The following is a 112531-nucleotide window of genomic DNA, read 5'->3' as shown; positions in this document are numbered from 1 at the left end:
CTTTTCTTTCCCTTGAAGGCTAACGCACCCGTCGGTCCCGGGCCCGGTTTCCGAGCCGTCGTCGTGGAGCAGACGCGGGGTTTGCCATTAAATAAAAGGATTTTGTGCGGCACCGCCGCCAGCTCTGTCGTCCTGTCCCTCCCCGCAGCGCGGGGCGCCGCGGCCCCTTTAAGGCCGGCACGGGGGAGGGTGGCCGTGCCGGGCTGCGCCTGCGCAGGGCGGGGGCGTCTCCGGACGCGAGTTCGAGTCCCGGGGGTGCCGGCCTGGTGCGGTCGCCGCCGCGGCGCGCCGCAGCCCGGCGATGGAGGCGGCGCCGGAGCAGGGCGCCTGCCCGGCGGGAGCGGAGGCCGAGCCGTGCCCGGAGCCACCCGCGCACCGTCTGAGCGCGGCGGAGCTCGACCGTGAGCTGGACTCCCGCAGCGAGCTGGTGCGTCGTGAACCTCTGCGCGGGCGCGGCCCCGGGGCGCGGCTCTTTCCCCGCCGCTGCCAGAGCGCTCCCTCCCTCCGGGTGAAGCGGCCCAAGGGCAGCGGGGAGGGAGACGGCCGAGCCGCGGAGCCCTGCCGTGTCTGCGCCGGCCCCCGCCCGGCCGGGCCGCTGCCCTCAGCGCCGTTGGTCGGCGGCGCGGGTGCTGGCCGCCCAGGCCCCTCAGGCAGAGCCGTGAGGGCGGGTCCGTGGGGCGGGCGGTGCGGCCCGAGGGGCGGGCGGTGCGGCCCGAGGGGCGGGGGCGGCCAGACCCCGCCGCTGTCTGCTCATTTCGGTCAGTGGCGTTTGTCCCGCCGGTGCGCTGCCGTACGCTGAAAACGGATCCTACGGGTAACTTTCACCGTGTTTAATTCTTACCTAAGAACTCACGCGTATGCAGTTCTTGCTGGTGGGCAAAACTCAGGTAACAGTCAGGCTTGTACTATGAAATTGCTAGAGGAGCAGGTAATCAAGAGTTTAAAATAATCCTGCGTCCTGGAAGACGCTGTGTCAGGCCTTAGTCGTGTAGTCAGCCAGTTTTAAGTCAATGGGAATGGAAACGGAGGAGGTGCGGGGACAGAACAGAAATGTAGACGAGTAGGACACAAGTGCTGGGCTTAGCTTTCCTATTATAACAAAGCTTGATTTTCAGTAATGCAAGTCTCAGGTAAAAGTATCTGTAAGAAGACTACTTTTTTTTTCCCATTAGTTAGTAGTCAGAAAATCTTGCGTATCGATGTCTACCTGTATTAGAAAGGGAGCGTAACCTTGGTAGTGATGATCTTTGGAAATTAAAAAAAAAAAGGCATTTGAAATTTCAGGTCTGGCCAAAAGTCTGAGAGTTATATAATTTTCATAATAAATACCTCTTGTTCTATTGCAGATAATTCATTTTGTATAAGAGAATCTATAGTATATATGGTGCCTTTCTGGGCAGAGGTAGGTTGGAAGAAGTGCATGCATAGGTGCCTTTTTTCCTTAGTTAAAAAAAAATTTGGAAGGTGGAGTAAGCAACCTAAACTCAGTCTATGGTTTCTGATGTACAGATCGATGACAAAGAATTTGACATTCCTCAAGTTGATACCCCTCCAACACTGGAGAGCATCCTAAATGAGGTGAGTGGTCCATCGGATGTGCAACCAGCTCCAATACAGGGATGATCTAAGATGAGGCAGCACATACTCCTTTGGCTCTTCTCCTATTGTTTTTTCCTGGGAAATAAAATTGTATAACTTCATAATTTCCTGATACTGATAGCTGACAAAGCACATGTTCAGTTGAGTAATTGCTGTGCAGTGTGTAATAAGGAATTTTGTTTTTTCAATCAAAATAGCTACAGCTGAAACATAAGGGGTTTCCATCAAATTTAAGCATGTTCACCTGTGGATTTGGACAGTCACCTGAAGACTATAGAGTCCATTAAAGGTTGGGGTCATCAAACAACTTTTTTTTTCAATAGCTAAAAATAAATGCAGAGAATTGTGGGTAGTTCTTAAGTTGTGGGAGGAGAGGAGAACTAGATTCTTCACAACTCCATTTATATTGTACACTTCATGTATTTAGCCCTCTGGCAGGAGTAATGAACTGTCTCAGCATCTCATGTTTCCTGTTGTACCTTGTAGGGGAGAACTGACTTCGTCTTGCTTATATCCAATTCAGTGCATCTTTTACAATAGCCACATGAGTGCGTGATTCTTAGAAAGGAAAAGAAGGGCATGGAAGTAAAGAAACTCCACGAAAACAGGCTTATTAACAAACTGAGGAAATTAGAATCATAGAATTGTTTAGGTTGGAAAAGACCTTTAAGATCATCAGGTCCAACCGTTAACCTAGCCCTGCAAAGTCCACCACTAAACCATGTCCCTAAGCACCACATCTACACATCTTTTAAATAGCACCAGGGATGGTGACTCCACCACTTCCCTGGGTAGCTCTTTGCAATGCTTGACAACACTTTCAGTGAACAAATTTTTCCTAATATCCAATCTAAACCTCCCCTGACACAACTTGAGGCCATTTCCTCTTGTCCTATTGCTTGTCTCTTAGGAGAGGAGACTGACCCCCACCTTGTTACAGCCTCCTTTCAGGTAGCTGTAGAGAGCAATAAGGTCTCCCCTGAGCCTCCTTTTCTCCAGGCTAAACAACCCCAGTTCCCTCAGATGCTCCTCATCAGACTTGTTCTCCAGACCCTTCACCAGCTTCGTTGCCCTTCTTTGGACACGCTCCAGCACCTCAATGTCTCTCTTGTAGTGAGGGGCCCAAAGCTGAACACAGTATTTGAGGTGCAAACTCACCAGTGCCAAGTACAGGGGCACGATCGCTTCCCTACTCCTGCTGGCCACACTATTTCTGATACAAGCCAGGATGCTGTTGGCTTTCTTGGCCACCTGGGCACACTACTGGCTCATGTTCAGGCAGCTGTCAACCAGCACCCCCAGGTCCTTTTCTGCCAGACAGCTTTCCAGCCACTCTTCCCCAAGCCTGTAGCGTTGCATGGGGTGGTTGTGACCCAAGTGCAGGACCTGGCACTTGGCCATGTTGAACCTCATACAATTGGCCTAGGCCCATCGATCCAGCCTGTCCAGATCCCTCCGTAGAGCCTTCCTACCCTCAAGCAGATCAACGCTCCTGCTGAACTTGGTGTTGTCTGCAAACTTACTTGATCCCCTCATCCAGATCATTGATAAAGATATTAAACAGAACTGTTTAATCCATCCAGCCAGTTTTTTACCCAGTGAAGCGTACACCCATCCAAGCCATGAGCAGCCAGTTTCTCCAGGAGAATACTGTGGGAGATGGTGTCAAAGGCTTTACTAAAGTCTAGGTAGACAACATCCACAGCCTTTCCCTCATCCCAGTAAGCAGGTCACCTTGTCACAGAAGGAGATCAGGTTAGTCAAGCAGGACCTGCCTTTCCTAAACCCATGCTGACTGGGCCTGATCACCTGGTTGTCCCGTATGTGCCGTGTGATGGCACTCAGGATGATCTGCTCCATAACCTTCCCTAGCCTGTCACACTGACAGGCCTGTAGTTCCCCGGATCCTCCTTCCGGCCCTTCTTGTAGATGGGTGTCACATTTGCTAACCTCCAGTCAGCTGGGACCTCCCCAGTTAGCCAGGACTGCTAATAAAGGATGGAAAGTGGCTTGGTGAGCAATTCTGCTAGGTCCCTCAGTACCCTTGGGTGGGTCCCATCTGGCCCCATAGACTTGTGTGTGTCTAAGTGGTGTAGCAGGTGGCTAACCATTTCCCCTTGGATTATGGGGGCTTCATTCTGCTCCCTGTCTTCCAGCTCAGGGGGCTGGGTACCCAGAGGGCAACTGGTCTTACTATTAAATACTGAGGCAAAGAAGGCATTGAGTACCTCAGCCTTTTCCTCATCCTTTGTCACTATGTTTCCCCCCGCATCCCATAAAGGGTGGAGAGTCTCCTTACCTCTCCTTTTGTTGCTAATGTATTTATAGAAACATTTTTTATTGTCTTTTATGGTGGTAGCCAGATTAAGTTTTAGTTGGGCTTTGGCCCTTCTAATTTTCTCCCTGCATAACCTCATGACATCCTTGTAGTCCTCCTGAGTTGTCTGCCCCTTCTTCCAAAAGTCATAAACTCTCCTTTTTTTCCTGAGTTCCAGCTAAAGCTGTCTGTTCAGCCAGGCCGGTCTTCCCTGTTGGCTCATCTTTTGGCACATGGGGATGGCCTGCTCCTGTGCCTTTAAGATTTCCTTCTTGAAGAATGCCCAGCCTTCCTGGGCTCCTTTGCCCTTCAGGACTGCCTCCCAGGGGACTCTGTCAACCAGTCTCCTAAACAGGCCAAAGTCTGCCCTCCGCAAGTCCAAGGTAGCAGTTCTGCTGACCTCCCTCCTGACTTCTCCAAAAATTGAAAACTCTTATCATTTTGTGACCGCTGTGCCCAAGATGGCCTCCAGCTATCACATCATGCGCAAGTCCTTCTCTGTTTGCAACCACCAAATTGGTGGTTGGACTTCCTAGGAAGCCAGTATAAAGGGAAAAGGAGCCTGGAAGAGGTGACAGTTCTTTTAAAAAGCTGTGTTAAAGATACAGGTATAAGGCGTCCCAAACAGATATAGTCTAGGAACAAGAGACTATTCAGTCATTGGTGATTTGCTGCCCAAATAGAAGGGGATGTTGAGGAGTAGTGTACAGGGGTATGTCCTGTTTTTGCTGATGCCTTGGATGATGAGGGTAGAGGGAACTTACAGAATTTGGGTGATACCAGGAGATTCAGTCACATCCATGTCAGAGGAGTATTATCCTGGTAGTCTTAAACTTGAGAGGTAGTCTGAAGAAAACATAGTTCAGTGCAGACAAATATAAAGTTTTACTCCAATGCTATTTATCTCAGTGCATATGGGATGGGAATGACTGGCAAAACATCTTCTGAAAAGGATCTTAGTGGAGAACAACCTGACTGAGCCAAAAAGATATACAGCTGCACTGGAAAAAAAAAAGACACTTGGTAGGCACAGGACTGCCAGCTGTAAGACAAATGAGGAGCACCTGCTGTGTTCTCTGCACATTTGGCATTAGGTTGGGTATTGTGTTTGCTCTCTCTGGCTCTGTGCTTCAAGAAGAACATGAACTGTACTGAATTTAGAAGACATCAGGGAGAATGGCTGTTTAAATATTACTATAATAACAATTCCAGGCTAAGCCTGTGGAGAGAGAGATTGAGATCACCAGTGGAAGACCACAGAAGAGCAAAATCAACCCTCATGGCAGCTGGAGGGACTGCTAGACTCTTAGCCACCACTTGGTGAAGTGCTGGAGTAGATGATAAAAATTCTAGGCCTTCTCTTGGCAATTGGAGACTTTTGAGAACAGCTTAGTTAAAGGTCTGTTAAAGTTTTGATAGAGTAGATCATATCTGGGGAAGAACGATTAGTTGAATAACTTTCTCTCCAGCTCGCTTCTGTGATTGTTGTGAATTCTGGAAACTGGTTCTTCCACAGAAGCAGTTTAGTAAAATAATACGTAGTTCTGTTTTTTATACATGAGATGATGTTGTTATCTCCCTGATTTTTCCGCTTAATTGATGCTGTTTGCTAATGCTTCAGTTATGGTGTTGTGCATTTTGAATGTTTAGTAAGCTGTGGTGATTCTCTTCCTTCAGACTGATGATGAAGAAGAGTCTTTCATTTTGGAGGATCCCTTTCTCTTGAACATTGATAACACGGATACACACTCCTACGACACATCTTCTGTAGCAAGCTCTGACAGTGGGGACCGGACACACCTGAAAAGGTACTGCAGGACTGATAGCCTGGGAGGTTAAATGATTTTTGAAGGAGCTCATATCCATTAAAAATGAATTCTCTTTCTTTGGGTGAGTAGAAGGACAATCCAAAGCTAAGAACAGTTGAAACTTCCTAAGGCATCTCCTCCCCGAGCTTTGCTCGCAATTGTGAGCTGAGCACGCAATTTGTCTGTTACCTGTGTAGGAGCTGTTAATTGCACGTGTGGATTTTGCCTCCTGCTGTTATACCCTAGTGCTGAAGTCCCAGGGGGATGCTGCAGGGACTATGGTGAAGCTGCTTTTGACAGAACAGTGTTATTTCTACAGGATCAAGTAGGCAAAGATGGGATTTGTTTTTCCACTGAGACCTAGCCTGTTTGAGCAATAAATGCATTTTATGGGAGATGGAGTATTTAAATTTCTCTGAATTTTAATGTAATCTTTAAAACACTGAACCATAATGACTTTAAAGAAAATCTTTCAAAGGTGGTCTGATAACTTCCAAAGTCTGCAAGCAGCTGTGGTTATTTTTAAAAGGCAAGTGAATGGCTGTCACTCCTGTAAATGCAATGGTAATCTTTACATCTAAAAGCAGCCTGGCATGTGATTGTTAGCTATAATACTGCTGACTTGTCTCATTAATTACTCAAATGATGGCCTGATCCTACATCCTGAGCCACTCCCATGGCCTTATGTGCTATAAGAAGTTGTGATTGTTGCATGAGCAATTGCATAGGATATAAACACTCTTAAGTGTGATGGTTTATGCTGGTATATGGTGATGTACTAACTCACTGTCCCTTCTTTTTTCATGTAAGATGGTTTGTATTGAGGGAAATGTTACCTGGAGTGGCTTAAACATTTTCTAGTATAGAGTGGGCAGAAAAACCTGGAAGTGTTATTGTCATCTTTGGGTGAAGCTAGTTGCCATGTTTATGGGTCCTTAGCCATAATACAAGCTATTAACAACATGTTTCTTCAGCCTACATGTGAGCTACTTATTTGTGCATCTTTGGAGAGATAATAACCAAATGTATCCATGTTAGTTTTGGAAATTCGGCTTTCTGGTGGTGTGTGCTTGGCAACAAAATTGCAGCTTTCCTGGGGGTTTTCCCTGTACTGTGTGTGCTACAGTATACCAATGCTCTTTAGAAATAACTGTCCCCTATACACTAGTTACTTTTTAAAGACATTTTCTCCCTAAACAGAAACACTTCATCTTTGGTATCAGATCAGCTGTGTTTTAATTGAAGGTTATTCTTTAAGCATACATCCAGTTTTCCTAGGGGTCTGTAGTCTGCTAATGACCCTTTTCCAATTGTGTATTTTCCTTAGGTATTCAACTTTAAAGGCTGAAACTTCCTGATTCACTGGAAGATTAATCAAAGAGCAAAAGTGTTGCTTTCAGGCTTTATTAATAAATTCTAAGGTTTGCAGATATGTGCTTGAAACTGACAATTTGTTTGAAGAACTATTTTTTTTTCCCAGGAGATGAGTTAAAAACAAATTTTATGCAGGCACAGTGGTGCATAGCAGGCTTTGCTAATAATCTCATGTCTGTTTCATTCTGTGCATGTAGGCCCTATTTCATTCTGTGCATGTAGGCCCTAAGAATAAGAATGGAAACTTAATGAGTTAGAAGTGCATGCAAATTTACCTGCTGGTTTAGCTGTGGGTTAGGCAAAGTTCCAAACTTTTATTCTGCTCTAATGCATTTGGTTTATTTCTTATTTTCTTAGGAAGAAAAAACTGCCAGATTCTCTCTCACTCCATGGATCAGTTATACGGCTCTCGCTTCTGAAAGGAATTTCTGCCCAAATAGTATCTGCAGCAGTAAGTATCTTTTTCTCCTGGTCACATCCATTAAGAAAAATTTGAATGTCTTCTGGTATGGAGGGGTGTGTGTGTGTGATCTCCTCCTTCCCACTACTATTAGTTCTGGATAATACTAACATGTTTGGTACATAAACTACTAACTAGTAATCCCTAGCCAGTAGTGAATCAGGTATTAGCTGACTTATTGTAGCACCAATATGGTAGGTCCTCTTTAACACTGATTTGTGTTGCTAGATGTCATTAAACCTGGTGGGGAAATGTTAATATAAAATTATAGCAGTGCTATTGTTCTGCTTGCTCAAAGATGCTGGAAACAGGTTTGCTTAATGCCTGCAGCCGGCACAGAACACACTCATTGTTCTGAGCTGAGCAAGGACCAGGTTTGCATGTTCCTGCGTCTGTGACTGCACTTCAGGCGTGGGTGGAATAGAGCTGGTCTGTAGATCATACTGCCAGGGGAAAACTGACTGTCCAAGTTCAGAGCTAAGGTGGTGATTTATAGAGTGTATGATTTCTGAAGCATGCAAGGTAGGCTTGTTAGAATAGAATATAAGTGACTCATCTGTGAGTGTTTTGTGATGACTGTGTGACCAGGGTCTCAATGTTAGTGTGCTGCCGCTGGCTGTTACTTGTGTTGATGGAGGTGTGGGTGAGCCACCTGAATGGGAAGCTATTAAGGTGTGCTTGAGAGGGGAGAGGGAAGTAGTTTTGCAATCGATGTCTATGCTATGTACACAGAGAATACTGAAAACTATTATTAAGACTAGACTGTTTTGAGAAGAACACAGTAACTTTCATATGGAATTACAGGATATTCTGCTTCCTCTCCATTTCTGTGCACTTTCTCATCCCTTATGGGTGTTTCTAGCCAGTGGTTCCCTCAGCACTGTCTGCCCTGGTGGGACTATTAAAATGCAACTTGAGTTGATTTTTCTGCGTGTTTTAGTTCTAATCATTAGAGACATGCATGGAGCTGGGAGTTTTGTCTCTCTTACTCATGACTTGTCCTGTTTTTCTAGGACAAAGTGGATGCTGGCTTGCCCACTGCAATTGTAAGTACTCTAACAATTTTCAAGTACTGTGTAGTTAGTTTTCATGCCAGTTTGTTAAAGGAGTAATTTAAGATAACTGACGAATACATCCTCCTTCTTACCCTTACTAAGAATTTTCAAATATGAGGGGTTGGATAAGCAGCATAAAAGATCTAGTTTCTGGGGGCAGAGTTCAACCTTTCTTAACTGCCCAGCTGCCCCTCTGCTGATCAAGCCCCATGCTCTCCCCTTTTTCATGTCATCACCAGGGCTTGTTAGTTGAGCACCTAACCTTTCCCCATAACGTAAGTGTTCATCTGTTGAACACATTGAATTTCCTTAGCTATTTCTTCTTTTCCAGTTATTGCTTTGACTCCTAACATTTTTTTAAAGAAACTTAAACTGAAGAGCTCATAAAGTTCAGAGTGCTCATAAGGTTCAAAGCCTCTACGGCTCTGATGTAACTGAAATATGACCTTAAAATATAAAATTTCACTAAAAGCCTATCTGAAAGATACCCCTGCTTAGCAGTTTGCATTAAGCTTCTTGAAATCAGGCATGCTAATTAAAATATGTCAGAAGTGAAGCTGCCTATAGTTAGAGGAGAAGAGAAACATTTTAAGGAGGTGAAATACAGCAAGTATTTGTTCTGCCCTTGTGAAATGAGTTTTAATGTTTTACAAAGAAACTAAAGATGTGCTTGGTCGCTTTGACTGTAGTAGCAGCAATCCATAAGGAATTATACTTTTTGTTTAAAAAAGAAAAAGGAAAAAAATCGTAGTCGCATCTAAGGTGAAAGGTTGCACAGCAAAATTGGAAGCACGCTGTGACTGATGTGCACATAGGATAAAAACCTGTACTTACATACTCCAGACATTAAAGCACTTAATTTTTTAAATCTGACTTACACTTGCTAAGAAATAAAAAGTAAAACAACATTAATATATCTACAGCATTATGTGATTTCTATTAAGTTTTATTTAATTGGGTGCAGGTTTGCAAGTGCGATAGAATCTTGGAGCTATGTTTAATTCCCCATGGAAGGAAGTTGGAGTCTCTGGGCTTTCTATGGACTGTCTCTTCAGGGGATCAGCACTGCCCAGGGTTGTAGAAGAGTTCAGATATGGATGTAGCAGCTGGGTGAGAAAAACCCTCTGAGTATTTATACTCAGCTACCACACCAAAAGAATGAGGCTGACTTTATGGAGAAGAAATTTCATTGTGGGTTCCACTCTGAGCGTTTGAATTTCAAACAGCAGAGGAAAAGGCAGCCCTCTGAACTTGAGAAAATCTGTGTGATTGTCGTTCAGGTGCAATACTACTCTAGCTTTCATGTAGGAATTGCTTGTCACTTATAGATTAGAAAATGGTTATATCTATAACCTTCTAAATCTTCCCCTTTTGCCAAACTTGGCATGAGTGTAGTGAGAGTTTAAGTGGTGGATTTGTGACTGACATTTTTTCTACTTTCAATCTTTCTACGTGACTACTTCAGGCAGCATCAAATCTGATAGCAGTGGGGACTTCCCATGGGTTAGCATTGATATTTGGTAAGTTAAAAATAAAAGTTTTGAGTTTTTTACATTTTAAAGATCTTAAAACCCCAAACAAACACAAGCAAAAAACCTCAGCCTGAATTAGAACTGCAGGGTGGATGTCTTCTAATATGTTCTGTTTGTGCTAAATGTGATTTTCTTTCAGTAAAGAAATAAAGCACAAGTAATATTTGAGTTGTCCTTATTCGCATATTTCTTCTGCTTTGTTGGGGACTGGCAGATTGATATTGAGAAATTTAGCTCTGTGGCAATTATCTAATGAGCCTTTTCTATGTTTAAATATAAATTACTCCATTTTCATGTGGAAGAAACCAGAACCAGTGTACAACCATCATCTCAAGCAGTATTAATCTTTTTCTCCCCTATGACATAATAGCTGTCAGCATTAGGGAAATTAAAATGTGTTCCTTGGGAAGTGGAACTTCTGACCCATGGTTACCTGCAGGCTTGCATCATAGGTTTCTTCGTCCCTGACCTTCCCCTGCACCAGTCACCTCTGCGTCCCTTCATTCTGTTATTCTTTCCTTGCTCTTATCACCAAACTTTCTTAAAAAAGTTTCTAAGCTTGTGCTTCTGTTTATCCAGCTTACCAGTTGGGCGAGAACAGCTCTTCAATTGCTCCCACACCCATCGAGTTTTTGTGCCTTTTGTCTATGCAGCACCAAATTCTTAACAATTTTAGAAACTTCATTATCTTCTTTACTTTTCTTTTGAAGTTGGCTGAAATTATTCAAGAGACCAAAAGTTACAGGGGACAGGGTACAACAGAAGGATGGGAAAGACACTGACAGTGTAAGACTCACCTTCCTGGGTATTTAGACATTAAACTATTCGATGCTGTTTGCTTAATCCAGTATTGAAACAGTTACAGGATGTGCTTAATCTGGATGTAACTAATTTATCTGCTACAGTCAACAGATGATCTTACTGAGTTTTTAGTATTAGATCTTTGTGGTTTTTCTAAAATTTCTCTAGTATGTGGAGATCTCAATATCACTACTATGGAACACATTTTTACTCTGATTTTCCTGTTGCTCTCTCTATATGCAGACACTATGAAGTCAGTAAGCTTTTAAACAAGAAGCTGTTCTCTGCAAGTGTCATAATACAGAGATATTATTTTTAGCATTTCACACTCCAGAAGGGGCCCTAGGACTCTATATAAGCATGCAGAGAGGAAGGGTCATTCTTACCTTTGTCGTGATTATTTCTACATCAAGTCCCATTTAGGAGAATGGACCACTGAATGCCTAAATGTCCAAGATGCTTAGTATGCTATGGTATTTCAACTGATGTATTTTGTAAGATTTGTTTGTTTTGCCCAATGCAAGTGTGTTCAAGCAAAGTTTTCTTTGTTACACCATTGATTACTGTGGACCAACATGTTTACTGTTATTTTGGCCATAATCTTTGCAAGGCTGTGTAGTCTGTAGTTATTCAGTTCATTTTGTGGCCTTTAGGAAACTTGGCACATTGCCAGCTTTCCACTAATTGGCTTTTATTAAAATAAATGTCAGTGCTTTGAAGAACTTATCTGCATGCTTGCAACAGGGCCTTTAAAGCTTTCTGATCTATTGAAACATATAAAGTTATTGCTTATACAGCCACGTACTGGACTGTATTATCACAAGTGCATTCAGCAGGTTGAGGAAAATTATTACTCTCCTCTATTCTGCACTTGTGAGGTCACATCTGAAGTACCGTGTCCAGTTTTGGACTGCTCAGTACAAAAAAGACATTGATGTACTGTGGTGAGCCCAGTGGAGGCAGGTGACCAAGATGATGACAGGGCTGAAGCACATGATGCATGAGGAGAGGCTGAGAGAATTGGGTTTCTTCTGCATGGAGAGAAGGTGCCTAAGGGGACATCATGTTGCTGTCTTCTACTACCTAATGGAAAGGTATGGAGAAGAGAGACTCAGACCCTTCTCAAAGGTCCATGGTGTTAGGTAAGAGGCAGTGGACCCAAGTTGCAACATGGGAAGCTCTGATTAAATTTTCCACCACGTGGGTGCTGAAGCATTAGATAAGGGTTGAGAGAGATTGTGGAGTCTCCTTCCTCGGGGATATTAAAAACTCAGCAAGGCCCTGAGCAAGCTAATCTTGTTGACTTTGCTTGGAGCAGCAGGACTAGGCCAGAGACCTCCACAGCTCCCTTGCAACGGAAGTTATTCCTGAGTCTATGCTGTAATTTAAAGGTGATGAGGAATGAAAGTATGTTACCCAACTTTGTTTCAGATATGGGCATGAATGCTTCCTGGATACTTCTGTTCTCTGCTAAATCCTTTCAGTTCTGTAACTAAAACTTGGGCGTTGACCCCAGTGCTCTTGGATCTATCTGCAAAGAGAGAAATCCTCGCAGGATATGGCTGTATAAGGCCTTCTTGTGTGCAAAGAGAGAGGATTAGTATTCTGGCTTGGTTTTATTCTGTAATTTGAACCAGCAGTTTATGTCTGTAGACTGATCAATTTCTGTACTTTTTTTATGAAAACATTTTTCTACTAGATGTGTTAATTAGGATGAGATTTACTCCCTGAAGTTTTGTAAGCTGTGTGCATGGTTTATACCGTACAATGGAAACATCACCTTTTTTTACCTGCAAAAATGTAGGTCCATTTTCTGGTTGGATGTTGCTGATGTTCAAATTTCTCTGAATAGTTTTGTGTCACTAGCAAATTTTTTAACCCTTTATTTTTTATTTCATATATTTGACTTTATGTAGCTGTTTCGTTTGTCTCTTCTCGTAAGTCCACCCGTACCTCTTGACTTGTCTGCTTTGTCCTTTTTAAGGAAGACTTGGATAGCTTTCGTTCTGCTTTTTTGAATGCTTCTGTTGGCTCTTGAAAAATTATCACATGACAGCTCTCAGATTGTGCATCTAATCTTCAAAAAACTATATTTTTCTTGTGGATTAGAGTTGGATTAGATGCCAGATCTTTGACATCCTGTAAGTGTTGCAGAAGTGTTGGTAGGAAGGGATGTCTGGAGGCCTCTTTGGTGCAGGACTGTCACCAATAACTGGGTCGGGGCAGCCCTGGCTTTGTCTGGCCAAGTCTTGCAAAACTCTTACGGATGGAAAATACTGCCCAACAGGCAAACGTGCATGCACACACTCCTCTGGTAACCTGCTCCAGGGCCACATAATCTTGTGGGGGAAAAAAAATCCTAACAACACATCTAAAGGTCTCAATCTGCCATTTCTGGTATTTGCCGTTTGTTACATGATCTGACATTACTGAGAAGAGTTTGGTGCTCTCATTTTTACCTATCTTTCAGGTAGTTTACCTTCTGTTTGATGCTTTGTTACCACATTTGGATAATGACAGGTTTTTTGTGCCTTAGGAATATGAACCTTAGCTTGTTTCTAGTGCCGTGCTCACTTGGGGGAATTTTTTTTAATATAGGTGAGGGCCATCCGTTTGCCAAGTTCTTTCTGAAACTTGTTTGGAGTTGTGAGCATTGTGCAAATGAAGAATTATGCTATGTGCCATGACTTTTCTTGAGGATTGCTAGCTGGAGTAGAGAAGTGCTCTCCCAGCAAGCCTACAACAATAAACAAAAAATCTTTAGAGGTTTTTTTTCTCCATCTTTCTAGAAGAGCCAAGAGGTTTTTACACTACTCAAAAACTAGCCCTTAAACAGAACTCAGTGAAATGTGTTATTTTTCATGGAGACTTTATGTTCCAGACAGAAAATTATATAGCTAAACTTTGTTTTGATTAGTGTTGAACCATTTATTTTCTCTGTTGGCTGTAAAACTTATGGTTAGTGTCCTGAGTCTTTGTTGAGGTGTGGGGGTAGCATGATATCTTGAGAGAACAGGTAGTGTAAGTACCTAAATACAGCATTAAAACTAGATTTTGGGGACTGTTGTCCTTGGTTGTTTTTTGAAGTTAATGGGGAGTTGATTGGCTGGCTGGTGGTAACTGTTGAAAATAGTTTTACCAGTTATGTCACTGTGAACTTCCAGCTTTATTTCCTCTCAGATTTCTTTTTTTTTAATCTTCACTACAACGAAGTCCAAATTTATAAACTAATTTTTCTTCAGTGATTCCATACGCTTTTTAAACTGCTTGGTTTTAAAACACTAGCTATCACAGCATCCTCTCAGTTGCTTGAATAAATCAAAAGGGGAAATGTTAACAAAAGGAAACACTATCAGCAGAATTTGAAGGTTTTCTCTATCTTTGAAGATTATCACATATATGCTGTTTGTTACTTCACTCCTTTCTTTTATATTGATTTCTGGCTTTTTCTTTCCTCTTTTGGCCCTTTCCGTGTGGACTGAAAAGGAAAAGGTACAGTAACACTGCACTGTGCACATACTCTGCATGAACAACTTGCCCAGTTTGCATGTTGCCTGTGCCAGAATTTAAGATGCCAGATAAGCAGCAAGTAAGGCAGTGCAGTAACCAATCAGTGGATAACACTGCTGGCCAGTCTGGGTATTGGTTATTGAATGCATGTGCATTACACACTTCCAAATTCTCCAGGCAAGAACAGCAGAGGAATAGATAAAAGTGCTATTTATAATGCTTTAGGGCAGCAGGTCCATAGCTGTTTGTAAAGGCATTATTCTGGGGCAGGACAAAGGCTCTTCCATGAGATCACCATCCATCTATTTCTGCCTGAGAGCTGTCAAGTGGGAGCACTATGGAGTAGGAAGCCAATCTAAAGAGCCACAAGCCAGAAACTCTGTGAAACCCATGCAAGCAGACAGCAACTTCTGAAAGCCCTGCTCATGCACCAGTTATGCAGCTGAGGAGGGAGCAGTGGGTTCCTGATGTGGTAGCCACAGGTGGTCTGACTTAACCCCTGCTCTGAGTAATCATTTTACTAGCTTAAGCTGAGGGCAGGGGTGGGGAGGAGGAGGGTTCAGCATGCCCTGGTTTAGGGGACAGCTGTTGTGTTATTGGGGAGATGGTGTCTGCAGCCTTGTCTCATTAGCTCACCACCTATTGTCCTCCTGATCCCCAGGCCCAAGAGGGATATACCTCCTGGGAGAGCATTTACTGGTACTGTGCCTAATAAAGGTGGGAGGAAAGGACCTATTTGTAAAATTTGTAATATTTGAGTAATTCTACAGGAAATAAAGCAGGCCTTTCAAACTCAGGAAAATCATGGCTTAAGGAAAAGATCTTGATGAAAACCTGGTGATCTGAGAAGTAATAACTTGTGGAGTGCTATGCTTATTCCTTTGTTCTGGAAAGTGACTTATTTTGTATTCACAAACTTGTTTTTATTCTTTACTTGTAGAGTTGTATCAAAGGGCCATCTCATTTTGAGTTCAGACTTTGAGAGCAACACAAATAGTTACTACCAGAAATTTTTCAGATGAAGAATTGCTTTATGTAAATTGCAAAATTAGAAACATTTTTTTGACAATTGATACCCACCTTTGTTTCAAGCATTTGGAAAAAGCTTTTTATGCTTAATGCTAAATATGCCTTAATTCAAAGCTGATGATATTAGTCTGGAAAATAATCAGATCAGCTTTTATAACGTTTTGCTTTCATCCATTTTTATTACTGTACCAGTTGATTAATAGGAGCTCATTGATTCAGGCATCTTGCTTTGCTTTGGAAGCAATTTCGTCCAACTTATTCATAGTTAGTTTTTTTAAAAAAATCTTACCTAGTGGCTCCTCCTTGTGTGTCATCTTTTGACTGGCTGGAAACAAGAAGTACTGGCATGGGTTTCCAAGTGATCATTTCTCAACTCTGAAAATGCATCTCTGGCAAACAATGGGCACTTCCTTCTTAGGAAGGAATAACTTGAGTCATATAAAGCACTTAATTTTGCGGTGGAGTGGGGGTCTTGTTTATTTTGACTTGACATTGTGGGTGAGGGAAGAAGAAAATGGGTTTGAAAGTTCATGTGGGTATACATATAAAGATGTAAAGCTGGACTGAAAGTAGTAGTGATTCTGAAGCTGCTGCCCTTTTCAGAGAAAGCTGTGAAAGATTCTTCTTTTTCATGCCTCACAGGAAACAGGTTATTGATTGACTTACTGACAGGTTTAAGCTGAAGTGGAAGGAACAGAATACAATTTGCCTTTAATAGCAAGAGCTGTTATTTTTAAACGTATTTCTATGGTTAGCAGATGGTCTTTGTAAATGAACTGTATTTCCAGACCTCTGGAACAGGAATTTTTCTTTGGGACTTGAAGGACACCATTTGGAGAATATCTCTCTGGAGAACTTGTTTTCCAGATGTAGCTCTCTGTTCTCTGAGCTTCCATGGAAATCTTCCATGATTTTTTTAATTTTTCTTTGACCTGTTCTGATCTATGCCACGTACATCCTTGTCACAGTGATGTCAAGGTGTTTTCTAGTAGCATGGCAAAGGGTGATTTTTATTTCCATCACATAGCTTCTGCTTTCATCTTATCTTAATAAGGAGAGTTGTGTGCAGAGCAATGGCCTTAGTTTTGAAGTGTTTCCACTGCCTTGTGCTTGGTAATAGAGGTGGTGGCTGAAACACCCTGCCTGGCCCCTGGAGCAGAAGGTGCTATGGTTTGCTGTGGCTCTGTGGCATCAGACTGACCTTCAGGAAGACTCTGCGTTGTGCTTGGGTAGCAGATGCAATGAATTGCATGTTGCTTTTCTAATTTCTCGCTATAGTGATACTGAAGTAGTTTTGGCTCCGTGTTCCTCTTACGTATTGAATGATGGCAGCCATTCACAGTATAGTCACTTGAATTGTATGCATCCTTTAGTTAAACATGAGTGTCAAGGCTTATAAAATTTAGGTATCTATTTAAACAGTAACTTGTGTGACTGTTGGAGCTTTCAGAGCTGCTTCTGTACGTGTAGGTTCAGCCAGTTTGAACCCTCACATTATCCTTGACTTTCAGAGGATTTTATCTTGAACAATGTCACATTCATTTGGAAAGCTAATGAAAAGTAGTGTTTTACATAGTTTCTGATTATTTAACTGTAAAAAATAATCTTCATCTACTTGTAGTTTAACTGAACATCTCTTACAGTAGGAGCAGTATCTTTATGAAATGTTTTTAAGTGTAAACAAGCAGATGTCAGTTCTCATTTGAAAGTGCAACTCCCTTGTTCTGTGTTTTGCATAAGCCAGACTGCAGAGGAAGAACAGGGAGATGCTTCCTTCTTCATGAATAACAGAATTGTATAGGTTGGAAAAGACCTTTAAGTTCATCGAGTCCAACCGTAAACCTAACGCTACCAAGACCACCACTATACCATGTCCCTAAGCACCTCATCCAAACATCTTTTAAATACTTCCAGGGATGGTGACTCAACCACTTCCCTGGGCAGCCTGTTCCAATGCTTGATAACCCTTTCAGTGAAGTGAAATTTCCTAATATCCAGTCTAAACCTCCCCTGGCGAACTTGAGGCCATTTCCTCTCGTCCTATCACTTGTTACCTGGGAGAAGAGACCAGGTAAGCATCAGGCTTGTGCTGGCAGGCACAGCAGAGCAGAATTACATGAAGAACAGGTAGCCTTTTGCAGAACTGCCTGGGCTGCTTGTCACCTGATGAAGAGATGATGATTTTCATTGATATGGTCAACCAAAGGCACCTTTCTCTTTTCCTCCCACAGATTTCAAGAGCAGAGCTCTTCAACATATACAAGAACCCTGATGTCTCTGAGCACCCATAACATATGGTGTCCTCTTGACCACTACTGTCATCAAGTTTTAGATCAAAACTGACAGTTTTCTATAATACCTGAGCCTTCCTTGTGCATTTGCAAGACAGAGCATGGCCTTTTTGTGTCTCCCAGGCCCTGTCTCATTTGGTGTGCAGACCAAGTGGTGTTTATAACACCTTCTCTATCCCTACCTCTCTGCTAACACTATCCAGATTTTGCAGGAAAAGGAATTTTTTACTTTCTTTTGGGCCACTACAGCAGACGAGTTTATCGAGGTAGATGCAGGAAAACAAGGAATAGAGTGGACCAAGTATTTGACTTTGGCCCTAGCCTCTTTCTCCTCACCCTAAACAGTGCTTTAGAGTAATCTATGAGTTCAGGTACTCTTCTTGCTAGTGTTTATTTCGGTCCTCCCACTAATGCCTCTTCATACTAGTAGAATTTGAAAGGTGACTCTCACTGTGTGTGTGCTCAGCCATCAGTCTGTCTGTGTAGATTGATGAATACATAATTTCGTATTGGGGAAGAAATGAGAGATACATCCATGCCCTGTTTCACACCTAGCGCATCGCTACTGGTGCTGCAACTTAGAGAAATGTGTCCCATGCCTTGGGCAGTTCTTCCAGGGGGTTTCTGGTGCTCAGCTGCTGTCTGTTCCCCCTGGATTCTGTCCTTTCCCCTCCTTGCTCAAGGCAAAATCCTACACATAATGTTATTGTGGTGCTTCTGATGCATTTCAGATCTCCAGTCTTCATTCCAACAGTCTTCACAAAGCATCGTTTCTTTCTCCCCCACTCAAAAGCAGGAAAAAAACAGAGAGAGGTGGAAGAAGCCGATCCAGAACATTTGTTTTCTTAGCTTTTAGGAGCAATGCACCAAAGACAGGCAGAGGGTTATCATTCATAATGCCTGAAGTGCAACATCTTATAAAGCAATTTTTAGTCTCTCATGGTGGAAGCATACAAGAACTGAGCACAAAGAGAGGTGCCTGTTGTTTGTTGTATGCAGGGGCAGACAGGGCATGGCCATGCAGCAGTCCAGTCCCCTAGGAAGCTGTGCAGGCATTAGCACCTCCTTTGCAGTAGCCTGTGTCTTGGGAAAGGAAGTTCTGTCACAGTGTGGTGATCATTACTGTTTCCTTATAAAGTAAGAGCTATGTGCACTAGAACTCATCGAGCATTTTAACTGTGCAGCTTGGGGACACAAGTTCATTTCCCCTCCAGCTTCGTCAACAAAACCAAGGAATAAAAGTTGCGTAAAATTACACTTACCAAAAGCCTGTCTTGGGGATTTGTAGTTGATGTTCAAATTGGCCTACAGAAGTATAAGGCTCGCGAGATAGAATTAATTTTCTGTCACGTTCCTTGCTACAACTTAAGCAACATTGCAGAATAGTAAAATGAAAGCTAGATATTGCTTTGATTTTTCTACTACTGTCTTCTTCAGTTTGTAATACCTGTGGATTTCCATATTCCTTATGCATGTTTTGTACTTTTAAAAATAATTTTTGTATTTCCCTGCAAGACAGTGTCCCACTATCTCTGTACTAACATGTGCTCTCATCTTGTAAACTCTTTCTTAAGAACTTAACTGTAAGCTTGTGAATCGTTAATGTACCCCAAGTGAATTGTATATGTAGATAATTGCATGATGTTAATTTTAATCATTGTTCTTTCTTTCTCTTTAATTTCTCACTAATTGCTCTGCTGTAGATCAAAACCAGGCTCTTCGGCTGTGTCTGGGCAGCACTGCTGTTGGGGCCCAGTATGGAGCTATCTCTGCTCTCAGTATCAACAATGACTGTTCGAGGCTCCTGTGTGGCTTTGCAAAAGGACAGGTAATTCCCATAGGATGAGATGGTCCAGTGCTCTGTCCTTCTGCAGACTGTTACTGAGAGACTATCCAGAGGTGACAATAGCTCCAAGCCAAGCACGCTCAATATGTAGCTGTTTGTTAGTTGTTTTTGTGCTGAGAAGCAGTATGCGTGGCTTGATCTGCTCAGAGCTTTTTTGGCCAGCCAATTCCTGCATCCAGTGAGCTAACTCAGATAGATTGTTTGGGGTAGGTTTCTGTGGAGGAAATGGGTAATGCAGAATATAGTGAAGGATTCAATTAATCATGGCTCGTTGTGACATAAGTGCTGCTCCTGTTAAACTGAAATGTGCAATGGTGCACCAGGACAACCAGCTTAGTCTTTCTAGGTCACTTTGTGAGATCTATGCTTTGTAATTAAAGCTAGTTTTTACTGTGGTGGTGACGTGAAATTCTTGAAACTCATATCTAGCCCCAAAGTTCATTTTTACTAATACTTTACTTCTGTTTTATGACAGAAGCAGCATAGCCTTTGAATTCAGGGGAAAAAGGGTTTGAGTCTGCTGTTGTAGTTTTATGCCCTTCTCTGAACCTAAAGAGAGAAAGCAATTCCTGAACAAAAATTATAAGACTAAAACTAAGCCAAAATGGATAGAAGTTAACAAACACACTCCAGTGCCTATGATAGGGCTAAATGACAGACTGCGCCAGACCATGTGGAAATATAGATATGATCCATGCAAAGCAGTGGCCAGTTTTAAATGATACTCAGATGAAATATTTTGGAGCAGCAGTTCTGAAACATCTGGTCTACAAAGCTTTGACAGATGACTTATGGAACCATATAAAATAGTATTTCCAATAAAAAGTTTGATTCAAATTGTAATCTCAGCTCTTTTGCGCTAAATATTCCTCAGTTTTGCAGTAAGGAGTTTGGGACTTCCTGTTTCTTAGCTGAGAAATTGCCTGAATTCAATATCCAAGCACAAGCCAGGCTACTCCTACCTGACCTATCATGCTGAGCAAAAACAGGAGGAGTGATAAGGTTCATGGTAGCCATGGAGCTGCTTGAGTTTTGCTAATGGGTGTTAGCAGAGATTATTCACTGATTATTGTTCACTGATTCTGTGAGAGAGAAATGCATTGAACCACTTTGAACAGTGTTGTGTGGTAGCAAAGTTATCTTACATTCTTTAATTGTGTTATCAGGCAGATAGCTGTGAGGTGAGTGAGTTTGGGCAGGTGGTGAGAGTTTGCCAAAAGGACATGATTCAGAGTTGTGAAGATAAGGCTAATGTTGTCAATGAAAGTATAGACAGATAAATAAACTGCTTGTGAAAACAGGGTAGGAACAGATTTCAGATCACTTTTCTTTGATATGAAGACCCTACTAACCCAGGATGATATTGGGAATATAGAAATTTATTGATGTACTAACACACAAGGTGATGGAGAGAACCCCTTGGCAGTAAACGTGTACTGAGAACAATCTGCTTGCAGATCACAATGTGGGATCTGGCCAGTGGGAAGCTGCTACGATCAATAACAGATGCCCACCCACCAGGAACAGCCATTTTGCACATCAAGGTAACAAACACTACATGTACTCCTTGTATGCTACTTTTTTTTTCTTTAAAACATGCTTGTGTTCAGTCAGATGTGTTGAATTTCTTGTGTAGTACTTTTAGGTTTACAGGTAAGAGCAGCTACCTAGGAGCTATAAGGCTATAGTATCCAGAGGTGAGAAAAATGATCAGAAATTCTATTTAAAAAAGAAACTGCTTATTTTGAGAGCTGAAATAATAGTATCGGCTGCGAGTTGTACTATAACAAACAACAGTTGTTGTCTGTTGTAACTCCTCTGTCTGATGCCAAAATCTATGAAGAATTACTTGCTAGAATACATTTCTCTAAAACTTGTAGTGGTTTGAACTGCATACATGACTTGCCAACTTTAAACTTAAAACAGTCTGAAGTGTAGAAAGTAGCTTCTGTCAGCAGTTTTTCAAATAACTTGTTGGGAATGTTTGGGTTGAAAGAGAAATAATCTATGGCTTCTTGTTCAACATAGTGTTGTTGTCACACACAGAAACTCATAGCTGATTTTGTGCATGGCTTTGTTTTATGTGGACCTCTCGTACCAGAGCATAATGCTCTTTGGCAGCCTGGTCAGAGCAGTGACTTTGCTGCATCACCCAAACTCTTCTCTCTCTTCTCCTTTCCTGGACCTTGCTGAGATATCCCAGACCCATACAGTCACACATGGAACTAGTGCAGTGGGTCTGGTGGGGCACATTGCTCAAGGACAGGTTCTCATGTACTGTTTGGTCTGACCTGGCTAACCAAAAATGTTTTGTGGGTGTGAAGGTGCCCCCTTACTGCTGCATCGTCTATGCTTCCATCTCTGCCACCTTCGTGCTGTGCATAAAGATGAATATTCCCCTGTGCCAGGTCCTCTGCTCTTAGTGGCCCCCTTCTCTAGGTCATGACCTGATGGCAGTACCAGCATTGAAGAGTACTCAGACACTGCTATACAGCCCAGATGCTTGTGCTGCTAGATGCTGGGTTATAAAGTCCTCCAGAACAGTGCCTCAGCTGTGGCTATGACCTTTTCTTACCTTGATTAGTATCATTAGTAGTTCTGGATGTTTCTGATTTTGGTCTGTTTGCGACTGCAGCCCATTCACCAGCTCTGGCACCAACTCATGGGCTTGAGGCTGTGAGCTCTTCTAGTGGTAACACAGGTTTTGGTATGCTGTAGTTCTGAGCTGCAATAGAAATTAATGGGACTCTGGTAACAAAATCTAGCAATAGGGCTTGCTGGAGGGGTGAAGATGAAACACAAAACCTTGCTTTTCTTACACATCGTAAAAAAGCCAGTAATTGTCTCAACTCTGTATGTTAAAGGTGTCTCTCTGGTAGGAACAATGCTTGTACTTTTGTGTGCTGTTAATAATGCCATAGCATACATTTTTCGATCAATTTTTTTGTAGTTTAATTCTTAGTGCCACGTTTAATCTAATTATCTGCTCAGTTTACAGATGACCCGACGCTTGCAATTTGCAATGACAGTGGAGGCTCCGTATTTGAACTGTCATTTAAGTAAGACAATAACTCTTAAGTACCCATAGAAAGTACAAGAAACTAATGCTGGGTCATAGTTTCTAAAACTTAAGCAAAAAAACCCCACTGGAACCAATAAAGCTGTCTGATGTTGAAGGTGTAGTTTAGGGCTGCAGTATAATTTTGCAGCTGAAGCAAGATGCTATCTGGCAGTGTAATAGTCAAAGAATAGGCTAAGTTGTTAGGGTATCACTGTATTGTCCAGAATCTTGGCATTCCTTGTGGGCTCTTGGTAATTGTCATAAAAGTGCTGCCTCTTGGTTTTCCTTGTTTCATTAGTGAGAGCTGCCCTGCAGTAACTGCTCGTTTTCTTCTTGGCCTCTTCAAGAGGAGGAGGGACAAAGAGGAAGGATTGACAGTCTAGGGAGTCTGATCATGTCCAGGAATTTCCAAAACTTTACTGTTAAATAAGTTCTTAAGGAATTCTTGTCTGTATCTGAGCAGCTGTATGGGACTGCTTCCAGTGACACACTAAAAGTGATCCCTGGAGCTGTGTAAAGGACTTTTTAAAAACAATATTTATGAAGGATCACTCTTGAGATTTCATGAGATTGTTGGGCTGATCTCTTCTTGATAGCTGGCCACCAAGCTGATTTCTCTTCTTTGCAGGAGGGTTATGGGAGTGAGAACGTGTGAATCTCGATGTCTCTTCAGTGGCTCAAAGGGGGAGGTTTGCTGTATTGAACCATTACATGCAAAAGTTGAGCTGAGAGACCATCCTATCACCCAGTATTCACTGCTGGCCATGGCCTCCCTAACAAAGGTAACTTGCTGCTTGCAGGAGGCTTTGTGTGAGAAATCACAAAGGAGAAGTTTTCTGGTATATACTCAAACATTTTATTTCGCCTTTTTGTTTTTCTTGAAGATACTGGTTATTGGCCTGAAGCCATCTCTGAAAGTGTGGATGACCTTTCCCTATGGTCGTGTGAGTAATGAAGCCAAACAGTTGCTTTTTGGATTATGGCTACAAACAGTTCCTAGAGTGAAGGGGATGAGGTTAGGACCAGGTGTCTGGTATCACTACTTTATCAGCACGCAGTAAACTCTGCATTGTGGAATTGCAGTGATAATCTGTTGGTCTGATGTGTGCAGACTGTGGGCAGAGAGGAGGTGAAAAGGGTGTTTTCAGCTGTACCTCTGTGAAGATGCTGAATTTCTCCAATAAGTAGGAAGGGAGGAATGCAGGAGCCCCTCAGCTTCTTGTCTTCCCTGCTGCAGCCTGGATGCACCCACAGATGGGACATGATTATGGCTACAGTCACCTTGGACTGGGGCCATTGCTTTACATAAGAACCATACAATAGAACCCTTAATTGCAGGGACAGAAACAAAGTGGAATTAGAGCACTAAACAGTCTTCTAAACTCTTGATTATTCACTTTCACTAGTTGCTGGTGTAATTCCTCTTGGAAAAGCAGCTGGGGGAACATGTGGGATATGTTAGATTGGGAGAATGGAGACAAGGCTGCTAGCAAGCTGCAGCTTGTCGTAGCCCATCAATCCATGTGAGACTGGATCTACATTAAGCAGCTAGGACACAGGTTTTGTTCTGACTGACGTCCACTTTGCCAAGAGACACACGTTGCCCCTATACCGTGTGGCTGGACCAAAGAGCACAAGCTACTGCTCAGCTGCCAGCAGACCAGGAAATTGCTTTACAGTCTGTGTGTATAGCCTGTGTGTATACACGCTAAAGTCAGTGAGTACCAGCTGATGAACAGCATGTGTCCTGGAACTGAGGTTCTGCCTTGTGTACCTTAAATACTGGCTGTGCTTTTTGTCTAACAGATGGACCCTTCTAGTGTCCCTCTTCTGGCGTGGCACTTTGTGGCTGTACAGAACTCTGTGAACCCCATGCTTGCATTTTGTCGAGGAGACGTCGTTCATTTTCTTCTGGTAAGCCTTGGATGTTTTATGCTGCTTTTCAGATAGTCACGTCTTATTCACGTATTCAGTTGACTGAGCCTCTGTCTCAGTGAAGGTATGATATCTGTGCATGTTAGGGATGTCTGCAGCTTGCAACCAGCTTGCGAAAACAAACTTTTTGGTCATTGCTCTTCGGCAAGCAGTGGTGCCCTTCCCTGAGAATCTGGAGGCATGAGTGTTGATTTGCAGCTTATCTCATTTCTACTGGAGGTAGAAGAATGTGGATTGTTTTCAGGGAGATCACATGAATTTGAGATACCATTTTATTTTTTGCTTTAAAACATGAGTCTGGAAAAAAGTTGTATAAACCACTAAAAGACAACAGCTTTCAGGTCCTGTTGGCATGTGACTTTAGGGCATGCCGCTCATCCTGTTTAGATCTGCAGAAGTTACACATGCAGATATGGTTGTTTGAACATTATTTCATGTCTGATTTCAGTATGGGAGCAGTACCTAGGCTTCAGAAAATCTGGCATTTTGGCTTTGGAGTGCTAAGTTTGTTTCCCACTCTGATATCATCTTGGACCTTAAGCTTTGCTCAGGCACCCAGACATTGTGTTGTCTGGATTGAATCCTGTTTTTCTTCTATCTTCTCTCTTGGTAAACTTGGGGAGAAAGAAAAGGGTGTATGTTTAAGCCTGTCTTGCTGAAGATGTCTGTGCATGCAGTAGCACGAGCCTCTGCACAGATACCAAGCTCAGCTATGACCAGTGGTGCTGCTCTGCTTATAGTTTACTAAACAGCAGCCAATGTTACCTGAATTCAGGTCTCTCTTGCTGTACTTCAAATTGTCAAAATGTAAAAAACCCCTTATTTTTCTTTGCAGAATGCTTTTTTAAATTATGATGAATTAAAGCCGGTTTCACATTAGCATTCTGTAGTTCTGACTTTTACGAGCAGAAAGTACAGTAGTTCCTGCATGGGACAAGAGAGAACCCTTGACTGGGAGTTGTCATGCAACATTTCCCTTTAATTCAGTATTACAGTGGGGCTGAGCCCCTTGGGAGTCAGTGAACGAGAATCAGTCCTTCTTCGGTGCTCTCTGTACAAATGCTGGAGGTTTGCCCCCCTTTTAGAAACTGAATCGCCTTATATAATAAGTAAGGCTGGGCAGGGGGGAACAATCCCTTGAACACATGTAATGCCAGCTTGTTTATGACATACAACTCTTGTAGTAAGAATAAATAACTTAAAATTGATCCAGCAGAGGGCATATATTTTTACTGCCCCCTGCTCAGAGCCTTCTGTTTCCTCACTTACATGAGTGCTTTTGAAAGTGAGACATTACGCTCCATTTGAGAAGCAGGTGTGCTGCTACTGCACGCTCAGTGTGCTTGTCTAAGGGGAGCTCCAGACTCCTGGAGCTGGTGTGATGCCCTCCAGGAACAGGGAGGTTGAGCTGAAGAAAGTCTTTGAGTTTGTCAGCCTTGTCCGATTTCTCTTTTAGGTAAAGAGAGATGATACTGGTGCAATACACGTCACTAAGCAGAGGCAGCTTCATCTACACTATGACCTCATAAACTTTACTGTAAGTCTTCATACTATAGAATGGTTGGTTTGTTGTTTTTTTTTTTCACCAGTTTTCTTGTAAATGTATTTCAATAGCCTCTAGTTCTATACTATTGGCTTTACAAATGTAGTATAAGAAGTGGCTGTGTTTATCTGGGGCTAACTAACTGAAAATGTCCTTAAACTTGGGACTCAGTAGAAAACCAGCACAAGTGAAATAGCAAGTAGTAGCTAAAGGATAAAAAATTAGTAGCATGGAGGCAACAACACTGCTGTTTCTTGGGAAGGAGGGGTAGCCTTGTTGAGGAAATATTTTCAAGAGCCAGAGAGAATCTGGCAAGAAAGATTTTTATTCTATATCCTCACTAAAAAGAATGCAAAATTCTGTGTAATTGGCTCAGTAAAATTCTACTGTTTCCATATATGAATGCTTGCTAAAGCACCATAATTGTTTGATGCTTTCAACAAAAAAAATAATTGTTCAACTCTAAAACACATTTACAGAATACAGTGAGTAAAACATGAAAGGCCAAAATACCAAGATGGACATCCACATCAGCTGGAATTTGACGTTTGTTAACAAGTTAACAACTTGTTACATGCTGAGCTGTTTAAAAAAAAATAAATATTGTAAAAGCAGTGAAAAAAAGCCTTTTTATTTGCAGGGTTTTGAACATAAAAGCAGAAGCCACAGAATATGAATAACAGGCTTTGAGTTAAACGTAGATGTACTATTTATCTTTTTAATGCCTCCTGATGCCATATTTACCTCCTAAGGGATTTGAGAACAGGTGTTGTAGTAGTCTTGTTTTTGAGACCTTTGGGTGGAAAGTGTGCTAGAGCATAAATAGTGCACCAAGAGGACAAGAACTCTGGTGTATTGCCATTTGTCTACAGGTGTTTTATGTGAAGAAGGTTCCTTGTAATTTTTCTCAGTGTTAAAGCTGATACTCCAGAAGGAGCCTCCCCATTTTTACCTTTGGAGTTATGCATGGGTGCTGTTGTGAAGTGACCGTGTATAGTAACAAAGCTACTAGCCATCCTAGAACTTCCAGTATTGATACTCAGGGATATGGCCAGAGCCTCTGTTTAGTTGGCCTCTAATTGTGTATGCATTGCCAAATTCTGTGATTTGTTGCCTTTTCAGTGGATAAACTCACGGACAGCAGTGCTTCTGGACAGTGTGGAGAAACTGCATGTTATAGATCGTCAGACACAGGAGGAGCTGGAGACCATAGAGATCTCAGAAGTTCAGCTAGTCTACAACAGCAGCCACTTCAAATCGCTGGCTACGGGAGGCAACGTCAGCGAAGCCCTGGTAGGCACAAATGACCTGCTTGTGTTAGCTAATTCTGTTTCAGATATTCCTTAAGTGGAATCCTGGAGCTTTGGAAAAAAGCTGTTTTGAAGCATCTCAGAAATCATACATGGTGTTGATGTGGACAACTAACAGACAGTTCATGTTTTCTTTTGTGCATTGATGTTTTCAGGAGCTGCTCTTAAGTTACCGAGCTTTAGAATACTCTGTACAGGAAAAAACCTAATGTGCTTTATTCTTCAAGAGATTCCTATAGGCCTTTGTACTTTGTATGTCACAAATACTCTGCCATAGCAGTGCCTGTACAGTACATGCATTCAGTGCACTCATCTCACAGATTGTCATGCAGGGGTAGAGAGGATGAAACATAGTACCTATGCTTGTAGGTACTACACTTCTTTCTGGTTTGAGGTAAAAAACCAAAAACATGCATACTAGTGGAAGTTGCAACACTTCAAACATTGTGCTTTCTACTTTTCCTCTTTTGTTTATTTGTCTTTCTCTTATTTTGACTTTCATGCTCTTTTTTTTTTTTTGGACCATGGCCCATGCGGTGTCTGGACATATTTTATTCCTGAAGTAGATGTTAATTTCAGTGGCTCCTGGTAGCTCCTATAACCCACCTGTGCCTTCTGCAGCAGACTCACTTTGATGTGGTATTTGTATTGCCATAGCATTGTGGAGGGTTTTTTAAAGCCATGGTTGTGGGACAAGTTATTGCTTTCAGTAGAAAATCAGTTTCTCTATTTTGGAAACAGTTTGCCCACAGTGTGTGTAGGAAAGGGCCTTCCATCCTTGTATTCAAGCCTCCCAGTGCTTCACCAGAGATAGCCCAGGGGTTCTGAAATTCCACAGCTGGATGATATGGTTCCTATTCAATTCTGCTATAGCCCTGTGAGACTTGCTGGCCCAAACAACTAGCAGAAGGCTCATGTGGGTCTGTAGTTTGGATCTGTAATTTCAAGCCCAGCATATGGTCATGACTCATCTCCAGAAGCCCAAGCAGAAGTGCCTTCAATGCAGGATGGCAGGATTTCATAAAAAAGACCTCTCTGTCATTGTTCCCTTTGAGCACCAGGGAACAGAGTGCTTTTTCCAGTCTGCATGGCCAGATCTATGAGGAGTCTTTGCAGCCTTTAGGTCTACATAGCTGCTGCTTATCTGGCTTTCACTGCTTTATCTGCTTCACAGTGCTAGCATTGCTATCATTCTTTCTGCTGCAGATGCATACTGAGGAAGAAAGAGTCAGAAGGTGGAGTCTGGTCTAAGTTAGCTTATGTACTGCCTGCCATATGATCTGGAATTGCCAGGCACAACCTCACAGAACATAGCTAGAGATTGGCACTAAGGTGGAATACAAGCTCTCCTTGCTAGGATAAGTCGTTATTCAGAGCCTTTCACTCAATTCCAGAAACTCTGCAGTGTCCTGTGAGGACTTCTGGTGATTACCATCAAAGCCAGAGACATGTGGCTGGAAAAGCTAGTGGGCCCAAATAAGTGCTGCCTGTTAAAATGCTATTGTGAGTCTAGAAAAGACCCCTACTTAATTCACAAACTGTAAGTGGCAGATGAGATCTGAAGTCTATAATGCCATTTTGAAATACTGAGGATATGAAACAGGCAGTTTCTTTCCCTGCATTTCAGCAGGAATTACAAGACAACCTACTCCAGAGAAGTTGAGTCAAGCACAGCTGCTGATGGGAAGCTTTTTTTTTTTCATGGCTCAGAGGATCAGATATATACCTTTTCCTGTATTAGTTCTGCAGAAACTCTGGAAGGCAAATCTTAGATGAGGCTGCTACTCCCATAAGAGATACTCTGGTTTCAGAGATGCCTGAGTTTGTGGATGAAGACTGTCAGACCCCATTGTTCTACTGCAGCATCTAAAGAAAGATGCAGGGAATATCTGCTACTTCAGCCTTAGGTTCTGTGCTGAGCACGTTGAAGTGTTATTACAGCAGTCCCTGGAATGGACACACTTTTCAGCAGTGGGAAGAGATCCAGGAAGCTTCCCTTACCTCACCAGACTGAGAAAAGTACAGGACAAACAGCTCTAGCCTGTGTAACTGTGCAGCAGAATGGGAAGCAAGCACTGCCCATGCACTGTGGTAAAATCTCTAATTTTGATGTGATCCTCCATTTCTCACGTTGTAAATGTGCCCATATACCGCCTTTTGAATGCTAGTTACTGGCATTCAAACCTGTTGTAGCCACTCTCACTTCAACAATATTCTTTCCATCTGTGTCTCCTACACATTTGCTCTTGAGGAAGATTTGTGAAGAAGCAGATGGCAAGGAAAGAGCCCCCATAACTTTTTTTTGCATCTGAGGATAGACACAGAGCACTGCTTGTGGGTCCTTATGACTCTGACATGTTTTCTGGGGCAGCCAGAGCTCAGTAGCACTTTAAGCTGCATTCACAAGCAGGAAGGAGTGACAGCAGAGCTTTTAGTTACTACTGCCCAGCAATCTGTGTTGTTCTCTCCCAATCCTCATTTTGATTTCTGAATTAGAGAGTGTCTCTAAAGTTCAAGCGTATATATGTTTCTTGGGAAAAACAAAAACAAAAAGCAGTTTTACTTGCATGTAATTTTTCTCCCTGTAGGCACTGGTTGGAGAGAAAGCTTGTTATCAGTCCATCAGCAGCTGTGGTGGTCAGATCTTTTACCTTGGAACTAAGGTAAAGGTGGGGAGTTTTTAATAAAAATACAGGGCCTTCACTGTTGATGGTAGCTCATCTTCTGGAGAAAGACAATTTTTTATTCTATGGAGATGTGAATCAGGGATGGGTTCTTTGTGCACTTACGTCGTGGGATTAAAGAAATGTGCAATAATTTGGTCTTAACCAAGGTATGGGCTAAGTAAGACATTGTCATAGTATCCTGGTTCATGCTGCTTCAGAGTAGACTTAGCATTACTTTACTGACATCTGCTCTGTCCTAAGCTTCAATTTCTCTGTCCTAAATGTGCTAGTGAGTAAACAGAATAAAATAAGACAGCAGGGAAAACTAGCATCTATCTCATGGAATGATAAAAGGAATATCCTATTCACTTTTCCTGTCCTGCAGTGCAGGCAGTCTGTGAAAAGGCAAAGAGAGGTGGCCTATAGGATGGCATGTGGAAGTAGGGGAAGAAGTGAGGGATGGTATCTTGGAGCAGATGGGTTGTAAGGCCATGCAAAGGATGTTTTCTGTTATATATAAACATCCAATTTATTCCTGCCATGCCAAGCTTGAAGGTTGCTTTACTTAGCTTCATCTGTACCAGCATGCTCTGGTGGGTCTGTGGGATACCACAGGCTGCATCAGCAACTGTAAGTAAATAACTTTTTTTGTTTTTTTTTTTCCTAGTCTGTTCACGTCATGACATTGAGAAGCTGGAGAGAGGTAAGTCAAGAGGAAAACTGTACAGCTTAGTAGGTTTGAATAGCTTAAATATAGCTTGAGAGGAGGGAGGGAGCATTTGTGAAGCATGACCTGAGCACTGTGTTCAGGATCCCCGATTGCTATGCATAGCCAGCACCGTAGGTACACTGCTTTCCATGGTGGGATGCTATGGGACTCCTTGCATAAACTTGCAGGCTGAATGGAGACCTTGTTCTCCCAAGGAAGACATAATGCCTTGCCATGTTTCAGCTTCTGTAAACAAGATAGTTCGTGTAATGTATGACTTAGGAGGACTGTGTAAGTGTAAGCCTTCTATCTGCCAGATAAGCATACAGAAGTGGAAGGAAATCTGGTTCACTGTATTTTGTCTCCAGCTACTGCAAGAGCTACATCATAAAATCCATCAAAGACTACCTAGAAAGTTCATTGATTTTTACATCCTTGTTTCTGTTGGTAGAAGATTTTTTTGGAACATCATTTCTCTGACAGCTGAAACCCTATCAATTTCCACACTGAAGTTCTTAGTGATCCATTTATGTCTGTTCCTGAGTTGTTCTTTTCACTTGAGTTAAACAGCAGTTTTTCCTTTCTGGATCATCACTTTGCAGTATGTTTCTTCTCTCAAACAGTACTTTAACATTTTGACCTAACATACCAAGACTAGTGGTGCTCGACCTTGTGTGCTAATAATTCCTTAAAGCAGAAAGTACTTGTCATCTACTTCAATCCCTGTTGACTGTGAGCTCAGGAGAAAATAAAGGGTAGGATGAGTACCCATATGCTGAAAACATGGCAGAGTTTTTTTTTGTTGTGCTCTAAATGATGAGGCAGGGATGGGGAATGAAAAATTTTTATTCTTTGTGATTGCAGACACTTGCCAATGCTGTGGGTCTCCATCCATCAAGCATCTGACCTAAAATGTAGCCCATAGGGACTTGATGTACTGGGGCCTGACATTTCTTAGTCTTTTTTAACTGTCCAGCAGAAAATGTACATATGAGAGAATCTTTTTGAGATACTGTCCTTTACTGCAATGTGTTGAGGGCTTCTGAGGTGTCCTGTCCCCTTGCTGTCAGGGATCATGACCCACTACTGGGAAATGCTGATCTTAAATGGCAGGGGATCACCTTTTCTGTAATGCTAAGGTCCAATATTACTTGTTATTTTAGAGAGTTGACCACCTTCTGAAACAAGAGCGTCTCACTGATGCCCTGGCTCTAGCTTGGTCTTTTTATGAAGGTAAAGCAAAAGCTGTAGTAGGTAAGTTTGGGTTTGGTGGTTGTTTTTTTTTTTTTAATTTAAACCACTAGGGAAGGTTTTAAACCTATGCATGTAAAGAAATCACTTTTTCAGGGAAAAAAAAAAAAGGAAGAGAATTTAATTGAAGAAGAGAAAGTAGGATGTGCTGCTTTGGGCTTGGCAGAAACAACACTTTTATATGGATTGGTCTGATTTTTTTTTTAGAGTCTTAGTCCTTTTAGCAGCCTGCTGTTTTCAAATGAAAATCAAGTTTGGCCTGTGTTGTGACTCCTATCTGTTGTCACTTTGCTGTGAAGGAGGTGGATCCAGGTGTTGAATATCTAGCCTGATAAAATATTCCTGAAGGTCATGCATGACCTGTAGGTAATTTTCAGTGTGGTGCTCTGTCAGCTCTGCCAAGCAGCTACTGTCATTCAGGTCTCCTCTGACTATACAACTGACTGAAAGAACTGCTGGGTTTTAGCACCAGCAGTTTTTATTTCCTTTGAAGGAGGATGCTTTGTGACCACTTAGCTTGTTATGATAAACATGTTCATTATGCCAGAAACTGCCGCTTGAACGGTCTGATTTGGACTGGACACATTGACTTTTCAGCAAATAACTTCGGATGGTTTTGACAGATGAGACTCAAGTTCTCAGGATAAGATCCTCCTGCTGTGAAATTGCTAGTATATGAAGGTGTGTCTTGTTTTAATGCATGGATATAATGCAATTAAGCAGATAGTTTTTCAGTATTCAAAGAATTACTGTCTTTTTGAGTTGACATTTAAGATTTTTTTTTTTCCCTTATAGCACACTTAATTCAGCTTCTTTGCATCAAGGCATCCTCCAGCAATTAGCCTCATGTACACAGTCTTTGGCAGCTCTCTGTTAATTGTTCTCTCAATGTTAAACAGCACTCAGATCTGGTTTTGCCATTCCTGTGCTGGAACAGTCTTTACACTGGGAGAACAAAATTGTGTATTTAGATATCCTGACCTCTGCATCTCAAGGGTAGTGGTGTTAGCATCTGAACTGTGGGATTTTTTTTATTTCCACTGGTAGCTTAGATGAGAAAAGCTTAATTTCCCCCCACCCTCATTCTTTCTAGGCTTGTCTGGGGACACAAGCAAGCGGAAAGCAGTCATTGCAGACAGAGTGAGTCACTGATCTCTTCCTAACTGGATTTTCATGTATGCTGATGTGATACTAACTGTGTTCCTGGAAGTAAAGGCTTCTGTCCTCCAGAAGTTAATCCAACTAACTCTAGAACATGTACATGTGCCTCTCTTGCTAAGATTGTGAGCAGGATTTTAGAAGAGACTTGCAAATACCTTTTGGGTAAAGGTGGGGATAAAATCTGCAGCATTAGCAAATCAAAACATGACATTATTATCCAGGCCTTGAGATCTCTGGTCCCCTCACAGTGGAGAGAAACCTTTTTTGTAGGTAACTCCAGAGTTTCCTGACCTTTGGTTGGCAAGTGTCCATCAAGTATGTAACTTGTTGACTCTCAGAATGGAAACTTTGTTTCATGAACATGGAATAAACTCTTCAACTGATCCTGTTCAGTTGTTACAGGAACCTCTTTCTGGGAAGGGTATGTTTAAAATACACAATTACTGCAGTAATTATTCAGCTGTACTTTGTTCTTCATGTATATTTTATTTGCAGGTAAATAAGTTTTGCTGTTTATGATACTATAACTTAAGCTTTGGGTAAAAACATGGCCCAGATGAGCCTTGTGCTTCAGGATGTGTTCATCTGCCTGAAAATTTGCTGGCAGACTGGCTGCCCAGTTTCTCAGTTAGTAAAGTTGGTGTAGGCCTTCGGTATCCCACTGGGCCACTTCTATGCCATGTCATGCCATTGTCTCTTGGCAGTCTGTTTCCTCTTCTCCTTCCTGCCCACAGTAGTTCATATCCAAAATGGGACAACAGAGCTTACAGTGCTGCCAACCCCCAAGTCAGTCTATTAAATGTGCTACCAAGTACGGCCTCTAGCATAGGATTTGAATGAATTTTCTTGTTTATTGTAATTCAGATGGTTGAAATCCTTCTCCATTATGCTGATCGGACTTTGAAGAAATGTCCTGACCAAGGAAAAATCCAAGTTATGGAGCAACATTTTCAGGTATGGTGCTCCAGAGGACTCTCTTGTATAGATCTTTTGAATTTTTTAATCAGACTTTGCTTTGCTGTAAAAATTACTTGTCTATTTTTGAAAAATATTGCTGTGGCTCACCTGAACTCTCACCTCTGTTGTGTGCACTAATGAAATCAGGACTTAGTTATGGCTAGGCGGCAGACCAGAACCTGTACACCCTCTGTCCTCTGCAGAAGTGTGACTAGAGTTTTTCTCCATGTGAACCAGCATACCGAAAACCTGTAACTGTGCCAGCTACCACCTGATTCAAATAACTCATTGATTCTGCTCTTTATTGGCCAGGCTTCATTTTGTGCTCTGCAGCATGTGGTGTTTGGCAGGATTTTTGCCAGTCCCTACAGCTTTTTTATGTTTCTTCCGCAGGACGTGGTGCCTGTCATAGTTGATTACTGTCTCTTACTCCAGCGCACGTAAGTCTGAGTTTGCAAGCCTGTCTCCCAAGGCAGACCACCAACCCATGTAGTCCTGAGTTCCGTCTCCTATAATATCACATGGTTTAGAGGAATCATATCACATCGTTGTCATATCATCTATCAAATCACAGTTTAGAGCAATGCTTAAAAACTGATGCTAAAGTCAGTGTACTCAGTACTCAAAGAAAAGTGTGTCCTAAATTTTCATTGATGTGTGAAGGAAGGAAAGTTTGCTTCAAACTGTTTCCCCAACACCATCCCCTTAAGAAAGAAGCTGCCTTGGTAGATTTTCCTGTCGTCATCATTTCCCCTCTAACAGCAGTTTTTTTGCTGCAACATCCATAGCCGATTTATTCTGTGTAGCTGCCTGTAACTTGCATCAGTATAGGAGCTGAACAGGGCATTCAGCTCCTGAGTTTGAGAAATACAGAGAAAATGGAGCTTAATTTGGAGCCCTCAGAAAGTAGATAAGTAAGGAGATTTTTAATAAGATTATTTGATAACTAAACACTTCTTTCCTCCTAGGGATCTATTATTTAACCAGATATATGATAAGATGAGTGAGAATTCTGTAGCTAAAGGCATCTTTCTGGAGTGCTTGGAGCCATATATCTTAAGTGATAAGTTGATGGGAATCACAGCTCAAGTGATGAAAGACTTGCTGCTTCACTTCCAAGACAAGAACAGGTTGGAAAATTTGGAAGCCTGCATTGTGCATATGGATATCACCAGCTTAGACATACAGCAGGTGAGCTGTTGTGCTGCATACTGTATTGAGTTCCTCTGAATAAATGACAACATCCCCATGTCACTGATGCAAACAAACTTGTGTTTTAATACAGCATAGGATGTGGAAAACAAGGTGTCAGCTTTCAACAGACAAGACTTACGTAGTCCAAACCATTCGTGCCTTTTGGTCACTAATTTGTAACAGAGCTTAGCCCTGTGTCCCTGGGATCAAATTCAATGAATGTGGGAATTATTTAGTGTGGCTGTAACATACATGCTCCTATAAACATGTTTTGCTCCCCCAGTTTGTGTCCTGGCATAGGTTAATGCATCAGCAGCTGAATGTATTGGAAACTACTAGTTTGTCGGGATTAGTCTGATATTCACAATCAATCTTTCCTGTTTTGAGTACCTTACCTAACGTCAAAGGCTGCAGGGGCACAAAAACCGAGTTGTGTTTGTCAGTTTGGTGCCTGCCAGCCTGCTCTGCTCAGGTGCTTGCTCTTGCATGATCAAGTTAGTGGAGCAAGGAGGTGTTCCTGCTGGGTAGTCCTGTTTTCCTTGGCCAGTTTTTATTCCCACAGGATGGCTTTCCATTCCAAGGAGGGAACTGCTTGGGAACTTGACAAAATGATTCACTAACCCAACCAAAAGGCAAACTACTACAATCAAGGGTTTTGAAGAACTGATTTTTTTTATTCCTTAACCTCATGCAGGTTATGAATGTTAGAATCTAGACAGTTAGATTCCACGTTTGCTGCGTGAGCAATAAGCTGGGTACTCCCTTTGGGGATCTGAGGTCCTTGCAGAGACTAGTTGTGCAAGTGGAAATTCTCATTCTGCTTTAAATCATGCTGTCAGATGATGCAAATGCAAGGACAGAGATTGTATTTGAGAGACTGGGAAATGAGAAAACTGTGAGCTAAGAGCAGCTGTATATCTACATCGTGCTTTGTTTGCCTTGCAGGTAGTTCTTCTATGCTGGGAAAACCATCTTTATGATGCCATGATCTACGTCTACAACAGTGGGATGAATGACTTCATTAGTCCCATGGAGGTAGGAAAGATGCTCCTTTTGTTGTTATTTGTGTGTTCAGCACATAGTCTTTCTGAGAAACAGCATTTCAAACCCAGTGCATTATCTTCTCATTCAACGTGTATATATTCTTGTTCTTTTTCATTTCAAGGGAGAAATCGTGTATGATATATGCAGTTTATTTAACTAGATGCAGTAGAGGAGAAAAGTAATTTGTAATTACTGTGCTTTAGAACACAAGTTTCCCTGCTGAGGTGTAGCAATGGGCTGCAAAGGTAGAGCAGGAAATTTAGTCGTATTAATAAAATAAATATAAAACAAAAGCAGCAGAAGATAATAACATGATGACTTAAGGAGATTGCATTGCAAAACTATCTGCTAACAGCTTTGTTGCTGGTGGTGACCCTGGCCTGTGTGGCATGACATGCTGAGAAAGCATCAACTTTCTGCACAATGGGATTAATGGGGGTGTAGGCGTGAGAGGTTCTATGAACACCTCATGCTTTTTTTTCCTTCATACTGTTCTTCCTCTGCTGACACAATAGTATATTAATATGTATTAAAGAGTAATGGAAACAAAAGGTGAACAGAATTTTGTGTACAGAATTCAGAAAAAAAGTATAGAAACAGTCCTTGCATTGAGGCAGGCTTTGTTCTTAGCACTTGGGTGCAATCTATCAACAGTAAGCACAGGACTCAATGTAATGCTGTAACTGAAGGCCCTGTTGATGCTGCTGCTGGTAATCCTGAAGATGTGCCTTATATACCAATTGCTCTTGAAGCCTATAGCTATAACGTCGTGTTTCATTATCGAAGCACTGCTGGTATTTTCTCAGTAGTGCTGAAATAGAGATCTAGGTCCATTTGAGTGTGAAAATCTTAAACTGCCCAATTTTTAGCAGTTATAATATCACTTGATTTTTCTCAGAAAGAAGACTCTTTAGGTGTTCATGATTTTAAAAAGGACTTCTGGCAACCTAGCACTAGCTGTACGAGTACAAATAACTTTTTCTGCTTTTGAGAGCTAAGTATTTAGACCTCTAACTAAAGGCTCTCTGGTGACCCTGCCAGGTAGGCTGAAGGTTTGCGTAATCTCTGGTGGCAGAAGATTCAGGAACAGAAAGTGGGGCTGGTCAGTTATGCTCTGACTGTTACTTCTGGGACTACTAAACGTTGCTTTTTTTTGTGTGGCCTGTGCTTAGGGTTAGATCTGATTGAATGAAGGCTGTTTTTTCATATGTCATAACATCAGCTGGGAAAAGCATCCTTTGCCCCATCTTGGTGTCCTCTGCACCTTTTAATTGTAAGACACGGTGAGAAAGCAGTTTCTGTGGGGAAGACATCCAATTGATCTCTGCTTTAAAACCACACAGATTCTTTGCTTTGGGCTTTTCTAGCTGCTTGAACACTGCATTCTTTCTTGTTACAGAAGCTGTTCAAAGTCATTGCTTCTCCACTGAATGCTGGGAAGTCTCTCACAGGTACAGAATTCTTTCCCGTTAAGGGTTTCTAGTTTTGATATTTGATGTTTTGAATATCTCTAGTCACTTCCAACAGAGGGATGCAAAAAGGAAATACATACCCAATATAAGGGTCTTGGAGAACAGAAAAGTGTTCTAGTACTATTTACTGTGTGCAAAGGTGCTCAGCTTACTGTGTGTAAAACTCTGCATGTGTGTCAGATAGGATGTTTTGCTAACAGCTGGGAAAAAGAATTGCATCTCTGTATGTTGTCTTGTGGAGAAAAGGTGACAAATAATTTTTGTTTTGTAGATGAGCAGGTGGTAATGGGCAACAAGCTGCTTGTATATATAAGGTAAGGTCCTTTAGAAAGTGTGTGAGGTGTTGACTAGTGGTGGCACCAGATTTTTAACTCACTGTAGTTGCATAATCTTATAGTGTGTTTCAAGGTCTGAGAGATTGCATAAAATAGCAATGGCTACTTTGTACAGCTGACTTAAAGTTACAATGGCTTCTTGTTACACATTGTGTGAGTGGATAAGTAGGATAAAGTTGGAGACTTAGAGCTCAAGTTGCTGCTGATATGCCAAGACCATGTATTTATCTTTAGAATTTGGTTAGAGTGAGTTCTTTGTCCTGTGTGTGACGCAGTGCTCCTTGAACAAGGACTCCTTAGCTTGAAAAGCTGTATTTTAGCCCTTTCTGCCATGCCTTTTGGGATAGCTGTGCTCAGTTGCTGCTTACTGTGTTGCCTGTCATTTGCAGGAGGTAATTCTGAGATTGCACAGTAGAGATTAATTAGTGAATTCCTCTTTCTGGAATCTATTCAAGATTGTGAACATTAGATTCTGCATTACTCCTGCTTCCTAAAATGCAAGAGTAAAGATTTTGTGATAAATACTGAGTTTCCCTGTTACTTTTCTGCTGTGGAATGGCATACCTCAGATGCAAATTCATGTAGTGCATTGGCTTATTGTGTATTAACAGCAGTACTGTCTGCAATGCTTGCTTTTATGATTTACAAAATAAATTTGTCTTGTTTTAAGAGCATCCTGAAAACTAACTCAAAAAATAAACTGTTCTCCTCAATCTGTTTAATGTCAGGATGTATTAAAAATGCCTTTCCCCTCCTTTTCTATAGCTGCTGCTTGGCAGGCCGTGCGTATCCATTGGGTGATATTCCTGAAGATCTGGTACCTTTGGTTAAAAATCAGGTGAGCAACCTTTTGGAAGGAAATTTTCCCATGTGAGGTTTTTAGAAGAAGCTGCATATGTTCATGGGTTTCTGATAGAAAACTATTATCAATCTGATAACTGTATCCATATGATATGAGTATATACAACTGTAAATACCAAATAAATTTTTAAAGAATGAAATCAAACAGTTGTTGCAATCTGAACATTTAAACTTAATATTTTTCTTTCAACTGTAAATTGGGGTGTGGAAACATAGAGTTCTTAGTGGCACTAATTTTGATTGGTTTTTTTCCTTATTCTTTACCACAAAGTTACCAGAAAATTGTAGCTGTCTCTTCTTTCTAAACTTGACTATGACATGTCAAATATGGGAGGATCTTCCCTGTTTTCAAATGCATGTAACATGGGATTGACAGGAGTAGAAAGTGAGATAACATCAAAGAACATTAACTAAATGTGCCTTCCTCTGTTTGGCTGTTGCTAAAACTTCAGTTTGTGTTGGAGTTTTCTGGCCTCAGATATTACACCTCTGGCCTCTTCGCACAGCAGTGTAAAGTTCAGCACAGTCATTTTCCACGATGAAGGTCCCATTAGATGCATTTCTGTCAGTCTTTGCCCTAGTATCCTGTCACCGTATCTTCACCTCTGAGGCTTATCCAGTCTCAGGTATTCAGGACACACATGCATCTGTCCTCTTGGTGTAATTACCATGTACAGGGTGAATATGTCTGCCCTACCACTTAAATCCAGATCACATATCCACAGATACTTAGTAAATGGGTGGATGAGGTGGAGTGTGCCATGATTGCTGACTTAGGTAGTACTAGGTAGAGCTTAGTAGGTAGAAATGTATTTACTAAGTAGCTCTTGGTTGCAGGTTTCTCTGAGGCTTTTGATTTTATGGTCATAATTTTATTAGTGTGTGTTCATGCTCGTCTCTGCTCGTCAAGACATTGTATTTGCTGAAGATAAATTTCCAGCCTTGTGATAACTGCAGGTATTCAGCTGTGGTCAAGAGCGCATTGTAATCAAGTGCTCCAAACTGCATCCTTGTATCCTTGGCTTGTGGGGTCAGCCAGCTACCTGTTTCAGTGGTGGCTGCTCCTCTGCCACTTCACACGGTCATATGTGGGCAATTGTTTGCCAGAGCTACTTAATAGGTTCAGGGTGCTGCAACACATCTCTCCTTAGGCATATCTCAGGAACCCCTCTTGAGAGCCTCCTTTGGCAGGAAGGAGGTTCTGGGGGCCACAGAACTGGGAAAGGGTTTAACGTTAGATGTCTTTTGGTACTTGGAGAGAAAGGAGGATGCAGTCAGTTCTGAACTTAAACTCCTGTATCCTTGCATTTGATTCCAGTTGATGTGATTCCAGCTTTTTGTATGGGGATTTTAGGGTTGGCCTACACCTTACATTCCTGTTGTCCCTAATGTCTATGACTATATCTGAGGTTTGGAGCTGAGGCGAATCTGTGATGGCTGTGAGGTCTGTGACTCAGGCTGTTTGACAACTCTTTTGCTTATGTCCTTATTACTGCCTCCTGCCCACAGCACTGAAGGGAAGAGGGTTTCCCAAAAGACTATTCCACAGTGATGGTGTTTGAAAAGACAATTTCCCTTTTCTTATAGTCAGCACCACTTTGAGACAACTTAAAAGGTAGCCAGTTTTTTCCTTCTCTTGAGAAAAGGCATAAAGCAACCCATGGCTTGATATTTTCCAGTCTTGTGGTGACTCTGTTAAGATCGTCTACTTTCTCAGTCTGTTCCAGCTCTGGTTAGGAGGGAATAGGCTGGTACTACATTTCTCTTCATTCACCTATCTTGGCCATCCTTAGTTTGGGAAAGTTGGCCCTGAGCATGTCCAGCCATTCTGCTCATAAGGCAGGATCCTAGCTGCTTCAGGAAAGTCTATACCTATGTTTACAGGCTCTGAAGCTGCTTGCTTTACACCCTGTGGGCTGAGCACAGGCTGACTACCCATCTCTTGTTCTTTTGTTGTTCTGTCCAGTCCCTCCAGGAAGAACTGTGACCTAACATCCAAATAACCTTCCCAGGGCACTTTAGGAACAGCAGCTGATGCCTTAAGGCTTCTGTGTGCTGCTATTATCCTGTGACAGTGCAGGCTTATCCTACTGTCCTCCTTTGGGACAAGGTTTGATTCTTGAGCTGCATCTCTTCATGTTGTTATTTGCCGCCCTGTTCAGAGGACCATGTTTGGCTGACCGGATTCATCACACTGTTCCGTGTCTGCAACAGTAGGTTTCACATCAGGAGAAATAGCCTTTTCCATCTGGATTGCCCGAGAGATTAGCAGGTTGTTTCAAGGCAACAAGTACTATCGCATATGCCTTACATATTTGTTCAGGACAGGTGTGAGCATGTTCTTAATGGTTTCATTGTAGGGAGAGAGTACCTAGCTAAAATCACAGTGAACTTATGCCAAAAGTATGACTAGACGTGCAGGTTACATGTCATGAAAGTTGACTTGGTCACTGCCAAGTAAATCTCCTTTCCTTATTCATTATTTCCATCAGAGCCCTCAAGCTGACTATTTCTTTCTCTTTTAAGCTCTGTCTGAAGCTTGGCCCAAAGCAAAGCTCAACTCCTTTGGAGTCATGTCTGACAATTTCTTAAAACAGAGGACGCTCCTGATCATCATTTTGTGCTCATAAAACTCTTTCCTGAGTTTCTGGCCAGTTCTACTGCAAACAATTTTTTGGGGGTCTCTAGCGTTTCACTTTAGTTTCAGGGTTTCAGTAAGCGGAAGTGCTTTCTGTTTTGCTCTTTCTCTTTGCAGTACAAAGGAACAGATATTTTTTGGTTGTGGGGTGGGGTTTTTTGGGTGGGTTTTTTTTGTTTGTTTGCTTTTTTGCTAATCCAGAGCTTGTAGCTGTATGTATGTGGTACCTCTGTGTTACTGCAAAGCCTTTCCTCACAGGGTGTGCAAACCAGTCTGCTCCCCTTTGCTGGATCAAGCACTAGGCTGTTCCCCTCTGCCATGGTCCTTATCAAGTTGTCCCCGGCACACACTAGAGCTGGCACAGTAACAGACACTGGCTCAGGGTCTGAGGGGAAGTGATAGCCCAGCCAGCAGCAGTAGCTCTGGGGAGGAGCCATCAGCCTCTCCTTTTTATGATCTCTGATAGTGTTCCTGAGAGCTTGGCTTAAGTAACACCTTTCTGTCTGGATACTTGAATCAACTCTAGCTACAGTCTGGGTTTTTTTCTTTTGTTTTGTTTTCTTAAGAGTTCCTAGCTGGCAGGTGGGTATCGGGTCCAAGGAGGCCAACAGGGAAGGTTGTGGGTCTGAAAGTCAAGCTCCTAACTCCTCCTGGCTTCACTGCCACTGTGGTGACAGGAAAATTAACTCGGAATAGGAGTAAATGAGAGAACGTGGCATTTCCTGAGGATGGCTGGGAGAGTGTACTGCCTGTCAGTTCTCCATGGGATCCCAGTGTGCATCTTAACACATACTCATGAGCGCTAGCCAGTCTACAGCAGTCTGCTCTCTTTCTGCTGGTAGCCAGATCTGTTTTGAGTGTGTTTGAGACGACTGGAGCTGTCCCTGCCCTGTTCATTCCCTGGGAGGCTCTGGACAGCTCTGTCAGTGGTTCAATAAAAGAAGTTGCCTTCATTTTGAAAGACATGCTCAGATTTCAGGAACTAGAAAGTCAGTGGAGGAGACAGAGAGTTGAATAGCACCTAAGTCAGTCTTTGCAGCACCAAAAGCTTTGTGCCTCAAAGTGAGGGGGCAGATTGACTGGCTCTTCCCAGGAGGACTGCTGACAAGGAGAGGAGCTGTGCCCTGGATAAGGAGGAGTTGCATAGCTTCTCAGGAGAGTGCCAGGAAGGGGAGGGTTACCTAATTTCACACGCTTCAGTCTGCAAGTATAAGCCTTAATTTTTGCTTGATCTTAAATTTTGCTTGATCTTAAATTGGTTGGCAAGTCTAAGGAGGGGGAATTTTTTTCCTACTAACAAGCAGCAGAAAACATCATTCAAGTAAGAATACTGATGGACTCCTACGGTGCTTTAAAGCTTAAGTACAAAGCAGGTAACGATGCTGCTTTCCCATGTGCTTGTGCTACCAGTTATCTGAAATCCATAGGAAATCTGCTGTGTTTGTTTGAATTTTCATTGCAGGTCTTTGAATTTCTCATCCGGCTGCATTCAACTGAGGGATCTGTGGATGAAGAGGTCTACCCTTATGTTCGTACCTTGCTGCACTTCGACACTCGGGAATTCCTTAATGTTCTTGCTCTGGTAAGAGATTGCTGATCTCCTCCAAGAGAAAAATGCAATGCCAGTTCTTCCATCATCTATGTCATGGTTGCATGATCTGTAAGATTCCTATTAAAAAGTTCATGCTTTAGCTAAACCAGTAGTTACTGGCTTGATGCAGGAATAGTTTTGACGTGTGTTCTATAGGATATCAGAGGAGATATGTCCTTTGTGTCCTTAAATATAAATTGATGAACATGACATTATACAGTGAAGACTCTGGTAACAGAGGCCATCTTTAAAGCACAGGTAAAACAAGAATAATGTATTTGTAAAGAGTGTTTTAGTACCTACATCTTTCTCCTGCAAAAAGATTCATCTTTCTTCCTTTCCAAATTTCTTGAATTTCCTCTGTCTATTTGGACCTGTTACTTTTACCTGAATATGTAAGAACCATTTTGGTAGTTACAAAAGAGAAAATTGCATCTTGGAACCTGCTGCTTAGGTGATATGCGCAGAAAGGACTTAAAAGCATTGTCAGCTTTGTGATATGGCTGCTGCTTTGTGTGCTTGTATTTCTGGGGTTGGCAGTGGAGAGCATTCTTCTCAAGGTGTCAGTGTTTTGCCTCATGCAGACTTTTGAAGACTTTAAGAATGACAAGCAAGCTGTGGAATATCAACAGAGAATTGTGGACATACTTCTGAAAGTGAGTGTGCCTAAAAATTAACCTCTGTGTTTACATCTGACTGATTATGTACAACACTGTGCAGTAAAGCCTGTAATCTGGATGTTTCCAGTCCTGCCCTGGATGACACCTCTGAGAAGGTGGTGGGCTGGAGTGTGGATTCACCTCAGCCAAGGCTGTCGGTTGGATATTCGGAAGTGATGCTTCATGCACATTAAATATGGTGACAAGAGAGGTCTTCTTTCCTGTCTGTGATTTCACCTGGGTTGTACTTTGTTGACAAATTTCTCCTCTCTGCACTGTTAAGTTTATTTTTATCTGCTTCTCATTGATTCCACTCCCTGATTCCTTGTGAGCAGGAAAAAAGGTCCCAGGACTCCTGTGCTTGGCAGAGTGCCAATGTTCTTCTGATAAAACCCTGCTCCCTGTGTCTGTAAATGCTGTGTTTGGGATGTAACATACCCAGAATGACAGGCCTATCTTTAGTAAATCGGAGAGAAGAGGAATGTCAGAGTTATCAGCCTGGTGCTCTAGAAATCACTTGTCATCTGCAGACCGTGTTCCTTAACAATGAATGTTCTCATTAAAAGCTGTCACTGCCAAATGCCATTTGCTTTCCCCTTCAAAGCTGTCAGCATTAATAATGAGTAACTCCACTTGGAAGCTGTTTATGTATAAACATATCATAAGTAGCGTTTCCCTGTCACTGTCATCATTGATAGATGAGAGCAAGGGCACCAGTGAGTGAATTCAGTGACAGCACTGGTACAGTAGGCTGTGTTGGAGGGGCTGAGATAATGCCACTGTGGGGGAACTTTTGCAAGCCTGCCTGAGTAGGACGTTGCTGAAAGGATGTTAGCTAGCCCTGTGCTGAGTTAGACCATGTTTTTTTGTGTCTTTAGCTGCTGCTAGCAGGAGGTGGCACACTGCAGCTGTGTTCTGGAGCTACTGTGGGGTGTGTTCCTGTGGCACGGCATAGGCTGGATCGAGCTGTTTACAGCCCTACTCTGTGCTGCTGGCCATGTAGCAAATGTCCACCACAAAAGAGTTCAATCCTGCTCTTGGAGGGGAAAAGGAGGGCAATTGTGAGAAGTGCTGCAGGATTAAATGCATCTGCAGGCAAACAATTTGGTGTTATGAGAACTGTCAGTCCCTTGGTCTGGAATCTCTTCTTCTTTTGGATAAAATTAAAAAAAATATTGGAATTTGTTATTTAAACTTATCATTGGCAAAAAACCCCACTTAGGAAATAGCTGCGCTTTTAAAATAGTTTGGTCAACATAGATGTTCTGCTAATGCTGATCTAAACTTTGCGAAATATATTGTCTTTTAGAAAGTACACATGGTTGGCCTGCAGCCTCTGTAAGGTTGCTCTGTTTCAGAGGTACAGTATTTTCACCTTCACATGGACTGACGAGGACCCAGTTTGTGAAAAACAAAGCCAAAATGAATAAAACACTTTTATTGTTTTAGTGAGCCATATTTTTAATGCTATTAGCTAACGCCATTCTGACTAGGCTCCTGTATGAAATAGCCTTTTTAAACAGAAAATTAAGATTAAGAAAGAATGATAGCATTAGCTGATGTTTCAAGCAGAGCTCTGCTTCATTCCTTAATGTGTCTTACCTGTCTGCCTCCACTTGTGTAAGATAACCATTAGCATCACATGGGGATCTGGAACTCTGGGTCACTTTAAGAAATCAATTGTATCTCCCAAGCTTAGACTGAATGAGGTTATAAACTGTGAGATGTTCTGTGTCTAGACTTTGCTAGAGCAATTCTTAGATGTTAGCTGACAGAGTTGTTCAGGTGATGGATTTTCTTCCAACTAAACCCACTGCTCTTAGAGGGGGACTCTCCAAACAGGGGCATTTCACTTTCCCTTAGTGTTTAGGATTTTTTTTAGAAGCCTGAGACACCAAGTCAGGACACATCATGCTCATTTTTTATATGCCAGACAGGTGACAAGCACTTCTCAAATCCCTTTTGTAGTCACTCTTAGATATTCCGTTTTTCTGTAATTTCAAGCCAAGTCAGCACAGCCACAAGTTTCTCAAAATATTCATAGACTAACAGCTAATTTAATGTGAGAAAAGAAACTTTTCCCCAAACCTACAGTTGTTTCTTAGTCATTTGATCAGTTCTTCTGCATACCACAATTGCAGTGGTGAGTGCCTGGGGCTTGAAGTCAATTTTTTTTTTTTTTTTCTCCTGTAATTATTAATTTTATCTTTTTTCCTCATGCAACAACATTTCTCTGCTCAGAAGCTCTGTTACATGTCCAGTGATCAGCACAGACTACAGAGATGGAGATAAATGTGGGTTTGCAGCCCCCTCACACCTGAAAATCAGGGACATGCAAGAATGCTTCCCTTGAGTATACGACAGAAGGGTCAAGCATCTTCAGCTTTAGGACAGAGGTGATTTAGCAAGGACACATCCACTGTCTGTGTCTTCAGGTGACACAGTTAAATGCCACGGAAAGTGGCTTATCTTTTGACCTTCAGGATGGACTAGCACCAGGAGATTGTGTAGATGTCTGGGGTAGGAGGAAACATGATGGCTGCACAGGGATTTCTTGTTGCAGTGTCCTGGTTGCTTTCCCAAAGGCAGCTGCAGAATCAATCACTTGTGTTTTTATTTTTCCCTTTTCTCTCTAATGCTTCTCAGGTCATGGTAGAGAATTCTGACTTCACCCCATCACAGGTTGGCTGTCTCTTCACCTTCCTTGCCCGTCAGCTTGCCAAGCCCAACAACACATTGTTTGTGAACAGGACACTTTTTGACCAGGCAAGTAGTCCTTTGTGAGGGGTGAAAAAAGTTCCAGATAGGGTGCAGCACTGCAGAAAGCATGGCTAGTGCTGTGGACTAAAGCAATTCTGGAAGGACTGGTGCATTATGAAACAGGTAGCATCTTGCTGGGACTTTGTTGTGGTTTCAAAGAAGCAGAGTAGGAGAGACCAGAGAAGCACAGTAAACTCCATATTTCAGCTTGCCTGCTGGCATTGTGTGAGAATAGGGTCAGGTCCTAGGAGATGGAACAGCCTCTGCTCCTCTCCATGGAATGGTAGATTCCTGTGGTCACTAGCGTGTCAGGAGAGGGAAAGCAAAGGCCCATAAGGGCCAGAACCAAGCTGTTTATCTTTAAGCTCCAGTGAGCATTTTGGTGGTTCTGTTGGCACTTGTTATGTGTATGAAGATGCCAAGATAGGGAGATAAAGGATGCCAACTAAAATGACACTAGCGAGCTTATAGAGCTTGTATACGTAGCTGGTCATTTCTAGTTTGCATGGCCACCATCCTTCTCTGCTGTTTGAAATAGGCTGATATGTACCAATGCATGCCTAAAGCTTACACGGGTTAAGTTTATATCCCAGTTTCAGTCCCAGAAATTCCTGGGACTGAGGAGGCGGCTTCAATGGCTACAGCAGTTGTGCTTTGATGATAATATGGGTATATGAACACTAATAAAAAAGGGTTAGAAAATATATGTCTTTTGTCATAATTTAAGACTAAAGAAGTCTGTGGAGGCTAAATGGATTTGGATTAAACACTGTAATTACAGATATATTAAATTTTATGAATTACATGATTTCCTGTTTTTCTGGCAGAGATGGCACAGTCCAGGAGAGAAGTCAAAAGGGTCAACGTAGTGGTTCCAGCTGTTTGGTGTGTGGTCCAAGGCAGGGTCATGGGGTCCCCCGAGTTCTTCTATATTCCTTGGGTTCCCCAAAGTTTGGTTCTAGATCCTGGTGCAGAGTCATGGATTTCCCTCCCTGGAGTCTTTCAGCAGTTTGAGGTTACTCCAGTATTCTTAAGTGTCCTTAGATATAGGACCAAGGAGAGAGTACCTCACAGATGAATAGTACATTCAGATTGCACTGTTGTGTTCTGATTTGCTGTTGCCACTATTGGTGCTCACAATCTGCTTATTAAGTTTATGCTAACAGCTACGCTAACTAGGCCTAACTCATGCTAACCTCTACATCTTTGCACAGGTCCTTGAATTTCTGTGCAGTCCGGATGATGACTCCCGCCATTCAGAGAGGCAACAGGTAACAGCCTTCAAGGGAACATTTCTTTAAGCACCAGGTATGATCAGACTGTAGAGCAAAGTTCAGCCTCACTGGGAACGTATGCTGGTTGAAGGTCATATGCTAAAGCAGTCACCTGCTAAAGCATAGGAATGGTGGCCAGCATGGAAGAATTGGGCAGTGCTGTACACAGCAGGAGTGAGGGAGGATCCTACCCCAGCATTGCCCGCAGGAGAGGTTTGACAGCAATAAGAACAGAGGCAGGAAAAGTCCTGGATAAGCACATGACCTTCATAGTTAATGGACAATCAATTAAAAAAATCTGTAAAATAAGCCCTGTGTTAATAAAAAGTTTAATGGAACAGGAACAGTGTACTTTTGAATGGCACTGGCTGTCCAGCTACTACTGCAATATAAATAACTGGCCTTCAATGTCTGCAGGTCCTTTTAGAATTGCTCCAGGCAGGAGGGATAGTACAGTTTGAAGAGAGCCGTCTTATCCAAATGGCAGAAAAAGCAGAATTGTAAGTTGCCATGTACAATATATAAATACTGCCTTTAAATCTCCTCCAAAGCTTTTTTCCTCCACATTTCTTGTTCCTACTTTGCAGCTGTGTTTTGGATTATTTTCCCTATGCATCCACATGTGCTTCATTTAATATGTTCATACTTATTCCCAGTCTTTCTATCTTATCTTGACTGGGTGTTCTTACAGTAAGCATTGTTAAGATAAGAGGGGGTAGAGCTGTGGAAACCCTTCAGCATGAAACTCTGTGGGGCTTGATGAGTTTTGGCACTTCCTATCCTAGAGCCCAGGCTTTGTTCAAAGGTATAGTTGTATATTTTAATGCTCTACCACTGACAGATGGAGATGACTCGTTGGGGTGAGACCCACAGGTGGATTTAAAAGCACGAAGGGGTCTGAAGCCACCCCCATGATACTCATTTTAGAATTGAGTAGGAGAGACAAACACAGTGTCTGGAAAGGCTAAAAATTTCCACCATCTCCTTTAGATGCCTTACACTTCCAGAAAGAGTCTGTCATGCCTGAACAGAGTCAGCCAGGGAGTGGCATCTCCATCCAAGTTTTGAATTTGGATGTTATGTGAATTAATCCACCATACTACAAAGGACCAGAGGGATAGAAGTGCAGTGGTGGGGTATTCCATGCCTCTCTTCCTGCGTGTCGTAGAAGGAATTACTCAACCAAATTTTTCAGATTCAAGGAATGCATTTTTTCTCCTTGCTTCAGAGAGTTTGACAGCCAGAACCACCAGCTCAGCCACTTCCATCGGAGCTAAAAGACCTGTAATGTAATGTTATTTAGCAGACTTTTCTTTTTTTTTGCCTTAGTTGCATCTGTTTTTATCTAAAGTCTCAAAATATTAAAGATGTTTATTAAAATCTGAAGGTAAGAAGCTGTGTCATAACACATTATTGAGTCATGTTCAGCGTATTTCTTCAAATTAGTATTGTGGATTGGCCTAACTTAGAGCTGAGTGTAGCTCAGTCAGCTCTGTGTTATGGAGATAAGGAAGATGATCTATGAACAGCAGAACCTGTGAAACCTGATTTCTTTAAGGATTTTTGTCCTGTCCCTTGCCTCTCACCTTAGTAACTCCTGTTTTCTCTGTTCTGGATGATAACTTCCCCAAAAGAGGGAGGTTGATAGGCTGATTGGCCTGTGGGTGATACTAAATGGCATATGTAAACTGGAGCCACCCAACCTGTGTGCTGAAAACCTTCATGTAAGATACTCCCAAATGCTTTTTGTAAAACATGCTGTATTTTCTTTTGAGTGCTGCCAAACTGTGCTGGATCTGAGGTACCTACTTCTATTCTGCTGACTCAGCTGAGTGAGTGTGTTTTTCCTAATGTGGAAAGTATTTTTCATTTTAGCTATCAGATTTGTGAGTTCATGTATGAACGAGAGCTTCGCTATGACAAAATAATTGGCTGTTACCTGCGTGATCCAGTAAGAAAGGTGAGTAAATCTGGTGCTTTGGCCTTTCTTCTTCATAGCAGTGCAGCCTGTCCTGCTGGCCAGTGTGAATGGGCAAAACAGCCCTGCTCTTCTGTTGTACTTCTCTATCTTAAAAAGCGTCCTCCTTTTACAGTTGAGTTTTCCTAGTTATAGTCAGGCTTTGTGTGTGTGTGTGTTGGAGAGGAGCTGATTTTTTTAAAGCTTCAGAGTTTTTTGTTTTAAAAAGAAACATGTAAACAATGCTAATACATAAAACCTGAGTGCAAGGTGGGATTTATCGCAAATGTTGCTAACTGCAATACTTCCTTGTTGCTGCCATCAGTCCCCTCTTTTCTCCCCCTGGACAGAGTCTCTCTGCCCTTACTATCTCTTTGCCTTCTGCATGTGTGTAAGTTGCATATCTGCCACAGTTTTTGAGGTGTTCTCTTCCCTACCACCAACAGAAGTTGGGAGGAGGGTCTGGCAAATTTGATTTCACCAGCTCCTTATGAAACCAGAATGCTGAAAGTTGTGTGGGTGAAGGAGTCAGAAGAGATAGGTTGTGATAGTGAGATGGTCAAAAAATATGGTACAGGAGAGCATCTGAGCTGAGGACAGTGCAGGAGAACCTGGGGGACAGGCTAATGTTGAAAAGGAATTCAGGAATATGCTGGGAAAACTGACCTACCCTCTTGTAGAGCGTTCTTTTCTTTGCCTATGCTCCTAGCTAAAGAGTGAGGTCCTGTCCTTTTTCCCTGTGAGCAAGAGGGAGACATTTCTAATAGTGGAAGAACAATTCTATTTGACCTCAGTGCTTAACACATTTAGCATCAATTCTGTTCCTCTTGTTTTTTTTTTCCCTGGCAGTTCTTCAGGAGCTATTTAGGGACATATAATCTCGCCTGCAGATAACTTATCCTGACTTGCTAAGAGAGGACTAGCCCTGAGGTCATCCTGACACTGCTTGAAATGCTCTCCCTTAGCAAAATCTAATGCTGTTAGTGGCACTGCAGAACATACTATACTGTTTATGGTTTTATGCCTTACAGGAAGAAGTTTTCAACTATATTCACAATATCCTGTCCATGCCTGGCTACAGTGCTGAAGAAAAGCAGTCGGTGTGGCAGAAAGCTTTGGAACATATAGAGGTACAGTGTATCCTAAACCCATGGTACCTGAGCTACTGCCAACTCCTGTTGGATCTGCCTAGTGCTGCTCTGTAAGCAGAAATGTCACAATTTCGAATCACAACTGTTTAGAAAGGTCTGACTTTAAGGTTTAATAGTCTCATACATTAATATAATTGCATCTCAGATTCAGGCTGGCCTTCTTGGTTTCAAGTATTGCTCTCTGGATAATGGGACCTTATCAGGGGATGATGGCTAGTGAGTGCTGTGTAGCAGGGAAGGGAACCATTAGCAAGTCTTTCATCTCCTGAGCGTGCAGCAGCAGCAAGGTCAGGACATTGACATCACTGACCTTACAGTCAGTCTGTGGTATCAAATTCCTCATTTTACAATGGTAATAGCATTCAGCCTTGGTATCCTGGCACTTCTAACCTGTGGGAAGATGGGCTCATGACTTCTACTATATGACATGGACTGTTGCTAGACTTCTCTAGCTAATAACTTTTCCCATCTCTGCAATCTTTCTCTTCAGGGGATGGAGATGTGTCTGAAATAATTGTCCAGTCAGTAGACATGGGGAATCCATAATATCTCTAGTTCCTACAAGGTGGTGTCAGTCCCCCTCCAGGGTGATCTGGAGATAAGCCGGGAAAATAACTGTCTATAAAACAAGCAGTGATGCACTTGCCCAGACTACTTAGCAGAAAATGGCTACAGAAGTCTGTGTCCTGTGAGGTGGACAAAAAAGTACTAGGTACATCTGAAAGATACACAATACTTTTAGTCTCTACCAGCATCTGCAAGCAGTGCGTGACTAATGAGAAAATGGACCAAGAGGGAAAATGATTTGAAAGACAATAAATTAATAAATGCTGTGAATCCAGCTGTATGATGTGCAACTTGCTGAGCTCACGCCCACTCTCCAGATGCACTTTCAGAGCCTATGGGAATTGGTGGTGGTGATGGTTATGCTGTGGCTGAGTGGGTATGGCTCATTACTACCTTATCAGAGCAACTGTGGTTCCACACTGGGCTTTCCAAGTTTAGCAAACTGCTGTCTACTTTGCTGCTTTCTTGTGTCTGCTTCATTCTTCTCCTGCTGCATCCCTTGTCTCTGCTTGTATTGTATATGTATATGTATATACAGCCCAAATTGTTTGGCATTATGAGTGAGCCAGCCTCCCTCTGTAAGCCTTATTTTGTGTCTTTATCAAATCACAGGTAGGTCTCTTTGCTGGGTCTCTTCAGCCTGAGGCCTTTACAATTGCTGTTCCATGCTTGCATGTCTCAGGACAAATCAGAAATGTCCTGGATTGCCCTTCCTGATGTTTCTCACTGTGTTGTACTGGTTTTGATAAGCTTGTTGTAGGCTAAGACTGCCAGCTTTTCATATTGAGTTGTTTGTTAGGTTTTCTCAGTCTGGTGGAGCCACTTCTTGATTATTGTACAGCATCAGAAGTGCCCACTGGCCAACTTGTCAGAGCTGTGTACTTTTCTGAAGTTTGCAAACAACAGAAAAAATTCCTCTCAACTTGTCCATGGCCATCCTTAAAAACAGGGTTTCTTGCACTGTTCCACCAGCCTTGCAGGTAACTGCTGGGTGCTTTTACTTGTGCTTTTTGCAGCTTCCTCCAAAAAGCTGCTGGGCAGATGATTGGTTCTGTAGGTCACCTTTCTTGGGTGCTGTCATTGAGATCAACTCCCTCTTTCCTTTTGGCATCTTCCTTTTCCCAGGATTGGTGCAGAATATACACAATTTCATGTGGCTTAACAGCTTATTGGCTGCTATGGTTTTTGTTTTTTTCCATTATATTAATCCTGCTCTCAGACATTCAGAAGACTTAAAATAGTAAATAACATTTTACTGGAATGGTGCTGTGATTTCAGGTCTTTGAACAACTGTCCTTTCATCTGCTGAGGTATGAAAGCAGCAAACCAGCCTCTTCAGTTGAAACTGGCAGTGTCTAGACAGGCTTTCCTGGTGATCGTATGACAGAAAGTGGGGTTTGTGATCAGTGCCACTTCTTATTTTCGCCATCATCCTACATACCTGTTGTTCCTTGATGTTTCTCTTGAAAATAAAGCCTAAGGCTTCAATCATAGTGCTGTTTGTGGTGGGCACTTTCTGTCCTCAGACCCATGTTCCTTGTGTCAGTACTGTTTCCTCAAGGGCTGTCTACCTAAGAAGTACCATGTTTCCAAATTGCTCAAACCTGTAAGAGGATGAAAACCCAAGCCCAAAACCTTTTGCTTGGGGTAGGCTATGAAGGTCATGCTGATCCAAGAGCTGCAGTCAGTTACAGGGAGGCTGGGCCATCTCCCTCCAGTCAGTCAGTTCTATCTTCAGCAGTCCTGAAGACTCCCAGGGAGGGTTTGTCCAGAGAGAGAAATGAAGGCAGTCACACTACATGCTTTCTGCATTCCTCTGCGCTGCTGTGGTTAAGATCTTCTGGGTCCTTTGGATTGCCTGGGCTTATGAGATGAAGGGGTTGTGCTCCTGAGCACTGGGAAAGCAACTAAGAGCTGTGGCTCATGTATGTAAAGCTGTGGGGTCAAACACCACAGAGCTGCTTTACATACAATATGGTAGGCAAATTTTGTTTTGGAAACCTCACAAAATGTATCTTCTATGATAGCTCTTCTTTAAAGAGCTTGTGGAGTAGTCACACTCTTCTTTGTTACTTCCTTTCTTCCTGTCACCTTGGTCTGTTGCTGGCAATGGCTGAATTTGGTGGCTGCTACATCTATCTGGAGACCAAGCTAGTGCTAAGTAACTTTTTCAGACTTTTTTTTTTCTTCCAGATGTATGTTTATGAAATTTTTCTTTCTTTACCACTGTAACAGTTGTTTTTGTTTAGTAAAGCAATTTTGTCTCCTTTGTAGGCTTAGCAGAGGCTTTTGGGAAGGGTTACCAGGTTCCCAGTATTGGTTTGAAGCAGTTGCTTCTCATTTGTTTGGAAGCATGGATGCATTTGGAAGCATTACGAGCAAAAACCCTCATGTTCTGGGTTGTGTAAACTTCTATGATACGAAGCCTTTTAGATCAAGGTTGACAGGATACAAACCCACAGGCATCTTAAAGAATTTTTTCCTTTTCTTACAGTAAAGAAATTATTCAGTTTTTTTCAGGTCTGGACAGGTATCAGTTACAGTTAACAGTTACAGGAAACCTGCTTTTAAACCTCCGGTGTGGTTCAGTTCAAGCCAGTTAAACACGGTTTCCATTTGACTGAGAAATTCCCTAGGGTCAATTGAGGGCTTTGTTTCCTCTCTACTGCTGACCCCTAGCTGGCACTAGCTGGTCTTGTTGGGAGCGGGTAAAAGGCAGTTGTCAGAAAACCTGATGAAGTAATTTCCTCGTCTTAGGACTGAGATGTAGTCTCGTTGGTGTGAAGAGTTTTGTATTCTTACAAGGCCTGTTGTGTAGTAAAATTATTGACTTTCAAAAATGCCTTTTTACAAACTACCCTTCCTTCTAATTTTTTTCAAAATCACTTTTTGTGTGATGGTATTCATTATTTTACAGCTTTCATCTAGTCAAAGATGCAGTTGCAATATGAATGGACTCGGTGGAACTGCATAATTATATTGCCTATGAAATTAAAAGTAATTCTTTTTGTTGTGTTTCCCTCTCCGAAGGAGTTGCTGTTTCTGAGCCCATGTAAAGCAGCTGACTTGGTAGCCATTCACTTCAGTGAGCAGATTGAGAGCATCATTACAAACCTCCAGGTAAGTTGTCAAACTTCATTGATGTTGGTGCTTCTTTGCAGTGGGGTTGACATTCTTGTAAGAAATGATTGCTAAGAGTAGTGGTAAGTTGTCGTTGTGTCATAAATGGAAGAAAAATAGCTTGATAGTTACTCAGCTGCAGGAATTGCTACATTTAAATTATTTGGCCTGTTTGTAGAGTTCTGGCTATAAAAATGTATGATCTCTGAGGTGCTGGTTGCATCACTTGATACCTCAGTTCTCAGTTTGGAGTTCAGTATGGCTTGCACTCAGAGATCAGACAGAGCTGTTGTCAGCAAACATATCCTCTGAGTATTTACGCAAGACAAATGCCTAAACCAACTTTTCAGCAGGCACCAGCCGTAAACAGTATTTTCTTCAATGGATGTAGTTCAGGACTCACTGGTTTATAGCACATTATTTAAAATAGTAATACTCTGTCTCCTCCTGTTGTACAGGACCAGTTTTTACTCTTCCAGTTTCTGAGGAGTCTCCTTGATCCGAGGTATGTAAGAAAATTAGACCATTTGCAAACTACAACTTGAAACCATGGGTTAAAATAAATTCCTTTGAAACAGTCAGCTTGCAGCCAAGTTTAGGGCTTGGAAAAGGTGACTTGCTCTTCAAACTGCACAAAGTTGAGAAGGATAGCACAGAAATAAGTGTTCTGGGAGGTATCCTTTAGCAGAGCCCATGCCAGCTTCCTGACTGGGAAGTGGTGTGGGTTCCAGTATGTGCAATGTGACGCCTCCCCCACGCTGGTGGGAGTTTGGGTATTGCTGTAACAGCTTCTTTGAGAAGGCTGTGAAATGGTTACTCTGTGACTGAGGACAGGGAAGAGAACCCTGTTACCCTGAGAAAAGAAATGGCAGTTTCTGTTCTCAACCCACCGATTGATTACTTGACCAAGGTGCCCAAGTTTAACATAAATAGAAAAGTGTTTGGTCTATTGGCATTTTTCATTTCTATCTTATTTCAGAATTGCTGCTGTATTTCACTGCAAACTTCCCTTTAACTACTTGCTTGCTCCATCTGCTCCTGTTCTTTCAGTATTTCAGCACCAAGTGTTCTCTTTCTGTTGAATCAGTTTCAAATGCTACAAGACCTTGATTTTATTTATTTATTTTGTAAAACATTTATATATGCACGGCTCCAATTGCCTTCAAGCAATTGTTAATGCAATTTAAGGCAAGACCTTGTTTTGTCAATTAGCTACGAATTAATTGTGCTTTATGAGGAGGAGTATTAGGAAAAGGTAATATTATCTAAATTCAAGTGTCAATGTTTCAGTTCTTGTTGAAGTGGAATAAAAAGCATGCTTTGGAAGCTAGAACCTAGAATTAGTAACTTTTTGGATTTTGTTAGGATGTAAATTAAAAATAAATAAATAAATAAAGACATGTTTTGTTATTTCCTGAGTTTTATAGCCATGTTTGTATGGAAGGTGTAAACTTCCACACCTATTTTGTTTCCTAGAAGTCAACATAAAATCAGCATTTTGCCAGGAAAACATCTTGGTTGGGTTTTATAGGAGAGAAATTAGATTATTTGGTTAATAAATGAATAATTTTTTTAAAAAAATTGAATAGTTAAGCAGAAATGATACCCAGCTGGATGTTAAGTAGGACTTTGTTTATGCTGTGATATCACTTGCAGCAAGTAAGACCCATTGAAGGTAGTAATTAACCTGGATTTTAATCTTATGCATAAAGTGGCTTCCATAATCTGAGTAATAAACGTATCTAATTTAGCTCTACCATAATTAGAGCTAAATGCAACCATTTATCCTGTATTTATCTTCTAATCAAAAGCAACACAGGATGTGTTCAAACCAGCAATAGGAAGCAACTTTCTCTATCTGATCTTTCAAAAGATCTCTGCTTTTCCCTCCAAGGCTGACGTTCAGCAAGGTGCATTAGGCCACATGGCTTGTCACATTGTGCCGTGTGTCCCTTAGAAAAGCTTATGAACAGTTCCTTTTCCCTCTGTGTTCCAATTCTCTGCACTGCAGTAAGATGTTCAGCATCCCAAGTAATGGAGATAAACCATGTACTGACTGGACTGTTGTTGCCAGAATACTCAATAAGCAAAAGATAAGTGGGACAGTGATGCAGAAAAATGAACAAAATACTACTAAATACTTTGGATTCACATGTGCTAGTGACTGACAGTAAAGCAGAAGGTCTGCAAGCCCAAGGCTTAACCTACTGTTATTAAACTATGTTGTCAGTAAGAAGTGTTCTGTAGAGATCCGTTGCTAGAGGGGCTTTTTTTTTTAATAACACTCAAGGTCCTGTGGCCTGTTTTCAGTGCTATGAGGTTGTCTGCTTCTAAGACCTATCGAAATGAGCTGAACTGTATCCTGAGAGAGGTGGGGAGGGAAGGAGAAATCTTGCTATGCAAGATCTAATCTGCAGGTATACCTATACTTTGTAGTATATCTATACATAAAATAGTGATTAGGTTCTTCTGAAAATATCTGTCTCTTTTCAGTCAATCTAAATGTTTATATGTTTTTTTGAGCAAAATTCTTATTAAAATAAAGACTCTTAGAGCAGTAAATGAGCTTTTAATGTTGCAAATGCGAATGATTGCTTGATCATATGGGGACAAGACTCATCATGCTAGTGTAACTATCCTAGTTGGTGGAATTGCATTAGGGATTAATTCGGCCCATTTAATTTAGCTAGAGATTTATTTTAAAGGAGGTGGAAGGGGGAAGGGAGGAAACAGGGTTAACAGAAATTGCCTGGGGAAATTAAAACCAAATGTCTGTATGTTTGTATCGTACAAGCAGCCACAGAAAAGAGAGAATGTAGTGTGTATTGCTCAGCTCATTAATCACAGCCTTTGCTACATTTCCATTTTAAACTCTCAAGTTTTTTCCTCTAAAAAAACCAATGCAGTGAAGCATGTCTGTTCGCAGCATGTGTTTGTTATTATACTAACAATATTAACTTATTTAGCAATACAGTGTTCTGGGTCTATAAATATATTAACAGACACCTAAACTTTTAGGTTGCATGACAATGGGTCTTCTCACTGACCAGCTATACGTGACACTTGCAAGGCTCACTTGTGCCAGGTTTTGTGAGAAAACAGTGATTATCTCTTCCTTTTAGGAAAGAGCATGTAGAGTATGGCAGGGGAGATGTTTGGAATGGTTATATTGAAGATGAACTTGATCACACTGAGCTGAGCAGGACCTGCAAGGCTCAAGACTGTTGCTTAGTTTTTAACATTATCAAAATCCAGCTTTCTTTCCATTCTCTCTTCTCTGCATTTCTTAAGTGAAATGGTTAAGGAAAAGGTCGGCTTGCTCATGAAGTCATGAATACAAGGTGCCAGAGTTATTTCCAGACTAGAAGTTTGTTCTTGTACTAAAAATGTATGACTTGCCATTCTTCCCATTTTGGTAGACAGAGGTCATTTTAGATAGAAAGCGCTTCTTTATTTTAGTCTAGTTGCAAAAAGAGTAGAGCACTCACTCCCTTACAGGCACTGGGGGATTTTATAGGGTATGTGTTGTGGGAGGAGTGGATGGTGAATGCAGGAGGACAGAATTTGGGGTTCTTGTTTGGTCCTTCAAAAGTCCATCCTTTATTTGATGTCGGAAGACAATAGTTTGGATACCAATTTTTGTACAACTGTGTCCATACTTTGGACGCTGTGATCAATACCTGCATGAGGCTTTCATTTCTGGGCAAATATCATTTATAATCAAGTGATTGACACTGTAATCACAGTAAGCTTCTTTTGACTTGCTAGGGGCACAGCGTTCTCCTGGCCTTTCTTGGATGATAATAATCCTGTTAGCTCTTGTAGCTCCCAGGAAATATAGGATCATATTGTATATCAGACCTTTTCCATCCCATGGTTGTAGAGTTTGCACATCAACACATCTTCTCCTGATTAGGAATTTCTGTTCAGAAAGGTAACAAAACTAAATATATACGTTGATCTGTTTTCTTTCCTAGCAGGAGCTTCAGAACAGGTTTAAGAGCCCTGTTTCCTAGACAGGATAAACTTCTGCTGTTTCTCTCCGGGATGCATCAATCCTAGAACTGCCACATGAAGTTTAACCTACAGTGGTGGTGAACTGCTGTTCATTTTGAAGGGTTGCAGGTGCTATATGTATCGCTAGGAAAGTATCATCCTTTCCATCCTAACTCTTTGAAATCTCTTGCTTCATGTTGCCCTTTTTGAAAATAAGATCAGTAGAAAACAGTCAGGACACAGGGACAGTCACAGGCACTGCATGCAATTCTGTTGTCTGTTTTGTTTCCCCCACATTAGGAGTTTACTTAATAATAAGCCAAGGGATTAGAAAAAGGCCACTGCATAAACCACTGCAGTGCCAGCAGCTGCTGCTGGAAAGGAATTGGAGAAATCCTTTTTACAAGGACATCTTTATTAAATGAGTTTAATTGTACTCTGAGCTTCACCTGCAGAAATTACCTTGGCTAGAATCAGAAGGGAAGCCCTAGTCTGGCCTCCTGAGCAGCTCAGGCCAGGCAGCATTATCCACAGCCCTAACCAGAAGAGAAGAGTGTCAAGTCTGCACTGCTGAGTGCCTGACCATCATGGCAGTGTTACTTGTGACAGGTCAGAGGAGGTCAGGGAGATAACAAGGGCAGGAAACACAGCAGAGGTGGGAGACTTCAGCTACCTGTGTTGATTGAGCAGATCCCATGCTGGGAGATGAGGTCGATGTCTTTAGTTGCAGCTGAATATGGTTCTGTAGGGCAGCTGATTGCAAAACCCTTGAGAGAGGATGCAGCCTTTGGCTGAACAATATGCAGGGTCTGGCTCAAAACCTTACAGGTGATGATCTGCTCTACCAATGACCATTAAGTGCATAGAGTTATTGCCTCTGCAAGAGCAAAACCCAATTCACCAGTTTTGTTCTGTCCAAGCAGAGGCACTAAATAAAAATGGGGATGTTCCCCTAACAGAAGCATGAAGTCATATCTCAATGAGGTAGATAAAAGGGATCGTATTCCAGCAGAGGAAACATTAAAATGTGATAAAGCAGGTCAAAGAAGAATTTCAGGAGCAATAAGTAAAAAGCAACAAAATATTTCTTCAAACATATGCAGAGAAGGTCTATATGACAGATAGATGATCAGCATCTAAAAAGACCACTCAGAGACCATAAGGTTTCATTGAAGAAATTAGGTGAGTTCTTTGTACCTCTTTGCCATAGAATTGCTGAAGAGGTGTCTGTGCTGGAATCTTTCTTCACAGGGGTCTTTGATAGTCTAATTTATACTGAAGCATCAGTAGAGTATGTTGTGGAACAAATGAAATGCCTACTAACAGACCTCCAGCACCAGTAACTAGTAGAAACAGCATAATTTTTTTTCTTAAAACCAGAATTTTTACTTCTGTATTAAGGATAAAAGACAACACACAACTGAATAAGAAACTCTTCTTTCCAGCCAAACTTCTGGGCTAGAATTTGACTTGAGTCTTCTGTGCCTTTTTTATTCCAGAGAAGGCATTAACCAAGACCTCATACACTTACCACCCTGCATTACTGAGCAGTTCATTGAGCTGCTGTGTCAGTACAGCCCAGACCAGGTTTTGGAGACGCTTAAAGTCCTGGAATACTGCAGACTGGAAGAAACTATCCAGGTAGGGAAGACATGTATACGGACAGGTGCTAGGGGAAGCATTCAAATCAGCTCCTACCTCTTTAAAGTACTGTAAATGTACTTTAGCCTAGGTTGTGGATTAGTTCCTGGGTACTCTTCCAATCCATTTCCTACACTGTTTCTCCCCTCGAGCTGCTTAACTGCTCTCCTGCAGCATGGTTAGCAATATTTAATATACTGATTCTGAACTTAGTCTCAGGGCTAATAAGAAAAGGCCATTAGTCCACTGAAGCTACTGAGTAACTGCAGAATGCAGATTGGCTGTGTTAATGTTGATTAATATGTTGAAGGTATATGAAATTATGGGCCTGGGGTTTTTGGAAAGCAACGCTGCCAAAATTTGACTAGTGCTGGGAGAGCGACTATTTCTTCCCTTTGTGAAAATTTTGACAATAATCTGTCCTTGATCTTGATTTATAGATTTATTTTTATTTAAAGATTTTAATGCTGATGGTGGCAATACTGCAAGTTGCGAAACGAAAACGTTATAGCCAGAGGCGGGGGGAAGTAGCAGCGCTCAGACTTGGGTAACGTGCCTGGGAACACGTGGAGACACAATCCTTTCTGACCATCTGGTCATCGTTGTCTTGTGGAGTAAACTTACACTGGCAGATTTCTTAAGATAGATGTTCACCTTTTTTTTGTTTTTAACTCAGATAACCCAGAAACATCAGCTCCATGAAGCTTCTTCATATTTACTGGAGAAGAAGGGAGATATCCATGGTGCCTTTCTGGTTATGCTTGAGGTACAGTACACTGAAATCCTGAATGTGGCATTTTTGCCATGCCAGTGTGGCATGACATGCCATCAGCATGATGGCGTATGTTAAGGTTTGATATTGTCATTGCTTCTCAATTTGTTTCCACTAGAATCCATGGAAGCATTTAGCTTCTGTCAAATAACAATATGTTGTCTGCAGACTCAGCAGGTCAGTATATTTTTCTAGCACGTCTGCAAACACCTAGTAGATAATAGATGCTGAAATTTGTTTTTCTTAATCAAAAATAATCTTTCAGCTCCTGTTTTCCTTTCCATATTTGGAAAGAAATTTATGCTATGTTAGTCATATTGGGAAAGAAAATGAGGATAAGCCTTTGTAACCATACCTTTTAAAAACAATTCTATCAAGATTATGAAAGTTTACTGTTCTGAGTTCTCTCTTTTGTTTCAGCGATTGCAGAGCAAGTTGCTGATGCTTACGCAAGATGATGAAAGTAAGAGTTATCAAGTTAAATTCCATTTTCTATTAAAAAGAGATAAACACAAAAATGTAAAGTGCATATGTCTGACACCTGGTATAATGAGATCCTCTTTCAGGTTTCTAGGTATTGTGGTGACATTTTTAAAATTTATATTCACATGGCTGTGGTAGTTATTCTGATGACACTTCCTTACTCTGTTACTCTGATCTCTAGCAAGATCAGAGTAAAGAAAATGTGATGGATTTTTGTGTGTGTGGTCATCTGCCCTGTTAGCTCTTTTAATTGTGACTGGTACTCTTACTGGCTTACCAGACACGTTTCCTATGTTAGAATCCATTCAAACTCATTACTGAGCTTTAGCAGGCATTATATATGAACAGTGATGAGAGACATCTGGAAATAGCTTTTTTGAAGCAAACTTCTCAGAGAAGTAAGAATGATCTGCCTACAGAAAATGAGTATATGCACAGATGTACTGTTCACTAGCCCAAGGACTTATGGACACCTAATTAAATGCAGTGCTCATATTTGTTACTTCATTGTATCCTAAACCACAGCTAAGATCTTCCTTATTCGATTACATGAAATGTTTTATATGCCCAATTTATTGTGCTATTCAGGAAAAGTGCCAAAAATCAGGACCTGTCTTTATAATTTAGTTGCTTGCTGCAGTGAACAGATTTTAGAAGAACAACATGATTTTATTTTGCAGAATGATTGGGAGTTAACATATCTAATGGGGTTTATAATTGCAATTTGTTTTTTCCCAAAAAAACTTAGGCTCAGCTGAACTCCCCTTGCTAGAAAACATTGAAGATACTTTAATGAAAACAATTGCCCTTTGCCAGAGGAATTCACACAATTTAGACCAGCAACAGCGAGAGGTAAGGGAATTAAAAAATGTATCACTAAAATCAACAAAGGCCTCTGCATCTCCTGAACCTTTCTCTTCACATGCTTCTTCCTTTCCCCATCTATTAGATACTGATATGTCTCAAGCAGTCATTGTTTTCCTCTGCCTTGTGTTCTTGCAGTGGTTCAGGCTTCAGACCCACAAGAGAGAAATCCTCACTTGTAAGGATGAAGCACAAAATAAAGTGCATACCAGCAGTGGAGAAGCAGATGAGACAACACCCTTTCCCCCATTTTTAGCTCCAGTTGAAATTTTGGCTTGAATGTCAATCAGACACTAAAGAAGGCATAGTAAGGTTTGAGCCAACTTTATGGTGGCACAAAGCTGATGCTGCTGTCACTGTGGCTGCAGAATATTGCTGTCCTGATTACGTTCACAAATCCTGAATTTAATGTCAGCCTGGTCTTTGAGGGGTGGAGACAACACAGCTTGCTTGAGCTCTTGAGAGAGAACTGGGTTTGCCTGTCTCCTTGTACAGAGATTGCATTTCCATTTTGCCAACATCAGTAATGTAAAAGGCATCTTTACTCCTAAGATTATGCATAACTTACATAACTGAACTCAAAACTGGGAACGTTGTTCCCATGTCTGAAGAGGTGGCATGTCTGGAAGTCAAGAATTCTGTAATTTCTTCTGAGCACTGTCCAGTGTATGAGGTGACCTACTTGGTTCTTCTCTTAAATGATCTTATTGTGCAACAGATAGCTGCTGTGTTTTATTGAAGAGATGTCTGTGTGCACACCCTGAGTGCTTGTGGCCTGCCTGCCTAATTGGATAGATTTGAGTTAGTGTTTGCTCTCACTCTGGGTCCTGTTCCACCTGCTGGAATTGCTTTGCTGATGCCCAAGTAAGAATTGAGACTGGTCATGAAATGAAGGACCAGCTTCCCCAGTACAATATTATGTGAATTTTCACAACTCCTGTATACTGCCTGGAGAATTTAGATGCCCATTTCCAGTTGGGATCCATTTACTGTGCTACCTGTTATGTAAGCAGTCTCTATACCAGAGTTTGCATCTCACATGGAGAAGTAGTTGGGGACTGAATGAAGTAAGAGTAGATTCTTATGTTGTCACAATTCCAGTAAAGAAACGGGTGAGAATGGAGAAGAGGGAGCGACAGGAGCCAAAGGTCTTCTGTGCTCAGAGCCCAATGAAATAGTATCTTAGTCTAAGATATGAGCAATCTAGACTGAAAGCAGATCCCTAAGTGCTTTGCTCTGAGGTTATTTTAACGTGTTTCAGTTCTGTTCTATTGCAGTCATGAGAAATGTAGTTCTGTTCTTCAGAATATGGAAGTGAGTCTTTGGAAATCGACTCTGACATTGGTCACAGCTCATTTTTAGTACTGCCACGTTCTTACTTTTTTTTTTCCTCACATTCAATTATTTCAGGCCCTCTGGTTTCCCCTGCTGGAGGCTATGATGTCCCCACAGAAATTATCTGGTTCTTCACAGTGTCGATACTCCGAATGTGAGTAGTTTGGCCTTTGTGACCCCAAATATTAATCAAAATCTGTGTGCTGGCTCTCCTCCTCTACTGAATGAATAGAAGAAAGGCAGTTTTGTTAATTCCTAAGTTTGCTGCTTCTGCAGTACATCTGAACTGCAATGGCTGTAGGACTGAGCTCAGGTTGGGTGTTTGGTAGGCTGCAGCTGTCAGGTATTTTTTTTTTTAAGTCCTGAGTGGAAGAGGAACCCTACCACAGCCTCTGCTCATAAGCTGGATGGTCTCTATGAAAAAGCCAAGGTGCACAGCATGTACAAAGGCTTTCTAGGTTGTAAGTAGGTTGCAGTCTGCACTTTGGGAACTTCTGACATAATGCACTGTCATCTTCCATGTCTAGCCTTTTTGTATGCTTATCCCTGCACCTGTCTATTGTATATAAAATCAGTAGAACTTGAATACACTAGCTAAATTCTCTACTCCGGTTCTAGTGCCCTGAATCTATTGTGGGCGTCAGCAGCACATCTTGAAAAGCCTCCCTTTATGGGAGACTTAAGACTAGTTAAAAAGGGGCTTTAGATACTGTGGTCTTGGGACAGAATAATGTCTTTTGGTCCATTCCAGCCCTGTGCTCCACAGTGATTGTAGTTGTGCATGGATTGCAACATATTACAAGTGTGGTGGTGATCATGCTGTCTGTCCTCCCTCTATTTCTTTCCTTCCAGTGACTATTAGCTGTATCTGGACTGCTGGGGATAGTCTTGCAGAGATCAGTAACCCAAAAATATAAATCACCTCTCTTCCCTCAACTCATCTTTTCCTCTAAATTCAGAATGTCCCCTAGAATATCCATTCTGGGGAGCTGATGCCTGCAGAAAAGTAATCATCTGAAGTGATACCAGAAATGATGAGAGGATAATACACTTGGATCCTGCATAACTATTTTGTTTTCATTCCTAATGTGCATACTTCCCCAACTGCTCTAACTAGCTAATTATCCCCACAAAGAAGCTGAATTGCTGGGTCCAGGCATATCTCAATATTGGCTCTTACTTTGGGGAACTGGGGATCAAGGAACAAGTTTCATGCAAAGGTTAATGCTAGGAAGTTTTAGAGTCTGTGGGACTATAACATGGACAAGGCATTCAAATTATTTTGTTGGTAGCAGTAGGAAAAGTGAATGACAGTGCTACAAAGTAAGTCTCAAAATGTGAACCTTTACTGTAGGTAGGGTGTGGGAGGGGAAGGGAGAGGCATCGTGATATCAAAAACTTTAAAATATACTTTCCGATACAAAACATGTGCAGAAGAAAAAAATACAAAGACTGTTTTCAAACTAGAAAACATGAACTGAAATAAAACTCTCTTAATCTGAAAGATCGATCTCTCCTTACTCCTTGAATCATAATGAACTGCTGGTGGCTTTTATGTTTGATATTTCAGCTTTGAAGAGTTTGACAATGCAAGTGCTGAACAACATGGCTGCATTTATTGGTCTTCCTTTAATCCTGCAGAGAATTCTACAGGTGAGTTTCTGAAGAGAAGAAGCTTTTACCAAGCTGTGCCGCTCAGTTATTGGGAAGAGCTGAACACATTCCTGATGTGATAGCAATTTCCATGTCATTAAAGACCAGATTAGCTAATTGTCTGGTTCGAAGTATTTCAGTAAAAGTTCAGTTAGTGAGATATAAGTTGGAAAAGCTGATAGAATGACCTGGAAGACTTGATGCTCTGAGGAGACATGTGGGAACACATAGACCTGTGAGAAGATAATTGAGGTAATTTCTGCAAACCAAATAAAATATTATCTCAAAGGTTGCAATTACTTTGAACTGAAACTTAGCAGTTTTAGGGGCAAAGCCACTATGAATTTCTCAAAACTTGAAACTAAATTTGTTGAAAGCCATTTAGCTAAGGCTCTGGGATGGACAGTTGTGAAAACACTAAAGCAAAGTTTTTAAGCTTTGGAGAAAGAGATCAAGACTGGGCCATTTTGACTGATGGTGCAATGTATTATTTTAGAGATGTTTGTTAGTGAGCAGCAAACATCTTGTAGAAGAGCTGATTTCAAAACGGGACCTTGGGTTGAGTGATCACAAGCAGATCTGATTTGTTAATTTGCAAAATAGACAAAAGACGAGGTTGGGATTTAATAGCAAACCTTGAGCAATGCAGAAAATTAATTAGAGAAATTGTCTGCATTGTGGAGTGGAATGATTGAAGGGTTGAGAAAGTGTTGAATTACTCTTCAGGGTTTCTATTCCAGATGAGAGAAGAAAATGTAGAAAAGGGCTTACAGGCTTCACAGGGTGAATACGCATGTCTAGCAACCTATTAGTTTGATCTTAGTATTATGCACAATCTTGGATTTTGGAAAAAATCATAATTAAAGACAGTGAAAAATGTTGTAAAAGAGCGGATATAAAGCATGATCAAATGAAATATGTTTTTATCAAAGGTAGAAAGTGTCGAGCAAACTTAATGCCTCTTCAATAACTTATTTCATCTAGTTTTAACGAGGACATTAGATAGAGTTTCCTATTGAGCTTTGTTTGATGTTTAATGTAGGCAGGAAATGATGCAGAAGCTGTGAATTAATAAGTGGGGAGGTTTACAGGGAGGCTTTCCTGGGTTACGTTGAGAATTACCAGGATGGGTTGAGAGGCAAACCAGTGACCACTGTAAAGATAACCCAGCTGGGAGGTATTACAGTGTGGAGGAAGAACCTGTTCTCCCTTGGGAAAAATAGAAATTCTTGTTTACAGTCTTCAAATATTTCATCCCATTTCTGTTCTTACAGAGTCTTTTAGCAGAAATAGAAAAACCCTTTTCTAGAGACTGGCATTCATGTCCTGGAGGCAACAGATGAGTGAAATGTATTTGTCAGCTGCACAGGGAAGTGGTTGGTGTGATGGCACTATTGCAAAGGATAATGGGATGCTTATGGTGCATCAGGTGAAGTACTTTTACTAGGGACAGAAATGTGTAAGGCATTATTTAAAGCAGCATGTGCAACTCTGGTCACTGGGTTTGGAGGCAGGGGGAAATTGCTCCTGCTCGTTCCATTTCCCTGGTCAGCCTTACGAATTCAGTCTGACAAAACAGAGATTTAAAAAGGCAAATGTTTTTGTACAACTAGAACAAAAAATGGGGAGAGATGATGACTTCTTAAAAGGCATTTGAGAGAAGGACTGAATTCCCAGGTAAAGAACATTAGTATCAGAACCTCATAAAATAGGAGTAGTAATTGGTACCTTGTAGCTCAGAAACAGGTGTAGGGAAAACAGTGTCATAAAACTCATTAAAAGATCCTATGGAAGGGAAGGTGGTATTTATTTACAGGATCTCTAAATAAGTTGACTTTGCCTCTTAACACTCATTCTTTTATAGATTTCATTCACTCACTTGCACTCATGTATTTGCAAACACCTAAGATGTATAGGAATGAGTGATCTGACCTGAATCATTTTTGGGTGGTAGAGAGGGTCAGCCCCTTACTGCATCTCTGGGATTCCTCTGATTGATGATGACAGCTTAGTTATGTCCTTTAGAAGTTGCTGGCTGTTATAAGGTGGATTTTTGCCTCTGAATCTCACTTAAGCTTCCGTAAACCATAGGCCACTCTTGCTTGTGTGTTTATAGCTGTGTTGTATTAAGCTGTTGCTTCAGGCTTGCACCGGATGCCTGTGGGAGGTTTTCTTTGGGTTTTATTTTGGTGCACAGCTTGGCCGTTGGAAGAATGTTGCTTTGAATTCAGCTGGGAAGATGATGTTGGGAATGGCGATGAGTATGTCTTAGTGCGTGGCCACATCTTTGAGTGCCCAGCTCAAATGTTCAGGGGTTCTGAACCCTTGCCATGTTTGAGATCAGGAAAGAAACTCCCCCTGTGTCAGACAGCAGGGAGCACTGGATTTTTTGCCTCCCTGTGTAGTGTGACCTGTCATCTGCTTCCTTGGATTATCTGGGAATGCCATTTAAGTGCCCTGTGAGGAAGAATCACAACATGGCATGCAAACATTGTGTTTCCCCAGAAGACTGTCTCAACAGCTTTCTCAGCTAGAAAGATCTCTATTTCGTTAGCCCTGGGTGGGTATTCCTTTTGCAAAGCTGTGTCGTTGCTCTTTGAAGCTATGTAAAATTCTAAACCCTGGTGCCAAACCATTTTGTCTTGGCTCTGAGCAGTATGTAGGGCCTCGTTCAAAATGTGCTTGACGTTCCACTTTAACTGTGACCATAAGTAAATTCTTAAACCAGCTCTTCTGGGCCCTGGAGAACATACAGCCTTTCCCAAGCCCTCAAAATATTTCTGTGAAACCCAGAATTATAAGCGGTGCTTGTCTGAAGTGCCCTCAAAAGCTGTTCCAACAGAGGTCAAGTCTTGGTGGTAGAGCATAGATGCACTGGAGCTGCAGGTCTGGAAGGCAGAACAGCTGCCCAGGAATTAACTGGGGGATTTTTTGTAAGGTGGGTGACATCAATAAACTGAGGTAGATTATCTTGCCTTTTCTGAAAAGGACTTAGAGTATTCCAATTTTAGTGGACTGTTTTTCTTCCTCTTCTGAGCTTAACTGCTTACAGATTATACCTTATGCAAATGTTAACTTTGCAACCAAAATGCTTTGCTAAAGGGCACCTTGCCAAAGGGCTATGACCAGACTCCACAGCTTTCACAGAAAATAGGTAGGCTCCTGGCATCTGCCTATTACAGCATATTGATTCAACTTTATATAATTGAAGTAATATGAAATAACGATTGATATATTTATGTTCTTGCTCATCCTTAATAATGTTGTAAAGTTATTTATTAAATAGGAAGTCTGAAATAACTGTATTAGGAGAGGTACTAGAGGAATCCTCTTGAGCATTATAAAAAATTCCATGTCATTAAGGATGTGGATGCTGTCTGAAGAGGGCTGAAAGGTTGAATGTTAATTCCCTTACAAAGCTGTAATCCTTCATGAATGTTTTGTAAGTAGATGCAGCTGATGCCTCCTACAAAATGGAGAACTGGAGAAGCCAGAAATTTAAAATCTACCTGTAAGAACCCCAAAGTGGAGAAGGAAGGAGTCTCTAAAAACTGTTCCAGACTGGAAGCAGAAAGATCCAGAAAGCCTTTGCTTGAATTTTTTCCACCCCTGCTTAGGGCTCTGCCTGTTTTTTTCTTTCCAGTCCTGAAGGTCATCTCTGGGATTAGTTTTATGTACAATAGTTGCTCTGTCCCCTTGCAGATGGGACAAGCTGCAAGTGAATGCGTTTTCTGAGTTCATAGTGCGTTTATTAGCACAGTTCTGTAAGCATTGTTAGCAAAGAAAGTGCTATTTCCTGGGCCCGGGAAGACGTTGGAAATGGAAGAGACAGAACTGGCTGGAAGTCTGTATGAGCATCTCTGGCTTGCATCTGGATACCTGCCAGCTTTTCCTGATCTGTTTGTTGGTAGCGGCACTGGGCAGTGAATGTGGCTTTGGCTTACCATGCTGAGCGTTGCCATGTCCCGGGGGAAATACCAGCCTGGAAACAGTAGCTATGATCTGTTCCTGGCTTGGTGCTAGTGACTGTTATTAATGTGCCATCCCGTACAGTGTATTTGGAGCACGCATAAATTCCAAGCTGAGGCAAATTTTATAAGGTGGAATTAATGAAACATTCCTCCATAAAAGTAATTGATCTCACAAGGCGCTGTAAATTTTGTGGGGGCTGAAACCAGCAAATTGGAAGAAAGCATAACTTGCTGGAAAGGTGAAATTACAGCTCTGGATTTCATGCTCAAGGAAGGTAGACAGCTGCAACCCAGGCCTGTGAAGCACTGTCTAATGGTTGCCAGCAGGAAATGTGCATGAACTTCACCATTTGCACTTCACTGCCAGGCTTGGTATAAGGCTTTGCTGGACCACATGCCTCCTCTTTGGAGAAAGTCCATTCTCTTCCTACCTGCCATTTTTTTAGAGATCATCAAGTGTGACTTGAGAAAAAATGAGCAACTGAAAGTTGGCCCTCAGACTTGCATTCCTCCTCTGCAAAGCTGTAGGTGGCTCTTTTATTATTCTCTCTTCTTCATATCTCCTCTTCCTCCTCTCTCTCTATCCAGACAAGAAACAAGTTGCTTTGAAAGTCTCCACTTGCAGCTTGGGAAGTTTGAGTTGCTATATGTACATAGTTGCATCTGTACAGTTTGTGAGTTACTTGTTTGGGTTTCCTTAGCCATATACTTGAGTGCTTTACAAAAGTGAGTATCTGGTGGATACAAAAATAACTTGCTCTATGTTATGGATCACGTACATGCTGCGTTGGAAGTCCTGAGTTCCCTGTTGCCCTCCATAATTCATATGGTGACTCAGTGTAGTGTACTTTCTATGCTGTTGCTTTTAAATTATGCATGCAGAAAGAAAACTTAGTGTGGTTTGAGGCTGTACTGTTCACCTAGCAAAAAAGTAGCCTCTGCAGCATGTCGAGCTCTTCTCTATATTCCAAATCTACAGCTGGTTTTGACTCAAGTGCTATTACTCAGTGCTGTTTTTATTTAAGCTTGAACGTTGGCGTTTCTGCCTGTCACATTTCTTCTGAAGACCGTTGTTCAAAAATTGCCTGACTTGCTTTCTGTAGCTGTTTTGGTGATCTCTCTGGGTATCTTGCTGTGTAACTTCCATGCTACTTTAGTCGTCTTTGTCAACTTGCTTTTTCAGTCTTGATTCTCCTTTCTCTCCCTCACTTTCAGTCCCAGCATGGAATCAGCCTTGCTCCTACTCCTTTTCTCATTCATCTCATCCAGAGCTTGTTCATCCAGCTCCTTCTGTTCCAGTTTCCACTGCGTCTCCATCATTTTTTGACTCTCTAGGTTAGTTTCCTTTTCACGTCTTGCCAGTCTATCTATTTTTGCCAATGTCTTGTCCATTTCACCAGTCGGCTTCTCTCAGCTTCCAGCAGGCTTTCCCCAGTATCCTTCCACTGCCTCCCAGCAGGGCAAAATGCTTTTTTCTATGTCCAATTCAATGACTGTCTGTCAACCTTGGGGATTTGTGTGTTACACAAAGATGAATTCCCCTGATCCTCTTTTGAGGCATTCCTGAATAGACTTGTTCTGATTATAGGCACACATTGTTGGTGCCAGTTTGGGGTGGGGAGGGCACAGCCTTGCTCTTTTGCAGATCACACTGTCTGGGCCACAGAGACAGAACTGAAGCTGGCCTGCATGGTGTGGATCACACCACTGTGGTAGCCAGTAGGAGATCCTCCTACTAACCTGACTCCTCTTCCTTGCTTCCCGTTTATGTTAAAGACACAAAAACTCGCTGGATCCCAGCTGATTAGCCAACAGCTTGCAGGGCATATTCTTTAGTGACATCTCACTGTGTTGCATTCTAGTCTGATCACACTGCTGCTGCAAATACAAGTAGGAGGAAGCTGTGTTCCTGGCACCTGCAAGTTGGAAGTGGTGCCATGTTGCATGTTGGCAGGGGCAGGGCACTTCTGCAACTGCATGGAGAGGTCTTTCAGGGTCACTTCTGCCCAGGAGACACTAGTGCTGGTGGCTGCTAATGCTTGTGGCCATGAGGAGCTCTCAGCAAACTCTCACCATGCTGGTTGTTGGGCAGAGGTATTTCCTGGCTTGATCCAGTGCACCCATGAGCAGGAGCCTGCTCTCTTGTGCAATGGGGCCTGGCAGGAGGGAAGGACGTTGCAGAAGTCTCTCCCCTCTTCTAGTGCTTTGCCCATCTCTGCCTGTTTGAGAGGCTTTGTGCTTTCATGGAGAGCAGCTCTCAAAGGACACCTTGCTAAGCTCACCCCAGAACAGGGAGATGCATCCTAGGCCAGGGTTCCTGTCCTGCACTGAGCGATGCTTGAGAGGGTGCCAGAGTGGGTGCGGAGGAGAAGGGGATGTTTGGTTTGGAGCAGGCCTAAGGAAGCTGGTTGAGCTGCACCAGGGCAATGACTTGTACCACAACCCTTCACTTGTACTGCTGGGACATGGAAATAAAGCTGCTCAGGGTGCATGGAAATCATCCATGCAGCAACAGGAGAGCCCTAGGTCCCTGTTCCCTAGATGATGTTCTGTCATCTGGGATGTGAGACCAGGATTGCCCAGGATTTCTGCATACTGCTGTGCAGTTGCACAGCCTGCTGGATCTGTGCACTTTCAACCTGCAGCTGAGGGGTGTTGAATGAGCTTGGGAGTGACCTGTGGATGCACAGAGACTGAGAAGTGAATTACACTCTGACCTGGGCAAAAGCACACTGGCAGTGTGGTGCCTGGAGCCCTGCAGGCAGCCCAGGAGCTCCCTGACCAGCAGACCCCTGTAGCAGTTGGTGTCAGGCGACAGCACAGACAGAGTTGATTCCTCCTGTGTTGCTGCAGGGTGTTTTCTGCTGTTTTCTTTGATATTCCTCAAGTGCATTTTCCAGTCAGCTCTTGCATCTCCTGAATGAAGTTTCCACGGTCACATTTGAAGTCTTTTGACCCAAGCACAGTAATTAGTATTGATGTTGGCATCTACTCAGTTTTGCCAATTACCAATTTTCCCATCAATACATAGGATTATTCTGCTGTCCTTGTGCATGTACAGCATCTTTAAATCTGGAGTCATAACTTCTGTTTGTGATGCCAATCTGGAGGGAAAAAAAATGATTAAAAAAAAGCCAGAATGGTCATATCCTGTGATTCAGCTGCAGCTTTTCATTTCTTCATACAGGATCCAGTTTATGGAAAAGGGAAACTTGGAGAAATTCAAGGACTTGTCCTGGGAATGCTAGACACTTTTAACTATGAACAGGTAAGTTGCATGCATTTCTGTTCTGTCCACTGCTGTATACAGGGATTACTCTTGGCTATCAAGCCTACTCCTCTCTCATTTGCCATTGCTCTCTGCAGGGCAAAGTAAATGGACATGCAAGTGATGTATATTTGTGTGACTGGGGGAAGGGGAGTGAGTTTGTATTGCTCACAGGCAGATTGCAAGTGAAGGGACTGGCAGGTACATGGTGATGTGAACACCTCTGTAGTTCAGTTTTATGTTAAATGTACTGGAAGGATAAACATCTGCTTTTTTCCCAGCTCATCCTGCAGTTAGGGATTCAAAGGCACAAAACCAGTATGTTTTGTCTTTTTTTGTGGTTTTAGATAAGTTCCTTTTAAATTAGGGTCTTTTGCCACTTCCTAATGGTAATGCTGGACTTCCTTTGTCACCTGATGAGATTTCACCTTTATCTCACTCCTTTCTCTGTACAGTCTCAAATCCTAGCCAGTTTCCAAACTTCAGCAGTTTTCTACAACTCATTTTCCCCAAAACAGAATGCGTAGTCTTTCTCCAAACTCACCCTCCCTCATTCTGCCTACCATATGGCACTACCATCCTAGCTACTGCTCAGGCCTCCATGCAGCAGCATCCAATTTAAAAATAAAATGGGAATTAGCTTTACTGTAGAGGGCTGAACATAAAGAGCCATTATCTCTGTTTGGGTTCGTGGTAAAGGTCTGCTCTGACCATCACAGGTCCTCTGTCATTGCCTGGCAGTTGTCTGGTACAGACTGTATGTCACATCTGGACTAAGCCAAATGTGAACCCCTGGTGCAACCTCTGCAGCCTTTTGTGAGTTGCTGCTACAGAGCACTGATAGATCACGGACCAGAGCACCTATGCCTGATACCTGTTGTTTCTGAAAGAAGCACTGACTGCTAAAAACTAAGGGTATTTTGCTTTTGGTTCTTCAGAAATTGAAATCTCAGTTGGGAAGAACTAGCAGATGGGAGGTTCAGTGTTTTTTTTCATATTTTAATTGCAATAGTGCATTTGGGCTTTGATTTTTATCAGCACGTTTCTCCTAAAATGGGGGATGCAAGCAGTAGCTTACCAGCTAGAGGGAAAAAAAGGGGAGTCTGGTATGGATGGTGACAAAGTGGGCCTACTATGTCTCTTTTAATGCTCTTTGACAAAAATCAATAAAGACCTTATCTATTTAAGAGTGAAAAGGTATTGCTTCCATTAACATGTGATGAAAGGATAAGTATTTTGAGGGCAGTGGCTAGAAATATAAAGATAAGCAATTTTGTTGGGTTGGTTTTGCTCTTAGTAATCTGCTAAGCTGCTTGTTGTGAAGAATTGATCAGTATGGAGTTTCTGCAGTCTGGAGATGACAAAATGACATAGTTATTCTGTATATTGTCTTCCACACAGACTCTTTTAGAGACAACTACGAATCTTTTAAACCATGATCTCCACTGGTCCCTGTGTAACCTAAGAGCTTCTGTCACTAGAGGGCTTACCCCAAAGCAGGATTACTGCTGCATTTGTCTACAGCAGTACAAAAGAAGGCAAGAAACTGCTGATGAGATAATTGTTTTCAGGTAAAGTTAAGGGGTAGGGTCACAGCTGTGATCATGTTAGTAGTTTTAAAAGGGAAAAAAAAGAAAAAGAAAAAAAAAGGTACTGGTCTTTGACTTGCACAAGTAATCATATGTATTCCTGTGAGCATGTATCCCTGCTCCCTTGCACTGTAAAAGGGCTGGGTAATCAAACCCATCAGAGCCAGCCTTCTTTGCACGCAGCCAGCTCTGTCTTGGCTGGAAAGAATTTCCTTACAATTCTGTGAGAGCTGTTCAGTAAGCTGTCAGTTTATCTGTCATCTCTCCCAGCAATGCAGTTCGTGCAATTGCAGCACCATGGGTTCATTTGCCTGTATTTGTATATCTCAGACCTACTGCAGCTCTGACTACGTGCTCCATTGGCATCTGCAGTATTCCTGTCTGTGACCATGTGGCTGTAAAATAAGACAAGATCATTAGTACCTTAGTATTTTGATCTGTAGCTGTATCAGCAAATGGGCATCTACTGTTATTTTTGCAAGTCTAGAAATACTACAGGAGGGTGTGGAGGTACGAAGGGAGTATATACACTGCTGATCTGTATTTACAGATAAGCAGCCTTGTTTTCCATTGGCCAGCAATTTCCCCTCCAAAGTGTAGAGCTGTCAGGCTGTGTTACCCGGCTTTCAAGCACCTAGCAGAATTTTTCTCTTTACAGCTGTGGCCACTTGTACCATTCGCTGTGTCTGCTGAGTAAAGAGTGTGGGACAGTAACTAAAGGCCTGATGAGGTGGATGTGCTATAAATGCAACTCAAGTAACAAGGGAGGAAAACTGAGCGAGAACTTATCAGAGCTAAAAAAAGGAAGTGGAGCATCCTTGGCACAGGTAAGGTTTGTGAGGCAGTTTCTCTTCAAGTAAACTTCAAGCAGTGCTTACAGACTTCATCACTTTGTTCTCATGTGTCTTTGCTTCCAGACAAGCCCATGATCAGTAACTGTCAAACAGTATCAGCAGCTGACTAGTCACGTTTATGAGTGTCATTTTGTTTTGGCGTGGGTATACAGAACTGTGGAAGTAATGGAAATGTGTTCATCCAGAAGGTCTGGGAACTGCTAGCCAGCATGAGGGGAAGCTGGATGCTCACAGCTGATTGCCTCCTAGATGGCATCCACCGCTTTGCCTTGTTTGTGAGAGCCTGGAATGGGCAGGGGGACAGTTCCTTTCAAACTATTTTTAGGTGTGTTTTATGTAAAACTTGTATTAAAAGTTGGCATGTTCCCTGTGGCTGGATCATGGAGCCTCCGTTCTACCTTCCTAACAGATAACCTGGCTCTGGGTAAAAGATCTGGAATTGATTTGACTCGCTAAGTGCTTGCACAATGTTTTAAGAAGCTTGCATGTAAACAAGACCGATGCAGCTGGATTTGGGTGAGAGAACAGATAATTAGTTTGTATTTATTGTCAGTATGTGTGTGCAAGAAGTTTCACCATCCCTAATTCAAACAGAAGTCCAGTCTCAATATGCATGCTTCTGTCTTTTCCCTGGCACTGTGGACTGTAAGCAAAAATGGCAGGTAGCTTGTTGGGATGTCTTTTAGGGATATTGCACCATGGGGAGCTGAACTCTGCTGCCCCTGTTCCAGTGAAGGCAGTCACTGTGGAGGGTTTGTTCCTAAATGCCTCAAGGTACTTTGTGCATTTGTCACTGCACAGATGCATGCAAAGCAACGTTTTTCCACTTCTGAAACCAAAGTAATTCAATCTTGGAGTACGTTTTTATAGTAGTACTTTAGTTTTCTTCTAGCAGATTATTTCAATTTCTGCCAAATCAATTCCGATCAAAAGATAGCTAACAGCATTAGTCAACTTCCATCAGCTTCTGTATTAACAAAAAAAGAAGCTTCCTGCTTGAAGGGAGACTTGGGGGGAAAGTAATCTCCGAGGAATGTATGGAGCACAATGCAATCTTTGCAGTCAAATTGTGTTAGTTTCTTATATGGTGACAGAAAAAAAAGCTTTCCCAGGAGATTGTAAATCGACTGTGGTCCAAACTGTGTGTTTACAAATGCTTGTCATTTTGTGTACCGTCCTGCTACAGTGAAATATGGATACTGGCTCTAAAGTTAGGCAGATTCAGCAGCCCTATATTTTACCCTCTGTGCTTCTGCTCCAAAGGAATGTGTGCAAATGGGTGTGACAGACCAAGTTTAACTTTAAAAGCAAAGGCAAAATTAAGTACTAAAACTACATTCATCATTAAAGTGCCTGACATTTTATACCAGTGCCTTATAACTTGGCTATCACTGGATTTCTCATGAGCTAGTCAGTCAGAGAACCCCTGTGCCTCCCCTTTAATACCAGTCTGGAGATACACCGTAGCACAATGAAACGAAAAATGCTCCAGATGACATGGGAATGATCAGGGCAGGGAGGAGAAGATGCTTCCCTTTTTTTAACTGATCTGTCTGTAAAAGCCAGGGGCTGGCTGGGACTCAGGGCTTACAGGGAGATGTGGAGAGACTGGATGGGGAAGAAAAGGGGTTACAGCATGGATCATCTAGCGCTAGCTAGAAAATTTCCATGCCAGACCATCTGAGAGTGCTGGATGCTCCCCTGCTGTCTGTCATGTGCTCTTGGCAGAGAAGCCCATCGCTTCCTGCTCTGCACACAGCCGGCCCAGCAGAGCTTGGCTCTGGCTCATCAGAGCCCGAGCACTGCTTCAAGCCCCCCCACCTCCTCCTCCTGATGTCCCAGATCCTCTCCAAGTTTGTGATGTTGCTCATATATTTAAATTATAATATTTAACTGTTGTACTCATATGTGATTAAACTGTTGTGCAGTCAGAGCTTTAAAAAGCTGAATATATTTAGACTTGGCAAAAGACTGTAAAATCTCTAGCTTCTCCAGGAAGTTTGTTTGCTTAACAATTGCCACTCAGTAGTGTTAATTAACCCTGTGAGGTAACGATTCATCTGGCCAGGCAGTACTCTGAGTTACAGAACAGACTTTTTCTTCTGGCGGAAGTGCTGGGAATGCGAAGTGGAGGAGATGGATGTACCTATTGCCTGGCTCCACTGGAGTCAAAAGCAGAAGGGCGAGGAGGGTTACCTGGAGCACAGAAGTGCTTCCTGGAGGCAGGCTGGTGCATGCCAGTATGGCAGGGTTTGGTCTTGTGCAGCCTCAAGAAAATTTAAGCAGAGAATTAAGCATGAAAACAGCTAAGCTCCCCATGCTTGTTTTGATATGACAGTGGTCTGTGCAGAATTGAGGTCTGTTTGAAAGGTGCATTTTCTACAGTAGCCTGGCAGATGATGCATGATGCTTGAGAGAGGAGGTGCGGGCAAGCAAAGGGACTGAAGGAAGAGGGAGACTTGCAGGGCTCCTCCCCACCCTGAGCCACATTCATGTGTTCCCAAGGGTCCTTCTCAGCCTGGGTCCAAGATAGCAGTGGTCACTGGTCTCTGGTGCCACCCCAGGCATAGAAGGGATTTATTTCTGTTTGTCACAAGGTTTGTTTAGCCTTTTGGTGCTGCACTTCTCTGGTGAAGGGCTTCTCTGCATTCCCTCTCAACTCTGCTGACACCGGGCAGATCCAGAGGTCTGTGTTGATCAAGCTGCTCTTGCTTCTGCAGCTGGTGTTTCTGCAAACAATGAACAGGAAATCCCAGAGGGAGGTTATGCTAACACAGTTGTGCTTCCAGCCTTGCCTTTCCTAGACCCTGGAGAGCCAGCTCCGAAGCTTCTGGGACATTTTGCATATATATCTGTGGGGAGGGTATTTCTTTGCAACCACTTTGAAGACCCTGAAAGCTTATTCCATCTCTTGGCAAAATCTAATGTGTTTTTTTTTTTTTCCCCATAGTGAAATCTTCAGTTTGGGTATTTATTTGCTTAGCAAGCCTTGAATTGGGAATAGATTCATACTGAGAAATGCCACTGAGCATCTGGAGTGCATTTCATAGTACCAATTCTGCTCTGTTGAAACAAAGACTGTCAGTTTAAATTTTGCAATGTTGTTGAGATTTATATGTGAAACGACAGCCCAACAGACACTGTTTTCTCTGTCCCTGCTTTGCATGCATGACTTCTGTAGCAATCGCCTTGAAATTGGGGGAGGTGGAGACATGCCACAAGCCAGCACTCAACCATTATTGAATCTGGTGACAGCACTTATTTAAATGGAGCCTTGCTGTGATGAGGGCTTGAGACATTCTGCCCCAGTGAAGGGCAATAGTGAGAGAAGGGCAAAGGGGCTTTTCCTCTGGTTTTGCTACCACAAGTTTGTGCTTTCTGTGTTTACGCCTGGGAAGACAGCAAGATTTAGGGGATATCTTCTGTGTCTAAACTGATCATCTTTCCTGTCCTCCTTACCTTATATTGTACCATAAATGAGTGTTAAAAGAAATGAAAGCTTGTGTGTTTGTGGTGTTTTTTAAATCTGATTTAAAACTTGCAATGCTTTTTTGCATTGTGGTGTTTGAAGTTAACTGAGGCATATTAGGTGAAAGCACAGTAGCTGGGCTTCTGCCTAAATACGTAAGTGAAATAGTCCTGATACCTTAGTCATTGATCTCCAAAACTAATTTGCCTTGTTACAGTGAGCTAGTTTGTGTTTTCCATTTATTCTGCCAGCCTACATACTAGGGATCGGGGAGAGGAACACAGTCTTGACTCTCAGGCCATAAGCTCTGCAGAAAATGCCATGAATCCCTAAGCTGACATGCTCTGGTTATTCCGTGTTTGAAAATGTGTGTGAGTTCTAAGGGCACCATTGTTAGAGCTGTCCAGATGGCAAATATGTTTTGTTCAGGAGTTTAATCCTGTCAAGTCACGCCAGGACAGACAATGAATGTGATCTGTAGTTAATCCAGTTTGTCAGACTCTACCTTTGAGCTCTGTTCTGCAGCCTGCCACCAGCGTCCCTCTTTGCAACACAGCCTTCCATCCAACTTGGAGCTTCTTGGCCAACTTCCACCTGTGAGGTGTTGGTACCATACTGTATCACTTAACTGAGATGTAAAACGTCCCTCTGCAGCAAGTCTGTGTGTTTTCTATTGGGTAAGAATGAAGGTTTAGGACATTTTTTTCGCCAATACTTATTTTAGAGCTAGACAAATGTTACATGACCTCCGTCAATCAGTAAACAGAGACAATTTTACTGTTTTCAGTGTAATGGTGACCATCAGTTATTAGCTTGACTCCCACAAATATAAAAATTTTCCAAGGGCTTTATAACTTTGAAAATATCTAGGTGTGATTTTTTTCCCCCAAAAGACACCAAGCAGATAATTAGCATTTTATACAGTTATAAGATTGTGCATTCTCCTCCATAGAGAATATTCCCACATAGGTATTAACTGAGAAAATGCCCGATCCTTTAGCTTTGGAGTTGGTTTTGGTGGTAGATTCCTTAACAACTTCAACAATGCGTAGGAAATCCATGTGAGGAAGGAACTGGAGACACTTTGTACCATTGGCTTCACAGCAGAACATCTGCGTTTTAAGATTTCTTGTAATATATTGGAAACAAAAGTGATTTACCTAGAAGAAAACCCAGTGTGGAAGTCTGAACTAGCAGCTAGAGGAAGACTGGCACCAAAGCTAAAACTGAAAATAAAATACAAATTTAAAAACACTAATTTCAAAAACATAATTATCCTTTAGCAGCTTTTAAATCAAAATTTACTATTTTCTTGGACTTTTTATAGGTTAGTTTATTCTGTTGGGTTTTTATTTGAGAAAATCAGGCTGAATTGTAATTGTTTTCCCTGGCCTTCATATATAGCAATCTGTAGCCTGGCAGAAGTTTCCTCTCACTGCCTGCAATGTAAAGTCTTGCACTCTGGGACCTGTGAGAGGCTAACATGAAGCAGGGACAGCTGATTTCAGACTGCCTGAAGTGAAGACCAGCAAGACTAGGATCCTAAGATCATCTGGGGAAGTGTTGTGTCCTGGTTAAGAGAAAAGATGGCAAAATTTCAGTACATAATCTTGGCTTTAGTTTACATCTCAATTTCAGAGAAACTACTCTTACGGTTTGATGAAAATTTCCTCCCTTTTAATAAAACATTTCATATCTAGGAAGATCTGTAGAACAGACTCATTTAAATACGGTGACAGATGCTGGGCTGTTGCAACCTGTTGATATTCCCACAAACTGCATCAGTCCCTGTTGCCAATAGTTATGTGTAGTTTAGCACAGTGCTTGACAGTCATGTATCTGTTCTCCAAGGAACCAGCACAGCTCGTTACATACATCTTCGTCATGAAATTGCAAGCTTTCAGTCTGTCTTCGCAGATCTGCCTTGGAGCACAGGCAGGAAAGAAAGCATGTGACTTTCCATCTGCTAGGAGAGGCTGCTTTTCCAGACCCAGCGCAGGCTGGAGAGGCATTGTAAGCTCTGCCTGTGGTGCTGTGCTTGCTGCTGCTGCTGGAGGGGGCGATTGCTGCTCCCCTCTGTGGTTTGTACTCATTCCAAGCTGAGAAATAACCAAAAGGCCAAAGGGTTAAGAAGGGTGCAGATGACTCCTTTCTTCTGATGTTCCTCTGAAGGAGGGGAGCAAAATAAATAGAAGCTGAGGTTTTGGTTCAGTTTGTAGTCCCCAGATGGGAGGGTATGAGAGGGAATCATGGCTGGTTCAGTGGTGTTTGCTGTAGCCGAGGGTGTCACTGTCTGTTCTGGAGGACAGCTTTCAGAAATGCAGGTGGCAGATGAGCATCTGTGTCTTGTAAATCCCTTAAATGGAAAGCTGCAGTTTCCATGTCCTGCCTCCCTCCCCATTCCTTTTACCCTCATGTTGCACAATGAAAACAATATGTTTTGTTGGTTTATATGTGAATTGAGCATAGACAGGCTTGGGCAGCTGCAGCCGAGCTCCCAGGACCAGAGTTGTTCTTAAGCACATTATAAACTTCCCTCTTAAACAGCAGTAACAGACTGCTGCACGGGTGTCAGGAACTATGAAGGGGACAGATAGCAGAAGCATCCACTTGGGTTTTCGGTAAGGTTTGGGGTCACATTATCAATAAGCCTCTGCCAGGAGGGGTCACTAATCCTTCTTACACCAAGTAAGACTTCTTCTACATGTCTTTACCTTCCCTTTCACTCCCCAAACTCCTGCCATTGAGAGAACACTGGACCTCTTGAGTCTTCTGCGGTTGGCTCTTGTGGGATGCTGTTTAACAGCCTCTTAGCTCATGTTTAGAAAATGAACTATTTGCTTTCATGCATGACGCTTCTGTCCTCTTGGGTTCAGGCACTGAACTGAGATCAGCCTGAGCGCAGGCCTGTTGTGCATCATCTTTATGTAATGTTTAATCCATGTGCTGCCATGCTTCCCTTGAAGCCTGCTACATTATAAATACCTCATCTGCTGGGCCATAGTGTCCAGTGAGGATATGTGTTTTTTGTGTTTATCTAATTAATCCTGAACAGCATTATTGCTCCTTTGGCTGAAGGCATCAGCGGAAGTCCAGTCCAAGTGCCTGGTGTAAGCATGAGCTGCTAAACAGACCAGCTAGCAGAGGGAGAATGGATGTATGCCAATGTGTTTCTAGGTATTTAATACAGGCAGTTCTCCTTCCTCCTCTCTCCTCAGTCACTGCAGTATCTTGTGTTGCTGCAGCAGTGAGTCTATTAGAGCACAAATAAGCCTGTCGTCTCCCTTACCTTGAGTGGGAGGTTTGCTCCTTAAGTTCAGTTAAGTTCAACTGGAAATAAGAGACATCTGCCTTTCCCATTCTGCTCCTGAAGAGATCAGAGGACAGAGCTGTAGTGCAGACCTGTGTGACAGATTGCTTCTGCTGTAGCAGTGCTGAGGGAAGGCTGCTCTGCGATGGGCTTTGGTGAGTCAGTGCTTCTGTTTACTGGCAGACAGCAGGTCCTGGTTTGCCTGCCACTGCCAGCCCCAGTGGTACCGGCTGCTGCTGCATCCAAACAGGAGCAGGCAGGGCCTGGCCTGCTGCCAGGGGTTTCGCTCCTGTGTGCACTAGCAGAGGTAAGTGGTGAAACACTGTGGAGGCTGATCTTGAAGCAGCACATTGTGCTGCTGTAGCGCAGCTAGAGTGGCTCTGGGACTTCCTCCCAGCAAAGGTTTGCCCACTTGCCGCATTGCCCAGCATGACTTGCAAGACTCTTGTTTCCACCTCCGCAGTGATCGTCTGGTCTGCATCTGTCCCATAGCAGTGGTGCATGACTCTGCAGTAGCTCTGCAGAGGTCTGCAGCAGCACGCTTTTGTGCTACGAGGGACATCCTGAGGTTTTCTGAAGTTCATTAACAATTTTGTAATGTTAGTGTCATTCTAGTGACTTTGGGTCAGAGCAGCTGCCTGCCTTGCTCTCTTTTGGTTGATTGTTCCAGGTTCCTGGGAGTACCATGAAAACAGCACGTCCTTATCCTGCGGAAGAGAAGTAGATTTACTTAGTTTTACATTAATTGGCTCAGCTGTCACTAAAAAACTGAATTTGGGTACTTTTTTGTAAGGATACTTGAGCCATGGTGAAATAAGTGTCCAGCTGCAGGGGAGGAATGGCAGAAGGTAGACTTGGTGTCCATTGCCTGTGGATTTGGCTCTGTAAATGAGGGAGGTGGGTGTTCCTTTTGTTCCTAGGAATCCTGAAACCTTCCCCAGGACTTCTGGCTGCATCTGCCCTGTGTTACGGAGCAGCCCCCTGCGGTACTGTGGTGGTCTGATGCTCTAATTGATGTAGCAATATCTTTTGTGGAATGTATGGCTCTGAGAGGCAGCACTTAGATGGATCTCTTGGCATGACTATTAACGGTGCCTCTGCTTACAATTGCTGTATGATCTGCTTTGCTTAGGCACTAGCTGATGATGGATTTTGTAGCTGTTAAATTAAAGATAATTGCAGGCTTAGGAGGGCTGTGTGCTGACTACCAGAAGGGGGTGGAATATGTGCAAGCAAAATGTGCAATGGAGATTAGCATTATAGTGGTGGGATCTATGAGAACGGTAAAACAAAAACGAACCTTTCTTCTCCTTGCTGGACCAGATCCTCAAGGGGATAAATGTTGTCTCTTGGGTTCTGCGTCTAGTCTGAGGCCTTTCCGAACAGGCGTAAGGATTTGGCTGGAAACAGGTTGGAGGTGCTGAACCACTTCGTACTGATCAAGACAATAACGAGCTGGCTGGCCCTGCAGTAACACTGGAGGCGGAAGCTGTGTTGCGGGGTGAGCGAGTGAGCCGAGTGGATTCCGCTAATGCCTGAATGTTGACGCTGGACTCTTGAGAGCTTCCCTGTAGCTCTTGAATGAAAACATGCCTTTAGTGACACGGTTAAAAAAGGAAAAGGCCTGACAGCAGTTGTTTCCATGACAACAGAAAGAATTGCCTGCAATATTTCAGCTCATCAGCCTGGAGAACAGTCTGATTGATAGTTACATATGCGTGGTAGAGAGATAGCAGAAGAGGGGAGGCCAATTATATTGCATTTTCCTTGTCCTTGAATGCCTGGGGCCACAGCAACTGTGAAGGGCAGTTTTTCCTTGCTTTTTGTTGTTTTTTTTCCAAGTGAGGATGACCTGCATGTCCCTTGGAAGCGCCTGTACAACCTGCCAGCTGTGGATATGTGACCCTCATTGTCATAGGCTCTCTGGTTCAAAGCCTATGCTGTGTGTGCAGGGAATATGGACATTTGGCTCCTTGATGGATGATTAGCAAATAGTTATTTACAATATAAAGTATAACTTGGAAGGGGAAGAAGTGAGTTTGAGCACATGCTTCCAGCGTAAGCAATCTGCACTCGGGACATTCCTCTCTTCTCAGACTGTCTGATGAATGTCTCAAAGGCAAGATGCGCGTGGCTTCAGGAAAGCCTGTGGTGGGTTCAGTGCATCTTACCCCAGAGCACTCCTGGGCTCACCAGCTCTGAGCCATCTCTGGGACATTCACATGATGCAGGGGTGGGTGGCCAGATTCTGCCCTGGCTGTGCTTTGCTCAGAGCTGAGTAGGAAGGGGAGCATGTATGGAGGAGCTGCCAGAAGAGAGGGACCGGTAAAGGAGAGCATGAGAAGACAAACCCAAGGGTCTGGGTAAAGCACTTCCAGATCAAGAGTTTTGCTGAGGTCTGGGGACAACATGGCTCTCAGGTGGAGCAGAAGGCCCTGCCAGTGCAGGGTGGTGGGCTGCATGGCAGGGTATTGGGTGGTGCCCAATGGCATGGCAGGGTGGTGGGCTGCATGGGAGGGAGCGTTGTGTCACCTGGGGAAGCCAAGGCTGGTGCCAGTGCTGGTGCTCTGTGTGGTGATGTACCTGTCTCCCCAAAGTGTTTGTGCTCCTGGTTTTGTCCACAGTAACTTTCTTTCAAGGCAGCTCACTTTAGTTGATTTTCATTGCACAGTTGCTAGCAGGGTTTCCCTTTTTCCTTGGTTAGTGGTTAAAAATTGAGTCAAAGACTAAGACAGTGTGATCCCTGGCAAAATGTTGTTCTCTCTGCCCCCAGACCTTACCCATTGCAGACCGCAGCTCATCATCCACTTTGGGCAGGGCTGCTCAGAAGGAGCCTTGTCCAAGAGGCCCTTAGCTCTGCCCGGGACATAGGGCACTTCTCCGGGGCCGTGAGACAGAGCTGTAATGCAGACTGCAGACCCCCCAGGCAGCAGCAGCCACAAGCTGTACCTTAAACCTGGATGGCAGTGTACCCCAGGCTTAGGATAATTGCAGGCTTAGGATAATTGTCGGAGTGTGCTTTCTAGGGTGTTTGCTGAGTCTTGCTGGGTCTTGTGAAGAGCTGACGGTGAGCTCTTCCAGGGAATCTTGGGAACCAGCGTGCTGTGCCCCACACAGCACCATGTCGCTGTAGCATGCACTTATTTCCCCAAACAGGACTGGGAGTCATCTTCACAGAGCTTTTGAACATGCTCTTTAAACACACCCATAAAGCATGAGAAGTACAAAGCAAGCTGGGTGTTGCAGCAAATGTGCTGCAACCCCAAAGGAGAATGCCTGCCCTGGGAGAAGGGCCTCGCTGCTGGTAGGAGCCTGTAAGTGCAGAGAGGAGCACACTTGTGCCTGACTGGGAACGGTCCGGACTCCTGGTGACCCTGCCTGACTCCAGAGGAACAGTGAAGCCCCCTCTGCCTTCGTGGGGCCAGGAGTTCAGCCTTAATTCCAGTTGATCGCATCCTTGAAGGCAGCAATACTAGTTCTTCATGTTGGGCTTGATCCATTGCCAAAGAAGGTTTAAAGTAAATGCTACTTCAGTCAGTAGCCACTGGTAAGACTGTAGCATTTTGGGTTAATAGCCCTTGGGAAATGTATTTTGGGGAAAATATTTGAGAATGAACATTGAGTGTTCCCTTAAAAATAGGTCCCCAGAGACAACAGATGCCAGATTGCTGCTCATGAGGGAGGCTGTTCTCCCTGGCTCCTGTTGTAGTTTCTTGATGATGCTTTTGCTTTGGAATTATGAGCAGAAACATTCAAAATAGAAACATTGTGATGTGATAAAATGGAACAAACCTACAAGGATCTGTGATGCTCTGTCATCTCTCCCTGGGATATGTAAATGATGCCTTTTAAAGCAGTTTGAGTATGTATGCAGCCCTCCTTGTGTTAATGCTCTTGTTGCAGGCTGTGGTCCCTCTATTTGCAATTCTGTTTGCCCTCACCTGCAACTCTGTAACTGCCCCAGCGCTGCTGGGGTGACAGCCTTGTACCCAATTGCTCGTACCCCATGAACACTAACACTGCTGGGCAGTACCACGGTGTCTGTTGTGTCTGGTTTCTCAGGGGACGTGGCTGCCACTGATGTGTGAGTCGCCTTGCCTCCCCACCCTGCTTTTCACCCCTCATTTCCTAGCTTTTAGTCTGTAACATCCTACTAGGGGAAAAAATGGACCTTAGGAGATTATAGTCATTGGCACAGTAATCATTCCCCATAATAGCCACGCACAATCTGTGCCCGATCACAGCATGCTGCAGTCAGCACTGTGTCGGGACCCAGTAGAGAGGCTGAGCGGGACTGGGGGAAACTATCAGGAGATGATGAGAAAGGACTGGGGGGAGCTGCTGCTGCCTGGGGAAGAGCCCAGGAGAGGCTGCTTGTCTGCAGAGACCCATTACTTCTCTTCCCAGCTGGCTGCAGGGGAGTTTTCCTATACCTTTTCTTTCTCTCTTCTTCTGCCTCTCCTTTTTCTTTTTTTTTTTTCTTCCCCCAAAGGTAACTTAGTACTGTTAGTCTGTCTGCCGTCAGCTACAGAACCCAACAATAAGTCATTGTGGATGTAAGAGTATCTCTGTCCTTTGTGCAACAATAGGATTTTTTTTTTTCAGAATGAAGGTGCACACAGTGGCTTCAAGCCAGAGGAAAGATGGCTAAAAAAGTCCCCCCGAACAGGCTGTGGACCGGCTGCTCCAGCCCCAAGGACAGGAGCAGGGATGAATTTCTGTGTATATGAACTTGACATGTATGTTGTTTCTGTAACCTTCTCACTCTCTTTATCAGACAAGTTCAGAGTCTCTGTTGGATCCTCAGCAAATCCAGGCTTTTGACCAACTCTGCCGACTCAACCGAGGAACCTCCAGAGTACGTACCACCTGTTTTCCTTTCGCTTTTAAATTGGTGAAGGGTATTTTGCATGTTGTCAAGCCCGATATTAGCACTGGCAGCGTGGGCTTTGGCTTTTCTCTTGGGTTTCATTTAGTGCTGGCAATTTACTGTGTGTAGAGCTGGCTGTTTCACATCACAAGGCAGCCACACTGCCTCTGACAGAGCTGGGGAATTCACTGGCAGTGAAACCATGGAAATGGCTCTGGCTTTGGAGCTGAGCCTGAAAAGTGTCCATGGTGTGAGGTTTCTCAGATTCTTTTTAGATTTGCAAATAACCTCCCCTGCAGACACTGCATGCCTCCCACGATCGCACAGAAGGCTCCCTCCTCCTGCCCCCCATGTTGTGCCAAGGAGAGCGTAGCTCCCTCTGTCCCTTGCATTTTCCTTGTGCCTCCTGCCTGTTTTGGCTGCAGTTGTTGGCACTTTCAGCTCTTTCTGGGATTGTTTTTCAATTATGTAACTTTAAAGCAACCTAAAGACACCTGGAAAGTTGTTTAGTTCAGGACTGTTGTCTGGCACTGAGCTCTACAGGGTCACTACATACCATATATACCCTTTTCTTTACATGTGTTAAGGTTTTTCTAACTGCTGCAGGAAAAAGGTGAGCCCCCCATGAGCACTTTGTCTTTCTGCACCTTGCACGAGTGCTTCTAGGCAGTCTGCCCAGGCCACAGGACAGTGAGTGATCTGTCTGGGTCTTGCCTTGCAGCTAGCTCTCCTGACAGAATTGTCTCGTGGCCATGGCGGTGAAAAGCACGGGCTGCTCAGTGTTTCCCATGGTGACCCGGCCACCAGCAGTGTCTTCCAGAATGAGAACTTCCAGCTCCATCTGGCCCCCCCTCCACTGGCTGAAGACTAGTGCTCCTGCCTCCAGCCCCTGCTGTGGCAAGGTCACAGCTGGTTTCAGGTCTTGGTGCTGGGAAGCCTTTCCATCCCAACACTGGACTTTCCTCCCCCTCCACCACCTTTCCTAGAACCCTCTGTGCTGTGTTGAGTATTGCTGGGCGCTGGTGGGTTTGTAGCAGCGGGTGATCTCCCAGCTCTGCTGCCATCTCTCACTAAACAGAGGCAGCCATGGGGCAGCTGGGCTGAAAGCTGTGAACTCTGGGGGCAAAACCAAGCGTGCCGAAGCACCGTGCAGCACTGGGCTACCTGCACTGACCTGGGGACTCGTGGCAGCAGTGGTAACTTTGCCAAATAACCAAGTCAGCTCCACTCCACTGGAGGATTGCAGCCTGTCCTGTGCCCAGAACCTGCGTTTCATGGTGCTGTGTTGCTTTTGTGGATGGGTACCATACCTGAGTTTTAATTGTACTACTAGTAAAAGCAGTAATTTTGCCGAGGCCTGGCCCGCTGTCTCCTGGCAGCAGCCATGGGATCTGAGGGCACAGAACAGGCAAACCTGGAAAAGGCTGAAGAATGCAGAAAATTATACACATGTAAGCAAACTAACCTGTGCACGGTGTGGTCCTACAAACTTCCATTAAAAAGGCCCTTGGTTGAACTTTCCTGTATAAGCTGTGCACACGGGGAGTGGGTAAGAGGGCTGCTGGTCTGGCAGTGCTACTGGCTGCTGTTTTCTTAGTACAATTGCCAGTGAACTCTGGTAGAGAAAGACGCATCTTGTCACTGCGGGTGAAGCACAAACCTCCTCTCTCACCTTGTTGTACCTATGTTGGGGGAGGCAGGGGGGAGCATGTCTGTGTGTGTAAAAAGGTGCTGCGGGCCCTTGGGGGCTGCAAGGGGGAGAGGATGGGTGTGATGGGCGCTGATGGTCAGAGAGGTTTGTCACTACTAAGCTTCACCCACTGTTTTGCAACACCAAACTGGGCGGCACCTTTATCACTACTCACACAGCTGCAACCTGATAGCAGTGCTGTTCCTATACTGTCACCTCTGGCTTGCAAAACACACTCCAGATCCTGCCCTAACAACGGGTGTTATTGGTCTGGTGAACATTATCTCACCTCTTCCCCCTGTTCATTTTGTCACTAGCACTTGGATGTTTTGGGGTACCATACCCTCAGGGTCCCAGCCAGCACCAGGCAGGCGTTGCTCTCCACGCACACAGAACTAAGGCACAGAGCCGTGTGGCTGGTGCGGAGCTCACGCTGGATGGCAGGAATACAGGGCAGTGCTGCTGCCTCCAAGGAACACAAAAGTACCACCTGTTGCGCAGAGCCCACCTGGCTGGGGAGCAGTGCCAGCGCCGTGCACCCTGGGGCCTGGCATGCCCAGCGTGCTCACCTTCCCACTAGCATTAAGAACTACAAAGTGGTGCCCCAGACTGATGTTTCCAGCCTGCAGCCACATTTGAACCGTGGCAGAGGTAAGTGAAGGAGATACAGCCAGCTGAATTCTCCTAGACATCAGCCTGGGCTTGCAGCTCTTTTCCCTGCTGTCCTCCTCCCTGACTGGGGCAGCTCTTCTTTTATAGGCAAGTGAGAACTGGGCTGTGAGGTTGCCCACCAGCCCCAGTACTTACCTGGTGCCCAGACCCAGGTGGGGCTGGGCCTGGTGCGCTCCACCTGGTTATTACATTTCTCTGCCTAGCACTGGCTGTGTGTTTCAGGTGCCGCCATCTGAAGCCGTAAGTCACCCTTCCTTTCCTGGAAATATCAGAATGTTTCACTGTAGTATGGAAAATACACTTAGGACAAGCAGAACTTCAGTTGTTTAGCATTTTATTAAAGAGGAAACATACACCTCTCCCTGGCAGAGTGGAGCAACGAGCCCAGGGCACGTCTCTTACAGCACGTCTACGCCAGTGTTTGTGCAAAGAAAAGAAATCACGTTTCTGTGAAGAGCGTGTTTCTGAACTGGGGTGCGTGATGGAGCACAGTGAGAAACCTGCCACTGTGCTGGCTGCTGAAACGCTTTCCAGAACTAGCCCTGTCCCACACCAGGCTGCTCCACTGATGTTTTACAGGTACAACAGGAGGAAGAGGCAGCTTATTTTGTGCTTAAGACATCTGAACAAATCCTGGGTAGGAGACACTCACAGCTTGTGAATATTGCTAAGTACTTACAGTTAAGAAAGAATGTATCCTGACGACAGTGATATGAACCTGCAAGACCACAGGATCTTACAGCAAGTCTTGGTCATAAATACCCAACTGAGTTTCACTCTGCTCACAGCCGGTGCCCCCTAACAGCAGGAGGCAGGCAGCTCCTGCTTGCTTCCAAACAAGGTGAGCTCATGCCAAGTCAGAGGGTCCCAATGACCTTTCCTGTGCTTGGTGCCCGCAGCGAGAGCTGGCAAGAAACACCCTGTCCTTGGGAAAGGCCCCGCTTCTGCGAGTCCCTTGGGAGGATGCATCAGCCAGCCCACCCTGTCCTCCTGGGAAGCTGAAGCTGCCTCTGGGAAGAAAGCTCAGGCAGGCCAGCCACAAGAGTGAGCTTTTTCGCTCTCCACTCAGATTACAATTGAAAGATTAAATATGAATAAATGCTGTAGGTTTATACATAATGCTTCCTTCTACCTATGGAATGTGTCTGGTCAAACGACACTAAAAATGTTAGAAACCTTAGTTAACCAAGACAGACAACTCTGCCCTTAAAAAATAAATAAATCCTATTTCGTTTTACTACAGCCTCCGTTTAAATGCCCTCAGAAAAACAGAACATTTTCAGGTGCCTGTTCATGCAATGGCCCAAGTTCCTCATTTAACAAGCATTGCACTTTTTTATGTAAGTCATCAAAACTATAAAACCTATTATATTTGTCTGAAAGTGTTAGTCTAAAAAGTACAGTATTACTTTATAGCCATTTAGGGTAAACTCCTAGCACACGCGCATGTGCATGTACACACACTGTTGCCTAAACATTTTCTAAAGATACTGATTACAAAGTGTATAAAATTAGTAATATATTGTCAGGATACAGTGAGAGAGATGAGCCATCCTATAACACAGACTATAATCTAGTATCAATCACTAAACTGTACACATTTACACAGCTTTATATTCACCAATGACTTTTGAAACATAAACAGCAAATACACAAAGAAATTCAGTAATGCTGTTGAAAACACAGTTATTACTGACTCCAACTGATTCAAGCTGACTGAAATCTTCTGAGAATTACATTTTTGTTTTGTCAAGCAGGGCTGAAACCAAACCACCAGTGAGACAGCTTGCTCTTACCAGCTATTTGAGGAAACCCCTGTTCAGAATCCGCTCTTGAACTGGGTGCAAAGCAGCAGGAGCCAAAGCTTCCTCTCTCCACTAGAATGACCTTAGGCTGTATTTTAACAAGAACCCCCACTACTGAGCCTGTGGGCCACCTCCCACAGGTACCTCCATGCTGTCCCCAAGCTCTGCCAACACAGTGGTGTGGCTGAGAAACTTTTTTTTAAAATTTTGTTATTCTTCAGGCAAATGCAGGCCCTGAGGCCATTTGGTCCTGAGTGCACGTGTGTGGCACCAAACAGCACAGGAGGAAGCAGCGGGCAAAGCTGAGGGTGGATTTTGTGTGTTTGGAGGTAGTCACTTCCTTCGCCTATCATTTTACACTCCAGTCTAGCATGGTATTGGTTAGACAGCCGTGCTTCCATCTCTGCCTGCTCCCCCTCCTGCTGAGCTGCAAAAGCCAGATCCCCTTCCTGAGATCCATGTAAAGAAAAGGGACCAGCTGGATCCAGGCAACTGATCCCCCTCCAGAGCAACAATTGCCTTCTCAGGAGATTTCAGAGCCTGACCTAACTCAGCAGATGCTCAGTGCATAGCCTGGAGAAAAGTTGGAGGCACTTTGTGCATTCTCTAGCCTGCCATACCAACCCACTGGAAGAGTGGTGCCAACAGCCTTGAAGAAGGGTCGCACCAGCACTAGAGAAAAGGATGGACAATGTGCAAGGACAGACAGAGACGGAAAGAGCCTCTTGCCGCCACACCTCGCGTAGCGGTTTGAGAAAGAATAAGGGCAACTTGGTTTTGCTGCTCACAGGCGTGCTGCACTAGCTCACCCTCTGTGCTTTGAAGGCCCACTGCTAACATCCTGACAGATGGAAACACCTTGAGTGGCACATCCTTGTATGAGTAGTATATGATGTAACCCAGACCAAGATTAGAGCCTATTTCAGCTATAAAAGTCTTAAGATTTATCACTACCTTATGTGCAGATGTGGGAGATCTGATCAGGCTGAGAACGTGTTAAAATTGCTCAGGCTGCTGCTAGTTCACCAATATGCAAGTCCCATGACCACACTCCCATGAGGAATCTGAAATATCAAGTGCACTGGAAAAAAGGGATTGTCAGAAAAAAACAGAAATATAAATACTACAAAAGCAACATTACTGAGTGGGAACTGGACTGATCTGATACCAACTTGTCGGATCACACAGTGGTTTCTATAGTCTCAATCACTTCCATTTCGCACTGCGAGGGTGACAAGAGTGGGCATTCATCTGGTTCCCAGCTGCTATCCGGGCTGTAATCTTCTTCTGAACTTAGCTCGGCCACCCCCTCCGTGTCCTCATCACATGACTCCATGTAGTGAACCCCAACTGCATTGATCCCGGAGTCCTCGGAGCTGGAAGGGGATGAGCAGTGATCTGTTTTTGGTGTATTGCTCTCTTTTGTGATTAAGGCATTGCGAACAGGGACTTCCTCCGGCTTTATCTTGTGGGGCACGGGGGGAGGCTGCCTCTGCACGTAGCACATCTTCCCGTTGATGCATTTCACACGGTAATTGTCAATGAAGAGGTCTGCGATCGTGCAGAACTGCGGGGAGTCAGGGGGCAGAGGGGGCTGGAAGACAGGCGCAAACTTCAAAAAGTGTTCGGTGAGCGAAACAGAGATCTGGATGGTGTTCGTAGACTCCCGAGGGCAAACGGGTATTTCGGTGCTGGGAAGCTGCTCTACGGGTGTCATGGGCTGATAGACATATTTACCTGTGGGGAAAAACAGAAAAGCAGCATTTAAAGATTGTTATCTTTAAGTTGGAAACAAACTGATGACATGATGCTTGCCCTTGGCCGTTAATAATAACCAATGGTTCCCTGCAGTCAGTAGCCGCTCTGTTTTCAATGGCCTCAAAGTGTTTAGTCCTCTCCTGGTATGGATTCTCTGATGCTTAATACTGTAGGTAAGCACAACCTTCCTTACCCCAGTCCTGCTCCTCTCCCTGCCCCTGCTTCAGACATCTGTAGGACATCACTAACTGTAGAAAATTAACTCCAGGGGCACAACTCCATAGCTAAGAAGTGGGACAGATGCAAGTCTGCCTGCACCCCTTTCTAGGGGAAAGAAAACTGAAAAGATGCTCAGAGACTTTTTTTTTTCACTGAACACAGAGCAGTTCTAGCTTACATCTTTGCTACAATGATCTAGGTTTTGTAATATTATTATTATTCCAAAGTACAATGAGTCTCCCTGCATGCGTTTACATTTTTTTTTCCTGGGGACTAAATAGTGTTTTTCTGTATTATAAACCAGAGGTTCATACATGACTGCAATTAGAATTAAGACAGAAAATAAGGGAATTCCCAAGCCATAGAAATGCTTTTTGCATCTTGATTATCTGGTTAAGTAGTAAGAAAATTGGATTATGTTGGTTATACAGAGCTGAACCAAGTGTGAACTGAAAAATCTTTACTAAAAGAAATAAATGAGCAGAAAATCAGAACTTTGTTAGGAAAAACTGAGAAACCTGAGGCTATGCCTAAGACTGTAAAATGCTGCATTTTATTTGCATGAAGTCTCTGAAAGATTCATCTCTCCCTAGGGGCTCATACACTATGAAAGCACAAATTTCCAGAAGACTTGCAAGTAGTGGGGCTCTCAGAAGAGTTTTGATGTACTAGTTGCAAATACTGCTTTGCAAAGGCAGAAAAAGTATCAAAGCACTGAAGGACTGTTTTGATGCTTGAAGCTCTCCAGGTAAGGAGCAGAAAGCCACCAAAGTCTTGCTGCATTAATGAATCCAGCTGTGCAGCAATGAGATCTGCCACACATTTTTGTGTCTGCAGCTCAGAGGTAGGTGCAGCCCTTCTCCCCCAAATTACTCATTCCTTTGGAAAATTGGAGCAGTGACTGCATTTCTGCTCAGGGAGGCTGAGCAGGGCCCAGGCCAGCAGCAGGAAAGAAGCACTTTCCTCTCCCCAAGGAAGGGCTCGCTCCCCACGCCATGCCTCTCTGCAGTAAAAAAATCCCATCCTCAGCCTGGGAATCCTTCCCAGACGTGGGAAGAGCTCTGGCTGCAACAAGTTCCCAGCCAGCGTGGCATTTGGTGCCCAGCCGCCTGTTGAAAGCACTGGCAATGGGACAGGCTGAGAGATCCCAACTCTCGGCTGCAGCAGCCTCTGGGGTGTTCGCTGCCTCTGCCAGCCCCGACAAGCCAGGGCCCACACACAAGCTGTGCTTTGCCAGCCCAGCTCCAGCACGTCACCAGGGGAAACCTCGAACGCTGGAGAAGGCTTTTCCCACCCCTGCTGCACTGTTGGTATTGGAAGGGAAACAGCTCGTGTGAAAGTCAGCTGTGCTCCTCTGCTGGGACTTCAAACCCCTCTCGCCAAAGGACAGGGCGAACAGAGGAAACGCCACAAAGAGCGCAGAGCTGAAAGAAGAGCTTAGGGAGCACTGGAGCGTGGGAGAGGCACACTGCGAGGCCAGCACATGCAGAAAGCAGGCTCAGAGGAACAAGCACCAGACACGCTGAAGAGAAAAGCCCACCCCTGTCGTGCCATGGGAGAGAACAGCCAACTGAGCCAGGCTGAGAGCAGCAAGATGGCAGCAGTGGGTGGGCAGGGGAAAAGAACATTTTGTGAATAGATTTGACCAGCTCCCCTCGAATACCTCATCAAGCACTTTTTTCCTACAATCTGTGGAATGATAATTGTTAGAGAGCCACTGGAAAAGCTCAGTGAAAATAAAACAACCTTTTTTCCCTCCTGTTTGATTATGGCTGGATGGCAGAAAATACAAAGACATCCTCTCCACTTGCCATCTTTTTAACATACCATGGTCTAGTTTCTAAACTTGCAGTGACTCAGAGGAATTAAGTGCTAGCATCAAACAACTGAACACTTCAACCACAGGCAGAGCAGACCTCTTACTCCTGCGGTGCCCTTTGGAGCAGCAGCACAGATATTTCGATTCTGGCAGTCACTGAGGGATGGGGTCTCTTGGGCATTTTTCAAATCTTGCTGACACAGCTTCTCTGGGAAGCTCTCCAGGGCAGGTGCGCAGACCTTACTTCCACAACCCACTGTAACAGCAGCAGCCCATGGCTTCCTGCCATCCGCTGCCATTCTCCAGAAATCCTTCTTTGAAATTAGTGAACATTAAATATGCTACTATCTTGCAAAGCAACACACATGACCAATTAGCGTGCTGCTGGTTGGAATAGTGTCTGATAAAATTCAGCTCACAGAAACTGAAATGCAGCCTACCCTTGCCTGAAACCACGATGCTGTATTTATTCATATATTTGGAGCGCTTCTGTGTGGGCTCCTATTCCATTCCATTGACAACCAATGATAAAAACAGATAGTAGTGAAAAAAAATTTCTCAACTCAATGTTGTGCCACCTCTATCTTAAGTATCCAAGGAAGGCCCTAGTGAAGATTTTAACAGGATCAAGAAAAAAAAAAAAGGTATCTGCACAACAGGACTGTATTTTTCCACTTAAAATAGCCACCACATGCTGGCAGAAGGCTGGGGGACATTGGGAGAAGAAAGCAGCGGACTTAAGACAAGGTAGCTTACAGCATGGACATTGAATGATAAATCTTTGATTCATCAGTTTGACTTTTTTTTCCTCCCCCAAAAGTGGCAGCAGGGGGAGATGAGGTGTTACCTGGGAGCTCAGCTGGTTGTTTTACCATTGCAGCAGCATGTGGTAATTCTCTGCGTGTTTCAAAACTGCCCTGCTGGCACTAATTTCAGGGTATGAGAAAACAGAGGCTATTCTGTTAACAGAGGATTTCAGATCCCCATTCGTGTGACCTTACAGTGGCTGAAACCATTTCCTCACGTTCCAAGGACAAGCGCTCTGCCAGGGTAAAGCAGGAATCGCCCAACAGAAAAAAAGAGAGTTTTCTACATGAACTGATTTCTACATTTTTTTAGAATTCTGGTACAAGTTTGTTAAGTTGCAGCTAGTTTTAGGGCCAAGTTTATTTTAGACAGATTAAACTTATGTTTTAAAACATAATCAGGTCCCTCTTTAAGGGGTGCTGGTGCTCACAGCTGGGACTGTCAGACTGCATCACAGACAAAGCTGTGGTTCCAGCCTCAGTTACAACTCCTTACCCTATATAATGCATGTAAATACATCAGCCATGACACATCCTGTGAAAAATAAATGCAGAAATTTAAAAATAAGATTGCCCCCCACCCCTGCAGCTTGCAGGATTGGCAGGGATGTCTTTTTCACAGAAAATTACCCCAAAAGCACAAGTCCCCAAGTTCTCTTATAATACATCTTGGTCTGATCAAACTCCCACGGAAATAAACAGCAATATTTTTGCTGACTTTAAACAGCTGGCAAAAGTCTACGATAAAATAGTATTTTGAGCACCTATTCTGATACATTCCTTTTAATATGCCAGCATGTAATTTATTGCCTATTTATTCCAACCAAGTCAGTTGAAGAATTCTGCAATTGAGCTGTGCTGATGAATGCTCCTGTAAATTACAGTGTTTTGCACAAATACAGATGCCAGACTAGACACTGCATCGCAAGTTGTTTCCTGGGTCACTTGCCACCGCTGCCTATGCGGAAGATGGTAATTTGCTGAAGGAAAAATACTGCACATGCTGAACACATGTCCAAAAATCAAACTCCAAAAACAGTGAAAAACAGTTTGCTGCATTTGCAGAAGTTTGGGAAGCTCTTGAGCACTGTAATAGCTGCTATGGAGAAGCATCACAGTTCTGGCTCTGCCACTCCACCACTGTGGCAAAAGGGCCCAGGGGAAACAAGAGCCCGTTCCTCTCCTGGATGTTTAACAGGAAATGTGTGAAACTAGGCTCTGCCAAAATTATTTTCATGATAAGTCTCAATTATCCACGACAGCCATATGCTAACAGATGATATGATGAAATGTGAGACAATGAGAGACTTCAGAAGTAGGTATGTAGGCTACGCTTAACTGTCACAACCAAAAGCCTGCACCAGTACCTACACTTTCTGCTGCTACATGCTCAAAGTGTTATCCTCCATAAACGCTGCACCTTTGTCTGATCCCAGTCACACAGCAACAGCAGTTTGTGCACAACTAAAAAGGACTGATTGTTTTTCCATTTGTTCATTATTCAACTGACCCTTGTGAAGGCCTAAAAAAAAAATTCTCCAGAGAATTAGCACACACTAAAGCTGATACTCAGCTGCAAAACAACTATTCCAGATGTGTCCAATGAGGTAAGTACTGGGCAGTGCTCATCTCCCTGCTTGTCTGTTCACAGAAATATGATTTTTATTGCCAAATCTGATGGATGCTGTTCACCAAAGCCTTGGCTCCACGCCTCCAGTGCCACCTGCCAGCAGGTTAAGGCAGAATCCAGCAGAGCAGTGAGCTCTACCATGACCTGCAAATCTTGAGCAGACTCATACAGCTCGGAAAATTTTTTATCCCCAAAAGTAGACGCACACTTCCATATAATATATATATAAAGTCTGTTTGTGGCATTGATTACCAGAACTATGTGGTTGATTGATTGGAAGCTGTATTATAGTGTCTCCTACTTACAAAAAAACAAATACAAGCCTTTAGAAGCAAGCCACGAGGTCATTTCTTTCTGATTATTTTGCTAATTGAGCAGTCTGTATGCATACTCACTGAACAGACACAGCAGCAATTTCTGTGGCTAATACAAAATAACTTAACCATGAAATAAGCAGCAGTGCTGCTTAAACATTTTATTCTCCACTTCCCTTCGTCCCAGCATTCTAGTTTACCTCTGACACTCATTAACGTGCTTGGCATATTAAAAAAAAGAATAAATCCATCTTTCACCAGTGAGGTTTCTCATAATAAATTCTCAAGTTTTACCCTCTCAAAATGCTACCTTGAAGGATTTTTCTTCCTAATAAACAACAACATGAATTGCAATGCACTTCAGAAAATAATAAAAGATTGCTGTGGATCTTCAGTTGTTGATCTTACAAGTCTAAGTCAGCGATACATACTGTGTATATTTGTTTGCATGCAAGACATTTAGGCACCTTTTAACTGAAACAGAAAAGCTTTTTTCTTATGTATTCTCTCCTGTGCAGCTGCTTGGACAAAGATTTCTATACCCTCCAACCTGCCAGCTCATCTACTCTCTAAAAATCAGCAGGGTTAATGAAGACCTGCTAAACATACACTATTTAACCATAACCTGTCTCAATTTAACCTGCACTGCTCCCAGGCACCTGAGCTGGCTGAGCACTTGTAGTGAAAGCACCTAGCCAAGGTGTGCTGGAAGAGAACCAGCTCTGATCTCACCAGACATTTCAGTGCCTTTGGCTGTGATGTCTGATTCAAGGAGGCTGAAGCCCTGACCTCAACCATAGGGCAAAGCACACGGGCTGACATTTAGGCAGCTGTGTGTTCCCACCGAATAAGGGTGTGCAAAGGGTGTGTGCCGTTGGTGCCCATGGTTTAACAGCAGAGAGCTGCTCTTTAAGTGTTGGTGACTTGTTTCTGCTTGAACCTACACCTTTATAACAGCACCAGTGATTGTTGGTTGCAAAGTCAGCCGGGATTCTCACTCCAGCCATGCAAGGCTCTCCTATTGCCACACACAACCCTATCAAAAAAACCCCAAAAACCAAAAAACACAGCTTACATGGGTGGGAAATCAGTCCCACTATGAAGAACATAAAAAAAATTCTAATCAAGTACCGCACAGCTTTGAAGGAGCAAAGGCAAAGCAAGTATTCGTAATGCATGTATAACACGAGACAGTATTACCTTGGAGGGATTCTGCATTAGTCTAAGGAGAGTTCACAACACGGGGACTCTTCCACATCTCTCTGTGTGGGGAAGCCTTGGAGATCAGCTTCTCAAGCACTGGCTTTCTTTGTAGCAAAAGATGGAGAACTACCAAGCGTTCTTCCAGTGGGACTTGTTTCATATGTCACCAGTGTGGCAGGAGAGACAAGTCTGTCTCTTTAGGAAGAGCTAACTGGATGCACACCCCTCGGACGTCTAAATGAAGTTGTCTTGCAGGTGATGACAGCTACAAGCTGGAGTAGTGTGTTGCTGCCTGGATTGGCACAGTAGCCCAAGGGCAACGTATAAACTGTCAAAACACCCAGCTGGTTTTCCAAGATCCCTGGGGCAGTGGGTGGCACACATGGCAGACAGCTCTGCTGTAACAGACTGGCCTGTGGTCAGCCCCAGTCTGTGCGCAGGAAGGAACCGGGTATCGTGTCACCAATGAAAAAGCGGAAAGTCAGGGCAGACGGAGGGTTTTCCTCCTCTACAGACTAAAGCAAAGCTCGCTGCCCACAATCTGGAGATGTATATTGACGGGCACTCGGCACTCTAAGCCTGCTTGAGGTACCCACCACACCTTTTTTTCAGAAGCATTCAGCAGAAGAGTCATCTGAAAGTGTGATACTGGCCTGAACACCTACACGGGGATGCTGCCTTCCAGCCCCACAGGCTGCAACAGCAGACAAAGTAACTGCCTCTGGCCTTCCTCCTTTCTCTCTCCAGTTATATGCACAGCTTGGGACAACAAACCTTTGCAAACAAAGATTGCCCTAACCATAAATATTCACCAAGGACTATAATAGCTTCAAATTACACTTTGCTTAGAGCACAGTAATAGCTTTTCCAGAAGGGCGAGAACAAATGGAAGGAGAAACCTGGAGTACATTTACAGATGGCACATGTAAAAAAACCACTACTAACCCAGTTCCCATTTCTTTGTATTGTTTGGAATAGCCATCATGTTGTATCTAGCAAAACATCCTGGGCTGTGTTGGGAACGTGAGACATGGAATAAGCCACCAGAGGAACAGAAATATTTCAGGACACTGAGGCACTGTCAGATTTACAGTACAAGCTCAAGTAGAGCTGAACTGTGCCATTGGTGGTTATAATGAAGCATAAGTAAAATGCTTGTCGACGTTGAAGGAGCCTCATAGATAAAGATATGCAACACCTGAATGCAAGTGATACTTTCACCCTGCACTTCTTCCAAAGAACTTTGAAAGAGCACTGAGATTGTTCAAACAAATTTCTAGTGCAGGGAACACAAATAGAGCATCCTGCACATTTCCAGTACTTCTGGCATAACTAGAAGGCATAGTAAGGGATCATAAAAGAGACTCCAAGGACACAAGCCAACTCTGCAAAGGAACATCAGTTACCCCACCACCACCACAAAAGAAAAAGAGATCATGCAATGGGACCGTAGCAGCCTGGAAATACACCAGGAAACATTAGCAGGCTCTGACCTAACAGAAGTGTATAATTACAAACAGCACCTTCTCACAGAAGCACCTACATCAGAGCACTAACAAATCCATCCCATTCCCGACCTCATCCAAGCACAGAAAAGAACCGGTCTAGCAATGTTTCTACAGTGGCTCCCCCAGCAGCAATTTTGTACAGTTGCCAGTTCTCTTCTCATGTGAAAGAGAGGTGTTCCCTCTCATTGCTGTATAGCGAGACAGCTGTGACAGCCCTTGACTTGATGAGCCATAAGCTTTTCACAGGAAACCAAGACAGACAGGGGAAAAAAAACCCAGCAAGTTTTTCCTTCATCAAATTTGTATTTTAATGCCCTTTTGTCTTGATTTGTTTTAAATACAAAAAGGATCATGATTGTACATGCCGTGAGCTGTCTAAGCCTTTCAGGGTTTTCTGTGCATGTCTGCTTAAGAGCAGGTAACTCGCAAATGCAAACAGACCCTGGAGCTTCCTTCTATCATCCCTGCTCTTTCCTCTCATTTCTTACATGGATTTACGAGACTTAAAGAAAAAGCAACCCTGAAGGTTCAGAAATGTTTCATGCAGCCATAAACCCTCTTAAAGGGGCCATATTTGCTTGCTAACCATTGTAAGGGAACAGAATATCGACACCCGAAAGAGCCATGAACAACAATGCACGCCATATGTGTCTTCTGAAAGGAGCTTTTTCCTTTCGGTACCTGTGAGAAATGTCGCACTTATCACAGGTATACTAACCCCAGCCCCAGCACAGCCCCATGCTGGGTTACAAGAACACACACACCCCACAGCGCAGGCATGAAAAGCATAGCAGTCAGTCTCACATACCTCCACAAGCACAGCTTATCGTGAGCACAGCAGCTAAGCGCTGGCTATCACAACCTGAGCTCTGAACCCAAGGACGTTTGCCTTCCAACATCCCTTTACAAAGCTACCCCAAAGGGGAGAACAACCACTCTTTGCACATTTCCCTCAAAAATTTTATCCCCAACTTACACTAGATATTTTTAAAATTCAGTAGAGAAGATAGATAGCAAAAAAAACGGCTTAGTGCTAAATATTTATTCTACAAAACCATCCCTGTGCACCATCTGCTCAAGCTTCAGCATCCCATCATTTTCATGCAGACAGTCAGTGTGCTGATATGGTAACAAAGAAGGATCAGCACAGATCAGTGTCAGAAGCTACCTAGAAAATGAAGGCATTTCCTGGTATTGAGAAATCACAGGCACTAGAGAAACAAGTTAAATTCTTCCAGGTGCATAGTACATGCTGCAGGGGGGCACTCTGAGCCCCTGTATGCAATGGGAATGTTTTCCTCTGAATTCTCAAATAAACAGAACAGCTCATGGGTTCTTGAATGGAAAGTCCTCTCCAAAGGACTGTACCATGCAAGAAAAACCTGTGCTCTGCAGCCACAGGAGACAGCCTGTGGACGGACAGCTGAGGCAGGACGTTGTTTTTTGTAGCTTGGGATAGACACATCTTCATGGCTACAGCCTGTTTTCCTGGTGGGCTGACAGGAGAAACAATGGCATATGTGATGTGCTGTACCTGTGCTGCTCCCTTCCTGTTGTCAGAGTACAGGGTCTCCTGCTGACAAGTCATCTGTGCGGTAGCCTTACCAGAGTGCAAGCCTTCTGGGCTTGACAAACAACACATTCTTCAACTTCATTGCTGGGAACAGCGTCCTTGTTATCACAGGCCATTCTTTCAACGCTTGTTCTATTGCTTCTTCTGGTGCCTATCTGTGCACATTTCCATTCATACTTCATTCAAACCAATCTTTGTATTTCTATTACAAGCCTCTACCGAACCCATTTCTGGAGAATTTAAAGGACTACTCTCCCTGCTTATGCCCAGAATACATCACCACATGGAGTTGATGTGTGTAGGTATGGGTGCCAACCCTTCCCTTGGACGGGTGTGGGATGCAGCAATGCTTTGCATGAAAAAATAAAAGACAAGTACCACCCTTGGAAGACTGCAAGAGCTGATCAGTCCACCCTGACACAACTGATGGTGTCCAAGCCTTTCACCAGGGACAAGAGCCACTTGTGAGCGAGTGCAAACTCCTGGAATGCGGCTCAGGATGAGCAAAGCACTGAAATCCAAACAACACAGGCAGCCACACAGCACAAAGCATGAAGCAGTCAAGCACCCTGCCTGAAACGGCTGCAGGTGTGCTCCAGCACTGGCAGCACACATCAAGCAGCGAGAGGGACAACATCAGAGCATGCTCTCGCTGGGCACAGCAGGGAAAAGGCTTCAGGGCTGGGTGCAAGTACACAAACAAAACAAGCAGTTTTGAGAGCATACATGTGGGCTCTCAAGCTCTGCAGCCACCAGTGAGAACAAGAATACAAATGTATGCCTCTTGTTGAAATTGTTTTACAACATAGGTTATATATAAATTCCAACTGTTAGGTTGCCTAAATTAAAGTATGGGTATATTAAAAACAAGGCCCAGTTGCCAAGCAATCAGATTTTACTTTCCCAGTAGGTTTCTGACTTCCATCTATATGAATATACTGAACTATTGGCAAAAACATCTCTAAATTGCACCAACTGCACTTCTTGAATTCTGTGATCAGTCAGTACATAAAAATTGATTAGTGGAAGAATCAAAGCCATTATGAAAACATACTCTGTATCTTGTGGACAGATAAATTCATGAAGGTGCTGGAATAAAAACCACAACACACTAAAACAGGGTCATTTTATATGCCGAGAGAGACAGACATATATATGTACTACTTGGAATCCAATCTACTGTCGTCCAGCTTTTTACATTAGTATAAGCTTGTGCCATCCATCAACAGCTAAACCCACATTGTCACGGCTATCATTCTGGAACATCTTACAATGTTTGTGAGTAAAGCATTTTGCTTTTTGTCCCTTACCGAAACAAAAATTTCTGGTATGGCCTTACCAACGTGCAGAAGTAAGTTACCAAGGCTTGAAGTGAGTCATGAAGTGTAAGGTAGCATTGGTTAAGTTGAGAGCTATTACATAAAAACACCCCAAGATGTCCATTCTCTAAAAGCCCAGCTCTGCTAGTTCCATCTGCATGAGCACTGACAAAAAATTCTTGATGAGCACACAGGTGCTGCCAGGAAATTTGAGGTCCTGTGCCAGATACCTGAAAGCCTTCTTCAGTACTTCCAACAAACCTGAGCACACAGTCAGCTCTGCAGACCTGCAGGATGGAAACCATGAAGATGACAGTCTCATGACTCTGTTTGTCTCATAGGGCAATGCAAGGATATGACCATGGGCAACAGTTCAAGACACACAAAATATCCATCAGCAACCACAAGAGTAAGGATAATGCGTTAGAAGGCACTGCAGTCATACACTTCTGCATTTAGGCACTCTGAGTAAGCACACTTGCAGATTCAAGCTGGCAAACAGATCTCCTCACCTGCAGAGTCCAGGAAGGAAGCCACACACTTGCCACAGGCACTGTACTCCAGTATGAATTTTATCTTTGAGCTGTTACTCTGCAGTGAGAAAAGTGCCTGAAGCCTTTTACCAGAATGAAGACCTCTGAGCAGGAGTCTTCACCACGAAGCTGTTCAGAACGTCCTGAATTCACAGACAACTGCACCAGCTGACAGGATGCAACGTTAATGAACTTTTCCTTCGGAAGTACTTGCTTCTGGTAGGAAACATCCACAGCCTCATCATTTCAGGCTAGTCCTGAGCAGGCTTCATAAAAACAGCAGGTTAACCCTTCAAGCAGCTACAGAGGAGAGGTGTCATTTACCTGCAACTCAGGAGCTCTTACCAGCAGATCACTGAGTTTTGGGCAAGCAGACATAATTCTTTGTGAATCATGCTCCTCAGATGGACGGACAGATTATGAAACACAGCCTCATAGTCATGCATGACAAACAAGAGTTTTTGGCTGGCAGAAAGCATTTTGGTACACAAGGCCCCTTTTTCTCAGGACTTTTGGAGAAAGAAGCGCAGTGATTTCTATTCAGTCCTGTATGAGGCATAGAAGAGTTAGTCCTACAAGATGTACTTACAGCAAGTAACTTGAATTCAAAGATTTTCCTGTGGTCTATTCCTGTTAAGTGATATCAGGGGGTTTGTTAATTGTAATAGAACATGCATGTGTCTGAACATAACTGCATTATAGTAAAGATTTCAAAATGAATGACCAGCACATTCTTTCAAAGGTGCTGATGTTCCCACAGGGTATGATGAATCTACACATGTGGGTTCTCTTTGTGAGACACAGCTTCAATAGTACATTCATACTGTGATTTGTGGATTATAACTAAAACCAGAGCAACAAAATGCAATCCAGGTCCAGAATGGTGCACCCATAAAAACTGGTGGATAAGTGTTTTCCCTTAGAGTTACACTTCAGAATATATTAAGCTGACATTCTTCCCTTCATTGTGTACAGCTCAGTGAAATGAAGCTAGAATATCATAGCTCTTCAAAATACAGGTGAAGAGAAGATCTTGCACAGCCACGGGCAGCAAATCCTCATTAAAAGTCTTTTCCCATGACAAGCTGAAAAATCCACCCTTCTGCGGCTCTTGCCTGGTGCTCAGCATAATGCCTTGCTCATGCACAAACATTCTGTCCGGATACATGGACTTAAACTGGATGGATATTCAAATCCTTTTCACAGCAAAAGCAAATGAAAAATGCTTATTTCTCCTAGGATTTGTAATCATCCTCCCACCAAGACAAGCCATGTTTTCAGAGAACACCCAGCCCCAGAGTTCCTAGCCCCACTGCTCCATTCCTGTTTAGACAGTTTTCCACAGAGAAAAATGTATCACCTACTCCAAATATTCAGTCTCAGAATTTAAAACATAAGCATGTTACAACTCCCTTTTCATGTTTATCAACAACTCAATCATCAGGATGTAGTTTTGCCCATGGAACAGCACTGCTGGAAATTTAAGTTGCCATCACTGCTGCCAGGCTGGCTACTTCCAGTAAGCTCCAGTCTACATCACCTTTCGCAGACAGAGATACGTGTAAAGCACTGGTACACTACAGCCCTTTTGCTCTCTCCTGGATGTGGCAAAGAGTTTCATGGCCACCAAAAACCAATGCAAAGAAAACCCACCAGAACAAAAGCAAAGCTTTTGGAGATCTGCAATGTATGCAATGCTGCAGAGCACCCCAGGGCTTATTTTAGGATCCTCTCCAGGGTTGTGGCTGCTTCTCTAACATGGAGAGATCAACAGAAGCTAGCTGGCAGGCACACATGGCTCCTCTTTAGACCCCCAAGCTCTGTCATGGTGCACTTGAATACCTTCAATAACCATTTTAGCTCACTTACCAGTGGTCTGTTACAGGAAAGAAAGGCTGCCTTGCTGATTCCCTACTTATGGTTCCCACAGGCAGGCTGGGGTCTGAATAATTACACAGGCTTCAAAGATTGTCAGAGCCCCTGCTGATAGCTTCTGTCACTCAAGAGGTGGGAAAGACACCACAGAAATGCTACATGTGTGCACAGAGCTACTTATATGCTGCACACATCACTATGTAGCAGGGGAAAATACCAGCACCTGGCACACGGGGCCAGGGTGTGTACACTGCCAGAGGACAGGTAGGAGATGTGACGTGACACACAACATCACATCTTTCTCTCTGGAAGAGGTATAAATGCGTTGATAGAGAGCTTTCACCAGTTTTGTGGGACAGAAAATGAATGTTTTTATTTTAAAATGTTATAAAAAAAAACCCTGGTATTTCAAGTAGAGAAGAATGTGAGGAACAAATATCTGCTCAGAGTACACACAGGTGCAGTGACTGTACTGATTCGCTTCATTCCCTGGCAGCAGCTGTGGGAGATGGATAATTGCCTCTCACCGCCCAAGCACACAGCAGAGACCAACCACGGACCCAAAACTACGACTGGCTGGTCCACCTCCGGGGGACCTGCAGATGCCCATAAAACAGACACAATGAAGAAGCAATCGAGCTTGCTTTCAGAGTGAAGAAAAACCCTGGTCTCCCTGTTCAGCGGGCAGATAAACAAGAAATGTAAATATACTCTGATTCTGCCTCCCCAGAATATGAGCTGGCATGGCCAAAATCAGAGAAGTTGTTCTCCCCAAAACCACCCAGAACACACGTGCCCTTCATGGCATGCCACCCATCATATAAACCCATTTTCTCTTCTTGGCTGATGAAGGACAGTTCCTTGGGTTTCTTGCCAAGCCTGCCTGACCTCATGAAGAGACTGCCAGGTCTGGATCTAAACTCAGGGAGTAACAGTCCCATAATTACGTGATGCACACCAGAGAGCAGGAAGCTATTTCAGGGCACACCTGCAAGTGTTATACACCACGTAGCAAAACGCAAGGGCGGGGGAGCATTTGTGTCTTTTAAAACCTCTACTGCCACCACAATCTTTTTACATGTCTGAGCCTAGCAACTGTTTTGCCTTTCTGACCACCCAAAGGAGACCTCACAGCTTTCACCCATGCTTGGTTTGTTTTCTTGTAAACAGTCCAAACAGCTGAATCTCGCAAAAGTGGTGGAACTGAAATTTATTTGCCGCATTTAATTTTCAATATAAGATATGCAAGAGGCTTTAAGTAACTAAAAGACTGCTTTTTTGATGCTTAACCAGGGCAAAAATAAATAAATCACAGAAAGGCTAATATGAGGTAGCACAATTACTATCCATTGATACAACTGCTGTGAAATGAGTATTGTGGAACCATTATTCATAACATATTTTTGATAACTGCAACATAACATACTGAGAGTTTTGCAAGGTGTTTAACATAATGCAAGATATTCAGGTTAAAAAATGAAAACAGTTGCAATAGAATACCCTATTTTTGCATTGTCCAGGGATGAAGCCCATCTTGTAATTGTATCAAGTGTGATGCTTTCTCTGGTAAGCTAATTCTTAGGAAGTAAAACTAGCAAAACACAGTCAAAGTCCTGCTGTCAGGACAGATGCAACCCCGAGGATCTGATCCATTCTGACAGAAGCAGGTACCACCACACAGCCAGCAGCCTCGCAGACAGCATCAGTGCAAATCAGCCGCAGCAGTAATCCAGAAGTGAGGAAAGGAAGGCAGGCACCTTGCTGCAGACCTTCCTCTGGTGCATGTTTTCTCTGACTCTGGAAAAAGTAGATCTGAGTAATTTAAGGCTCTCAACCTGCATTTAATAAACAAAACCCCATAAGGCTGTCAGAGGGGAGGGGAGGAAGGTGAACAGGGGGCTGTCACTCTGGCAAGGGGAATGCACGCAGGGATAGACTGAAAGGGCGCAGTGCAAGCAAGAGAAATGTGTAACGGGACAAACATAGGAGCTGAAGTCAAAACACCTCTTGGGCCAACACCTTCTTCCCTGCAGGGAAGAGGACTCCGAAGGCTCAAGCCCTCATCCTGCTTCCACATGCAGACAGGAGTCGGCAGGCGCGCAGATGTCTGGCAGCATACAGGGGAAGGGTGTTGTAGACATCTATTGCAGCAGGATATGAGGTGCTGCCTGCTCTGCCGGACCCCTGATGCCCACAGCGGCAGGCGTCTCCAGTGACACCCAATGCACCCTGCCAGCCCTCCCATCTGCAGCCTCCCCACGCCCACCGGTGCTGCACATTTTGCGTGCACCTGCTTACGGAGGTTTTAGCTGGGTTCAGAGCTCCCCAGGCACAGGAGCACATTAGAGAACCACCTCCCATCTCACAGGGAAATCTGCTCCCCACCAAGCCCAAAACAGACTGAAAATGACCTGAAATAAACTCCCAGGCTTAGACACAGAAGTCATACAGATACCCACAGCGCTTGAGGTTCTTGGAGCTGTTTGGATACACTAAACAGTCTCTGTGATCTTGCCTGCCAGCTATTATTGCCATTTTACGGACAGAGAAATAAGAGGTAAAGAGAGCGCTTAAAGTACTGTTGGCACTTCAGAGCATGCCAACAAAAATGGCTTTGGGGAATTCAGACTAGGTTCTTTCTCAATTATTACTTTTATAGCCAAGTGGCTCTGCAACGCTAAATTGCTTCTGTCACTGAAGTAAGCAGATGTGATCCTGAATACACGAGGAGACAATCTACTCATTGTAGTAGTGGTGAGTTTTTGTAATTTTCAGTGTAAGTGCACTTTAACCGAGTTGACGTTCTCCAGGACCTTGGACACTGATGGAAAATAAGACTTCAAAGGCATTTTAATTGATGTAGAGCTTTCTGTACCCCAATACAGCTCTTAAGAGTCACAGAAAACCACTTTCAAGAACCGTCTGAGGATTCCCAAGTCAGTATTACAGCACTGCGTTTATGGAAGATAACTCCCAACACTGTTTAATTACATCCCTGACCTCTATACAATTTTCCATTACAGGCCTCATTCTTACCCCTTTTAAGTCCAACTCAACTCATTCTGCAGGAGCAGGATACAAAGAGATCTTTAGCTCTGAAATTTGCATTAGGAAATAAGGGGGCAAGAAGGGAGCGCACTTCTTCATGGCTTTCAGAAGATTAAACAAGAAAATGAGGTATGTGACTTCCTTAATTTAAAATCATAGTTTCATGGGGCAAATGTATCTCAAAGTTTCCTTAGCTGTAAAGGAGGAATTAAGAAGGAAGTCAGTACTTCTTGCAAAAGCTATAATTATTTTTAAAGCTTATGATTGCCACAGGGAAGCTAAGGGTTGGATGGGATCTCAAGTGGTCCTTCCAAGAGGGAATCAGCTCCATGTAACTCCTAAGAGACACCAGTCTAAGCCTTCCTTAAAGGCCTTCAAGGACCATGATTCCTCACTTTCTTAAGTACTCTGTTCCCTTGCTTCATTTCTCTTCCTAGTTAAAATGTTTTCTAATATCCAAACCTAAACTTTCCTTGCCACAGGTAAGTGATAACTGGTTATCTTCCAAGTGTGTGTAGAGAAGGACTAGAACACAGCTTTCTTTGCAAGGCTACTTTTACACTTTGCAAAGCTCATCTCCCCTCCCTCCATCAATCTTTTACAGCCCAAGTAACCCCTTTGCTTTTGCACCCCCCTGTAAATCGTATTTTCTAAGCTGATCACTACGATCTCCTACAGAACCTCCCCAGTTCTCCTACAGCTTTTTAAAGTGCAATGCTCAAAACAAAGCCCATTAGTCTGGTTTCATCATTACTGAGCTGAAGAGACTAATTAAATTGCACGCTTGCAATGCTCCTGTTAATGCATCCCCAAGTGAAGGCTCGGGTTCTGGTTTTGGATTTTTCTACCACAAAGGCTTCCTGCTGCTGATGCCCACTCAGTTTGCAATTCACCTTAATCCCCAGATCCTTCTCCACAATGTCACTTCTCCAGGTGTTCCCAGCTACACGTTTGACTTCCCCTTCCCAGGACCACCCCAACTGATTTCAGGTAACATCTCCAGTTTATAAACGCCATTTTGAGCTCCAATCCTGTACTCCAGAATGCTTATAAGCTCATATATCTTGATGGCGACCACAAACAACTGAGACCAGACAAATTTTGGAAAAGAAGAGTATATCCAGGTCATAACTTGAGGGCCTTTGTGTCATTGATGAAACATCCCTGTCCCTGTACAGCAGGTGACTATGGCACCTTCTGACATAGCCAGTTGTGCCACCACACAGTACTCACTTCAGGGCACAGGCAGAAATAAAACATTGTGCTGAGCTGATTTCAAATGAACCCCAAACCAAGGCGAAATTCCTAGAATGTGTATTTAATTCAAATAGAAGCTCTCATCCAAATAAAAGGTGGCTTTTTAGGCAGGCCCTTTTCCTCATTAAGCAAAATTTGCAAAAAGTGTCTGTCAGGGGGAATCCATGTAGGAGATTAAATTACAAGGAGAGATGGCGACAACTTAAAAGGAGAACGGGATGTCAGGAGCCAAGGGGCATCTTCAGCAGCACCAAGCAACCTTCACACAAGGGTCCAACTTTAACCCCAACCATCCAGGCTTTAAGATCTCCAAAACACAACACGACCTAAATACACAGCTCCATCACCATTTCCTGACCTCATACCAACCCGCTGTTTGAAATGCCTGCTCTTCAAGGCTATATGTGTTTAATTATTCATCAAACTATGTTTGGACATCCACAGTTCAATCCCAGCCTCCATGATTATACACATCAGTATCTTGAATACAGATATTAAAGTCATTGGGCGCCTTTTCAACATAGTTGGATCAACACTGGGTTTTGAAACAGTATCTATCTGCTATATATATCCTAAAGCAGTTACTTCTCTACTCAAAAGATTTTAAACCGTATGCTTGTAAAAAGAAAATAATTAGAACCGAGAACGAAGTAGCTGGCGAATGCATCCTCCGGTGAAAAGGACAGCCGCATGCAGCAGCAGCGGTGTGCGAAGGCAGCAGCCAGCGCCACAAGCAGCTCACCCTTCGGCCGTCACCCGGCTCTGAGGGGTGTTTGGACGCCAGGCCCTGAGGCAACTCTCCCGAGCACCGCCGCTGCAGCCGCGCCGCTGCCCCGCCCGGCCACCCCTCCGGGAGCAGTCCCGAAGTTTGGGGTCCCACCGCAGCAGGCTCGGCCCCGGGCTCTCCACTGCGGCCGCGAAGCCGCCGCGCTGCCGCCAGCCGCCTCGGCGGGGACAGCTCCGGCGGGCTCCTCCCGGCCGGCCGGCAGCCCCGCCGCGGGACGGGACGGGGCGGTGAGGCGGACCCGGGCAGCGCGGCGCGCGGGGACCGTTGTCGGGACCGTTGGGACCGCGCGCTCGCTCACTCACAGTGGCACCATCCCAGGTGGCAGCACCAGTGGAGGCGGAAGCAGCGGCCGTGGCTGTGGGTGGCGCAGAGCGAGAGCCCGTCGCAGGGCTGGAAGTCGGGTCTGCCCGCGCAGCTGCGGGCCAGCGCCTGAGCCTCGTCCAGCTTCTCGCTCTTCGCCGCCGCCCCGCTCATGGCGCCGCCGCTCCGCCCGCAGCCCCCGCGCCGCAGCGGCCAGGAGGAGGAGGAGGAGGAGGTGGTGGAGGAGGAGGAGAAAGAGGAGGAGAAGGCGCCAAGCCGCAGCGGGGACCGCCCGCCCGCCCAGCGCCGCGGGGGGCAGCGCCGCGGGCAGGGCCCGGCCGCCCGCCCCGCCGGCTCCTCCCCGCCCCGCCCCGGGTCGGCGGGCTGCCGCCCCTCCCGCCCGTCCTTCAGCACCGCCCGCTGCCCCGGCCCCCGACGGCCGCCCGGAGCCGGGACGGGGGTGGGCAGACCCGGGCGTGCGGCGGTAACACAAGGGCAAAGCCGCTCCGGAAGCAAGGTGGTCCACCGCGGCGTCCCGAGGCCGGGCTGGCCAGAGGTCGGGTCACGCCTCGGGCTGCCCTACGCGCTGTGTTACACTGGGAACACCAGCTGTGCTGCGCCGAGGTGTGCATGCAAAGGCACCTGCTGTAAATTTTGACCCATTATGAGATTTAACTGATTTTCAAAAGCATCTTGTAGTGGCAGGAGCACACGTGCATGAGCAGCGACCAGTCCTGGCTAAGCCAGCCTGGCTCCCAGCAGAGATGAGTAATGCCAGCGGGCCACAGTGCCAGGCACTCCTGGGCCAACCAGCTCCCCGCAGCATCCCCCTCTCGCCCATGCCATGACAGGGCGTGCAGAGCTCCTCTCTGGACCCCACTGGGCTTGTTAAATGGGATCCAGGCACCCTTGCATCTGGGTGGCAGCCTCCAAGGAGTGTGAGGAGGAGGCAAGCAGGCTTGATTACATGATGGGGGTGCTGGTTGACAGCTGCCTGAACATGAGCCAGCAGTGTGCCCAGGTGGCCAAGAAAGCCAACAGCATCCTGGCTTGTATCAGGAATAGTGTGGCCAGCAGGAGTAGGGAAGCGATCGTGCCCCTGTACTCAGCACTGGTGAGGCTGCACCTCGAATACCGTGTTCAGTTTTGGGCACCTCAGTACAAAAAGGACATTGAGTTGCTGGATCGTGTCCAAAGAAGGGCAATTAAGCTGGTGAAGGGTCTGGAGAACAAGTCTTATGAGGAGCATCTGAGGGAACTGGGGTTGTTTAGCCTGGAGAAGCGGAGGCTGAGGGGAGACCTTATCGCTCTCTACAACTACCTGAAAGGAGGTTGTAGTGAGGTGGGTGTCAGTCTCTTCTCCCAAGTAACTAGTGATAGGACGAGAGGAAATGGCCTCAAGTTGTGCCAGGGGAGGTTTAGATTGGATATGAGGAAAAATTTCTTTACTGAAAGGGTGGTCAAGCATTGGAACAGGCTGCCCAGAGAGGTGGTGGAGTCAC

The 112531-nt window shown here is 43.5% G+C and overlaps 2 protein-coding genes across 9 annotated transcripts; one reads left to right on the top strand and one right to left on the bottom strand.

Moving 5' to 3' along the window:
• Positions 1–221: 221 nt before the first annotated feature.
• On the top strand, positions 222–88605 carry VPS8 (VPS8 subunit of CORVET complex). Of its 6 annotated transcripts, none has more exons than XM_072866499.1 (45): positions 222–427; positions 1510–1578; positions 5594–5724; positions 7456–7549; positions 8572–8604; positions 10079–10133; positions 19480–19604; positions 21080–21166; positions 22614–22681; positions 23312–23465; positions 23568–23627; positions 24490–24597; positions 26075–26155; positions 27284–27454; positions 30060–30134; positions 30805–30840; positions 32010–32100; positions 33191–33237; positions 34123–34212; positions 34609–34655; positions 35184–35406; positions 36355–36444; positions 37853–37904; positions 38197–38239; positions 39026–39098; positions 43222–43341; positions 43935–44006; positions 46656–46775; positions 47984–48040; positions 48461–48543; positions 49919–50003; positions 51032–51130; positions 54749–54838; positions 55297–55343; positions 60334–60475; positions 61152–61241; positions 61668–61710; positions 62479–62582; positions 64005–64083; positions 65500–65582; positions 72741–72821; positions 74223–74392; positions 75069–75237; positions 86821–86901; positions 87635–88601. In XM_072866499.1, exons 1-45 carry the CDS (start codon positions 302–304, stop codon positions 87782–87784), a joined length of 4194 nt encoding a protein of 1397 aa, XP_072722600.1. In that variant the 5' UTR covers positions 222–301; the 3' UTR covers positions 87785–88601. The 6 variants fall into 6 exon arrangements, with proteins under 6 accessions (XP_072722600.1, XP_072722596.1, XP_072722598.1 ...); XM_072866495.1 differs by having other exon boundaries at positions 229–427; positions 32010–32079; positions 87635–88602; XM_072866497.1 differs by lacking the exons at positions 86821–86901; positions 87635–88601 and adding an exon at positions 75674–75970 and having other exon boundaries at positions 229–427.
• On the bottom strand, positions 77607–111360 carry C7H3orf70 (chromosome 7 C3orf70 homolog). Of its 3 annotated transcripts, XR_012043254.1 has the most exons (4): positions 111032–111360; positions 92035–92817; positions 89411–89534; positions 77607–77993 (listed from the first exon to the last, which is right to left on the bottom strand). XR_012043254.1 is itself a non-coding variant. In XM_072866502.1 (3 exons), exons 1-2 carry the CDS (start codon positions 111201–111203, stop codon positions 92261–92263), a joined length of 729 nt encoding a protein of 242 aa, XP_072722603.1. In that variant the 5' UTR covers positions 111204–111360; the 3' UTR covers positions 89599–92161; positions 92253–92260. The 3 variants fall into 3 exon arrangements, 2 of the variants coding, with proteins under 2 accessions (XP_072722603.1, XP_072722602.1); XM_072866502.1 differs by lacking the exons at positions 77607–77993; positions 89411–89534 and having other exon boundaries at positions 89599–92161; positions 92253–92817; XM_072866501.1 differs by lacking the exons at positions 77607–77993; positions 89411–89534 and having other exon boundaries at positions 89599–92817.
• Positions 111361–112531: the final 1171 nt, after the last annotated feature.

Source organism: Ciconia boyciana, chromosome 7 (genome assembly GCF_034638445.1).
Source record: "Ciconia boyciana chromosome 7, ASM3463844v1, whole genome shotgun sequence".
In the NCBI taxonomy this organism is placed as follows: domain Eukaryota; kingdom Metazoa; phylum Chordata; class Aves; order Ciconiiformes; family Ciconiidae; genus Ciconia; species Ciconia boyciana.
Note: the sequence above shows the minus strand (reverse complement) of the source record. Positions and strands in the feature narration are given on the sequence as shown.

Excerpts from the sequence above, each read along its gene's own strand:
- VPS8 (XM_072866499.1), top strand. The coding sequence starts at position 302 with ATGGAGGCGGCGCCGGAGCAGGGCGCCTGCCCGGCGGGAGCGGAGGCC. Across the intron at positions 39,099-43,221 it reads TACCTTTGGTTAAAAATCAG|GTCTTTGAATTTCTCATCCG; the intron begins GTGAGCAACCTT and ends TTTTCATTGCAG. Across the intron at positions 86,902-87,634 it reads TCAACCGAGGAACCTCCAGA|CTAGCTCTCCTGACAGAATT; the intron begins GTACGTACCACC and ends CTTGCCTTGCAG.
- C7H3orf70 (XM_072866501.1), bottom strand. The coding sequence starts at position 111,203 with ATGAGCGGGGCGGCGGCGAAGAGCGAGAAGCTGGACGAGGCTCAGGCG. Across the intron at positions 92,818-111,031 it reads CCACCTGGGATGGTGCCACT|GTAAATATGTCTATCAGCCC; the intron begins GTGAGTGAGCGA and ends TTTTCCCCACAG.